Raw genomic sequence first — 144,179 nt, 5'->3', positions numbered from 1 at the left:
GAGAAGAGAAGCAGAGGAGGGAAGCGTCCAGAAGATGTGGGGAAGGCCACAGATGAAGATAAAGAAGAAAAGAACACGAAGGACGGGGTGCAGAGGAGGAGAAGAGCACAGAAGAACACAGATGAAGAAAAAGAAAGAAAAGAACACGCAGGACGGAGTGCAGAGGAGGAGAAGAGCACAGAAGAACACAGATGAAGAAAAAGAAGAAAAGAACAAGCAGGACGGGGTGCAGAGGAGGAGAAGAGCACAGAAGAACATAGATGAAGAAAAAGGAAGAAAAGAACACGCAGGACGGGGTGCAGAGGAGGAGAAGAGCACAGAAGAACACAGATGAAGAAAAAGAAGAAAAGAACACGCAGGGCGGGGTGCAGAGGAGGAGAAGAGCACAGAAGAACACAGATGAAGAAAAAGAAGAAAAGGACACGCAGGACGGAGTGCAGAGGAGGAGAAGAGCACAGAAGAACACAGATGAAGAAAAAGGAAGAAAAGAACACGCAGGACGGGGTGCAGAGGAGGAGAAGAGCACCGAAGAACACAGATGAAGAAAAAGAAGAAAAGAAAACGCAGGACGGGGTGCAGAGGAGGAGAAGAGCACAGAAGAACACAGATGAAGAAAAAGAAGAAAAGAACACGCAGGACGGGGTGCAGAGGAGGAGAAGAGCACATAAGAACACAGATGAAGAAAAAGAAGAAAAGAACACGCAGGACGGGGTGCAGAGGAGGAGAAGAGCACATAAGAACACAGATGAAGAAAAAGGAAGAAAAGAACACGCAGGACGGGGTGCAGAGGAGGAGAAGAGCACATAAGAACACAGATGAAGAGAAAGGAAGAAAAGAACACGCAGGACGGGGTGCAGAGTAGGAGAAGAGCACAGAAGAACACAGATGAAGAAAAAGAAGAAAAGAAAACGCAGGACGGGGTGCAGAGGAGGAGAAGAGGACAGAAGAACACAGATGAAGAAAAAGAAGAAAAGAACACGCAGGACGGGATGCAGAGGAGGAGAAGAGCACATAAGAACATAGATGAAGAAAAAGGAAGAAAAGAACACGCAGGACGGGGTGCAGAGGAGGAGAAGAGCACAGAAGAACACAGATGAAGAAAAAGAATAAAAGAACACGCAGGACGGGATGCAAAGGAGTAGAAGAGCACATAAGAACATAGATGAAGAAAAAGGAAGAAAAGAACACGCAGGACGGGGTGCAGAGGAGGAGAAGAGCACAGAAGAACACAGATGAAGAAAAAGAAGAAAAGAACACGCAGGACGGGCTGCAGAGGAGGAGAAGAGCACAGAAGAACACAGATGAAGAAAAAGAAGAAAAGAACACGCAGGACGGGATGCAGAGGAGGAGAAGAGCACATAAGAACATAGATGAAGAAAAAGGAAGAAAAGAACACGCAGGACGGGGTGCAGAGGAGGAGAAGAGCACAGAAGAACACAGATGAAGAAAAAGAAGAAAAGATCACGCAGGACGGGGTGCAGAGGAGGAGAAGAGCACAGAAGAACACAGATGAAGAAAAAGAAGAAAAGAACACGCAGGACGGGGTGCAGAGGAGGCGAACAGCACAGAAGAACACAGATGAAGAAAAAGGAAGAAAAGAACACGCAGGACGGGGTGCAGAGGAGAAAAGAAGAACACAGAGGAAGTGCAAAGCAGGGAGAAAAACGCAGTGAGGAAGAGGAGCGGGGCACAGAGGAAGAGCAGAAACATGCATCAAGTGGGCTGCAGAAGAGGAGCAGAGAAAGATGGCTACCAGAAGCAGGAAGGAGGCGCAGGAAGCGACGGGAGAAGGACAGCAGAGGTACGGAGAGAGGTTGGAGGAGAGAGCGGAAGGCAGAAGACAGAAATTCAGGGAAAGAGAGGTGAGTGGCGCGGGGCTGGGCGGGGGAAGTACTTACAGTTTTGATGGTCTTGCTTGGAGGTGTCAGGAGCCTGGTCAGGTGGAGCTGCAGCGGCGGGGGAAGCGACCTACCCTAGGGTCAAGAGTCGCTAACTCTGCCGCGCAGCGGCTGCCATAGGAGGGAGGAAGGGGGGGAGGAGGGGTCAGCTGGGGGCAGGAGGGGGGTGACGAATGGGAGCGTGGGGCGGGGCCGAGCGGGAGGTGGCGGCGGGAAAGCGGAGGGCGGGGGGGTCAGGTAGAGGGGAGGGAAAAAGATAGGGAAGGGGGATTACAGAGGAGGAGAGAAGTCAGGAAGAACAGAAGAGAGGGGTAGAAGAGTCAGGAGAGAAGCGTCAAGAGGAGGAGGAGAGAGAAGAGTCAAGAGAGAAGAGTCAAGAGGAAGAGAAGAGAGAAGAGTAAGGAGAGAAGAGTCAAGAAGAAGAGGAGAGAAGAGTCAAGAAAAAGAGGAGAGAGAAGAGTCAAGAAGAAGAGGAGAGAGGAGTCAGGAGAGAAGAGTCAAGAAGAAGAGGAGAGAAGAGTCAAGAAGAAGAGGAGAGAGAAGAGTCAAGAAGAAGAGGAGAGAGAAGAGTCAGGAGAGAAGAGTCAAGAAGAAGAGGAGAGAAGAGTCAAGAAGAAGAGGAGAGAGAAGAGAAGCAGAGGAGGGAAGCGTGCAGAAGATGAGGGGAAGGCCACAGATGAAGATAAAGAAGAAAAGAACACAAAGGACGGAGTGCAGAGGAGGAGAAGAGCACAGAAGAACACAGATGAAGAAAAAGAAAGAAAAGAACACGCAGGAAGGAGTGCAGAGGAGGAGAAGAGCACAGAAGAACACAGATGAAGAAAAAGAAGAAAAGAACACGCAGGACGGGGTGCAGAGAAGGAGAAGAGCACAGAAGAACACAGATGAAAAAAAGGGAAGAAAAGAACACGCAGGGCGGGGTGCAGAGGAGGAGAAGAGCACAGAAGAACACAGATATAGCAAAAGAAGAAAAGATCACGCAGGACGGGGTGCAGAGGAGGAGAAGAGCACAGAAGAACACAGATGAAGAAAAAGGAAGAAAAGAACACGCAGGATGGAGTGCAGAGGAGGAGAAGAGCACAGAAGAACACAGATGAAGAAAAAGGAAGAAAAGAACACCCAGGACGGGGTGCAGAGGAGGAGAAGAGCACATAAGAACATAGATGAAGAAAAAGGAAGAAAAGAACACATAGGACGGGGTGCAGAGGAAAAAAAGACCACAGAAGAACACAGATGAAGAAAAAGAAGAAAAGAACACGCAGGACGGGGTGCAGAGGAGTAGAAGAGCACAGAAGAACACAGATGAAGAAAAAGGAAGAAAAGAACACGCAGGACAGGGTGCAGAGGAGGAGAAGAGCACAGAAGAACACAGATGAAGAAAAAGAAGAAAAGAACACGCAGGACGGGGTGCAGAGGAGGAGAAGAGCACATAAGAACACAGATGAAGAAAAAGGAAGAAAAGAACACGCAGGACGGGGTGCAGAGGAGGAGAAGAGCACATAAGAACACAGATGAAGAAAAAGAAGAAAAGAACACGCAGGATGGGGTGCAGAGGAGGAGAAGAGCACAGAAGAACACAGATGAAGAAAAAGAAGAAAAGAACACGCAGGACGGGGTGCAGAGGAGGAGAAGAGCACATAAGAACACAGATGAAGAAAAAGGAAGAAAAGAACACGCAGGACGGGGTGCAGAGGAGGAGAAGAGCACAGAAGAACACAGATGAAGAAAAAGAAGAAAAGAACACGCAGGACGGGGTGCAGAGGAGGAGAAGAGCACAGAAGAACACAGATGAAGAAAAAGGAAGAAAAGAACACGCAGGACGGGGTGCAGAGGAGGAGAAGAGCACAGAAGAACACAGATGAAGAAAAAGGAAGAAAACAACACGCAGGACGGGGTGCAGAGGAGGAGAAGAGCACAGAAGAACACAGATGAAGAAAAAGGAAGAAAACAACACGCAGGACGGGGTGCAGAGGAGCAGAAGAGCACAGAAGAAAACAGATGAAGAAAAAGAAGAAAAGAATACGCAGGACGGGGTGCAGAGGAGGAGAAGAGCACATAAGAACACAGATGAAGAAAAAGAAGAAAAGAACACGCAGGACGGGGTGCAGAGGAGGAGAAGAGCACATAAGAACACAGATGAAGAAAAAGGAAGAAAAGAACACGCAGGACGGGGTGCAGAGGAGGAGAAGAGCACATAAGAACACAGATGAAGAATAAGGAAGAAAAGAACACGCAGGACGGGGTGCAGAGGAGGAGAAGAGCACATAAGAACACAGATGAAGAATAAGGAAGAAAAGAACACGCAGGACGGGGTGCAGAGGAGGAGAAGAGCACAGAAGAACACAGATGAAGAAAAAGAAGAAAAGAAAACGCAGGATGGGGTGCAGAGGAGGAGAAGAGGACAGAAGAACACAGATGAAGAAAAAGGAACAAAAGAACACGCAGGACAGGGTGCAGAGGAGGAGAAGAGCACAGAAGAACACAGATGAAGAAAAAGAAGAAAAGAACACGCAGGACGGGGTGCAGAGGAGGAGAAGAGCACAGAAGAACACAGATGAAGAAAAAGGAAGAAAAGAACACACAGGACGGGGTGCAGAGGAGGAGAAGAGCACAAAAGAACACAGATGAAGAAAAAGAAGAAAAGAACAAGCAGGACGGGGTGCAGAGGAGCAGAAGAGCACATAAGAACACAGATGAAGAAAAAGGAAGAAAAGAACACGCAGGACGGGGTGCAGAGGAGGAGAAGAGCACAGAAGAACACAGATGAAGAAAAAGAAGAAAAGAACACGCAGGACGGGGTGCAGAGGAGGAGAAGAGCACGGAAGAACACAGATGAAGAAAAAGGAAGAAAAGAACACGCAGGACGGGGTGCAGAGGAGGAGAGGAGCACATAAGAACACAGATGAAGAGAAAGGAAGAAAAGAACACGCAGGACGGGGTGCAGAGGAGGAGAAGAGCACAGAAGAACACAGATGAAGAAAAAGGAAGAAAAGAACACGCAGGACGGGGTGCAGAGGAGGAGAAGAGCACAGAAGAACACAGATGAAGAAAAAGAAGAAAAGAAAACGCAGGACGGGGTGCAGAGGAGGAGAAGAGGACAGAAGAACACAGATGAAGAAAAAGGAAGAAAAGAACACGCAGGACGGGGTGCAGAGGAGGAGAAGAGCACAGAAGAACACAGATGAAGAAAAAGAAGAAAAGAACACGCAGGACGGGAAGCAAAGGAGGAGAAGAGCACATAAGAACATAGATGAAGAAAAAGGAAGAAAAGAACACGCAGGACGGGGTGCAGAGGAGGAGAAGAGCACAGAAGAACACAGATGAAGAAAAAGAAGAAAAGAACACGCAGGACGGGGTGCCGAGGAGGAGAAGAGCACAGAAGAACACAGATGAAGAAAAAGAAGAAAAGAACACGCAGGACGGGATGCAGAGGAGGAGAAGAGCACATAAGAACATAGATGAAGAAAAAGGAAGAAAAGAACACGCAGGACGGGGTGCAGAGGAGGAGAAGAGCACAGAAGAACACAGATGAAGAAAAAGAAGAAAAGATCACGCAGGACGGGGTGCAGAGGAGGAGAAGAGCACAGAAGAACACAGATGAAGAAAAAGAAGAAAAGAACACGCAGGACGGGGTGCAGAGGAGGAGAAGAGCACAGAAGAACACAGATGAAGAAAAAGAAGAAAAGAACACGCAGGACGGGGTGCAGAGGAGGCGAAGAGCACAGAAGAACACAGATGAAGAAAAAGGAAGAAAAGAACACGCAGGACGGGGTGCAGAGGAGAAAAGAAGAACACAGAGGAAGTGCAAAGCAGGAAGAAAAACGCGGTGAGGAAGAGGAGCGGGGCACAGAGGAAGAGCAGAAACATGCATCAAGTGGGCTGCAGAAGAGGAGCAGAGAAAGATGGCTACCAGAAGCAGGAAGGAGGCGCAGGAAGCGACGGGAGAAGGACAGCAGAGGTGCGGAGAGAGGTTGGAGGAGAGAGCGGAAGGCAGAAGACAGAAATTCAGGGAAAGAGAGGTGAGTGGCGCGGGGCTGGGCGTGGGGCTGGGCGGGGGGAGTACTTACGGTTTAGATGGTCTTGCTTGGAGGTGTCAGGAGCCTGGTCAGGTGGAGCTGCAGCGGCGGGGGAAGCGACCTACCCTAGGGTCAAGAGTCGCTAACTCTGCCGCGCAGCGGCTGCCATAGGAGGGAGGAAGGGGGGGAGGAGGGGTCAGCTGGGGGCGGGAAGGGTGGTGACGAATGGGAGCGTGGGGCGGGGCCGAGCGGGAGGTGGCGGCGGGAAAGCGGAGGGCGGCGGGGTCAGGTAGAGGGGAGGGAAAAAGATAGGGAAGGGGGGATTACAGAGGAGGAGAGGAGTCAGGAAGAACAGAAGAGAGGGGTAGAAGAGTCAGGAGAGAAGCGTCAAGAGGAGGAGGAGAGAGAAGAGTCAAGAGAGAAGAGTCAAGAGGAAGAGAAGAGAGAAGAGTCAGGAGAGAAGAGTCAAGAAGAAGAGGAGAGAAGAGTCAAGAAAAAGAGGAGAGAGAAGAGTCAAGAAGAAGAGGAGAGAGGAGTCAGGAGAGAAGAGTCAAGAAGAAGAGGAGAGAAGAGTCAAGAAGAAGAGGAGAGAGAAGAGTCAAGAAGAAGAGGAGAGAGAAGAGTCAGGAGAGAAGAGTCAAGAAGAAGAGGAGAGAAGAGTCAAGAAGAAGAGGAGAGAGAAGAGAAGAGAAGCAGAGGAGGGAAGCGTCCAGAAGATGTGGGGAAGGCCACAGATGAAGATAAAGAAGAAAAGAACACGAAGGACGGGGTGCAGAGGAGGAGAAGAGCACAGAAGAACACAGATGAAGAAAAAGAAAGAAAAGAACACGCAGGACGGAGTGCAGAGGAGGAGAAGAGCACAGAAGAACACAGATGAAGAAAAAGAAGAAAAGAACACGCAGGACGGGGTGCAGAGGAGGAGAAGAGCACAGAAGAACATAGATGAAGAAAAAGGAAGAAAAGAACACGCAGGACGGGGTGCAGAGGAGGAGAAGAGCACAGAAGAACACAGATGAAGAAAAAGAAGAAAAGAACACGCAGGGCGGGGTGCAGAGGAGGAGAAGAGCACAGAAGAACACAGATGAAGAAAAAGAAGAAAAGGACACGCAGGACGGAGTGCAGAGGAGGAGAAGAGCACAGAAGAACACAGATGAAGAAAAAGGAAGAAAAGAACACGCAGGACGGGGTGCAGAGGAGGAGAAGAGCACCGAAGAACACAGATGAAGAAAAAGGAAGAAAAGAACACGCAGGACGGGGTGCAGAGGAGGAGAAGAGCACAGAAGAACACAGATGAAGAAAAAGAAGAAAAGAACACGCAGGGCGGGGTGCAGAGGAGGAGAAGAGCACAGAAGAACACAGATGAAGAAAAAGAAGAAAAGGACACGCAGGACGGAGTGCAGAGGAGGAGAAGAGCACAGAAGAACACAGATGAAGAAAAAGGAAGAAAAGAACACGCAGGACGGGGTGCAGAGGAGGAGAAGAGCACCGAAGAACACAGATGAAGAAAAAGAAGAAAAGAAAACGCAGGACGGGGTGCAGAGGAGGAGAAGAGCACAGAAGAACACAGATGAAGAAAAAGAAGAAAAGAACACGCAGGACGGGGTGCAGAGGAGGAGAAGAGCACATAAGAACACAGATGAAGAAAAAGAAGAAAAGAACACGCAGGACGGGGTGCAGAGGAGGAGAAGAGCACATAAGAACACAGATGAAGAAAAAGGAAGAAAAGAACACGCAGGACGGGGTGCAGAGGAGGAGAAGAGCACATAAGAACACAGATGAAGAGAAAGGAAGAAAAGAACACGCAGGACGGGGTGCAGAGGATGAGAAGAGCACAGAAGAACACAGATGAAGAAAAAGGAAGAAAAGAACACGCAGGACGGGGTGCAGAGTAGGAGAAGAGCACAGAAGAACACAGATGAAGAAAAAGAAGAAAAGAAAACGCAGGACGGGGTGCAGAGGAGGAGAAGAGGACAGAAGAACACAGATGAAGAAAAAGAAGAAAAGAACACGCAGGACGGGATGCAGAGGAGGAGAAGAGCACATAAGAACATAGATGAAGAAAAAGGAAGAAAAGAACACGCAGGACGGGGTGCAGAGGAGGAGAAGAGCACAGAAGAACACAGATGAAGAAAAAGAATAAAAGAACACGCAGGACGGGATGCAAAGGAGTAGAAGAGCACATAAGAACATAGATGAAGAAAAAGGAAGAAAAGAACACGCAGGACGGGGTGCAGAGGAGGAGAAGAGCACAGAAGAACACAGATGAAGAAAAAGAAGAAAAGAACACGCAGGACGGGCTGCAGAGGAGGAGAAGAGCACAGAAGAACACAGATGAAGAAAAAGAAGAAAAGAACACGCAGGACGGGATGCAGAGGAGGAGAAGAGCACATAAGAACATAGATGAAGAAAAAGGAAGAAAAGAACACGCAGGACGGGGTGCAGAGGAGGAGAAGAGCACAGAAGAACACAGATGAAGAAAAAGAAGAAAAGATCACGCAGGACGGGGTGCAGAGGAGGAGAAGAGCACAGAAGAACACAGATGAAGAAAAAGAAGAAAAGAACACGCAGGACGGGGTGCAGAGGAGGCGAAGAGCACAGAAGAACACAGATGAAGAAAAAGGAAGAAAAGAACACGCAGGACGGGGTGCAGAGGAGAAAAGAAGAACACAGAGGAAGTGCAAAGCAGGGAGAAAAACGCAGTGAGGAAGAGGAGCGGGGCACAGAGGAAGAGCAGAAACATGCATCAAGTGGGCTGCAGAAGAGGAGCAGAGAAAGATGGCTACCAGAAGCAGGAAGGAGGCGCAGGAAGCGACGGGAGAAGGACAGCAGAGGTACGGAGAGAGGTTGGAGGAGAGAGCGGAAGGCAGAAGACAGAAATTCAGGGAAAGAGAGGTGAGTGGCGCGGGGCTGGGCGGGGGAAGTACTTACAGTTTTGATGGTCTTGCTTGGAGGTGTCAGGAGCCTGGTCAGGTGGAGCTGCAGCGGCGGGGGAAGCGACCTACCCTAGGGTCAAGAGTCGCTAACTCTGCCGCGCAGCGGCTGCCATAGGAGGGAGGAAGGGGGGGAGGAGGGGTCAGCTGGGGGCAGGAGGGGGGTGACGAATGGGAGCGTGGGGCGGGGCCGAGCGGGAGGTGGCGGCGGGAAAGCGGAGGGCGGGGGGGTCAGGTAGAGGGGAGGGAAAAAGATAGGGAAGGGGGATTACAGAGGAGGAGAGAAGTCAGGAAGAACAGAAGAGAGGGGTAGAAGAGTCAGGAGAGAAGCGTCAAGAGGAGGAGGAGAGAGAAGAGTCAAGAGAGAAGAGTCAAGAGGAAGAGAAGAGAGAAGAGTAAGGAGAGAAGAGTCAAGAAGAAGAGGAGAGAAGAGTCAAGAAAAAGAGGAGAGAGAAGAGTCAAGAAGAAGAGGAGAGAGGAGTCAGGAGAGAAGAGTCAAGAAGAAGAGGAGAGAAGAGTCAAGAAGAAGAGGAGAGAGAAGAGTCAAGAAGAAGAGGAGAGAGAAGAGTCAGGAGAGAAGAGTCAAGAAGAAGAGGAGAGAAGAGTCAAGAAGAAGAGGAGAGAGAAGAGAAGCAGAGGAGGGAAGCGTCCAGAAGATGAGGGGAAGGCCACAGATGAAGATAAAGAAGAAAAGAACACGAAGGACGGGGTGCAGAGGAGGAGAAGAGCACAGAAGAACACAGATGAAGAAAAAGAAAGAAAAGAACACGCAGGAAGGAGTGCAGAGGAGGAGAAGAGCACAGAAGAACACAGATGAAGAAAAAGAAGAAAAGAACACGCAGGACGGGGTGCAGAGAAGGAGAAGAGCACAGAAGAACACAGATGAAAAAAAGGGAAGAAAAGAACACGCAGGGCGGGGTGCAGAGGAGGAGAAGAGCACAGAAGAACACAGATGAAGCAAAAGAAGAAAAGATCACGCAGGACAGGGTGCAGAGGAGGAGAAGAGCACAGAAGAACACAGATGAAGAAAAAGGAAGAAAAGAACACGCAGGATGGAGTGCAGAGGAGGAGAAGAGCACAGAAGAACACAGATGAAGAAAAAGGAAGAAAAGAACACCCAGGACGGGGTGCAGAGGAGGAGAAGAGCACATAAGAACATAGATGAAGAAAAAGGAAGAAAAGAACACGTAGGACGGGGTGCAGAGGAAAAAAAGACCACAGAAGAACACAGATGAAGAAAAAGAAGAAAAGAACACGCAGGACGGGGTGCAGAGGAGTAGAAGAGCACAGAAGAACACAGATGAAGAAAAAGGAAGAAAAGAACACGCAGGACAGGGTGCAGAGGAGGAGAAGAGCACAGAAGAACACAGATGAAGAAAAAGAAGAAAAGAACACGCAGGACGGGGTGCAGAGGAGGAGAAGAGCACATAAGAACACAGATGAAGAAAAAGGAAGAAAAGAACACGCAGGACGGGGTACAGAGGAGGAGAAGAGCACAGAAGAACACAGATGAAGAAAAAGAAGAAAAGAACACGCAGGACGGGGTGCAGAGGAGGAGAAGAGCACAGAAGAACACAGATGAAGAAAAATGAAGAAAAGAACACGCAGGACGGGGTGCAGAGGAGGAGAAGAGCACAGAAGAACACAGATGAAGAAAAAGGAAGAAAAGAACACGCAGGACGGGGTGCAGAGGAGGAGAAGAGCACAGAAGAACACAGATGAAGAAAAAGAAGAAAAGAACACGCAGGACGGGGTGCAGAGGAGCAGAAGAGCACATAAGAACACAGATGAAGAAAAAGGAAGAAAAGAACACGCAGGACGGGGTGCAGAGGAGGAGAAGAGCACATAAGAACACAGATGAAGAAAAAGAAGAAAAGAACACACAGGACGGGGTGCAGAGGAGGAGAAGAGCACATAAGAACAAAGATGAAGAAAAAGGAAGAAAAGAACACGCAGGACGGGGTGCAGAGGAGGAGAAGAGCACATAAGAACACAGATGAAGAGAAAGGAAGAAAAGAACACGCAGGACGAGGTGCAGAGGAGGAGAAGAGCACATAAGAACACAGATGAAGAAAAAGGAAGAAAAGAACACGCAGGACGGGGTGCAGAGGAGGAGAAGAGCACAGAAGAACACAGATGAAGAAAAAGAAGAAAAGAAAACGCAGGACGGGGTGCAGAGGAGGAGAAGAGGACAGAAGAACACAGATGAAGAAAAAGGAACAAAAGAACACGCAGGACAGGGTGCAGAGGAGGAGAAGAGCACAGAAGAACACAGATGAAGAAAAAGAAGAAAAGAACACGCAGGACGGGGTGCAGAGGAGGAGAAGAGCACAGAAGAACACAGATGAAGAAAAAGGAAGAAAAGAACACGCAGGACGGGGTGCAGAGGAGGAGAAGAGCACAGAAGAACACAGATGAAGAAAAAGAAGAAAAGAACACGCAGGACGGGGTGCAGAGGAGCAGAAGAGCACATAAGAACACAGATGAAGAAAAAGGAAGAAAAGAACACGCAGGACGGGGTGCAGAGGAGGAGAAGAGCACAGAAGAACACAGATGAAGAAAAAGAAGAAAAGAACACGCAGGACGGGGTGCAGAGGAGGAGAAGAGCACGGAAGAACACAGATGAAGAAAAAGGAAGAAAAGAACACGCAGGACGGGGTGCAGAGGAGGAGAAGAGCACATAAGAACACAGATGAAGAGAAAGGAAGAAAAGAACACGCAGGACGGGGTGCAGAGGAGGAGAAGAGCACAGAAGAACACAGATGAAGAAAAAGGAAGAAAAGAACACGCAGGACGGGGTGCAGAGGAGGAGAAGAGCACAGAAGAACACAGATGAAGAAAAAGAAGAAAAGAAAACGCAGGACGGGGTGCAGAGGAGGAGAAGAGGACAGAAGAACACAGATGAAGAAAAAGGAAGAAAAGAACACGCAGGACAGGGTGCAGAGGAGGAGAAGAGCACAGAAGAACACAGATGAAGAAAAAGAAGAAAAGAACACGCAGGACGGGGTGCAGAGGAGGAGAAGAGCACAGAAGAACACAGATGAAGAAAAAGAAGAAAAGAACACGCAGGACGGGGTGCAGAGGAGGCGAAGAGCACAGAAGAACACAGATGAAGAAAAAGGAAGAAAAGAACACGCAGGACGGGGTGCAGAGGAGAAAAGAAGAACACAGAGGAAGTGCAAAGCAGGAAGAAAAACGCGGTGAGGAAGAGGAGCGGGGCACAGAGGAAGAGCAGAAACATGCATCAAGTGGGCTGCAGAAGAGGAGCAGAGAAAGATGGCTACCAGAAGCAGGAAGGAGGCGCAGGAAGCGACGGGAGAAGGACAGCAGAGGTGCGGAGAGAGGTTGGAGGAGAGAGCGGAAGGCAGAAGACAGAAATTCAGGGAAAGAGAGGTGAGTGGCGTGGGGCTGGGCGTGGGGCTGGGCGGGGGGAGTACTTACGGTTTAGATGGTCTTGCTTGGAGGTGTCAGGAGCCTGGTCAGGTGGAGCTGCAGCGGCGGGGGAAGCGACCTACCCTAGGGTCAAGAGTCGCTAACTCTGCCGCGCAGCGGCTGCCATAGGAGGGAGGAAGGGGGGGAGGAGGGGTCAGCTGGGGGCGGGAGGGGTGGTGACGAATGGGAGCGTGGGGCGGGGCCGAGCGGGAGGTGGCGGCGGGAAAGCGGAGGGCGGCGGGGTCAGGTAGAGGGGAGGGAAAAAGATAGGGAAGGGGGGATTATAGAGGAGGAGAGGAGTCAGGAAGAACAGAAGAGAGGGGTAGAAGAGTCAGGAGAGAAGCGTCAAGAGGAGGAGGAGAGAGAAGAGTCAAGAGAGAAGAGTCAAGAGGAAGAGAAGAGAGAAGAGTCAGGAGAGAAGAGTCAAGAAGAAGAGGAGAGAAGAGTCAAGAAAAAGAGGAGAGAGAAGAGTCAAGAAGAAGAGGAGAGAGGAGTCAGGAGAGAAGAGTCAAGAAGAAGAGGAGAGAAGAGTCAAGAAGAAGAGGAGAGAGAAGAGTCAAGAAGAAGAGGAGAGAGAAGAGTCAGGAGAGAAGAGTCAAGAAGAAGAGGAGAGAAGAGTCAAGAAGAAGAGGAGAGAGAAGAGAAGCAGAGGAGGGAAGCGTCCAGAAGATGAGGGGAAGGCCACAGATGAAGATAAAGAAGAAAAGAACACGAAGGACGGGGTGCAGAGGAGGAGAAGAGCACAGAAGAACACAGATGAAGAAAAAGAAAGAAAAGAACACGCAGGACGGAGTGCAGAGGAGGAGAAGAGCACAGAAGAACACAGATGAAGAAAAAGAAGAAAAGAACACGCAGGACGGGGTGCAGAGGAGGAGAAGAGCACAGAAGAACATAGATGAAGAAAAAGGAAGAAAAGAACACGCAGGACGGGGTGCAGAGGAGGAGAAGAGCACAGAAGAACACAGATGAAGAAAAAGAAGAAAAGAACACGCAGGACGGGGTGCAGAGGAGGAGAAGAGCACAGAAGAACACAGATGAAGAAAAAGAAGAAAAGAACACGCAGGACGGGATGCAGAGGAGGAGAAGAGCACATAATAACACAGATGAAGAAAAAGGAAGAAAAGAACACGCAGGACGGGGTGCAGAGGAGGAGAAGAGCACAGAAGAACACAGATGAAGAAAAAGAAGAAAAGAACACGCAGGACGGGGTGCAGAGGAGGAGAAGAGCACAGAAGACCACAGATGAAGAAAAAGAAGAAAAGAACACGCAGGACGGGGTGCAGAGGAGGAGAAGAGCACAGAAGAACACAGATGAAGAAAAAGAAGAAAAGAACACGCAGAACGGGGTGCAGAGGAGGAGAAGAACACATAAGAACACAGATGAAGAAAAAGAAGAAAAGAACACGCAGGACGGGGTGCAGAGGAGGAGAAGAGCACATAAGAACACAGATGAAGAAAAAGGAAGAAAAGAACACGCAGGACGGGGTGCAGAGGAGGAGAAGAGCACATAAGAACACAGATGAAGAGAAAGGAAGAAAAGAACACGCAGGACGGAGTGCAGAGGAGGAGAAGAGCACAGAAGAACACAGATGAAGAAAAAGGAAGAAAAGAACACGCAGGACGGGGTGCAGAGGAGGAGAAGAGCACCGAAGAACACAGATGAAGAAAAAGAAGAAAAGAAAACGCAGGACGGGGTGCAGAGGAGGAGAAGAGCACAGAAGAACACAGATGAAGAAAAAGAAGAAAAGAACACGCAGGACGGGGTGCAGAGGAGGAGAAGAGCACATAAGAACACAGATGAAGAAAAAGAAGAAAAGAACACGCAGGACGGGGTGCAGAGGAGGAGAAGAGCACATAAGAACACAGATGAAGAAAAAGGAAGAAAAGAACACGCAGGACGGGGTGCAGAGGAGGAGAAGAGCACATAAGAACACAGATGAAGAGAAAGGAAGAAAAGAACACGCAGGACGGGGTGCAGAGGAGGAGAAGAGCACAGAAGAACACAGATGAAGAAAAAGGAAGAAAAGAACACGCAGGACGGGGTGCAGAGGAGGAGAAGAGCACAGAAGAACACAGATGAAGAAAAAGAAGAAAAGAAAACGCAGGACGGGGTGCAGAGGAGGAGAAGAGGACAGAAGAACACAGATGAAGAAAAAGAAGAAAAGAACACGCAGGACGGGATGCAGAGGAGGAGAAGAGCACATAAGAACATAGATGAAGAAAAAGGAAGAAAAGAACACGCAGGACGGGGTGCAGAGGAGGAGAAGAGCACAGAAGAACACAGATGAAGAAAAAGAAGAAAAGAACACGCAGGACGGGATGCAAAGGAGTAGAAGAGCACATAAGAACATAGATGAAGAAAAAGGAAGAAAAGAACACGCAGGACGGGGTGCAGAGGAGGAGAAGAGCACAGAAGAACACAGATGAAGAAAAAGAAGAAAAGAACACGCAGGACGGGCTGCAGAGGAGGAGAAGAGCACAGAAGAACACAGATGAAGAAAAAGAAGAAAAGAACACGCAGGACGGGATGCAGAGGAGGAGAAGAGCACATAAGAACATAGATGAAGAAAAAGGAAGAAAAGAACACGCAGGACGGGGTGCAGAGGAGGAGAAGAGCACAGAAGAACAGATGAAGAAAAAGAAGAAAAGATCACGCAGGACGGGGTGCAGAGGAGGAGAAGAGCACAGAAGAACACAGATGAAGAAAAAGAAGAAAAGAACACGCAGGACGGGGTGCAGAGGAGGAGAAGAGCACAGAAGAACACAGATGAAGAAAAAGAAGAAAAGAACACGCAGGACGGGGTGCAGAGGAGGCGAAGAGCACAGAAGAACACAGATGAAGAAAAAGGAAGAAAAGAACACGCAGGACGGGGTGCAGAGGAGAAAAGAAGAACACAGAGGAAGTGCAAAGCAGGGAGAAAAACGCAGTGAGGAAGAGAAGCGGGGCACAGAGGAAGAGCAGAAACATGCATCAAGTGGGCTGCAGAAGAGGAGCAGAGAAAGATGGCTACCAGAAGCAGGAAGGAGGCGCAGGAAGCGACGGGAGAAGGACAGCAGAGGTACGGAGAGAGGTTGGAGGAGAGAGCGGAAGGCAGAAGACAGAAATTCAGGGAAAGAGAGGTGAGTGGCGCGGGGCTGGGCGTGGGGCTGGGCGGGGGAAGTACTTACAGTTTAGATGGTCTTGCTTGGAGGTGTCAGGAGCCTGGTCAGGTGGAGCTGCAGCGGCGGGGGAAGCGACCTACCCTAGGGTCAAGAGTCGCTAACTCTGCCGCGCAGCGGCTGCCATAGGACGGAGGAAGGGGGGGAGGAAGGGTCAGCTGGGGGCAGGAGGGGGGGTGACGAATGGGAGCGTGGGGCGGGGCCGAGCGGGAGGTGGCGGCGGGAAAGCGGAGGGCGGGGGGGTCAGGTAGAGGGGAGGGAAAAAGATAGGGAAGGGGGGATTACAGAGGAGGAGAGGAGTCAGGAAGAACAGAAGAGAGGGGTAGAAGAGTCAGGAGAGAAGCGTCAAGAGGAGGAGGAGAGAGAAGAGTCAAGAGAGAAGAGTCAAGAGGAAGAGAAGAGAGAAGAGTAAGGAGAGAAGAGTCAAGAAGAAGAGGAGAGAAGAGTCAAGAAAAAGAGGAGAGAGAAGAGTCAAGAAGAAGAGGAGAGAGGAGTCATCAGAGAAGAGTCAAGAAGAAGAGGAGAGAAGAGTCAAGAAGAAGAGGAGAGAGAAGAGTCAAGAAGAAGAGGAGAGAGAAGAGTCAGGAGAGAAGAGTCAAGAAGAAGAGGAGAGAAGAGTCAAGAAGAAGAGGAGAGAGAAGAGAAGCAGAGGAGGGAAGCGTCCAGAAGATGAGGGGAAGGCCACAGATGAAGATAAAGAAGAAAAGAACACGAAGGACGGGGTGCAGAGGAGGAGAAGAGCACAGAAGAACACAGATGAAGAAAAAGAAAGAAAAGAACACGCAGGAAAGAGTGCAGAGGAGGAGAAGAGCACAGAAGAACACAGATGAAGAAAAAGAAGAAAAGAACACGCAGGACGGGGTGCAGAGGAGGAGAAGAGCACAGAAGAACACAGATGAAAAAAAGGGAAGAAAAGAACCCGCAGGGCGGGGTGCAGAGGAGGAGAAGAGCACAGAAGAACACAGATGAAGCAAAAGAAGAAAAGATCACGCAGGACGGGGTGCAGAGGAGGAGAAGAGCACAGAAGAACACAGATGAAGAAAAAGGAAGAAAAGAACACGCAGGACGGAGTGCAGAGGAGGAGAAGAGCACAGAAGAACACAGATGAAGAAAAAGAAGAAAAGAACACGCAGGACGGGATGCAGAGGAGGAGAAGAGCACATAAGAACATAGATGAAGAAAAAGGAAGAAAAGAACACGCAGGACGGGGTGCAGAGGAGGAGAAGAGCACAGAAGAACACAGATGAAGAAAAAGAAGAAAAGAACACGCAGGACGGGGTGCAGAGGAGGAGAAGAGCACAGAAGAACACAGATGAAGAAAAAGAAGAAAAGAACACGCAGGACGGGATGCAGAGGAGGAGAAGAGCACATAAGAACATAGATGAAGAAAAAGGAAGAAAAGAACACGCAGGACGGGGTGCAGAGGAGGAGAAGAGCACAGAAGAATAAAGATAAAGAAAAAGAAGAAAAGAAAATGCAGGACGGGGTGCAGAGGAGGAGAAGAGGACAGAAGAACACAGATGAAGAAAAAGGAAGAAAAGAACACGCAGGACAGGGTGCAGAGGAGGAGAAGAGCACAGAAGAACACAGATGAAGAAAAAGAAGAAAAGAACACGGAGGACGGGATGCAAAGGAGGAGAAGAGCACATAAGAACATAGATGAAGAAAAAGGAAGAAAAGAACACGCAGGACGGGGTGCAGAGGAGGAGAAGAGCACAGAAGAACACAGATGAAGAAAAAGAAGAAAAGAACACGCAGGACGGGGTGCAGAGGAGGAGAAGAGCACAGATGAAGAAAAAGAAGAAAAGAACACGCAGGACTCGATGCAGAGGAGGAGAAGAGCACATAAGAACACAGATGAAGAAAAAGAAAGAAAAGAACATGCAGGACGGAGTGTAGAGGAGGAGAAGAGCACAGAAGAACACAGATGAAGAAAAAGAAAGAAAAGAACACGCAGGAAGGAGTGCAGAGGAGGAGAAGAGCACAGAAGAACACAGATGAAGAAAAAGAAGAAAAGAACACGCAGGACGGGGTGCAGAGGAGGAGAAGAGCACAGAAGAACACAGATGAAAAAAAGGGAAGAAAAGAACACGCAGGGCGGGGTGCAGAGGAGGAGAAGAGCACAGAAGAACACAGATGAAGCAAAAGAAGAAAAGATCACGCAGGACGGGGAGCAGAGGAGGAGAAGAGCACAGAAGAACACAGATGAAGAAAAAGGAAGAAAAGAACATGCAGGACGGAGTGCAGAGGAGGAGAAGAGCACAGAAGAACACAGATGAAGAAAAAGAAGAAAAGAACACGCAGGACGGGATGCAGAGGAGGAGAAGAGCACATAAGAACATAGATGAAGAAAAAGGAAGAAAAGAACACGCAGGACGGGGTGCAGAGGAGGAGAAGAGCACAGAAGAACACAGATGAAGAAAAAGAAGAAAAGAACACGCAGGACGGGGTGCAGAGGAGGAGAAGAGCACAGAAGAACACAGATGAAGAAAAAGAAGAAAAGAACACGCAGGACGGGATGCAGAGGAGGAGAAGAGCACATAAGACCATAGATGAAGAAAAAGGAAGAAAAGAACACGCAGGACGGGGTGCAGAGGAGGAGAAGAGCACAGAAGAACACAGATAAAGAAAAAGAAGAAAAGAAAATGCAGGACGGGGTGCAGAGGAGGAGAAGAGGACAGAAGAACACAGATGAAGAAAAAGGAAGAAAAGAACACGCAGGACAGGGTGCAGAGGAGGAGAAGAGCACAGAAGAACACAGATGAAGAAAAAGAAGAAAAGAACACGCAGGACGGGATGCAAAGGAGGAGAAGAGCACATAAGAACATAGATGAAGAAAAAGGAAGAAAAGAACACGCAGGACGGGGTGCAGAGGAGGAGAAGAGCACAGAAGAACACAGATGAAGAAAAAGAAGAAAAGAACACGCAGGACGGGGTGCAGAGGAGGAGAAGAGCACAGATGAAGAAAAAGAAGAAAAGAACACGCAGGACGCGATGCAGAGGAGGAGAAGAGCACATAAGAACACAGATGAAGAAAAAGAAAGAAAAGAACATGCAGGACGGAGTGTAGAGGAGGAGAAGAGCACAGAAGAACACAGATGAAGAAAAAGGAAGAAAAGAACATGCAGGACGGGGTGCAGAGGAGGAGAACAGCACAGAAGAACACAGATGAAGAAAAAGGAAGAAAAGAACATGCAGGACGGGGTGCAGAGGAGGAGAAGAGCACAGAAGAACACAGATGAAGAAAAAGAAGAAAAGAACACGCAGGACGGGGTGCAGAGGAGGAGAAGAGCACAGAAGAACACAGATGAAGCAAAAGGAAGAAAAGAACACACAGGACGGGGAAAAGGAGGATGAGAAGAGCTCAGAAGAACACAGATGAAGAAAAAGAAGAAAAGAACACGCAGGACGGGGTGCAGAGGAGGAGAAGAGCACAGAAGAACACAGATGAAGAAAAAGGAAGAAAAGAACACGCAGGACGGGGTGCAGAGGAGAAAAGAAGAACACAGAGGATGAGCAAAGCAGGAAGAAAAACGCGGTGAGGAAGAGGAGCGGGGCACAGAGGAAGAGCAGAAACACGCAGCAAGTGGGCTGCAGAAGAGGAGCAGAGAAAGATGGCTACAAGAAGCAGGAAGGAGGCGCAGGAAGCGACGGGAGAAGGAAAGCAGAGGTGCGGAGAGAGGTTGGAGGAGAGAGTGGAAGGCAGAAGACAGAAGTTCAGGGAAAGAGAGGTGAGTGGCGTGGGGCTGGGCGTGGGGCTGGGCGGGAGGAGTACTTACGGTTTAGCTGGTCTTGCTGGGAGGTGTCAGGAGCTTGGGCAGGTGGAGCTGCAGCGGCGGGGAAAGCGACCTACCCTATGGTCAAGGGTCGCTAACTCCGCCGCACAGCGGCCGCCATAAGAGGGAGGAGGGGGGGAGGGGTCAGCTGGGGGCGAGAGGCGGGAGGGGGGCTACGAATGGGAGCAGGGGGTGGGGCCGAGCGGGAGGTGGCGACGGGAAAGCGGAGGGCGGGGGGGTCAGGTAGAGGAGAAGGGAAAAAAGATAGGGAAGGGGGCATTACAGAGGAGGAGAGGAGTCAGGAATAATAGAAGAGAGGGGTAGAAGAGTCAGGAGAGAAGAGTCAAGAGGAGGAGGAAAGAGAAGAGTTAAGAGAGAAGAGTCAAGAAGAAGAGGAGAGAGAAGAGTCCAGGAGAAGAGGAGAGAGAAGAGTCAGGGGAGAAGAGTTAAGAAGAAGAGGAGGGAAGAGTCAAGAAGAAGAGGAGAGAGAAGAGAAGCAGAGGAGGGAAGCGTCCAGAAGATGAGGGGAAGGCCACAGATGAAGAAAAAGAAGAAAATAACACGCAGGACGGGGTGCAGAGGAGGAGAAGAGCACAGAAGAACACAGATGAAGAAAAAGCAAGAAAAGAACACGCAGAACGGGGTGCAGAGGAGGAGAAGAGCACAGAAGAACACAGATGAAGAAAAAGGAAGAAAAGAACACGCAGGATGGGGTGCAGAGGAGGAGAGGAGCACAGAAGAACACAGATGAAGAAAAAGGAAGAAAAGAACACGCAGGACAGGGTGCAGAGGAGGAGAAGAGCACAGAAGAACACAGATGAAGAAAAAGAAGAAAAGAACACGCAGGACGGGGTGCAGAGGATTAGAAGAGCACAGAAGAACACAGATGAAGAAAAAGGAAGCAAAGAGCACACAGGACGGGGTGCAGAGGAGAAGAAGAGCACAGAAGAACACAGATGAAGTAAAAGAAGAAAAGAACACGCAGGACGGGGTGCAGAGGAGGAGAAGAGCACAGAAGAACACAGATGAAGAAAAGAAGAAAAGAACACGCAGCACGGGGTGCAGAGGAGGAGAAGAGCACAGAAGAACACAGATGAAGAAAAAGACGAAAAGAACACGCAGGACGGGGTGCAGAGGAGGAGAAGAGCACAGAAGAACACAGATGAAGAAAAAGAAAGAAAAGAACCCGCAGGACGGGGTGCAGAGGAATAACGAATAACACAGAGGAAGAGCAAAGCAGGAAGAAAAACGCGGTGAGGAAGAGGAGCGGGGCACAGAGGAAGAGCAGAAACACACAGCAAGTGGATTGCAGAAGAGGAGCAGAGAAAGATGGCTACCAGAAGCAGGAAGGAGGCGCAGGAAGCGACGGGAGAAGGACAGCAGAGGTGCGGAGAGAGGTTGGAGGAGAGAGCGGAAGGCAGAAGACAGAAGTTCAGGGAAAGAGAGGTGAGTGGCGCTGATGGGAGCGCCCACATTCGTCCTTGTTGCGGTGGGACAGCCATTGTGAAAAAGAATAGCAACAGCAAAATGCAGGCTAATAAAGCCAAAGTTATCGGAAATCCCCAAAAAATGCTTCCGAAAATTGAATAAATTGCCGAAGGTATTAAACCGAATATGGAAGAGACGGTGTGAACGAAACCAGCACCAACGGCTTTGAAAAAATGTGCTAATCCAGCTATGCTGGACGCATTAAATATACGTGCCACGAGTTCACCAATGTGGCTCGGAAAGTTGGTATTTAACAGGGATTGTATTTCCGCTGATGACCTTGCCACCTGAAGTGCGTAGGTCTCTTGTGCAGATGTAAGGGCCACATGCTTTTGAAACAATAAAGCCTTTAGTCTACTTAACTTGTCGAAATTCACCTCAGACGTAGCAATGTGAGGCCAGATATTTGCTACCTCCCTTAATTTAGTGGGGAGAAACAACACATTCCCGCAGCAAGTAACGACCTTCGTGACCGAAACAACGTAAACTATTCTGGCCCGCATACCACAACAGTCTTCACTATTGAGGAGGACGTAGCTGCTGTTTGAAAGCACCTGGAACGTGTTTTTGATCAAGGGGACCGGAACTCCCTTCAGATAGCAAGCCAAATTCGCAACCGAGGCATTACATGCCCCATGCAAGGACAACTGCTTACAAATCATTGAATGGCTGACTGAAGTCTCACATTCACTGCCGCTAGGAAAGACCTCTTTCATGCCATTGAGGCATTTGTACAAGAAGGGTAGCTCCCACACCTCATGGATGTAACTATCTCCCAACTTTTCATATCTGCCTACCGGAACATGTTTCAAACAAGAAGTGAATTGTAATGTAGAAATAGGCAGATTAATAATCCCATGTATCAACCACTCTGCTGAGGGAATCTTGGCCACGGTAAAAGGCAATCTTTCTAATTTTTCAATATTGAGCATGACATAAGTCGCCTCCTTCTTAGCCATTAGTTGTTGTTGTCGCGTTAAATTAAAGGAAAAAAATATCTCCCGGGCACTGATGTGCTGCCACGGAACGCCACCCGCCTTCAATGTCTGAAGTGTCCAACCCAACTGAATAATGGACCGGGTATGACTTTGTCCATGATACAAAGAAGACATATCAGATCGTATAATGTCTATAGCAGAAGAAACAATGTTGTTAATCGTATATATTCGGTCAGACAAGGTGTGAATTCCATTATCCACAACAGCTAATGCCTTTTTCAAATTTTCCTGATATATCTGCCTTAACCGGGCTGCAGCCTCCTGCTGGGAAAGTTTCCATATTTCATTGTACACTTCGTACAAGAAACGCTTCCTACGTGGTGTCTTCGGGCCTGACAAAAAATCCTGCAAGTCAGTGTTATTAGACAGGAGAGTGAGATATGTCTTGACTGCATCTAGGGAGGATGATTTTAACCATTGTTGGCACAGTTTTCCCACACTATATGTAGTAATAATTTCAGCATGTTCTGGTGATATGTAGCGAGGGTCTGCCCGACTCGTCCTGAAGCCCCCCGAGGAGGTGACAAAACATTGATGACATCCATTGGTGTCTATAGGCCACAATAACCACCCGCCCGTATGTGTCAATGAAGTGTTAAATGTACCATTCTGGACCCAGTCTGTAAGTTCACTAAAAGTGTCATTTATGTATTTCTGCCAGTTATTACTCTTTGCAGGGACAGGTATACTAGGCATGTTCAATTCTCTAATCGTTGCTAAGCCCAAAGAGCTAGGGGGTCATTCTGACCCCGGCGGGCGGCCAGAAGACTGCACTGCGGTCAAATGACCGCGGCGGTCATTCTGACTTTCCCGCTGGGCGGGCGGGCGACCGCCAAAAGGCCGCCTGCCCACCCAGCAGGAAAGCCCCAGCAACGATGAAGCCGGCTCCGAATGGAGCCGGCGGAGTTGCTGGTGTGCGACGTGTGCAGTGGCACCCGTCACGATTTTCAGTGTCTGCTTTGCAGACACTGAAAATCTGAATGGGGCCCTGTTAGGGGGCCCCACGACACCCGTTCCCGCCAGCCTCTTCCTGGTGGTGTAAACCACCAGGAAGAGGCTGGCAGGAAGGGGGTCGGAATCCCCACAGCGCCGCCGTAGAGGATTCCCTGGGGCAGGGGAAAACCGGCGGGAAACCGCTGGTTCCCTTTTTCTGACCGCGGCTTTACCGCCGGGGTCAGAATTGCCCCAGAAGCACCGCCAGCCTGTTGGCGGTGCTTCCTCCGTCCCCGGCCCTGGCGGTCCATGACCGCCAGGGTCGGAATGACCCCCCTAGTCTGTTGTACTGTTTCATTTAGAAAAATCATTTGGACAGGTATGAGACATGCTCTAAACAATGTTTCTCTACCCTTTGTCTGCCAATGTTTTGTTCCCCAAACACTTTTCAAATCAACATTATTTGACCAATATTCGTAACCTTCAATCGACAGTCGGGAAACAAAAGAATCTGAGGATATGAATTTCGTATTAGTCAATAACATTTGCTTATCTTTAGACAAAGTTAACTTAAAATAATATGACTTAGCATTCATCTGATGATGCCCAGAAAAATACGTAAATTTGTCAGAATACGTTTTGGAACTCCCTTGCGGGGGAGTTGGGCAATGCTCCCATTGCGTATAGTCAAATATCGTTTTTGGACTACTTGCTTTATGTATAAAATGGTGTCCATAATAATTATAGCAAAACATGTCACCATAATTATCTTTAAACTGGTAGACATCTTCATTTTCATAGACAGTATAATATTGTAATTCAGTCATCATGGAATCAACCGTCTTCACATCCCAATCATCAGATACAATGCCTGGTATTACGATATCATTCATAGATAATTTGAGGACATACGGTATTTGAATTATCTCAGTGGGACCGTATATATCAAACATTACTTTATCCCACACAATCCCATCCGGAATTGGCACTGCAGAAATGTTCACAAAGGACAAGTCTCTTCGAACCTTATGTGATGAAAAATGTGGCTTCAACACCTCCTCCACCTGTTCAACCGCTGATCTCTCAGGAAGAAAATGACCATGTATCAACAGAAAAAAGGTAACGACAAACCCTATCCAGAGAAAAAATGCTGACATAGTCAATAAGATCCACAGATAGTTCCAAGGAAAAACAAAATACGTATCTTTAAGCTAACACATCAGCTTACGTGGACCTGGGTCAGTAGTTGAAGAGGCAAACGAGTCCGATAGACCATCGTTGTTGTTGGCAAAGTACCCAGAGGCAGTTTGTGCAAAAGGTGTCGCCGTATTCAAAGGAGGAGTTGGTGTTTCTCGCTGTGGTATACTGTAGATAGCACCATCCGCAACGTCGGTAGTCATCGTGACTCGATCAAATGTTTCTAAATTATTTGTTGTCAGTGGAACTAAAGCGAGATCATCATCCACCCTCCCCAAGCTCGGAGAGGCAATAGTGTTGGTATAGATGACTTGAAGTGGAACAACTTCCCCAGTAGTGAGAGGGATTGGGGAACTACTGGACGTTCGTCTTGGTCTGCTGTGCAGAATCGGCCACATGTTGTAACTTGACATTGTCAATAGAAACAAAGCGATTTTCTTTGGCCCCTGGCAACGGTGGTAAAATAACAGTTCTCGTTCCGTGTATCCCCAACACAGGGACTGGTGCTCAATAGGAATTTTTTCACTGTGACCTTTTCACGCACAAGATCCCTTACTCTGGGAATCCAACCAGTAGGTGTTACTGGCACATCCTTAATTCCTGTGGAGGCAGCACTTTTAGAAGAGTTATCTTCACAGAACTGTTGTAATTCCTGCAAAACAGTGACACAATCATTTATTTCAAAGGGTGTTTCCGCCGCCTCCACACCAGGACCATCAAGATCCGAAACAAACATTTGTGTTCCGAACAGGCACTCATATGAAGTACGACCCCCCAGGGACCTTCTAGGCAGGTTATTCAGAGCTCTCTGAACTCCATAAAGGTGGGTTAGCCAACTACGACCCGTACCTAATACTCTTGCTGTTAAGGATTGTTTTAAATCGCGGTTTAATCGTTCCACGACAGAATTTCCCTTGGGATGAAATGGAGACGAGAACTGGAGCTGGACCCCCAAAGAAGCCATGGTGTCCCTGAATGCCCTTGAGGCAAAAGCAGGGCCCTGGTCCAAATGGAATGCCGCAACTGCATATGTACCGACAAAGACACGCAAATCTTTAATAACAGTTTGAGCGTCAGCCGAGCGCTGTGGCCACACCCACACAAATCTGGAGCAAGAATCAACAGCGACCAGTATATATTTGTATGCACTATCCAGTGTGAGTGGACCGCAATGATCCAAGTACACACATTGTAATTGTCTGTTGGATATTAAGAGTGGTGTCTGCGGTGGGAGCTTAGCTTTTGAAACTTTAATTTGTTGACAGATGTCACAACAAAGGGCATACTGCTTAGTCTCTTTATAGAGACCAGGCCACCAGTAACGACCTGTAATAGCAAAATTGTGGCGGCCACGCCAGCATGTGCAGATACCACTCCCTCATGCGCTGCATTAATCAATTGTGGTCTTACAACTTTATTGGGGATCTCGCGTACGCCTACGCCTGAAATTTTTACCTCAGCGTTTAGCATACTTCCCATAAAGTATTGATATTTATTAGGAAATCCTTTAGGATAAGGTGTGCCATCAACCGTAGTTTTTATGGCAGCCAGAATCTCTGTGTCTGGTTTGGAACTTGCACGAGTCACTGCGGCTACAGTGGCAACTGCCACTGCCGACTTTGCAGCTTCATCAGCCAAAGTATTCCCAGCAACGTGTATTCCAACGCGCTGATGTCCAAGAGTATGTACAACATGGACTTTCGGTAGCGTCTCCTTCAGGTCTGCTACCTTCCCCCACAGAAGTCTGTGTTTTATGGTTACCTTTTGAATCTCTGAACCCATTCAAGCGCCAGTAATGTAGGTATTCATTAAAAGACTGGACACAATAATACGAATCACAAACAATCAGTGTGAACTGTGTCGGATCCGTATGTTCTAATGCCATCAAAAGAGCTTTCAGCTCAGCCAATTATGCCGTACAATCCCCTAAGGTTTATGTATAAGTATGTTGGGGGCAGAATTTCTCCCCCTCCATATGGCCGCTCACTACTGTACATGCAGCACAATACTGGTGTTTTGTCCCCACCGCAGTTTGCGCAGAGCCATCGGTGTACATGACTACTTGATATTCATCAATAGGCAACGTGTCAGCAGGAACTGGATATTCAACTTCATATTGCAGAAATTCCTGAGTTTGTAACTTTGGGTCAAAAATGTAATCTACATCAGTGGCTGTTAAAGACGTAGCCCATTGTATCCATCGCGGGTGTAGTGCTTTTGCGTTAGGAACGCTCGCTTTTGTAACAGCCTCTAGGGCCGGAATAGGGGAAACGACTATAATATGTTTACCCTGGGCAAGAGGTTGTTCCTTAATAACAGCCATCTGTACAGCAGTGAGAATTTTCTCTGTTGGTGCGAATCGTTGTTCAGTAGCCGAATACAAGTGGGACTTGTATCCAATCGGGACTGTCTCACCTTCGTTAAATGTGACATACGTAAACCCAATGGCCCCAGCTATCACCCTGATGACCAAATGCATCTTATTGTCCCGTGTATGTAAATGTTTTGCAGCTAGGAGATCTGCTTGTTACTCCCAAAGAGTATGTGTATGTTCAATTGTCCAGAATTTGCTTGAAAAATCAGGACGTATTAATTCATATAAAGGTTTTATGCGTGTAGCATAATCAGGGATGTATGTTCTGCCAAAATTTAGAAACCCAACAATGATTGTAGTTTCTTAATTGTATTAGGTGGTTGCAATTGTGCACATTTTTCTAGAAATTGTGGTGCTAGGCTCTTACCTTCATTCGACAGGTCATATCCCAGGAATATGACGCTGAGGAAGGCAATTTTAGATTTTTTAAAGTTAAATTTGTAGCCAATTTTGGCGAACCCTACAACAATGCGGGCTACCCGTCTTAAATGTTGTAGTGACTCATCATCCGTGAGATATATATCGTCTACATCTGACAATGCTTCAAGGTCCAACTCATGTAAAATTGCAGTCACACGAGCCGCAAACAGTCTTGGGCTATTCTTATACCCCTGAGGCAAACAACAGAATTTTTTCTGTGAGCCTAACGCACTAAAGCTTGTGAGATCCCTGCTTTCAGGTGCTATATTCTGGCAGAAGAATCCATTTGAGATGTCTAAAGTCGTTTTATATTTTTTTCGCACAATGTTGTTCATCAGTGCGGCACTATGTGAATTTTGTGTAGCATATGTACATGTATGTCCGTTCAAATGTCTGTAGTCTAACACTATTCTATATGAATGGTCCGGTTTAGCTACAGGGAATAAGGGATTATTCATCGGTGAGACACAGGGTTCAATTACTCCCTGGTATTCTAGTTGTGTAAGTATTTCCGTCACCAGTGCCCTTGCTTCATGTTTTATTGGATACTGCAGTTGTGGCTGAGGTTCACATTTAATCGTAATTACATGATATGGAGAATCCCTATCCCACCCTACGTGATTTCTATATAAGGCAGGTGCTTGTGCTAGAGCCCATTTGATGCAATAGGACTCTGCGAGTTCCCCTGAAACAAGTGGTGAGAACGAAGGTTTAATAACTTCCTCCCCAACTGGGCAGGTGCGAACAAAGTCAGGCGGCCAATCCTGTTCAGCAAGCAAAATGTCATATATCTTGACAACACGATCCCAAAAGATTGCATTTATAGTGCGTTCAATGTCTCCTTCCAATTGTAAAGTCACTGTATACACCCTTTCGGGTTCAGAGACACGCATATCTGCTGTTCCAACTTGTATGAAGTCATCAGTTGCTTTCACCTCCAGATGCTCTAGAAGATTCCGGCAAACTATTGTGACCTCTGCCGCGCTGTCTAGCAGTGCTAGTGCCCATGTCTTGTTCTTCAAGAGAACTCTCTTCCTGTGTGGCATGTCTAACTGATACTGCTGCCACCTTTTTCTTTTTAAACTGTTGTTTTTGTTGTATTGGTTTCTCTTCCTTCTTGACAGAAACCTCCGAAGAGCGTTGTGATTCCTGTCTTGGTTTCACGTACTCTGTTCTCCTCTCTGACCGCCCAACTCTCTCATTTCTCTTTTCCGATGAGTCCTGAAAGGAATGAGATTGCCGTGTATCAGTGTATTGATATATATCAGGCGTCTTCAGATTATCCCTATTTCTGAGATTATACCTATTCTGCGGGGTCTCCGTCCGCAGAGATTCTTCCCTTTCTTTTTTAGGTGTCTGTTGTTTTTTCTGCCAGCGCTTCTTATTACCCTCAGGTTGCTGTTTAGCCTTGTCTTTACCAATTTTTCCTTGAAATTGTGGTTTTTGCGGTCTAGCCCCTAGGCTATCTCGACCAATACTGGAATGTGTTTCCGCTATTATTTTAGGCAGTTCCCGTTCCTGATCTAGTTGCGGGACGTCACGAAGACGCATACGCACCGCAAGTGCAACTGCCTCCCCTTTAAGATTACTTAGTATTATTGAGGAGACCGTGGCAAAATTGCCCATCAGTTGCATTCCTAAATCTAAGGCTGGGGCAGCCCCGTATTTATCCTGAATCTGTTTAAGCACTTCCGGTAAGTTGGCCAAGGTTGGTGTACCTTGTGCTGTTGTATAGAGTGCAGCAAACATCGTGCCCCATGTATTACAATGTTCCACTGTGGGAACCACGCCAAATGGTAAACACATAGTTAATATTCTATGTTTGTCCTGTGGTCCCGTATGGGGAAATACCGCCTCCAGCGTTTTAATTTTTGGTGCCAGCCAAAATAGAGTCTCCTCCCGTTTTACTGGAACTTTACCCATGATAGAGTGTACAGACGCCGGGTTTATACCTGGAGCTACTGCATGTTGTTGCGCTGGAGCAGCACGTGCTGGGTTTGTATTTAGTGTCTGCATCACAAATTGAACTAAGCGTCTATATGTAGCCGTTAAGTCTGTATATAAACGACGAACTTCAGCCACCGGCATGTTTGCAACCGCAGGATGTGGTGTATATGTGGCCAATAAAGGCCAGGTCGGACCATCATTACTCAGTGGACCTAACCTTACTGGCAATATTGTATGTGGTAGGGCGCCATCAAGCCAATTATTATGTTCTTGATAAGATAGAGGTATCTCTAGGTATGCGTACGCCCTGTACTGGCAAGGCACGTTCGCAACCGTATATGTGAGAAATGTATTTGTATTCCCATGAACTGCCGGAAATGTGACCCAGGAGTAGAAAAGTTCTGTTCTATAGGCTGCATGGGTGGCCACCACAAATGTGACTGGACCACCCTGGATCGTAAGACCATGTGCAAGCAAATGTGCTGTGAGCGGCTGTCTCTTATTAAGAGCTATTTGTATTACCTGGGGATTCGCCATTAGAAAAACAGTGTTGGTTCAGAGAAGGTACACCATAACGGGGTCTTTCCTTTTAAGGTTCAAGCTTGAACAACCATCCGCTATATCTAGGGTTACCTATATCACGGTGGTGGAAGTCTTCAGTGCCACAGATGTCTCCATTAAAGGAACTGAGGGATCATTATAATAATATACAAGACCGAGAGAGACTGGTGGACTCGAAAATTAGAGCCAGACCAATCGTTGGCGGCGCCATGTCGCGTAAGCTGTCATTATCCTAATGAGACTACTGGATTTTTGGGCGGCAAGACCGTTCACAGTGTGGGGGACTAAGTCTAACCCACGGCGAAGGACCCTTGTAACCCCAAATCCGGGTTGAGCTCCGGCTAACTAGCAGTGCCTCATCTCTCCCAAAGGGAAGAGACAATTGGGCAGCCGAGCGCATGACATCTTAGTGCTTCCCAGGGAAGTTGTGGTCACTCAGATCCCAACCAGTTCTCTCATTCACAATGTGGTCTCATATATAAATGGCAAAGACAATTTGAGTTTTAAAGATTGGTTTAATAAAACAACTGCATTTTAGATAACAAGGCGTGAGCCACAATAACCAGAACCATACAACACAGTAGGATTGAAATAGTAACGAGAAGAGTGAAACATAAGAATAACGCTATCATAGTGCAACTAGATTACGTTCTCTCTTCTAAGCTCTATTTTGAGCACAGCATGTTAAGCTCTAAGCCTGCCTTTCAGGTTCCCCCGGGAGGACATCGACCCTCATACCTGAGCAAAGGCCTGTGATCGGGATAAGCATCTGCAACAGGCAGTCAGCGTCTAGTTGTGGGTTCCTGGTCGGAATCTCCCTCTCACGTGTACCAGGACTAGGAAGTGTTTTTATAACTAACACGCCGGTGTTCTAAGAAACGTCCCTACATAAGAATGTGTACTTTCTACGAACCCTAAAGACTAAACTTCTACCACGTCTATCGGCAATGTACCAGACTGTATCCTTGACTGAAGCACAGAGCGAGCAAGAATGTATTGTTTGAGAACTTCAGTGCTGATGTAAGCTAAACAGTGTGATAGAAGAAAATAAAACAAGACCGTGGAACTGGTTATTGTAAAATAACAGTGCGAGGCTAAATAAAATGCATCTAGGGCAAAGTGCACGGAGGCCTAATACTTTAAGCAAACGCGCAAAAAGCTACATTAAAAATGGCTACACTACAATAGCACTACGTGGAGTGGCTCCATGGCTCCATTGGTGCAGGTTTGCTCTGATATCTTCCTCCTGTGGCTGATAAGTCTGCAGCCCACTCATTGCTAGCCGCCTGTGCCATGGGCCATCAATCCACCTCAATGGGGCCCAGAGAACACCTGCCATGCTCAGCAGATGGTATGCCTTGATCTGGGTCCCTGTGAGTTTAGTCCACACTTGCTGGGGGTGTGTGCGAGCTCACAGGTGAAGGGCCCACTGCACACCGGCTCTGGGTGGCAACTTGATTCCCGGTCGCATCACTCCATGTTGAGGCTCAAAAAGTGCCACCCTTGGCTTCAGTGCCAGCTCGCAGTCACCCTAGAGACTGGGGCCTGCCACGCTGTGCAGGCAGCAGGCATTTCCTCCTCACGGTGGTGATTCAGCTTGGTGTCTGGCCTCCCACAGCCAGACCTGACCCTGGAAAGGAGAGAGGCAAGGTCTTTCAAACAGTGAGAGACCACACTTCGCTCTGCATAATATTTTTTTACAGGGCGCAGTTTGGGAGCTCACTAAATTGTGACGAGTATGGTCATCTCTTAGCTGCGCTCCTCCTTAAACTAAGTTTAGTTTATTTGTAATATGTTGTCTAATCAATATCATCAGTAATTGTATCACAGTTTTTCCTTAAACAATGAAAAATCAAGACTTCTGAGCAATGTAATTGATACTTACACGGGAATGGTTGCATGCCAGAATACCAAAGACAAAAATATTGACCTTCTAAAATATCCTCACCAAAATACTGTGAAAGGAAGGATAGACAGGTAAGTATAGACTCCAAATCTGTGGCCCTTGAAGATTTTGCCTAGTGGCAGTCGCCACTTCGTAGTTATAGTTAGGACCATTTTTGCATATAAAAGCATTTTTGACTTGCCTATATCTTTGGCACCATATGACGAATCTTCACGAAATTTTCCCCCTAAAGTGCCCCGTTTATTCTTGTTCCACACGGAAAGTTTTGGGGTGTTCTGTCAAGCAGGTGCAGAGAAACAGTGGGTGTCAAAAAAGTTGAGTTTCCCATGTTAATTCCCATAGGACCTTTAACATTGACTACAACCCCAACCGCTGGACGGAATTACACCAAATTTGGCAAAAAGTTAGCTTTCAGTACACAGATTGTGTTTCACTTATTTGATGTAAATCCATCAAGTAATTTTGGAGATATTAAAGGAATTTTTTTTTGCATATCTCTGGCTGAGACAACTTTTCGAAGATTAAGAGCTTGTGCATGGCAAATGCACAACTCTGATTGGCTGCCAACAGTTCAAACCAGGATGTGTAGTCAGCCATCTTGAGACTCGGCTTCAGCTGAGTCCCAGAAAAAAATGTAAGAAAAAAAAGAAAAGGGGCTTGGGTATAGTCACCCTGACACCTTAACTCTGGTGCTGGGGTCCCAGAGGTATCCCCCCAGAGTTACAAAGCATTTTCTTTAAACATTTTCACAGCGATTCACAGCGGACCCATGAAAACTGAAAAAAAAACAACAACCTAGTTTTCTATGGAGCCCTTGGATGGGCCAGGTCCGGGGGCATTGATTTATATATGTGGGGGAGTGGGCACCTACCCCCCCACAGCCCTGAGGACTGCCAACTTTCCGGGGCACTAAATAAATCTAATGCAGGGGGACGTCCGCCCCCTCAACAGCCCCAGGACAGCCACATCCCCAGGGCAGTAAAATAATGTAGTGCGGTGGACCGCTCGCCTCCCCCCCAGCGACTGCCTCCTCCCCGGGGCACTATACAAAACAAACGTGGTGTGGGGCCAAATGGCTGCATCCAGCAGCTCCAGGGACCACCACGTCCCCATGGCTTTTACAAATATAATAGGGGGGCTGCCCAGCCCCCACACCAGCCCTGGAGACTGCCATACCCCTGGGGCTTCAATAAAGGGAGTGAAGGGGGTCAATTTTGGACCCCGAGCACCGGGGGCCACCACCTCCCCCAGGGCCAGCTCCTGTTATGTCTCAGGGTGCTCTCCCCTGTGACATAGCTGTTTGCTTCAACCTAGTGGTAGCTGACAGCTCCCACCAAGCAAAAGCAAACAAAGTCCAGTTTCTGACAGCAAGAGCTGTCAAAGAGCTCCAGCTGTCAGAAAGCGAACTTTTTATCTGTCTTCCCTGCATGCAAATATGCGTGCAGGAAAGATAAATGAAAACATTGCTACCAGAAGCAGGGAGCTGCTACTTGAAGCAGCTCCTTGCTTCTGGGAAAAATGCTGGCTCTGCAGGACGTGGGGTGCCAGGTAGGACCGCTCACTCTCTCTCTCATCCATCCCCTAGTGGGATGAGGAAAACAGAGAGAGACATTGTGGCATAATGGTTAAGGCCACAGACCCACACATGGGCAGATGAGGGTTCTAGGCCACATGTGTCTGTTGTGATTTCTCCACCTCAATTTTTTTAACTTTGAAAGTTTCAGGCTCATAACTCTTTAATTGACAAATGTATTTTTCTTTTCAATGTGTACAGAAATATCTCATTCTAAGTGTGTCATTCATCAAACCCTAAAAAACGTTATTGCTCTCCCTCTCACTCTCTTTCTCTCTCTTAATTTCTCTCACACCCAGTCAGACCCTTATGTTCCCACTCACATACCCACTTAGCCACTCAGGCACCCACTCACAGACCCATGCAGTCCCTAGTGCACCCACTCACAGCCCCACTCAGACACTTATACATCCTCTCACAGTCCCACTCAGACACTGATGCACCCACTCACAGACCCATTCAGACTCTCACACACCCACTCACAGACCCACTGAAATCCTCATGCACCCACTCACAGACCCGCACACACACTGACTACCCCACTAAAACACTGTCACACCCAGACAGCCACTCTCACATCCACTCTCACCTCCAGATACAACCTCTCACACTTATTCTCACACCCAGAGAGACAGGCTGCGGCCAACTCCTGCTGTGCATGGCCTAAGGGCCTTGCGCAGTGTGGGGTTGGGTGGTTAGGGTGGTTGGTTGTAGGGTCTGGCTGCAGGCAAATCCTTGTGGGCAACCTCCTCTGTGCACGGGCAAAGGCTGTGCACACCGCAAGGTTGGGTGCTTATACGGGATTGGCATCAGGGGCTGGCCGCAGGTCAGACCCTGTGGCCAGCCACTGCCGGTGGTGGTTATGTTAACCTATGTAAATGAAAATTACAATACGTTTAAAAAAAACATAGAAATTCACTGAAAAAAACTGAGTTTAGAGGGGCGTTATAGTTGGGAAATAGTATTTAAAAAAGCCAAACAAGTTCACTTAAAAAACTAAAGGTTACAGGGTTGTTATAGTTAGACTCACAATTCAAATGTACAAAACCATCAAAATTCACCTATTATAGTTAGAGGAAACTCAAGAAACTATAACTCATACCATAAGGTAACTATAATTAGGGCCCTTGCCATGCATTGCTAATTACCCCATAAATTATTACATACATGGCATCTTTGACAACATCATTGATAATATCAATGTAATATTTGCAGTAAAATGTTTGCTGAAAAAACTAGGCATGGTTACTTTAGGGCACAGGTTATATTTATGTGAGTTAACTCTAACTATACCAGGTGGCTTTCTATGGTTTTGTATGTTTAAAATGTAAGCCTAACTATAACGTCTCTGCAACCTTTGTTTTTTTTAAGTGAATTTCTTAGTTTTTTTTAATTCTATTTCTTAACCAAAGTAAAGAGCATAATACAATAAGAGTGGTGTTTACATAAAACTATTAAAAATAAAACAATGAGGGTGTGTGACTATGGCCATTTGCTGCATTTTCATGGCTCCTTTTAGCTTGCCGGGACTCCTCCATAGCAATGATTTATCTACCCTGATGCTTTTTGGCTGCATAAACGATCCCACAGCACTAGGTGACATCTAACAGAGGATTCTCTCTTGTGATGAAGCTGAAGGGTTATTGTTGCATATACATGATGGATTTTCACTGTATGGGTAAGTGAAATTTCTATGTTCTAAATGACAAATGTTGAATGCTGTGTTAGATAATTATTCAGTGTTATAGAATGTTAGTAATTCATTCCAGTGAAGTTCCTGCTGGAAGGTGTTGTTTAATAATATACTTCTTGTGGGCCTGTATATTGCTTCAAGTAACCTATGAAGTTCTTTTTGACGCCTGTGGTCATAAAAGACTTTGGCCCTCATTATGACATTGGCGGTAAATCCCACTTACCGCCATGCTGACTGCCGCCAACATACTGCGGCGGCGGCAGATATCCGTTCACCATATTATGACACACACACACCAATCCGTCACTGTTCAGCCACAGGAACAAGTCCGCCACACCAAAGGTCATTGTTAACTGGTGGTATCAAAACCCACACCGTTAAGCCAACAGAACTATGCCCACCACATTATGACCCACAAATCACCATGGCGGACATTCAATGGCGGTAAACCATTGGCGGTACATACCGCTTCGCTCAAAATACACACACACATGCAAAACAACAATATATTGGTCAATTTGAACAACACACACCTGACACCCATACACACACCACACCCACACCACTATAAATCACACACCCACACTACCCACAACCTCTTACAAATACAAACAATTGGCACGAGACAGACACCACGACCACAGACAAGACCAGAGCCACACACCACCTACACTTAACACCACCCACTCACCCCACATCACACACCCCAACACATCACCCTACACACTTTCACCCAAACAACTCACACAACACCCATGGTACCACAAAGACACCCCCGATTCTCAGAGGAGGAGGTGAGGGTCATGGTGGAGAAAATCATCAGGGTAGAGCCACAGCTATTTGGAGCACAGGTGCAGCAGATATCCATTGCTAGGAAGATGGAGCTATGGTGAAGGATCGTGGACAGGGTCAAGGCTGTTGGACAGCACCCAAGAGCTAGGGGGAAGGTATATTCCATAGCAGCAAGACACCAGCTCGCTATCCAAAGGACTGGCGGTGGATCCCCACCTCCTCCCCCACAACTAACAACATGGGAGGAGCAAGTCTTGGCAATCATGCTTCTGGAGGGCTTGGCCAGAGTAGCAGGAGGACTGGACTCTGGTAAGTCAACTCTACTACTATCACCCCCCTGCCTGCATGCCATCACATACCCCCACCCTCACCCTCATTCATCCACTTCCGACACACCCCACCATCACATCTCACTCATCCCAATGCCAAGCCCTGCATGCCATAACAATGCATGTACACCACTCACCGACCTGCATGGACACCCATCACCAAAGCATGCACACTAGAGAGAACTAATCATCCCACCACACACCAACGTAAACAAGTTAAAGCTGCCAGGGATAATATAACCAAAGAGGGAAAGCCACTGATGCACACTATGTCACACACAGAAACAATAAAACTGCATTTACATCCCCACAGGTATCCCAGCCAATGTCACCAGAGAGGAGGTGCCAGCAACATCCAGTCCCACCACAGAAGAGGCCCACAGTGATGACAGCAACTCTGTTCGCCTGATCTGGATGACCAACCTGGCCCATCAGGGACCTCTGGAACGTCGGTTACCCAGGCACAGTCACACACCACCACAGAGCCTCCCCCATCTGGAAACACCACCACAGCACCCACCCAGCGTACCCATACCTCTGTCCCAGGACACGTCAATCAGCAGTGTGTCCACCACTACAGGGACCCCAGGGTACACCTCATACCCAAGACAATCAGGGACCTGGGGTCAGTGGCAGAGGGCAAACAGTTCAGAGAGAACAGAGGAACAGGCTAACAGGGAAACTGGGAGGACTGCTGTGCGCCACGGGGAGGACAGGCCCAGGGAACCAACTCTCAACGAGATCATGGGAGCCTACCAACATTCCCAGGATACGCTGTGCCAGATCCTGGCCAACGTGCAGGAGAACAGGCGGCTGCAGAAGGGACAGTCCCTGGAGATCAGGGAGGACTTGCTGGCCATTAGCACCACCCTGGTCTCCATTGCAGGGGTGCTGGCAGACATGTCCAACATTATGAGGGAGGCAGTCCTACAACAGCGGGCCCCTGCCACTAGCCAGACATCTGAACTGCCTTCCACCTTTGCTGCTGCTAGTGGACAGGAGGCCCGCCACAGAAGGAGAACACCCCGCAAACATTCCCAGCGATCCAGGCAGAGGCCAGAGACTACTGCCAAGACCCCAGCCAGGAAATGAGACTATCCTGATTGTCACCCTTGTGTCCCACACAGTCACACTGTCCACTTTGAACTGTAATTGCTCCCATTCCTATGTCCCCTTGGATAAAGGACCTGTGCTACAAATAGACTGGAACAATACCCTGGACTTTCCTCCATCATCTCCCCATTCCGATGCACTTGCCCCTCTTCTTCTTAGCACTTCAATAAACACCTCTTTAAAAATTACAAGTATGGAGTATGTCAAATGTTTTAAGTATGTATTTGTTTAACCAGGTTGAAACATTGCAATTCAACTGTACAGTAATGTGCACATAGGAAAGACCTGGAGTGTCCTGCAGTGATCACACCAGGAGCGATAGTGGGGCACCAACATCTTCAAAAAGAGTTGCCAAAGGGTACAGTGAGTGGGCATAGAAGTGGGAAATAAGAGCATACCAGTAACAAAGATAAACCAAAAAATGACAATGAAATGTGAAGTAACACTGTCTTACCTGTGTGTCATTGAAAGTATTGTTGAATCACTGCAGTTCTGTTGTCCTCATCCTCTGCCTCCTCATCCTCACTGTCCACAGGGTCCACTGCTGCCACACGGCCACCTCCAGCCTCCTCCTCCTGCAGAAAATGCACATGGCTTCTCAAGGCAAGGTTGTGCAACATGCAGCATGCCACAATTATCTGGCAGACCTTCTTGGGTGAGTAGCACAGGGATCCACCTGTTAGATGGAGGCACTGAAACCTGGACTTCAGGAGGCCAAAGGTACGTTCGATAATCCTTCTTCTACGCCCATGTGCCTCATTGTAACGTTCCTCTGCTCTTGTCCTGGGATTACTCACAGGGGTCAGTAGCCATGGGAGGTTGGGGTAACCTGAGCCACCTGCAAATATTGAGGGACAACATTTAGGCGCACAGTACCCCACATGGCCCACACCATACCCATACACCAACATATTCTGGGTGGGAACCAGGGCACACCTATTAGCCACACCCTGTGCCTCTGTATGTGGCCCATCACATTTGGGATGCTGCTATTCCTCGGGATAAAGGCATTATGCATTGACCCAGAATACTTAGCATTGACATGGGAGATGTACTGGTCCACCAAACACACCATCTGTACATTCATGGAGTGAAAACTCTTTTGATTTCTAAACACCTATTCATTTTGCCGGGGGGGGGACAAATGCAATATGTGTTCCATCAATTTCCCCAATTATGTTGGGGATATGTCCCATTACATAGAAGTCAGCTTTCACTGTGGCCAATTCCTCCACCTGGGGGAAAACAATGTAGCTGCACATGTGTTTAATCAGGGCAGACAACACCCTGGTCAGCACTATTGAGAACATTGGCTGTGACATTCCTGCTACCAAGCCCACTGTCACTTGGAAAGAACCAATTGCCAAGAAATGGAGCACTGATAGGACTTGCACAAGAGGGGGGATCCCAGTGGGGTGACGGATGGCGGATATTAGGTCAGGCTCCAATTGGGCACACAGCTCCATGATTGTGGCCCTGTCAAGTCTATAGATGAGGATAATGTGCCTGTCCTCCATTGTTGTCATGTCCACCAGGTGTCTGCACACAGGGGTATGTCTCCATCTCTTATTTATCCGCAGCGGTAGTAATCTATGGTGCAAAATAGTGAGGAGATGGTCATAAACTGAACATCGTAGCCACAACAGTACACTGCATGATGTTAATATTAATGCATAAGTGGTATTTGTCCTGTATGTCCAATTTTGACCTGAGACGCAGTTGTTATCCAGGGCCTGCCCCCGTTCCTGAAATGGTGCATGCCCGTCCTGTGTGGAGGGACAGGTGGAAGTGAGGTAATTCCACTGATGTTGTGTGCCTTTGCGGGAGGCGGTCTCGAACCGCCGTGCAACTCCTCATTGGTTATTATTGGGCCCTATGTGGTACAGTGGGCAATGGTGATGTACGCCGGCGGTGATGGTGTGCACCGTCGCGGACGTGACCGCCATATTCTATCTGATCACTCACTTGCTACCTGACCTTCAACAGGAGAGGACCTACACTGCATATGGTGCTGTGACCTGTGTCTGGAACCTACCATGGCCAGTGTGACTGGAGAAAAGGCCCCTGCCTTCACCTCGGCAGAGTTGGAGCGACTGGTGGATGGGGTCCTACCCCAGTACAGACTGCTGTATGGGCCTCCAGACCAACAGGCGAGTACACTGTGAGCACGATGCATGGGGCATGAATGCATGGAGTGGTGTGTGTGAAGGCCTCGTGTAGGGGGGTTGGTGGATGTCCCCTGAGCGACGTGCAACTTGTGTGCTGGGCCCTGTGTGTGCAAATGGCGATGTGAAGTGGTATGATGGGCCACAAGTGTAACAGGCAGGATGGTCTGACTGATACCTTTTCCTGTGTGGATTTCTCTGCAGGTCAGTGCCCATCAAAAGAGGGGTATATGGCGTGCCATCACCAAGGAGGTGGGGACCCTGGGGGTCTATGGCAGGAGGAGCACCCACTGTTGCAAATGGTGGGAGGAACTGAGGGCAGTGAAGACGGCGGAGGCCCAACTGGGGATGGCCTCCCAATGAGGAAGGGGTGCCCTTCGAACCCTGACCCCTCTGAATGCCCGCATACTGGCGGTAGCCTACCCGGAGCTGGATGGGCGCTTGAGGGCATCACAGCAGCCACAAGGGGGTGAGTACAGTTCCCATCATTACTACTAATGTCTGGTGGGGTGGTACCCGAGTGGGTGTTGTGTATCAGTGGTTGCCCCAAGGCCAGGCCTGAAATTGCAGAGCAGGTCCCATGTTGGCAAGGGTTCTGAAGTGAAAATCCTGCTACCTAGCTCGTAGGCATCCACTACTGGTCCGGGCAGTGTGGGTCCCAGGTGTGATGCAGTTGGCGGTATGTGCCTCTCGCCGTGCCCTAGTAGCTAGCATTATTACTGGTAGTGCATTGCATAGTGCGTAGGGTTGTTCCCTGTGTGTGAGTGTGCTGTGTACGCCAACGGTGATGTTGGTGCAGACATTGACCTAGTGTATCCTTTGTCCCCCCTTTTTGTTTTGCCACCCTGTCCTTATGTGCATTAGCATCATCTGTCGGAGGAGCAGAGGCACTGGTGACGGAGGGAGCTGCATCCCACATGACCCAGGAGGCAGAGTCCACTGACACTGAGGGCACCAGTGGGACGGATGGCAAAGGGAGCACCATGGCAGAGACTGGAGGGGACAGTTCGGACACGTATACCTCCTCCGATGGGAGTTCCCTGGTGGTGGCAGACACATCTGTGCCCACCACAGCTACAGGTATAACCGCCACACCCGTACCAGCACTGCCCTCCCAGCAGCCCCTCATCAAGTTGCCCGTGCCCGCTCACCCAGGTGGGTGGGCATCTCCTTCACCCCAGGCACCTCAGGCCCTGCCCCAGTGAGCCCAGATGCCCTGAGTGAGGAGGCTCCTGAGGTCCTGCCATCCATCTCTGTAGGGCAGTCAACTATTGTGAATGCCATCCAGGGGCTGGCAGCATAATTGCAACAGATAAATGCATTCCTGGTGGGCATTCACACTGGCTTGGCGGTCCAACAGAGATCAATCCAGGCTCTGGCCTCTTCTCTGATGGCAGCCATTGTCCCTGTTTCCACCCTTCCCCAGCAACTTCCTCTTTCCAATCCCATTCCCCTCAACCCCAACCTATCCCAAACACACATACAGACAAGCATGCACACAGGACAACACACAAGACTTGCACAGGCAAACACAAGCACCACACATCATCCCACAGGCACTCACACAAACACCATCCAGATGCAGACATACCAACATCCACTACCTCCACTGTGTCCCCCTCCTCCTCCTCCTTCACCTCCCTCCCAGTTCCATGTACACTCACACCTGCATGCACTACATCCTCATCCAGTACCAGCATTACCACCACACAAAGCAGAACACACACTTCACTGGCAGACACCTCCCTAACAGCCATGCACATGTCCTCTGTGTCCTTTCCCACTGTGTATGTCCACCTGTCTCCCAAGGTACACAAACGCAAGCACTCAGACACCCAACAGCCATCTACCTTGCAACAGCATCCAGCTCATGCACCTGCACCCAAAATCAGCAGACAGACAATCCTTACAACCACTCCCTCTTGCTCCACTCCCCAACCTTCTCCCTCTTGCTGCCCCAATGTCCCTAAGAAGCTTCTCCTCTCCACCATTGACCTCTGCCCTACCCCTCTACCCCGTTCTTCACATCTGGCCAAGGTGGCCAAAACCAAGGCAAGCACCTCAGCCACTCAGGCAACGGGCCCAGTAGTCTCCACACCGACTTGTGGTGGGCAAGGATCCAGGGCACCAGGCATCCTGAAGGAAAGGGTGCCTGCTCCAAGTGCTGCCAGGAAGGGCAAGAAGCCATCCCCAGCTGCTGCCAGGAAGGGCAAGGAGCCATCCCCAGCTGCTGCCAGGAAGGGCAAGGAGCCATCCCCAGCTGCTGCCAGGAAGGGCAAGGAGCCATCCCCAGCTGCTACCACGAAGGGCAAGGAACCATCCCCAGCTGCTGCCAAGAAGGGCAAGGAGCCATCCCCAGCTGCTGCCAGGAAGGGCAAGGAACCATCCCCAAGTGCTGCCAGGAAGGGCAAGGAGCCTGCACCAAGTGCTCCCAGGAAGGGCAAGGGGCATGCATCAGCAGGCAGGAAGGACAAGGGGCCTGGTGCAGGGACTCAGTCAGAGCCCCTACCACCAACCATGGTTGTGCAGTCGTACAGGGCTGCAGGGGATGGGCCCCCACCACCAGCAGCAGCACCACCACTACCACCAGTGGGCAGCCCTCCGAGGCTCCTGGGTATGGGCTGGAGCCTCCCCCCACAACCAGCAGCACCACTAACACCACTGAGCAGCCGTCACCGCCGGCAGACGGTATGTAGCCCTGCCTCCATGGGCTGCTGTGCGGTCTGTCCCCTGCAAATCCTGTGGGAATGACACCCAGGTGAGAGACTATGACCTTGTACTCCCCAGGATCAGAAGCACAGGGCACAATGCCCCTCCAGAACCAGTGAGTATGACACCCACTCACACCATCCTCCCCAGGATCAGAAGCATAGGGCACAATGCCCCCTCAAAACCAATGGGTATGACACCCACTCACCCCAGCCTCCCCAGGATCAGAAGCACAGGGCATGATGCCCCCTCCAGAATCAGTAGGTATGACACCCACTCACCCCAGCCTCCCCAGGATCAGAAGCACAGTGCACGATGACCCCTGCAGAACCAGTCGGTATGAGACCGACCCACCCCAGCCTCCCCGGGACCAAGCACAAGGTATGTTGCCCCCTCCAGAGCATGTGGGCAAGTCACCCAAGTGAGAGACTGTGGCCTTGAACTCCCCAAGACAAAGAGCATAGGGTATGTTTCCCCCTCCAGAACATGTGGGCAAGTCACCCACTTGAGAGACTGTGGTCTTGCACTCCCCAGAACAAAGAGCACAGGGCATGTTGCCCCCTCCAGGATCAATGGTGTTGTTCCATCTGCCGGCTGAGTTGCCCCCCGTTCCCTGTCCCCCTGAGGTGCCTGCCTGTTTTCCAACCAATGCTCCTGCAGTGTTGCCTCCATGTGGCTGCAGGTGACAAGTGGGGCCTTGGACTTTGGCCTGTAGCCCTGTGGCCCACGCACATTGAGGACTGGGCAGTGTCCCTTGAACTGTACATATGTATATACCATTATATTGCATTTTCGTATTTCTACTGTATTTATTTATTGCACTCACTTCATAACATTCCTGTTGTCTTTGCATTATTCCTGAGGGGTACAGGGTAGATATGTTCTATTTCTACATCTGATTGTGTGTATGGTGTTGGGGGTGGGGGGGGTTGTGCATGTATGTGTCACTCTCTTTTTATTCCCTCCCTCCCCTGTGTGCTAGGCGGCTGTACTCATCGTGGTCGTCTTTGACGTCGTTGGTTTTTGTGGTGGAGCAGGATCACTGGGAAGATCTGAAGTTCTGGTTCCATTGCGGCGTGGTTGTTCCCTGTGTCTCTAAAGGTGAGTTCTTTCCCTTCTGTGCAGTGTTTCTGCCAAGCTTTTGATGTCATTGGTTCTGCCCCGGAAAAGGTGGTGGTTTCCTGTGTCTTAATACAGTGGGCAGAACATTGGCTTCCACCTGGCTGTAGGCAGCTACCGCCATGGTGCCTGTTGTTTCCGCCCTGGCGGTCGGTGTGGTAAAGTGGCTGTCTATGGGAGTTATCACTGCCATGGTCATAATTTGGTGGTAGTTACCGCCAGCCTGTTGGTGGTATTACCGCCACTTTATCACCGACCGCCAGGGTTGCAATGAGGGCCTTTGTTACAACTATATAGACGATGAGCTGAAGATATTTACAGCGGGCCCACCAGTATTACAATTTTATTGGCTTTGAATTCCATCTTCTATGTCACTAGTATTAGATTGTGAGGATCGTGATGGAGGACAATTCAACCCTTTTAGCAGCTTTATTGTGCGTATGTACAAATTTGCCACACATTTGAGCGCCTGTTAGTTATTTACTTGGAGCTTCCTCATTAACTGCCAGCGGATTATTTAAATTTTCTTACCATTCTACTGTGGTACATCTGAACAGTCTTTCTGCTCATGTGACATCCATTCTCACTGCTTTAGGCAGCATGTTCAGAAGTACTTTGTGTGAGGGTTTGAATACTTTTTCAATTTGTAATATATATGATAAGAACAGCGATGGATAAAAGGACAACAATCTTCAAACCCTCATTTTTCAGTACAGATCTGTATCTAACAAATTTATATCTAAATAAACACTGCATGCTATAGGTGTGGTCCAAAATGGCATGTGGGTAATTATTCAGGATACCCTGCATTGGGGAAGAAGTCTTTAAAGTGTCATAAACTTGGTGACTTTGGAGCAGTGTGTAAAAGTAGTAAAACATTCAGTAATGCAAATGTAAATTCAGTCCAAGAATTTGATGATGAATGTCTTCTAATATTTCACTTACAGGTGATACTAAACCAGGAAGGTTCAGAGGGCCCTTGAGATTGGTTGATATTGGAAATATCAAGTTGAGTTTATATGGCAGATTCAGGGTCACCTATAACTATTTTCTTTGATCACACCTTCTATTGGTTATGGAAGGATGTTAAATTGTTAGAGTCAGATGTTAATCTCAAAGCTTTTGGAGAACGTGACATCATTATTTAAGGATTTGTTGTAATTCCAAGGGGGTGCAATGAGAACAAAAATGTATGTGGCTAAGAGAGGAAGAGCTATTGTAGGTTGGCAGGATCTGACAAAGCGTGGGATCATATTTAGATCAGGCTCTTCTGAACCAATTTTATGGAGTGACATGCCTGTTGTAAATATTGATTATGGGTATTTCAGCATGATTGTTCTTAAAATTTTAGAAAACAATAAAGAGGTGTTTGCTAAACATATTGGATGTGTAAAACCATATTAAATTGAAGGGGAATGCCATACCTGTGACTCATAAAGTTCAGCATGTACCATTATCAATTGGAAAATAATTGAAATAATTTCTTACTTTTCTATTTAAGGAAGGTATCATGGAACTGACTGATTCCTCAGAGTAGGTTCCAGCAGTTATCACTGAGAAAAAAATCTAATGAAATTAGAATTTGTGCAGATTTAAGGTCACTGAACAAGAACATTGTGGTAAATGGTCACCCTCATCCTAAAATACAAGAAAATGTTGGCTGCTGTGAGTGGTTCCACATATTTTCCATCATTGACCTGAAATCTGAGTATGACCAGATTAAATTGTCTGATGAGTCTAAAGATTTCACTACTTTTGTAATGATATTTGGGGCTTACAGATATTTACATTTACCATTAGGGCTGGCATTAGCAGCCAGTGTGTTTCAAAAATTTACAGATTGTCTTTTTGATGGAATTCACGGTATTCAAATATTCCAAGATGATATCTTGATTCAGGCTAAAGATGTGAGAGAGCACAACAGAATTTTGAATACAGTTTTAGAGATATTAGAACGCAAAGGTATGACGGCAATTCAAAATACGAGTTCCTACTGAGGACATATTAGCCCTCATTAAGACATTGGCGGTAACTGCCACCTACCGCCACAGCAACGGCCGCCAACATACCGTTGGCATGGCTACCAGCCACCCACCCGCATTATGACCCTTGACGGAATTCCACCAGAAGGCTGGCGGAATACCGCCAACGGTCATGGTGGCAGACGGCAGATAGGTGACGCTGCTGTCAGCAGCAGCGTCACGCCAGCAAAACACCGCCTACCGTATCATGAGCAATGATGCGGTCTGGGGGTGTTTTGCTGGCAGACGCTGCTGCTGACAGCAGCGCCGCGTCCCGTCTCTAGCTGGAGGACCCCCTGCAAGCAGGGAAGTCGGGTTCTCAGACAGGAAAGGGGGGGTGTTGTATACGTGTGTGGGGGTGTTGTGTGTGGGGGGGTGTCTGTTTATGAATCCGTGCATGCGGGTGTGAGTCACGTTGAATAAGTGCGTAAATGCCTGAATGTGAGTGTACGTGTATGTTGTGTGCTGTGATGAGGTGTGTGAGACAATGTATGTTAGTGTGTGTTGCGGTATGTGGGTATGAATGCGTGCATGCATGGGTGGTTGTGGGTATGCGTGTGTGTGTGGGTGTGAATATGTGCGGGGGCAGGAGAGGGAGAGGGTGGGTGGAGGAGGACTCTCGGGAGGGTGGTGGGGGAGACCAATATCAGTGCCAGGAAGGAATTCCCTGGCACTGATAGTGCCTACCGCCATGGTTTTTGTGGCAGTATGCTAGCCACAAAAACCATGGCGGTAGGCAGGGTCATAATCCCAAGGGTGGGATTGTGATGGCCACTGGGCTGGGGACTGAAGTCTCCAGCCCAGCAGCTGTTACCACCCTGGCGGATGTGGTGGTACATTAGCGGTTTGGCTCAAGCCAAACCGCCAATGTCATAATTTGGGAAAAGGTACTGCCAGTCTGCTGGCAGTACCTTTCCCCAAATTACCCCCGACTGCCAGGGTCATAATGAGGGCCATTGTATTATCGATTGGTATCACACCTAAGGGTGATCTGGTAAGAGCTATCAAAGAAATAACTTTTCCCATGAATAAGGATGGCTTGGGTGATTTTCAGGTATGAGCAAGTACTCAAGGTTATGCCATTATTGTTGAATCTTTGAGTAGCTTACTAAAGAAGCCTATAAAATTGGAATGGCACATAGATCAAGGTAATGTTTTTAAGGAAGTCAAAAATGCAATCTTGAAAACACCAGCACTCACACATATGATCCAAATGGTAGAAAAATTACCAGAGTTGATGCTAATGCTGTAGGATTGGGAGCAGTGTTTAGTCAACTAGTGGACGGGAACAAGTATGTGACTGGTTTTATTTCATGTGGATTGAAAGATGCAGAAAAACATTACAACACTATTGAAAGAGAGGTTTCCGCTTCTGTATGGGCAGTAGAGAAATAAAAAAGTTATTTGAGGGGAAAAATGTTTGAAATAGTAACAGATCACAATATTTTGTTGTTTATGATTGAAAATTCTGGTAGAGGGTCCGTAAAGGCATCTTCTCGGCTCATTAGACAGATTTAATGATTTGCAAGAGTATAATTTGGCTGTGAGACATATTGCGGGGAGATTGAATCAGTGAGTGGATTTTTCATCTAGGTTACCAATGATATTGAAGAAGTGATAGAAATTGATAATGAAGAATGTGTTGTAGCTATTTTTGATTCTGTTGGATGCTTTGAGGGATCGGTATCTGAAAATGAGTGGTGGGAAGCATCCAAAAACGATCAAGTTTTGAACAAGGTAGAATATAATGTCAATATTGGGTGGCCTTCAGTTAGGAATTTAGAAAAATTCCTGAGAAATTATTTTCAGCTAACTGGCAAGGTTACATTGGAAAATGATTTGCTTATGAGACATGGGGGGTCATTCTGACCCCGGCGGTCTAAGACCGCCGGGGCCAGGGTCGGCGGGAGCACCGCCGACAGGCCGGCGGTGCCCCGCAGGGCATTCTGACCGCGGCGGTTCGGCCGCGGTCAGAAGAGGCAAACCGGCGGTCTCCCGCCGGTTTACCGCTGCCCTTAGAATCCCCCATGGCGGCGCAGCTTGCGGCGCCGCCATGGGGGATTCTGACACCCCCTACCGCCATCCTGTTCCTGGCGGTTCGCGGAGGATGGCGGTAGGGGGTGCCGCGAGGCCCCTGGGCCCCGCAAAGTATTTCAGTGTCTGCTAAGCAGACACTGAAATACGCGACGGGTGCAACTGCACCCGTCGCACCCCTGCAACTCCGCCGGCTCAATTCTGAGCCGGCGTCCTCGTTGCAGGGGCATTTCCTCTGGGCCGGCGGGCGCTCTTTTGGAGAGCGCCCGCCGGCCCAGAGGAAATGTTTAAATGGCCGCCGCGGTCTTTTGACCGCGGTGCGGTCATTCAACGGCGGTACCTTGGCGGACGGCCTCCGCCGTCCGCCAGGGTCATAATCAGGCCCATGATGTGTTTATACCACTGGTCATATTGAGAAGTAAATTATTGAAATTAGCTCATGAAGGTCATCCTGGAGCGACTACAAAATTGCTAAGGAACCATTACTGGTGGCCATGTATTGACTCGGATTTTGATGTATTAATTGATAAATGTGTAGAATGTGAAAGATTAGATAAATATTGAAAAACTCCTAAATTAGATATGCATTTATATCAAATTCTAGATGAACCTTGGCATAAATTGCCTGCTCATTCTGCTGGTCCATTTTATTGTTTGGAAGAGAATATGCATCACATATTGGTTCTTACTGATTATTATTCAAAATGGATACATTATGAATTTATTGCAAACCTCACTACTGATATTGTGATTAACTGCTTTGAGAATCATTTTTTGATTGTAATTTACCACCACTTATTTTAGTTTTAGATAATGGTACTCAATTAGCTTCAAGGAAATGTCTTTGTTTTGGAAAAATGTGGTAATAAACAGGAAAAAGCACCTTTACATAGTCCTTCTTCAAATGGTTTGGTGGAGCACATCAACAGATTTCTAAAAGAAGGTATTCAAATGGCTGTAGCATCCAAACTGTCAGTGAATGAAGGTTCAAGGTAGAAGATTTGTACAATAGTACCCCACATGCAATTACAGGGCTTTCTCCTTTTTATTTGATGATAGGAAGAGTTGGTCACACATTACTTATACCTGAAAATGTTTTTTTGTAAAAGGAAAACCAAAGTACTTGGCATTGGTGATGGCAAATTACATGTTAAGGATAAAATTGTTCAGAAACAAGTTAAGGATAGAGTCAGACGTTCCCTGCCCACCTATTTACAGCCATTGTTCTTCTGCTGGGGTGGGACTTTGTCCCCCAGCCCGCATTGGGATGGACAGCAGCTGCGCTCATAAGCGTGTTAGGCTCCTGCAGTGTGGGCGAGTGTATCAGAAGTTCCCTGTACACCTACTTACCGCCATTGTTCTTCGGGTGGGGTGGGACTTTGTTCCCCAGTGTGCATTGGGATGGACAGCAGCTGCGCTCATAAGAGAGTTGGGCTCCCGCAGTGCAGGCAAGTGTATCAGCGGTTACCTGCCTGCCTACTTACCACCATTGTTCTTCAGCTGGGGAGGAGCTTCACCCACCAACTTGCATTGGAACAGATAGCAGCTGCGCTTATAAGTGTGTTGTGCTCTCCCATCACGGGTGAGTGTATCAGTGGTTTCCTGCCCACCTACTTTTTTTAAAATATCTGTTTTATTGTTTTCAACACATATAATCGATTATAAATACAAACATCAAAATATCAGGATATCAAAATAACAAAAATCTGGATCTGAACTTTAAACTTCTCTTTCTCCAAAAAGCCAATATCACAGTTAGTTTCTGGTATATTATGCAAACCTTTCAAAGAGGGAGACTGCGGGCATTTCCCACTCATAGCCAAATATTTGCGATATACAGTATAACAACATGTGACATGTGACATGTGACCCCTTCAAGTACTTGCATATCTCTTTTGTGAGTCCATTCTGTTACCCATCTCACCCCACAGTTTGATGTCACATCTCAATATTAGCGTATAATCCAATACGACTGTGTCTTTATAATGTCGTTCAATCATAGGAGTTAGTCACCTGGTCATAGACCATCTTTTGTTGACATTCCGGAGAGTTTTACATTATCACATTTCCCCATACAGTGTACAAGGCCCCTTCTGACTGCTCAGTGGTCCGGTATTTTGCTTAAAAACACCAATCCCGCTCCCCATAATCATTACTGCCATGTTGTCTGAATTCACGGTGGATGCCCATCATTCTTAATTTCCAATCTAGTGACAAGCGTTTCCCAAATGTCATGCCCTGTGTGTGCCTGACCCTTATCACGTAATGACCGCAGCACCCGAGACTCCGTCCACGCTCAGCGCAATGTTGTGGCACGCCACAGCTGGAGGTCTGGTGCCCTAGGTGCTTTCCAATTCATGGCAATCAACCTTTTATACATAATAAATGCCAAATCTGCAAACCTATGCATATAAATATGTTGTTTATTTCTAGTCCTTATACCCAAAAGTCAGGATCTTGGCTCGGATGGAAACAAATGTTCCATAATGTCAGTAATGTCTGCCACCACATCGTGCCATACTTTCCGAAGGGGCCCACAATCCCACACCATGTGTTAGAAATGAGCCTCCAGGGAGCCACACCGGGGACACGTTGGGTCAGATGCAGGGAACATGCATCTGAGACGGGATGGGGAAAGATATGTCTGGTGTATGTAATTAAATTGGGTGTATAGGAACCTGGGGTCTTGCGATACACGTTGAGCCTGGCCAAGGGCAAGCAACCATTCCTCGGGAGACATAGGCACCGGGAGAACTGCATTCCATCGTAATCTCGCAGTCTCTAACTTGTTGCCGGCCACTCCATTAAGAGCTTTATACAGGTTTGTAATCACTTTTATATGGCCATTATCTGCTAGCAAGTAGTGTAGTGTGGGAGAAGTGCTAGGCTCCTGGTCACCTTTCAGCCATGCTCTTCTAATTAAATGACATAAGGAGTAATATGACATAAATTGACCTTATCCCACTGAGGTAAGATCTCTAATGGCCTCAAATGACATCAGGGCGCCATCTTCAAAACAATCGCCCGCTGTTACTATCCTAGCCTCCACCCACGTGGTAATATAGTGAGTCCCAATCAAACTTGTGCCTCCCGGTATCTGCCCTAAGGGGATGAGGGGCGAGCATGGGGAACCCGCACCTCCCTTCTGTACATATCGTCTCCAACAGGCATGAGCTGCTATCAATAAGGGATTGCCAGTGTTGTAATTCACCGTGCGTCCGTCAACCACATGTACACAGGTACACCCTGCAATTGTGTACTAACCCATGATGGCTCTGCCGAATCAGGCCTATGTATCCAGTACAATACCCACTGCAATTGTGCTGCAGCATAACAACATTCAAAGTTTGGGGCGCCTAAACCCCCTTCACGTAGTGGTCATTGTAGAGTGCTTCCAATGCTGCTATATCCATTGCTGACAACAGCGGCAGAAGTGCTCCACTAAGGAAGGCCTCTAGTTGCTGAGTATCGCATGTCGTTTGCCCCCGATACAGCCCCATGTAATGTTCCTTGAAAGCATTATTAATTGCTTCCTGTGTGGTGGCCAAGGTTCCATCGCCTAGGCATATAGCTCCAATAGGGGTCTGTTGGCGGTCCTCTTTCAGAAGCCATACTAGCAATCTCCCTGAGCGGTCACTCTCCGTCTGTAGACGCATAAGGTGATAATTATAATTGTGACGGTGAAGGCGCTGGTCCGCCTCCTCATAAGTCCCCTGCTAAACACAGAGAGCTTCAAACGGTACCTTGTTTTGTGCTACTGCCACCTCTAGGGCCCTCAGTTCTCTTTCCAAGGTAACGACTTGAATGTGTAGTGAGAGACGTACTCCCCAAGAGGATGAGAGACCACAACCTTGTGTGCATCCCATGCCACCGCCCTCGATTCCGTGGAACCCTTGTTTAGTCCCAATATTGCTTGATGCAGGTGTTCAATTCTTCTCTAAAGGATTGATCCAGCAGTGCCTCCTCCTGTAGATGCCAAATTGGGACTGTGGGACGCCTTCATCCCCATTGCAGATCCAAAAGAGGTGGGGAGTTATCGGACAACGTCCTGGCCTGATACCCCGAGTCTCTAATTAAGGAACACATGGCTGGGGACCCCCACAACAAATGTATTCTAGTATATAGTTTGTGAGGTGCAGAATAAAACAAGTACCCCCTATGTGTCTGATGACCAACCTGCCACATGTCATGTAACCCCATGTCACTCACCCAGGTTGCCAACAGGTTAGAGTTGCGCCTACTTGCTGCTCCCTGCGTGGGCAGCGATCCAACAATACATCTGGGACACAATTAAAGTCTCCACCCCAGATGGCAGGCGCAGCAGGGTCAGTCTGCAGTGCGGGAGTCAGTTTCTGGAGGAAGTGAGTGGTCTACCATCACGCTGTCCTTCTGACACTACGTATCTGCCCCCTCATCTATCTTATATCTATCTTATATGCATGCTGTACATACGGCACACCCGGTGCTATCCAAGCCAATACTCCCCTCGCATAGGCTGAGAAAGATGTGCCACAAATCTGTCCACCCCAATGTTTCTTCAGTGCCTGCAAATCACCCTCCAGCAAGTGTGTTTCCTGCAATATAGCAAAGTGTACTCCCTGGCGCTTGAGATAAGCGTGTATATGATGTCTCTTACCCAGTGCAGTCATCCCGCACATATTCCATGTAATCATGTTATACTCCTGCATGATGTACGGTACATAATAACCCACAATATTGTTTGCAATATACTTACGTTTGCTGTTTCCCAAAGTTCAGCCCCCATTAAGGACATATAACTACAATTTTGGAGAAAGCACCTGTCTAGCAGTTGTACATTCATACATTGTGATCCAGTTAAGCATATTAAACATAACCCATCACCCCTCCCCAACACCACTCTCACCCCCCAAAAACAGTGATGCAAATTCAATTCTCTGAGCACCACCCATATTAAAAAAAAATACAACATACAACACACAACTAATATCAGAGAACTGTATCCATGTAGATACCATCTGGGGGAACATGGTAACTATTAATGGAAGCCCTTGTAAGGGGCCCCATCGTTGAACAAAAAAATAACCGTATCAGTGCTTCCAGCAGAGTCAACCACATTATCACGTGATCCCCCTGCCCACCCGGATCAAAAAGGATATCAATCCCATTACCGGCAGTCAGCGGCAACACAGTTCCAAAGAAATTCTAACCAAGGCCATCCAGGTGTCAGTCTCAGTCACATAGCTCGATGCCTCTAAGCTCTCCACCCAGATCATCGCCTCTCCAAGGAAATCAGGGTCTCGTGTGAAGGTACCATTAATTTGAAAGAGGGTCATTTGGATATCACAGCTCATCCGCATTCCTGGGTGTAATCGTCGGCCCCTTCAGCACTTCCGTGATAGTCGAATCGGATCCACCGGAATCCAAATCCGTTTGCTCACTCAAGGTGTTTCGCAGTGCTCCGAAATAGTTATGAGTGTGCAACAATGTGTCTCTTAATACTTTTGCCCCCTCAGCAGCCGCCTGTGTTTTCCTGGGCTGCGCTTTCAATCGTCTCCTAGGTCTCCTACGAACCGGCGAAGTCAGCCACTCACCACCATCTCCTTCTTCTCCCTGTGTTTGAGCAATGCCCTTGGCGTGCATCCAGGTCCAGGCATCGGCTGGTGTGGTGAAGACGTGGGTGCGTTCCTCCACGATTACCCTGAGCTTGGCAGGAACCATGAGAGCATATTTAATATTGTGTTCACAGAGACGCTGCTTAATTTTCATGTGGGAGTAACGCTGACGTTGCACCTCTACCGTAAAGTCTGGGTAAGCAGTTATAGAGGTCACCTCGTGTTGTCTTGGGCCTTTGTTCCAAAAGTACTGTAGTATTGCATCACGATCTCTATAATTGAGAAAGTGGGCGATCAGCGGACGGGGCGGCAGTCCCGGAGCCGGCTGCCGTCCCGGAACTCTATGTGCTCTTTCCACTGAAAAGAACTTTGATGGTGCACCATTCAGCACCTCCTTGATCAACCACCGCTCTAGAAACAATTCCGAGTTTTGCCCCTCCGCTCTCTCCGGGAACCCCAAGAAACTGACATTATTACGATGAGATCTACCTGCGGTGTCCTCTGCGCGTCTCCGGAGGGCCTGAACTTCGGTGTCCAAATGCTGGATTTGCCTTTCATTTTCAGAGACCTGAGGATCCATGATGCCCAGTGTAGCCTCCGCCACTCCGACTCTCTCCACCAGACTGCGATGATCCACTCTGAGCAAATTAAGGTCCTGAGACACTGTGTCTATTATGTTCTCAAGTGATAGTTTAGTGTCTGTGATCGCCTGTAGAATTCTTTCAGATTGGCCCGAGTGAGATTGTAATGTAGATTCTAAAGAGTGCAAACTCAGCACCACCGGAGGCACCTCAGAGAGAGCCTCGTGGTAAGGGCGTTCCTGGGCCCTGGCTGCCTTAGACTTCACCATCATGCTGTCTGCCCAAATCTGTGCCCCAGTGTCATGACCTGTTATTCCTCGTATGTATTCCACTCTGTCACCACGATAGGGAGACAGTGCAATCCACTGTTGACAGATAAAACAGGACCCCACCCTGTGTTAAGAAAAGTGTCAGTAATTAGTCATGGGCACCCCTGAGGGCCAGCGCCAACACCAGGATCCGCCACCATTCAGACAAACAGCAACCAATCACAGGCCCGGGTAGGTCGTTAGCAGGAGACTAAGGGGGTCATTCTGACCCCGGCGGGCGGCGGTTGCCGCCCGCCTGGAGGGAACCGCCATTTGGCCGCCCCGCGGTCAAAAGACCGCTGGGGCCATTCCAACTTTCCCGATGGGCTGACGGGTGCTACCTAAGGTAGCGCCCGCCGGCCCAGCGGGAAAGGGGCCTGCAACACTGAAGCCGGCTCCGAATGGAGCCGGCGGTGTTGCAGGTGTGCGACGGGTGCAGTTGCACCCGTCGCGCTTTTCACTGTCTGCTAGGCAGACAGTGAAAAGCAGGCTGGGGCCCTGTTAGGGGCCCCTGCACTGCCCATGCCATTGGCATGGGCAGTGCAGGGGCCCCCAGGGGCCCCAGGACACCCGTTCCCGCCAGCCTGTTCCTGGCGGTAAAAACCACCAGAAACAGGCTGGCGGGAAGGGGGTCAGAATCCCCTGGGCTGCTTGCAGCGCTGCCCTGGCGGATTTGCCCAGCCGGGGGAAATCCGGCGGGAAACCGCCGGACCCGGTTTTCCGACCGCAGCTTTACCGCCGCGGTCAGAATGGGCTTTGAAGCACCGCCAGCCTGTTGGCGGTGCTTCAGTCATCCGCGACCCTGGCGGTCATAGACCGCCAGGGTCAGAATGACCCCCTAAGTGTCAGTGGCACGCGTTGTATCACTCAGTGCACCCCTGTGCGTGGCGTGCCTGGGCACTCCAATGATCCTGCCACTTCCATTATTATTGCTGCCGCCATTTATCTGCTCCAAGCTCATGCATTGCACCCACTCCGCTTCCTAATTCTCTGTAGGGCATCCCCTCTCACCTCCAAGAAGCGGGGTGCCATAAGGATATGTTACATTGATCAGGCAGCACACCTTTTCACCAGGACAGGGGGCCCATTTGCAGCTCCATCTTAGGCCATTCAGCAATCGATATGCTCACCGGACACTCTCGTTTGCGTGCGCAGTCCGATTTTCTCATTACGGGATCACCGCAGTGCTCGGATAGCGAAGGACTCCCAGGTGATTACAAGCCCACCTCGCCTCCTCGCAACAGTCACTTTCGGCATTGTATCTTCGCCGCATCTGGTTTCAATGCGGCTCAACACGCCGCCTCGTCACTCCCCATGTTTGCGTGAGCCCCGGGTCTTGGTTCCGGTGAAGGCCCTTCATGCACCAGTAGCTCCCCGGTCAACTCCACCCATTCTTCCCAGCTCCAGCCGCTCCGGGTACCTCCAGGGCACCTCCGCCGTCGTTTGCGTTGTGTGGCCGACTCCCTGAAGGCACCAAACAGGATATTTGAACAGGCCCGAAGCGGAGCCTAAATTCAAGCGACCGCTGCGGCCACCATATTAACCACGCCCCCTTCCTGCCCACCTACTTACCACCATTGTTCTTCAACTGGGGTGGGACTTGGTCACTCAGCCTACACTGGGATGGATAGCAGCTGCGCCCAGAAGCTCATTTGGCTCTCGCAGCACTGCACGTGTGCGGGACACGCCCAGCCTTGTGTCCAGGTGAAGACCGAGCCAAGAGCAGGTCCGTCTTTGCCCCTCATCACCCGGAGAGGCTGGGCTGGGCCACCCTCCTTGGCTCCCCTTGACGGCCTTTTCTTTGCCTTTGGTAAGTTTGGTTTATTTCCCTTGTTCTTTGCGAGACTAGCGCTCAGTATTGGGTAAATGTAAACTGGCTGCTGGGAAGGATGGAGTCATTACTATTCCTCAAATGGGTCTACTATAGGCTTATCTGTGGTTCAAGCCATAAGTGTAGCCTCAAAAGAGATTGAACTGGCTGAGGGATGTTTATCTTTAAAGATAGGGTAGAGGTCCAGACTTGTTTCTCTTAGCTCAGACATTATGCTGGTTGCTTCCGGAGAGGTTGTATCTGGTAGCTGTCACAGTCCAACACCTCCAGCACAATTGACCTCGATCTCTCAGGTGGGGGTGGATAGGGAGCTGGATTGAGATACTTCTGATCCGCTTTTCACTGTTAGCCCCTGTGGCCGCTTGGTAAGGAAAAAGAGAAAGACTAAAACAGGCTTTGTGCCTGGTATTATCAAAAAGCAGGGCCCCATTGCATGATCCTCCATTGACCCATGGCTATCTATTGACGTTTGTCTTCTTGGAGCAGATGTGGGACAACCAAGCCATTTGGTAGTGGACGGAGGTCTTAGCATACCTTCGGACAGTATCATGAATCAAGGCAAAAGTATAGTCTCTGCTGTGATTGCTCCTCCCGTGGATCACTGCCTGCCCCCACTATGCGACCTCATGTTCAAGCCAAGCCTAGTAATGGCCCTAGTTCCAGCTCCAATTGTCGTAAACTATCCTAGGTGCCTACCGCTGTTATTGAACCAGTTGTCCCCACTGTGAATAAGCTTTTGTCAGTACCAGGGGTAGTTGATCAATGTGCAACTTGATTGGCTACAACAGTTGCTGGGCCGTCAAGGCAAGAAATAGCTATTATTGCAAATGAAACCTTGTCTCAGCCATTATCTACACAATCTAAGCCCCCTATGGATTTGCACCAGAATGCTATCAATATGTGGAAGTTGTGGTGGAAGTACCACCCATTCCAATCAACAAGAAGGAAATGCATTTGGAATTAAAAAATAAAGTTTGCCATCAACTCGTAAGGAATACTGCCTACAATTCCTCAGAATACAACAACATTCTCTTTGTAAGGAGTGGGTGGATTTGTTGATCAGTGAAGTCATTAAAAGGGGTTTGTGTCAGTGTTAACTGCAGGTCCCCGGACCTGGCACAATGTCTGGTTAAAACTGGCAACAAGGTCGTCAATCTTGATCTTGCTGCTAGGATTGTTTTATTGGGATATTTTTATAAACCTGGTTTAACCCACCCTTCTGGTCAAATGACAAAAAGGAGGTCTCCTGACCAGGAAGCAAGAACTGTGGGTGCTAATGACTTACTCATGCAACCTTTGGTCCATCAGAGGGCCCCTTTGCTGCTCAGCCGAGACGCAGTTGGAGATACATTGGGAGCTTTTATCAAGTCCCATGTTCTTGATGATTTTTTTCTGCCCTCGATGTTCCTAGAGAATTTCTTGATAATACGTTGCACCTATGTGCATCTCCCAACTTCCATTCCTCTGTAATAGTGTCCCCTGGTATACCTACTACTAGAGAGGTAAAGCTAGGAGCTTGGTGTTTAACTAAGTTAGTTTCCTGAAATCTTGCCAGAGAGAGTTAGTAATAAACTTGCATGTCTGGAGTGGGGCGATTTTGTGAATCAATATGATATATGTATGTGCCAGGAAACCTGGGCCGTTTCACCTTCTTTCTGGCATGGGTTTGGTAACTTTGACCGGCCTGCCTCTGTACTTTCTGAGAGACAGGCCATCCGGGTCCCTGCAATCTGGTTGGAGAATCACTCTGGAATGCACTTCTAATGTCATTGATCTTGGTTTGCCAGATATTTTGTGCGTAATTCTACAGTTTTCGGATGGGGTTACAATATGTTTAATCAAGCTTAGCCGCTATTGATGCAATTAATGCCTATCTGTCATCTCTTCCTGTTGATGTCTACAGGATTGTGGCTGGTGACTTTAAGTGTAATTTTGAACCCCTTTGTATGGACACTGTTCCCCTTTCTGAGGATTAGGATGAAGTGTTGGGTGTCCTGTGTTATGTGTTGATCTTGTGAAAAAATGTTCAGTGACTGCTGTGCAAATTAATGCTTTTACTCCTAATAATGGGTTGGGAGCTTGCAATGGGAGAACCTCAGATATGGATGGGAAGTTCACCTTTAACTCACAAGGAGGAACCAGTTGTATAGATTATATCCTGTGAATATAAGATTGTGGAGGCAAGCTATTGATATGTAGGTGGTTTCGCGTCAGAAGAACAACCATAATGCCTTGACTCTCATTTAATTTGGTGGTTTCTTTCATTCCACCTCAAGAGCAGGAACCCTTCGATAGGAGGCTCCTGATAACCAGCAGTAGTCATAGATTGGAGTAGGGTTATATTGCTTCCTCCCCCACTATCAAGCAGCATTTGTATGAGTCTCTTGTTGTTGCCCTGGAAGCAGTCATGGCCATGGGTGTAAGTTCTCTTTCAGTAGGCTTATGGGAGGCTTTTACAATAATTCATAACACCTTGTTTTGCTCCCTAAAGGAGTGGAGGCTATGTCCCTCCCGAAAAGAACCTATGAGCCATGCTGGTATATCAAGGGCTGCAGGTCATCGATGCATTTTTTGACAGCCATTATTAAATGTGGTATGACAGCCTCCATTCAGGAATCTAGAGCTACTTATAAGGTCACAATAGCAAATATCAAATGAGATTATGAAGTGGCATATTGGGAGTCCCTACTTCTTCCAACGAAAGAGAATAATCACTATTCTTTTTGGCAAACCCTGGCTAAAAGAAGCCCATCATGCACTGCCTCACCAACATATTGGCTTCTACCTGTGTTGAACATTTTTCGTGCCATTATGCGAGTGATCCGGGGTGTAATGGGTCTAGTGCAATTTTAGACCCTAGGGCAGCTTTATTTAGTCAGCCTGATTGCACTACCTGACCCATTACTGTTGTCGTAGTTTGACTCCTGCTCTAGGCAAGACTGCTGGTTTACGGGTAATAGTACTTCTGTTTGTAGGTGACTATGCCAGTACTACAACAAGTCGTAACTGTCGTTCCAACCCTCCCAGCTCACAAGCAGCACTTCACCAAAAACCCAAACAGTAAAAGGTGAATTGTGGCATCTTTACGCATGGACTCAATAGTGTGACATCTCAGAGGTTACCCCATTCTCACATGAACAACATGTCTCAATCAAACACAAGCAATGAAGAAGATGCAGTAAAGTTTTCAATAGGTTTTCTTAACAAACCTGCAATCTATGATGTTTCATAAGCTACAGTGATAAGGATAATGAACAGTGCAAGAAGCAAAATTATGAACATGAGAGTCATTATTACAATAATTGCAATAACATAAAATGACATGAGATTTAATATGTGTCCTTATACCCTAGCATTATTAAACTAATCTCTAACCTCAAGAGAGCTAGGTGTGTTAAACCTAATCTGCCAGTACCATGAGAAAAGCTCCCCCAACCTTCGTTACCTTGGAATGAGGTCTCTAGCACAGACTCTGTAGGGACATGAAGACTGGGTCAGCGTGAAGGCGACGTGCAGCATGGATAGCGTTGTTGGCATCTGGTAGGAATCCCTCTGACTATCTGTTTGTATGAAGTGCATCTATACAGATCGGACCCCTGACGTAGGTCTGTTCCCAAACAATAGATAACAAGACATGCTTGGGGCAGCAATTACAAAAACAATTTTTCAAAAGCACAAAGTGGGAAAGTACCTAATGTGAATCTCTGATGCTGATAGTGACTGGGTGAGGGGGGCACAGGTCTGCAAGTCAGAAGGCTAGGCTAACTCTTGCTTCCCATTAAAACAAGATAGGATATACTACACCCTCCCATTGCCGGAAGAAGTATGATGCCATAGGATGATGCCATTGAAGGCGAATGAATCTGAGCTAAAAATGCTCTGGACTGAAACTAGCTAAAATCATTAAAAAGTAGCTAAGTAAAAAACACGTTGAAAAATAGCGAAAAACATATGAAGAGACATAGGCCCTCATTATGTCCTTGGTGGTAAATTCCACTTATCGCCACTCTGACAGCTGCCAACTTACCACTGCGGCCACGGATATCCATTCACCTTATTATGACACACACCAATCTGACAGAATACAGCCACATACACAAATCTGCCAGACAAAAGGTCAGTGCAAAAGTGGTGGTATCAAAACCTACACCGCTACGGCAACAGAACAACACCCACCATATTATGACCCACGAATCATCACGGCGGACATTTAATGGCAGTAAACTATTGGCGGTACACACTGCTGCGCTCACAATGGACACCCACATACAAAACCTCACCATATTGGCCAATTCTGAAGACAGACACCTGACACCCATACACACTCCACACCCACACACCCACACCACTATAAAACACACACTCACAGTAACCACAACCCCTTACAAATACAATGAATTGCCACAAGACTGACACCAAGACCACTGAAACAACTACATACACACAGCACATACACCCATACATCCCTCACACACCCCACCCTACAAACCCCAACACATTACCCTACACATCCTCACCAACAAACATCACATAACACCCATGGCACCACAAAGGCACCTCCATTTCACTGAGGAGGAGTTAAGGGTCATGGTGCAGGAAATTGTCAGGATGGAGCCACAGCAATTTGGAGTACAGGTGCAGCAGATATCAATAGCCAGGAAGATGGAGCTACGGCGGAGAGTCATGGACAGGGTCAACGCCGTGTGACAGCACCCCAGAACAAGGGATGACATCAGGAAGAGGTGGAACTACCTACGGGGGAAGGTACGTTCCATAGCAGCAAGATACCAACTCTCTATCCAGAGGACTGGCAGTGGACTCCTACTTCCTCCCCCACAACTCACAGCATAGGAGGAGCAAGTCTTGGCAATACTACATCGTGAGGGCCTGGCCAGAGTTGGAGGAGGACTGAACACTGGTAAGTTAACTTTTAATAATTATCACCCCACTACTTCCATGCCATCACATACCCTCACCCTCACTCCAATCACTCCACTACATCCCACACACCCCACCATCACATCTCACTAATCCCAATGCCAAACCCTGCATGCCATACCAATGCATGGACACCCCTTACAGCCCTGCATGGACAGTCATCACTTAAGCATGCACAGCATAGAGAACTAACAATCCCACCATACACCAACATACACAAGTAAAAGCTGGCAGGGCAACAACAACCATAGAGGGGAAGCTAGGGATGTACAATAAGTCATACACATCAACCATAGCACATCATTTACATCGCCACAAGTACCCCAGCTAATGTCACCGGAGAGGAGGTGCCAGCACTATCCAGTCCCCCAACAGAAAAGGCCCACAGTGATGACAGTAACTCTGGATTTCAGGATCTGGATGATCTACCTGGCCCATCAGGGACAACTGGACAGCTGGACAGCCGGTTACCCAGGCCCAGTCACAGACCACCACAGAGCCTCCCCCATCAAGAAACAACAACACAGCACCCACCCAGTGTACCCACACCTCTGTCCCCACGACATGTCAATCAGCAGTGTGCCCACCTGTACAGGGACCCCAGGCTACACCTCACACCCATGACAATCAGGGCCCTGGGGTCAGTGGCAGTGGGCACACGGTTCAGGGGACAGAGGCACAGGATACCAGGAACACTGGGAGGACTGCTGTGCACCAGGGGGAGGACAGGACCAGGGAACCGACTCTCTTGGAGGCACTCTCCAAGAGCCTGGGAGCCTATCAACATTCTCAGGACACGATGGGTCAGATCCTAGACAACGTGCAGGAGAACAGGGTGCTGCAGGAGGGACAGTACCAGGGGATCAGGGAGGACTTGCAGCCCATCAACAACACCCTGATCTCCATAGCAGGGATGCTGGCAGACATGGCCAACATTATGAGTGAGGCAGTCTCACACCAGCGGGCCCATGCAACTAGCCAGTCATCTGAACAGCCATCCACTTCCGCTGCCGCTAGTAGCCAGGAGGCCCCACCACAGAACTCACAGGCCACTAGCATCTCTCCCCTTGCAGAAGGTGAACCACCCCTCAAACGTTCCCTACGATCCAGACAGAAGCCAGAGACACTTGCCAAAACCACTGCAAGGAAATGAGACTCTCCTGATTGCCCCCCTTGTTTCCCACTCAGTCGCCCTGTCCATCTTGAACTGCCATTGCTCCCCTTCCTATGTCCCCTTGGACAATGCACCTGTGCTGCAAACAGACTGGATTAATCCCCTGAACTTTCCTCCATCATCACCCCATCCCATTGAACTATCCCCTCTAGATATTAGAACTTCAATAAACACCATTTGATAAAACTAGATTTCGAGAATGTCATGTATTTCAAATATGTATTGATTTAAACAGGTACAACCATTGCAAATGAACTGTACATAGAATGAGCATTGAATTAATTGCCTGTAGCTGGCTGTTGTGATCACACCAGGAGTATTTTTCAAATCACCAACATCTGCAAAATAAATAGCCAGAGGGAACAGTAAGTGGGCATAGATGTGGGAAATACCAGTGTGCCAATGCCACACACAATACAACCAAAGTCATTGAAATGTAAAGTTACCCTGTCTCACCTGTGTTTCATTGGAAGTACTGACCGATTACAGACAATCTGTTGCCCTCATCCTCATCCTCTGCGTCCTCATCCTCACTGTCAACAGGGTGCACTGCTGCCACAGGGGAATCTCCACTCTCCTCCTCCTGCAGAAAAGGAACATGGCGCCTGAGGGCAAGGTTATGCAACATGCAGAATGCCACTACTATCTGGCAGACCTTCTTGGGTGAGTAGCACAGGGATCCACCTGTTAGATGGAGGCACCAGAACCTGGCCTTCAGAAGGTCAAAGGTTCTCTCAATTATCCTTCTGGTTCGCCCATGTGGCTCATTATAACGTTCTTCTGCCCTTGTCCTGGCATTCCTCACAGGGGTGAGCAGCCATGATAGGTTTGGGTAACCAGAGTCACCTGCAAATATTGAGGGCCAACATTTAGCCACACACTATCCTACATAGCCCACACCATAGGCAAACACCAACATATACTGGGTGGGAACCAGGGCTCACCTATTAGCCATACCCTGTGCCTCTGTAGTTGATCCATCACATTTGGGATGCTGCTATTCTTCAGGACAAAGGCATCATGCACCGACCCAGGATACTTAGGGGGTCATTACAACATTGGTGGTAAATGCCTCTTACTGCTGTGCAGAAGCCCGCCAACACACCGCCGTGGCCGCAGAATTCCACCACAGCTATTATGACCCATAGCTCGGAATCCGCCAAAATTTAGACACCCACACAAGTACGCCACACCAAAGGTCAGTGATAAACTGGCGATAACAAAACCTCCACCATCACGCCAACAGGAATACACCGACACTATCACGACCCACAATACCACGCAGCAGTCTTTCAACCGCGGTATTCCATTGGCAGTACATACCGCTGCGCTCAAAATACACACACATTTACAAAACACTGCCACATTAGACAATTCGAAATACACACACCTGAGACACATACACACACCACTCCCACTCATCCAATACAATATAAAACACACACCGACATCACCCACAAACCCTTACGACCACAATTGCGACTGAAGGACAGAGATTGACACCACCATCTACAAACTAGCATCCACAGGCACTCAACACCATCACTCACACAACATCCACGCACAAAACACCACACACCCCTAAACATCACCCCACACAACACAACTCACTCCACACACCCCCTCACACATCACCCACACCAACCCATGGCACCGCAAAGACTCCCCAGGTTCTCTGAGGAGGAGCTCAAGGTCATGGTGGAGGAAATCATCCGGGTAGAGCCACAGCTATTCGGATCACAGGTGCAGCACACCACCATAGCTAGGAAGATGGAGCTATGGCGCAGAATCGTGGACAGGGTCAATGCAGTGGGACAGCACCCATGAACACGGGACGACATCAGGAAGAGGTGGAACGACCTACGGGTAAAGGTGCGTTCCGTGGTCTCAAGAAACCACATTGCAGCTCAGAGGACTGGCGGCGGGCCCCCACCTCCTCCCCCACAACTAACAACATCGGAGGAGCAGGTCTTGGCTATACTGCATCCTGAGGGCCTCGCAGGAGTAGCAGGAGGAATGGACTCTGGTAAGTCAAATCTTAACTATTACATCCCCCACCCTACCTGCATGCTATCACATACCCCCACCCTCACCCTCACCCCCATCACTCCAGCTCCTCACATATGTCCCACTATCACAACCCACCCATCCCAACACTAAGCCCTGCATGCAACACCAAAGCATGGACACCCATCACCAATGCATGGCCATTTCACATACCCACACACACCCCTAAACAATTATCACACAAGGTCCCACACAAGAATGCAAGCACTGGGGTAAAGGGTCACCCACCCATTGCACACCATGGCACACACAGATGCAATAATCATGCCTTTACACCCCTGCAGGACCCCTACCCAACGACACTGGACAGGAGGGTCCAGACATGTCCACTCCACCCACAGAAGAGGCCCACAGTGATGACTGCAGCCCTGTCCAACTGGATCTAGATGACCAGCCCGGCCCATCTGGGACTTTGGGACAGTCAGTTCCCCTCACACTGGCACAGCCACCACAGAACCTCCCCCCTCTGGAAACACCAGCACAGCACCCACTCAGCGGGCCCATACCTCTGTCCCCAGGACACGTCAAGCAGCAGTGTGTCCATCACTACAGGGAACCCAGGTTAACCCACCACCCCAACAACACCAGGGACCTGGGGGCAGTGGCAGTGGGCAAACGGTTCAGGGACAGAGGCACAGGAACACAGGGGAACTGGGAGGGATGCTGTGCGACAGGGGGAGGACAGGCCCAGGGAACCAACTCTCCACGAGGCCCTCTCCAACATCATTCCCAGGAGACAATGGCAACGGTACTGGCCAAGTTTCAGGAGACCCAGCGGCTGCAGAAGGAACAGTGTTTGGGGTTCAGGGAGGAACTCAAATCCACCAATACCACCCTGGGCACCATTGTAGGGGTGCTGAAGGAACTCATCAACACCAGGAGGGACACTGTGGCACATCAAGGGGCCCCTGACACTAGCCTCGATGATGAACTGCAAACCACCTCCACCGGCGCTAGTGGACAGGAGGCTCCACCACAGGACCACGACACCAGCACCCCACCCCCTGCAGATGGAGAACCACCCCGCAAGCAGTCCCTGAGATCCAGGACAAAGACAGGAACAATGCCAAGACCCCGCCCAGAAATGAGACCACCCTGATTGTCATCCTTCTGTCCCACTTTGTCACCCTGTCCATCCTTAAACTGCCCCAGCTCCACTTCCCATGCCCCTTTGGACAATGCACGTGTGAGACTAATAGACTGGACTCTGCCATGGACATTCCTCTACCATCACCCCTGACCATTTTACAACACCCTCCAATATTTAGCACTTAAATAAACATCCTTAAAGCACAAAACATTCTGGAGTCAGTCTGGTTTTTCGAAAACGTGTATTTGCAATAACTATATAAAAATGCTATATCCATTGTATTGTCAACATACCTATGTCACACGTCTCTAGTCCATGCGGAAACACAGCAGCTGTCACACAGTGGGACCCACATCTGTGAAATTGAAAGGGAAAGTGACAACTCAGGGTCCATACTCTGGGTGAAAGTGACAGACAGATGAGAAGTAGAACATTTATATCAGATGTAGCAGGCAGTGATGTCTTCTTACCTGTGTCCCACTGGAAGTATTGTTGGATCACTGTGTTTCTGTTGTCGTTGTCCTCTTCTTCTGCTTCCTCTTCTTCACTGTCCACAGGCTCCAAGGCTGCCACAACACCTCCATCTGGACCATCCTCCTGCAGAAAAGGCACCTGTCGTAGCAAAGCCAAGTTGTGAAGCATACAACAGGCCACGATGATCTGACACACCTTCTTTGGTGAGTAGAATAGGGAACCACCTGTCAGATGGATGCACCTGAACCTGGCCTTCAGGAGGCCGAAGATCCTCTCTATAACCCTCCTAGTTCGCCCATGGGCCTCATTGTAGCGTTCCTCTGCCCTTGTCCTGGGATTCCTCACTGGGGTCAGTAGCCATGACAGGTTGGGGTAGCCAGAGTCACCCGCAAATGTTGAGGGAAATCTGTTAGACACACACTAACTCTTAGGGACATCCCCAGACCCAGACACCTAGTCACACTGTATAGGCTCCATGTCCTCACCTAATAGCCACACACGGTGCCTCTTGAGTTGCCCCATCACATAAGGGATGCTGCTATTCCTCAAAATGTAAGTGTCATGCACTGAGCCAGGAAACTTGGCGTTCACATGGGAGATGTACTGGTCGGCCAAACACACCATCTGCACATTCATTGAATGGTAACTCTTCCGGTTCCTGTACACCTGTTCACTGCTGCGGGGGCGACCAAGGCCACATGTGTCCCATCAATGGCACCTATGATGTTGGGGATATGTCCCAGGGCATAGAAGTTACCTTTCACTGTTGGCAAATCCTCCACCTGAGGGAAAACGATGTAGCTCCTGTGTTTCAGCAGGGCAGACAACACTCTGGACAACACGTTGGAGAACATAGGCTGGGACATCCCTGATGCTATAGCCACTGTCATTTGAAAATACCCACTTGCCAGGAAATGGAGTACTAACAGCACCTGCACTAGAGGGGCGGATTCCTGTGGGAGGGCGGATAGCTGACATCAGGTCTGGCTCCAACTGGGCACACAGTTCCAGGATTGTGGCACGATCAAGTGTGTAGGTGACAATTACATGTTGCTCCTCCATTGTCGACAGCTCCACCAGCGGTCTGTACACCTGAGGATGCCGCCACCTCCTCATCTGCACAGCAGACGTGCTCTATGGAGGAGAACAGCGAGCAGAGAGTCAACCAACACTGAGGTACGTTAACACAACTTTATTCCTCAATTTTTTAAAACCGCTATGTGCCTGTATTACTGTGTATGCAAGGCCTAGATATGTGTGACACATTGAAAATGAATGCCATGTGGCCTCCTGAAATGGCGTTTGCCTGACCTGTAATGTGGGAGAAGGGGATATGAGGTAACTGTGCTGGCGTTGTACACCGTCGAGGTAGGCGGTCGAAGACCACGGCACAATCCTGCATTGGTTAACATTGGACCCTATGGGTCCCAGGAGCCAATGATGATGCACGCCGGCGGTGACGGTACGCACCGCCGCGGACGTGACCACCATTTTCTCTCTGTTCAATCACTTGATACCTGATCTTCGACAAGAGAGGACCTACACTGCAAGTGCTGCTGTGACCTCAGTCTGGAAGAGACAATGGCTCATGTGTCTGGGGAAAGGGCCCCTACCTTCAGTACGGAGGAGTTGGAGAAACTAGTGGATGGGGTCCTGCCCCAGTACACGCTACTCTACGGTCCTCCAGACAAACAGGTAAGTACACTGTGAGCATGCCGAATGGGCAATGCCTGTGTGGAGTGGTGTGGATGGAAGATAGGAGGGGGGAGAATGAGGTGTGCATGAAACAACGGTGAGTGCATGTGCATCATGGCAAGGATGGGGATGCGGGCCAATGACTGTGACGGTGCGGACGGTTATATTTTCTCCTTTTCCACTGTACTATTCCTGTAGGTCAGCGCCTACCAGAAGAAGGATATTTGGTGTGCCATCGCCAAGGAAGTCCGGGCCCTGGGCTCCACCACAGACGGAGCACCCACTGCCGTAAAAGATGGGAGGACATTCGCCGCTGGAGCAAGAAGATGGCGGAGGCCCAGCTGGGGATGGCCTCCCAACGTGGGAGGGGTGCCCGTCGCACCATAACCCCCCTGATGTTCCGGATCCTGGCGGTGGTGTATCCGGAGTTGGATGGGCACTTGAGGGCATCTCAAAAGCCACTTAAGCGTGAGTACACTCTCATTCAGTTGATTCTGTGTGCAGTGGAGGTGTCTGGGTGGGGGAGGTGGGCTGTGAGTTCCCCGAGGCCAGGGCGAGTTTAGTAGGCAAGGTCCCGTCGTAAGGCAGGCCATGTGGCACCCCACCCCACCTGTGTTCAGAGCCAACTACACCTAGTCAAGCTCCTGTGACTTCCATGTGTGCAGCAATCGGGCATAGGCCTTGTACCCCTTGTCCCTGTAATTAATTAGGGAACTCAAAGTGCACGGCGTAGTGCAGGGGCCTTCTGTGTCTGTAGTGTCCACCAACAGTAGCGGTATTGCATGCACTCAACATGTCTTTCTTCTGTCTCCCCCCCCCTTTTTGTGGTCTCCCTGTTCTTGTGTGCATTAGCATTATCAGGCGGAGGAGCAGTGGCACCGGAGTAGGGTGGAGCTGCATCCCACGTGGCCCTGGAGGGCGAGACAACGGAGTCTGAAGCCACCAGTGAGACAGAAGGCGAGGGGAGCTCCACAGCGGGGACAGGAGCTGAGACCAGCGACACCGACTCCTCCTCTAATGGGAGCTCCCTTGTGGTGGCGGGCCCCTCTGTGCTCACCGCATCTACAGGTACAGCCGCCACACCCCCCACCAGCACCGCCCCCCCAGCAGCCCCTCAGCGTGTGCCCCATGGCCGCTCACCCAGGAGGGTGGGCATCTCCTTCACCCCAGGCACCTCAGGCCCTGCCCCAGTGAGCCATGCTGCCCTGAGTGAGGAGGCTATTGACCTCCTGAGATCCATCTCTGTAGGGCAATCAACCATTGTGAATGCTATCCAGGGGCTGGCAGCCCAGATGCAACAATCTAATGCATTTCTGGAGGGCATTCACCCTGGATTGGCGGCCCAACAGAGATCAATCCAGGCTCCTCTCTGGTGGCAGCCTTTGTCCCTGTTTCAACCGTCCCCCCTCCAACTTCCACTTCCCAATCCTATTCTCCTCAACCCAAACCCCAACCCATCCCAAGCACACAGGCAGATGAGCATGCACACAAGACAACATCCAAGAGTGTCACAGGCACACACAAGCACCACACTTCATCCCACAGGCACTCACACAAACACCATCCAGTTGCAGACACAACAACATCAACTACATCCACTGTCTCCCCTCCTCCTCCACCTCCCACCCAGTTACGTCCACACTCATCCCTGCATATACTACATTATCATCCACTACCAGCATCATCACCACACCAAGCAGGACACACAACTCAGTGGCAAACACCTCCACAACATCCATGCACATGTCCCCTGTGTCCTCTCCCACTGTGTCTGTCCCCCCTCCTAAAGTACACAAACGCAAGCACTCAGACACCCAACAACCATCCACCTCACAACAGCATACAACCCATGCACCTGCACCAAAATCCAGCACACAAACACCTCAACCACTCCGTCATCCTCCACTCCCATTTCTACTCCCTCTGCCTGCCCCAATGTCCCTAAAAAGCTTTTCCTTTCTACCATTGACCTCTTCCCTACTCCCCCGTCCTGCACGTATGGCCAGGGTACCAAGAACCCAGCCAAGCACCTCAGCCAAACAGTCCACGGACCCTGTTCCATCTGCACCAACTCGTGGTGGAAAGGATTCCAGGCCACAAATACTGAAGGAGAAGGAGCCTGCACCAGCCATGAAAAAGGGGAAGGAGCATGCACCATCCATCAAAAAGGGGAAGGAGCCTGCACCAGCCAGCAGAAAGGAGAAGGAGCCTTCACCAGCCACCAGAAATGGGAAGGAGCCTGCACCAGCCAGAAGAAAGGGGAAGGAGCCTGCACCAACCATCAAAAAGGGGAAGGAGCCTGCACCAGCAGCTGTCACAGAGCCCCCACTGCCAGCTGTGTCGTTGTGCAGCCATCAGTGAATGCAGGGGCTGAGCAGGAGCCTACCACCACCACCACCACCACAGTGCAGCTATCAGTGCATGCAGGGGCTCAACAGGAGCCTCCCACCACCACCACCACAGTGCAGCCATCAGAGGGTGCAGGGGCTGAGCAGGAGACTCCTACCTCCACTACCACAGTGCAGCCATTGGAGGGTGCAGGGGGCTGAGCAGGAGCCTCCCACAACCACCACCACTGTGCAGCAATTGGAGGGTGCAGAGGCTGGGCAGGATCCTTCCACAACCACCACAGTGCAGCCATCAGATGGTGCAGGGGCTGAGCAGGAGCCTCCAACAACCACCACCAGAGTGCAGCCATCGGAGGGAACAGTGGCTGAGCAGGAGCCTCCAACAACCACCACCAGCGTGCAGCCATCAGAAAGGTGCAGGGGCTGAGCAGGAGCCTCCCACATTCACCACCACCACAGTGCAGCCATCACCACCGGCGGTTGCCATGTAGTCCACCCTCCAGGGGCTACTGTGCGGGCTGCCCCCTCCAGCACCAGTCGGGAAGACACCCACTCGAGAGACTGTGGCCTAGCACTCCCCAGGACCAAGAACAGGGCATGTTGCCCCCTCCAGAACCAGTGGGGAAGATGCCCACTCGAGAAACTGTGGCCTAGCACTCCTCAGGACCAAGCAGAGGGCATGTTGCCCTCTCCTGAACAAGTGGGAAAGACATCCACTCAAGAGACTGTGGCCTAGCACTCCCCAGGACCAAGCACAAGGCACGTTGACCCCTCCAAAACCAGTAGGGAAGACTCCTACTCGAGAGACTGTGGCCTAGCACTCCCCAGGACCAAGCACAGGGCATGTTGCCCCCTCCAGATCCAGTGGTCTTGTTTCTGCATCCGGCCGAGATGCCCCCTCTCCCCCTCAGGTGCCTGCCTATTTCCCAACTGATGCCCCTGCAGTGTTCTCTCCGTATTGGTGCAGGGAACGAGTGAGGCCTTGGACTTTGCCCTGTGGCCATGTGGTCCCTGTGAACTGGTGACTGGGCAGTGTCCCTTTTTTGTACATTTGTACATATCTGTTGCATTGCCAAATCAATTTTTTACGTTTGATGTTGATCTTATTACAATCACTTTAGTCAATTCCTGTTGTCCTTGCATTATTCATGCGATTTATGGGGATAAATTGTTTTGTAATGCTTCTGATTGTGTGTATGGCGTGTGTGTGTGGGGTGTGTGTTGTGCGTGTGTGTCACTCTCGTTCTCCTCCCCCCATCCTTGTGTGCTAGGCGGCTATACTCACCGTTGTCGTCTTCGCCGGAGTTGGTGTTTGTGGTTGAGCATGACGTAGAAGATCATCGGGAAGACTTATAATTCTGGTTCCATGGCACCGTGGTTCTTCTGTGCAGTGTTTCCACCAGCGTTTTGATGGCGTTGGTACCGCCCTGGAAAAGGTGGCGGTTTGTGTTGTCATAATATGGTGGGCAGAACTTTGTCTCCCGTCTGGCTGTAGGTGGCTACCGCCGTGGTGTCTGTTGTTTCCGCCCTGTCGGTTGGAGTGGTACATTGGCTGTCTATGGGAGTTATCACCGCCAGCCTATTGGCGGTATTACCGTCACTTTATCACCGACGGCCAGGGTCGTAATGAGGGCCATAATGTCGACCATGACAAGCACAGCAGCCCAAAGTAAGGGCAATAAATGCAAACTTTGAATTTGATAAGATACGATAAGCCAAGCATCAAATCTTCTTAATAGTAGTCATGATCTTGAAGATCATCTTCAAAGCCATTGAAAGGAAAGGACCTCAGGAAAGAGGCCACATCGTCACATGTTTGATAAATGACAGGATAGGCAGATGGATCCACGGAGCAGTCACTTGTTCAGGTCCATCTGCAAGAGTGAGGAGTGACACTCTCCACTGCGCAGAAAAGAGTCAGATTGTTCACCAAGGGTGGCTCATTAGTGGCCTCGCGAATCAGCCTTAGTCTCAAGGGGCACGACTGTGAATGAACCCCCATCTGTGGCATCAGCAGTTCTTGGACACACTGTAAGCAACTATTCAAAGAGGCACCACACACAGCGAAAGACTGGCTGCACACACCATGGGACTGGTCGGAATGACTATGACCAATCACGTTCCAACTCTTCCAGCAATGGAGCAGTAAAGAACTAAACCATTTGTTCACGGCACAGCTGAGCTGATGGCAGTGGCTCCATCACTCCGCTTAGCTGGAAAGATATAACCACTACAAATCAGAACCAATAGCAGACGTATTCTGCCTGTTAATGCCAAAGTTATAGGAAAGCTGCCTAACACACTTGAAAAGAGTGAAAGGATGGCCGAAGGAATGACTCCGAAGATGGTCTGGAAGATGGACACAAATCCAGAACCAACTATTAGAGAGGCGATTAATGCCCCTAAAGAATTGTTCAAAACAGTACGAGCTCTGACGTCCACACCGACGAGCACAGGATACCCTTTATCAGAGAATTCACCTCAGTACTGTCAAAATGTGGCCGATTTTTTTAATAACAAAATTGTAAATTTTTTGACAGACTTTGGATCTCCCTCCCCTGACTTAGAGGGTGATTACGAAGAGACCCTGTCACATGCGGAGCTAGGCAATCTACTACAATTCTTCCAACCCCTCTATGTCAAAAGAATTGTAGATCTACTATTGGCGGTGAAATCCGGCTCACCTACCGACCTTTGTCCGCCACGTATTTTAAAATTAGCTCCTACTCTGATTGCCTCTGCTTTTGAGCCAGTGTTTGCCGAAATCCTTCTGGAAGGTAGCTTCCCTGCTAATTGGAAATAATCTACGGTCATCCCGCTTACCAAAACAACAGGCAAAGATGCAACAGATCTTTCCAATCTCCTTACTGCCCTTCCTTGCTAAAATGTTAGAAAAACATCTCAATCAGGAGCTTGCTGAGTTTCTTCAAGGAAACGGAAGGCTGGACCCCTCCCAACATGGTTTCCGCAGTGCGCACAGCACTGTATCGGCTCTAATTTCTACATCGGACATAATCCGCAGAAGAGGGGACATGGGAGAAGGTACAATTCTAGTTCCAGGCTGGAGTGAGGGGCAAGGCTTGGAAGTTACTTAGGGCCAGATGTACGAACCGGTTTGCATGGCGCAAACTGCGAAAATCGCAGTTTGCGCCATGCAAAACGGCCATTGCGATGCACATTCCCATTTTGCGAGTCGGTACCAACTCGCAAAATGGGAATGCGAGTCGCAAATAGGAAGGGGTGTTCCCTTCCTATTTGCGACTCGCACCGCGATGCAGAATTGCTTTGTGACCGCAAAAGCGGTCGCAAAGCAATTTGCAGTTAGCACCTACTTGAAGTGGGTGCTAACTCATTCGCAAAAGGGAAGGGGTCCCTGTGCGAACCCTTCCCCTTTGTGAATGTCACACAAAGGGGGTGATTCTCACCCTGGCGGGCGGCGGAGGCCGCCCGCCAGAGTTCCCCCCTCCAAAATACCGCTCCGCGGTCGTGAGACCGCGGAGGGTATTCTGGCTTTTGCACTGGGCTGGCGGGCGGCCGCCAAAAGGCCGCCCGCCAGCCCAGTGCAAAAGAGCTTTCCCACGAGGACGCCGGCTCAGAATTGAGCCGGCGGAGTGGGAAGGTGCGACGGGTGCAGTGGCACCCGTCGCGTATTTCAGTGTCTGCAAAGCAGACACTGAAATACAAAGTGAGGCCCTCTTACGGGGGCCCCTGCAGTGCCCATGCCTTTGGCATGGGCACTGCAGGGGCCCCCAGGGGCCCCACGACAACCCATACCGCCATCCTGTTCCTGGCGGGAGAACCACCAGGAACAGGATGGCGGTATGGGCTGTCAGAATCCCCATGGCGGCGCAGCGAGCTGCGCCGCCATGGAGGATTCTAAAGGGCAGCGGAAAACCGGCGGGAGACCGCCGGTTTTCCGCATCTGACCGCGGCAAAACCGCCGCGGTCAGAATGCCCTGCGGGGCACCGCCAGCCTGTCAGAATGACTCCCAAAATGTTTTTTCAGAGCAGGCAGTGGTCCAATGGACCAATGCCTGCTCTGAAAAAACGAAACCAAATGGTTTCATTTTTTATTTTGTATTGCAACTCATTTTCATTTAAGGGTTCAGAGCAGGGATAAGTACGACCATTCAAGTTTTCCAGCTTCTATTATACTGGAAACATGTTGTGTTGGGCAGTGGATGTTTATACATCATTTTTGTTGGCCTTCGGTTGGCATTTGATCTTGTCCCTATGGAGGCTTGGTGGAAAGTCCTGGCTAATATATGTGTGCCAAAAAATTGTGATGACATCTTTAGAAGGATCCATATGAACAATTATGCCCAGGTTAGGTTTGGCTTTTCTGGTGAAATAACTGACCCTATCCCAGTGTTACGGGGTGTGAGTCAGGGGTGTGTGTTAGCCCCAAACCTATTTTTGTTATTCATTAATGACCTGGTGTCTTTTTTGGATCAATGCAAACATGATGCCCTGAGTCTTGTTGGTAGGAGGGACCCAGCTCTCCTCTATGCGGACGGCATCTTACTGATATCGAAGTCTCCCATAGACATTCAAAATCTGCACGATCGGTTCTCTGTCTTCTGCGGAAGGTGGGGGTGGGAGATTAACCTAAGTAAAGCTAAGTATATTGTATTAAATACCTTTCACACCACTAGGTCTCACCCTATGTTAAATGGTGTCTGTTTAGAGAGGGTTTGTACCTTTGAATATCTGGGGTTCACCCTCAAAGAGTCCTTTTGTTGGCCCTTGCAGACTTTGATGTGTGAACTTAGATTAGAGCACTATAATGGTGGTATTTTGAGGGCAGCTCAGGTTTCTAGCTTTCGTCCAGTGACCCTTGAGTTACAAATGTATAATTTGCAAGCTTTGGGTAGGACTTTGTATGGTAGGGAGCTATGGGGGCATGGCAAAGTAAATCTCCTGGTGCTGGTGGAGAATCACTTTTTGCGCCTCCTCCCCACTTTGTCGGTTAGTAACCCTCTTGTCCCCCCCCCCCCAGTTAGACCAGGGTATTCGATCTCTTGCCCATAAGGCTAGACTTAGACTTCTGTAGTATTGGAGAAAGATTTTGTCCTCCGTAGAACTGGTGCCCTTTCAGTTGGGCTTAAATTACATCTCAAAGCTCCCTGGGGCCACCAGGATTCCATTGTTGGGTTACATAAAACGATGCCTGACCAAGACTGGATGTGAGCACTTATGGGTGAATCAGCATGTAGGGCATCAAAAGTCTATGTTAAGTAGGATGCAGTGGATATATGTAGGCAAAGGGCCACATAGGCATGAGAGAGTGGGCTCCTTGACTTCAGCATTTTTAGAACTGAAGGATTCAGTATATGGATGTCATTGAGCCCTTGGCTGCTAGAGCACTGTATATTAAGTGCCGGATTGGGAATTTGACGGTTTGGTCGTTTATGGCTAAGTGACAGTGTTCTATGTCCGCATCAGAGATGGGCTGCCCATTTTGCCCCGAGATCATTGAATCTATAGAGCACATTATGGTGGTCATTATGAGTATGGCGGTCCTGCTCCGCCACAGTGGTGGTGGCGGTAACACCGCTGACAGCATGGCGGGACAGGACCGCCAAATTATGATCACGGCGGTGAATGAGCTGCAAAGCAGCCAGTTCACCGTCTGTACCACCAGGGCGGTGGGACCCCCTGGGCGGTCCACCTTATACTGCTGACGGTATTATGAGTCTCCTTTCTGCCAGGGATTTCCTGGAGGCAACCCCGCCAAGAAATCCATGGTGGAAAGGATACTGGCAACAGGAATTAACATTCAACTCCCCCCCCCGAAACAGCTACGGCCCCCTTCCCACCTCCGACCCCCATATACACCACCCCCGCCCCCCGAACCCTGTACATACCCACCGCCCCCATCCACGCATGCACACACCACACACACACACTCACACATCCACGTACACACATTCACACACATACACGTGTCAACGACACCCCCCACACCTCTGCATACACTCACATATGCATCCCCCACCCTCGATCCATACACGCACACACCACATTACCGACACGCCCACAACCACTGACACGCAGTCACACATTCACACAGATACATGCACACACACTCGCACAAACACCCTCCCCTCCATTCACACACACTCAAACCCCATTCATGCACAAGTGTTTTGACCGCCGAAGTCATAATGAGGGTCTATGTTTTTTTGCCCCCAGTATCATACCCATAGGAGGGCCTGGATCCTTCCGATATGTTGTAATCTGGGTACCAAGGTTTTCAGAAATGCACTTAAGATACTTATCTCGAATACATTATATCTAATTGCACTTGCTGCCTCCCGGTTTTTATTATATATGTGGAGACATAGATTGAAAGGGGTTGCTTTTTTGTTATTAGATCACGTCTAGGGTCCTACTGTGCATCTTGCTATTGGCTGCCATTGTATGAAAGATGTTTTGCCAGTCAGGGATTTGATTTTAGTACTGAGTATGTTTTTAAAGATTTTATCCTACCAGTGATGGATTCATTTTAAATTTGGGATTATTGCTTTTATCTGCATACTTTATTTATATATTCTATACTTTTTATGAATGAATTAATTATTGTTGTATTATGTTTATTTTGTGTTGCCCTGCAGGACTTTTTAGCTATTTTTTTGAGGTTTTAACATTTTCTTATGTTTTTGCTGTCAGATGAGTTTGTAATTGTATGGCCAATGGCCGAAATAAGGTTTTGTTTGATTGATTAATAAAGTCCACCATGACAAGCTTCATAGAACAAATGTAAATAGTGCTTTCTAGGAGATTAGGTTATTGATAAAAAACATGTAAGAGTTCAGAAAGGTGTGTCTGTGTATTCTTCACCAACACAGGTTATGAGAGTTTCTGATAGTGGTAAACTGTTGAACGATAAAGGACGGTGGAACAAGAGGGTAGTGGTTTTATTGAAACCAGGACAAGAGGTGTTACTGAACAAAAATAAACATTCATGTTTGAATGAGGCAATTATTTTATAATGTAAAAGGTATTTTCAACAGGTTGCACAATGTACAAGTGAACAGTAGGACTGGAAGTAACCATTCTGAAAACATTTCCATCAGTAACAGTGCTCCTGTTAATGTGCAGCATGAATGTGATTTTGGTGCAAATCAACTAGCAGGCCGTATTGTTTACAGTTCCTATAATGTATGCAATGGCAATCGTTTTAGCAGAAAAAGCAAAATGGGTATTCCTGCAAACTTTAATGACTATTTTTTGTATTCGATTTATTTATTGTTGTTTTTGTGATTTTATTGGAACAAAGGAGGTGTTGCATATAGGTGATGGATTTTCACTGTATGGGTAATCGGAATTTCTGTATTATAAACGTAGAATGTTGTTAAGTATTTGTTCGGAGTAATGGAATGTTGGTGATTCATTACGTAGAATTACCTGCTGGGGAGTGTTGCTGAATAATATACTTCTTGTTGGCTTGTGTATTACTTCAAGTACACCTGTGAAGTTCATTTTCCCTACTGTTGTCATTGAAGACTTCGTTACGGCAGGTCTTTATAGGATGGCAAAGGATCATGAATCAGATGAATGAGATTCATAAAAAGCATCCTGTCTGACTCATTTCTTACTGTTGCCCCAGTCATACTGGAGTCCATTGTTCGTGATGCTATGTAGTGGGAACGTAAGTGGTGTCTTCCATATGAGGGAGGTGATATTTCCTTGTTGAGTTGAATAAGTATTTTGAGCAAAGTTCCTTCTCATTTTATTGACCATCGAAGTTACACAAATGAGTCTGGTGTATGATCAACTGGCACTGCATTGACCCTCACTAAAATGTGAAGGAGATCTGATCTTTTTTGGATTTTCCAATTTTCACCTTGCTTTTTTTCCTACTTCTCAGATGAAGTATTTTCTGTCATAAGGTTCCTGAAGAAAGAGGTCAGTGCCAGGAAATTAATTTGGCATCTTGAATAAAACAGTCCCACTGGTGTGTAATTGTTAAAAACTAGGGCCCATATTTATACTTTTTGACGCTAAACTGCGCTAACGCAGTTTAGCGTCAAAAAATCTAGCGCCGTCTAACGCCATTCTGAAGCGCCATGCGGGCGCCGACTTTATGGAATGGCGTTAGCCGGCGCTAGCAGACCGGCGCTGCCTGGTGTGCGTGGAAAAAAACCACGTAGACCAGGCAGCACCAGCGTAGGGGGAAAATGGCGTTAGGGCGTCTTAAAATGGGGCAAGTCAGGTTGAGGCAAAAAAATCGCCTCAACCCGATTTGCGCCATTATTTTCGACGCCCAGACGCCATTTAAATGACTCCTGTCTTAGTGAAGACAGGAGTCATGCCCCCTTGCCCAATGGCCATGCCCAGGGGACTTCTGTCCCCTGGGCATGGTCATTGGGCATAGTGGCATGTAGGGGGGCACAAATAAGGCCCCCCTATGCCACCCAATTTTTTTTTTTTTAAATAACAAATTATACTTACCTGAACTTACCTGAATGTCCCTGGGGTGGGTCCCTCCATCCTTGGGTGTCCTCCTGGGGTGGGCAGGGGTGGCAGGGGGGGTCCCTGGGGGCAGGGGAGGGCACCTGTGGGCTCATTTTGAGCCCACAGGCCCCTTAACGCCTACCCTGACCCAGGCGTTAAATAGTGGCGCAAATGCGGGGTTTTTTGACCCGCCAACTCCCGGGCGTGATTTTTGCCCGGGAGTATAAATACGACGCATTTGCGTCGCCGTCATTTTTTTAGATGGGAACGCCTTCCTTGCATCTCATTAACGCAAGGAAGGCGTTCACGCAAAAAAATGACGCTATTTGCCCATACTTTGGCGCTAGACGCGTCTAACGCCAAAGTATAAATATGGCGTTCGTTTTGCGCCGAATTTGCGTCGAAAAAAACTACGCTAATTCGGCGCAAACGGAGTATAAATACGGGCCTAGGGCTCGTATTTCTACTTTTTTAGCGCCGCATTTGTGTCATTGTTTGACCCAAAAGCGGCGCAAACTTACAAAATACAACGATATTTTCTAAGTTTGCGCCACTTTTGCGTCAAACAATGACGCAAATGCGGCATTAAAAAAGTATTAAAACGGGCCTTGATCTCCAGCGATTTTATGGCAGTTCTGCGGAAGGTCGAAAGCTTGGCTATCAATTTAGAAGTAATATATTTCATATTTAAATGATCCATTTTGTTCCTTTTCAGTGCTTATCCACGTCTGCTCGTTTAATGCTCATTCTATTAAGGCTGCCTTACTGATTGTTCTGATGCTCTTTTTTCTCCCTGGTTTGTATTCAGCGCTTTGACGCCCTGGCATAGTGCGCTTTATAAACTTCATTTGATTTCATTTCATATCCTCTTGTGGACTTGCCCTCCTTTTACATTGCCCCTTATCTTTCACCATATTAATAGTGAATGTAAACTGTCATTCAATATTAGTATAGTAGAAAAAAATGCTGACCAAGTCAGCAGCAGTCTTAGGCAGGAGGTGACATCTTATTGACGGCTGGCACGGGACCATGAAGAGGCCAGCACCAGCCATAAGAAAGATTGTCCAAGACTGATTGTCCCTGGCCTTTGTGCCCTGACACGCCACAGTGTCCTATGATTCGTGCCTGATGCAGTGTCACGGGTAAAGTTAGCCCTGAGCAATTTAGGCTTAAGCCATGATTGGTGGGAGTGGGCTCTTTCAGCACTCACCAAAGTACTGGAGGCCTGTGCCTTCTCTAGCCCAGCTGTCTTAAGACAGGTGGGTTAGAGATGTTTAAAGTGCGCATGTGTGGCTGGCCGTCGCAAGACGGCTGGTCAAAGGTACATACGCACTTTAAACAAGTGCTCAGCTTCCTGCTGCCACTCGGTAGCAATTGCCACGCCCGTTCCTGACACTCGATTCAGGACGAGGTGCTGAAAAATAAAATGGTAATAAACAAAGTTTATTATTACTTTATTTTTCTTTATGAGGGGCATTTATTTGGTGGGGCGAAGGTCCTCCGCCCACTTGGAGGGGCCGTCCATAACTGTAGGTAATGTTTGAAATAGGTTACCCAGTATATATGGACGATGTCAATGGAAAAATTATGGCACTGGTAATTTGTAGGTAAATCTTAACACAAGGGGGTATACCATGGCATATGGGGGCACACATGTCAGTGTGCAAATGTCGGTGACAAAGCAATTATGGGTGAATGAGACAAAGAACTAGAGTAAGGCAATGAACAAGACAGTGTGAGACTGTAAGTGAGAAAGTGAGAGATGCAGTGAGATATTGTGAGCATGTGAGCGAGAAAGAGACAATGAGTGAGACAGTGAGTGAAACAGTGTGAGCATGTGAGTGAGACAGTGAGTGACGTTTAGTGATAAGGTGTGAGTAAATGGCATAAGGGAGGGCTGCCCATGACAAACTGCAGACCCTACAATACTGACGGCATTATTGTTATGTGGGGCGCCCACAGCAAAATGGTGGTGCTGGCATAATGGAGGTAGTAATGGCTTAAGGGAAGACAACCATGGCTCTTGTGTGATAGCAACATGAAAAAATGATGACCCTGGCATACTCGATGTACTTTTTAACATAGGTTGCCCAGTATATATGGTCGGTGTCAATGGAACAATTGTGGCACTGGTAATTTGTAGATAAATCTTGATATGGGGGGCATACTATGGCATTTAGGGGAACACATGACATCATGATTTTCAATATCCTTGTTACATTGAAGGACAGTTTTGACTTATGGTGTGAACTCCTGCCACAGTTTGAAAAGAACGTGTAAGTATTCATTGGCACCACATTAAAGTGCTTGAATGTTTATGAGAGCACTTTCTTAGCCTTTAGCTTTATAGAAACTGTGCATTAAAATAAGCTATTTTTACCCCATTTTTCCAAAGTTTGCCTTGGAAAAACATCTCTGAACGCTCATAGAAAATGTGGGTTTGCTTGTTTACTTGTGCACTCACTGCAATACAGGGCAATTATCATATTCCACCACTTTCAAAGACCACCAACTGTCACTGCGCTCTTCCTCGGAAATTTACATTAACAACATTCACATATGGATTTGTGCTTGTATCAACTTCACAAAATCTATTGCAAACACATTTTTAAAGTAAGTAGATGTAGAGTCCACAATAGTAGCACTCCCTAAATATGCGTACTTTGATCATATGTTGGTGGATTATCTTTGTTGCACCACTAAATGTGCAGGTCAATATTCTTGACCTCAGTGTTGCGACATTGTGCTCAGTTGAAGGGGCTTCACATACAAAAACAGCACTCTTCCATGTTTCAGGTAATTCCTATGGACAGGGAAGCCCAATTCACCTCGCTGTATTGGCAGGCATGTTGTTAAAGGTAGCTAACAAGAGTCATTTCATCACTGTTTCCATCTCCCTCCATGCTGCCTAACAGAGATCCTTGATGCAGATGGTATATGTACGGAGGCAATCAATACAGACACATAGCACGCAGGGCAGACCATTCTAACGTTGGATTCAGGAAGGAAGATTTATGAATGAGGATTTATGAGGATTTATGAATGAACTGGCCCAGATTTTTTAGGATTGGTGACTACCGTAATGTTTGTCCTGATGAAGACCCCAGATAATTCATCAATTTAGGGGTCAAAACATCGACTATTATGGGGTGAACCCAGATCATTCAATGTTGGATACTAAAACCACCAATGATTTCTTTATTGTACCTGTAATGTTTCATCCATCAGTATGACCTTGTCCTTGTACATATTGTATATATCAGTTTTTCTATATTTGTTTTCATTTTTCATTAACTCTCACTGTGTTTCACTTTTCACTGCACCATCACTTGTAGTACCTTCTTGTTTGATTTATTAGTCTTTTGATGTGCTCTACTGAAAATATACATCTGAAACATTAGAAGTTGTGTTCATTGCTGTGAATGTAGTGATGATGATGTTACTGACATATACTGTTTGTTTTCATTGAATTTTCTGAATCTTCGCAGAACACTTATTTAACTGTGATTTGATTACCCTTGTTCTGTGAATTACAGGGTGCCCCATTTTTTGGCTAACAGAGAGACTAAGCAAAACCATGGATAATATCTGATGTGTTATGTTTCCTAGACCAAGGCTTACTCTTGGCTGGGGAAAGTCGTAGACAAATATGTATGCTGGGTCTGGTGGCTAAGTCGATTAGTGCATTTCCTGCAGGAATCTATGTTAGACTTCATGGTCATTGGTTTAAATCCTCCTTGGTTCACTCAGCCTTTCAACATTCTGAGGTCAATAAAGTGAGTACCATTGAGTTGGGTTATAATACACATCTGTTATTCCAGCACCAAAGTACCCTTCAGGGCAAATGTGTGCATTGCAAGTACGTGTTATGTTACATTTGTTGAACAAGACAGTCTATTAGGCCCATACCAGTTCATCTTGTGCAACATGTGTAGCACTGACACCACAAGAATTGAGATCCTAAATTAAATTTGCTATATTCCGGAGAATCGAAATGTCTGCCCCCACGTTACTCTTCATTTATTGGTATTTGAAACGATTGACCGCCGATGCTCATCACTTTCCTTGAATCTCACAGGGGCTTCAGCCATGCAAGTCAATGCCCCAAACTGCCAGGGTTAGCCGAAGTGACATCAGACGCCCTTTGACCTTCACTTTCACTCACGAACACATGCTTACACATGCACAAACATTCACATTTACATACACTCTCACATAAACACACCTTCACCCGCAAGCATGCACACAACAAACATTTAAAGGCATTTTTTACTTACCTCAGCTGCTGCGGAAGGTCATATTCCAGCTAATTTAACACAATTTCTTATTACACCAATAGTGAAAAATATTATACATATGTACTATCCATTATTAGTGTAATAAAAAAAAGTGGCGCTCCAACTGACATCTCTAAGGACGAGCACGTCTGAGTCCAGTGGTCACAAAGTCAATGCCAATGGTCACATGGTGCAAGCCAAGATTCGCAGTTGGGACCCATGACGGCCCCTAAATGACATCAATGGCTTCAACCATTGGCCCCTGGATGGGTTTCTCCATTCCTAACTAAAAAAAGATAAGTGGTCCAGATGGGCAACAACACCTCTCACCCAATCCTTTTCACATGCTAGCTCCATTATGAATCTATTACTTTGTCCATTTTGCTCAACATGTGGGTGGAGCCACTAAGAATACTGATAGAAAATTCACATGGTGAAGACAATAACTTAATATACTGAAAAACATCTTGACCATATGATGCTGTACTATCAAAAATTGTAAAACAAAATTCCACGGCAGGATGTCAGCAAGATTCCATAAGTTAAATCCTAACTAAAACCAAGACATCCTCACAAGTCCAAATTTAAAATAGACCGGCTATCCAAGCTCAACATCAGTGTTTTTACACTCCCTTCATTAAATGAGGCTAAATCATTATGATTGGGAGTTGATGCTCTTTTGTCTCTGAACTCACACAGCTGCTGCTTAAAGAACCTCTCTCAACGCCCTAAAAAACGAAAACACTGGAGGCGCCATCATGCGACCGTTGCTGAGGGAGAGAGCACACACATCAAAGGGCGCATGCGTAGATGGATCATCCACACCTATGATACTCAGCCTCCAGAAAGAGTCTTGGTTGGGCGCTGTCTTTGTGTGTATGGCGCCCAATATTAAAAAAGGAAAAAAGTCATCAATTGTGAATTATTAATGAGGAAAAGCACATATATGAGTCATATTCTCACAAACAGGGTATGGTGCCTGACCTCAATATTCAAAGAGCAGCAGTCACGTCATTATGGAAAAAAATATGTAAATATGGAGAGTAATACAGGTGTCCTGTTGACCTAAGGACACATAAAAAGCTGTAAAGAATGGGGAGGCGTTGGGCCCTTCACAAGCTGGCAGCTAATAACAGAAGTGATCATAAATCACTGTGATATATATTAAAATTACTATTAGTGTAGAGCAGACAGCACAAACCCAGAAGAGTGTGGCTGCAAATTAGAAGCCGCCAAGGATTGGCTAATAAACCAAAACCTAGATTTAAAATGTCCCCTTGACATGACTAGAAACAGATGGTAACTGTGCTGGAAAACAAGGACTGGCTATTAACCTGAAACCTAGATTTAAATTGCCGCAAGTATAGAGATCAGATTGCTGCTAGGTATAGGTAATGGAGAACAGCAGAAGTCTAGACTGCACTAAACTGCTGCCAATTGACAATGGTGACTAGAATCTAGAGCACCCTACTAAGGCCCTCATTACAACCCTGGTGGTGAATCCCGCTTACCACCGTACAAAAGACCGCCAACATACCGCTGCGGCCATGGAATTCTGCTATACGTATTAAGACCCAGAGCCCGGAATCCGCCACAATACAGACACCCACACAAGTCCCCCACACCAAAGGTAAATGATAAACTGGCGTAACAAAACCGACAGCGTCACGCCAACAAGAATACGCCCACACTATCACGACCCACGAATCAATGCAGCGGTCTTTCAACCACGGTAATTCATTGGCAGTACACACCGCCACGCTCAAAATACACACGCATACACACAACACAACCACATTGGACAATTGGAAATACACACACCTGATACACATACACACACCACACCCACACACCCACAACACTATAAAACACACACCCACATTACCCACAAACCCTTTCTACTAAAGCAGGCCACAGAGAGACACTACCTAAAACAACACCAGCATCCACAGACACAGAACACCATCACTTACACAACATCCACGCACCCCAAACAACACACACCAACACACCCCTTCACACATCACAACAGACAGCACCTCACACATCACCCACACCACATCATGGCACCTCAACAACACCCCAGGTGAGGAGGATCTCAGGGTCATGGTGGAGGAAATCACCGGGTAGAGCCACAGCTATTCGGATCACAGGTGCAGCAGATGTCCATTGCAAGGAAGATGGAGCTATGATGAAGACTTGTCGACAGGGTCAACGCAGTGGGACAGCATCCAAGAACAAGGGATGACATCAGAAAGAGATGGAACGACCTACGGGGAAGGTCCGTTCCGTGGTCTCTAGAAACCAGATTGCTATACAGAGGACTGGCGGTGGACCCCCAGCTCCTCCCCCACAACTAACAACATGGGAGGAGCAAGTCTTGGCAATACTGCATCCTGAGGGCCTCGCAGGAGTAGCAGGAGGACTGGACTCTGGTAAGTCAAATCTTTACTACTATATCCCCCCACCCCACTTTCATGCCATCACATGCTTACACCCTTACCCTCACACCCATCACCCCAACAATCCACAGATACCCCACCAACACAACCCACACATCCCAAAACCAAGCCCTGCATGTAACACCAATGCATGGACACCCATCACCCAAGCACGTCCAGTACAGAGACTGACTCATGCCCCAAAATCACAAATCACACAAGGACCAAGCCAATAATGCAAGCACTGGAGAAGATGGTCAACCACCCATTGCACACAATGGCACATACAGATACAACAATTATGCATTTACACCCCAACAGGACCCCTACCCAACATCACCGGACAGAAGATGCCAGACATATCCAGTCCCCCCACAGAAGAGGCCCACAGTGATGACAACAGCTCTGAACAACTGAATCCAGATGACCAGCCTGGCCCATCTGGGACCTTGGGTCAGTCAGCTCCCCTGACACTGTCACAAGCCACCACAGAACCTCCTCCTTCAGGAAACACCAGCACAGCACCCACCCAGCGGGCTCATCCCTCTGACCCCAGGACACGTCAATCAGCAGTTTGTTCCCCACTACAGGGAACCCAGGCAAACCCACCAACCCAAGAAAATCAGGGACCTGGGGGTAGTGGCAGTGGGCACACGGTTCAGGGGACAGAGGCACAGGATAACAGGGAAACTGGGAGGACTGCTGTGCGACAGGGGGAGGACAGGCCCAGGGAACTGACACTCCACGAGGCACTCTGCAATATCATGGGAGCTTACCATCATTCCCAGGAGATGATGGCAACGGTACTGGCCAAGTTTCAGGAGACCCAGCGGCTGCAGGAGGAACACTACCTGGTGATCAGGGAGGACTTGAAGTCCATTAACACCACCCTGGTCACCATTGCACGGGTGCTGGCAGACCTTGTCAACACCATGAGGGACACAGTGGCACAACAAGGGGCCCCTGACACTAGCCTGGATGATGAACAGCCCTCCACCTCCGCCGGCGCTAGTGGACAGGAGGCACCGCCACAGGAACAACAGGACACCAGCACCCCACCCCCTGCTGATGGAGGACCACGCCGCAAACGGTCCCTGAGATCCAGGAACAAGACAGAGAACATTGCCAAGACCCCCGCCAAGAAATGAGACCCCCCTGAATGTCACCCTTCTGTCCCACTATGTCACCCTGTCCATCCCTAAACTGCCATTGCTCCACTTCCTATGCCCCTTTGGACAATGCACCTGTGAAACAAATAGACTTGACTTTGCCATGGACATTCCTCCACCATCCACCAAGCCCATTTTACAACCCCCTCCACTTATTAGCACAGGAATAAACACACTTCAATCACAAAACAATCTGGAGTCAGTCTGTGCTTTCACAAATGTGTAATTGCAATAACTATGGAATATAGCAATGTCAATTTACTTGTTCACATACCAATGTGACACAGCTGTAGGCTAGCAGTAAACATAGCATAGGGCACAAAGTGGGACCCAGATCTGTGAAATGGAAAGTCAAAGTGACAAGTCAGGATCCATACACTAAATGATAATGACAGACCTATGCTAGCTAAAACAATAGTATGAGATGTGGGAAGCAGTGACATCTTCTTACCTGTGTCTCACTGGAAGTATGGCATTATGATGTTGTTTCGGTTGTCGATATCCATTTCTTCTGCCTCCTCTTCTTCACTGTCCACAGGCTCCACAGCTGCCACAAGAACACCATCTGGCCCATCCTCCTGCAGAAAAGGCACCTGGTGTTGCAAAGCCAGGTTGTGCAGCATACAGCAGGCCACGATTATCTGGCACTCCTTCTTCGGTGAGTAGTATGGGGAGCCATCTGTCAGATGGAGGCACTGGAATCTGGCCTTCAGGAGGCCGAAGGTGTGTTCGATCACCCTCCTAGTTTGCCCATGTGCCTCATTGTAGTGTTCCTCTGCCCTTGTCCTGGGATTCCTCACTGGGGTCAGTAGCCATGACAGATTGGGGTAACCAGAGTCACCTGCAAAAGTCAAGGGACAACTGTTAGACACACACTAAACCTTAGGGACAGCCCCATACCCTGACAGCAAATTAAACTGTGTGAGGACTTTAGGCTCACCTATTAGCCACACACGGTGCCTCTGGAGTTGCCCCATCACATAAGGGATTCTGCAATTCCTCAAAATGTAAGCGTCATGGACTGAGCCAGGATACTTGGCATTCACATGGGAGATATACTGGTCTGCCAAACACACCATCTGCATATTCATAGAATGTAGCTTTTCCGGCTTCTGTACACCTGTTCATTCCTGAGGGGGGTACAAATGCCACATGTGTACCATCAATGGCACCAATGGTGTTGGGGATATGTCCCAGGGCATAAAAGTCACCTTTCACTCAGGGCAAATCCTCCACCTGAGGGAATACAACGTAGCTGCGCATGTGTTTCAGCAGGGCAGACAACACTTTGGACAACACGTTAGAAAATATTGGTTGGGACATCCCTGATGCCATGGTCACTGTTGTTTAAAAAAAGGACCAACTGGCCAGGAAATGGGGTACAGATAGGACCTGCACTAGAGGGGGGATTCCTGTGGGATGGCGGATAGCTGACACCAGGTCTGGCTCCAAGTGGGCACACAGTCCCTGGATTGTTGCACGATCAAGTCTGGATGTGACTAGGATGTGCCTCTCTTCCATTGTCGACAGGTCCACCAGGGGTCTGTACACCGGAGTATGCCACCATCTCATCACCTGCCCCAGTGGACGTGGCCTATGGAGGAGAACAGCGAGCAGAGAGTCATCCAACACTGAGGTATCACAATGTGTTATTTGCAGAAACGTTATTAATCCACAATGTGCCGGTATCTGTCTATATTCCCAGCCTAGATAGGTGTGACGCAGTTAACATCCATCCCATGCGGCTGCCTGACCTGTAAGGTGGGACAAGGGGATATGAGGTAACTGTGCTGGCATTGTCCACCGTTGCGGTGGGCGGTCGAAGACCGCGGCACAATTTTGCATTGGTTAAAATTGGACCCTATGGGTCCCAGCAGCCAATGACGATGTACGCCAGCGGTGCCCGGCGCACCATGCCCCCCCGGATGTTCCGGATCCTGGCGGTGGCCTGTCCGTAGTTGGATGGGTGCTTGAGGGCATCACAGCAGCCACAAGGGGGTGAGTACACTCTCATTCAGCTGACTCTGCGCGCACTACGGGATTTCTCAGTGGGGGAGGTGGGCAGTGGGTTCCCTTAGGCCAGGGCAAACTTGGTAGGCAAGGTCCCTTGTGAGGCAGGCCTGTGGCACCCGAAACCCACCAGTGGTAAGAGCCATCTACACCTAGTCAGGCTTCTGTGACTTCCTTGTGTGCAGCAATTTGTCTTAGGCCTCGTACCCTTTGGTCAGCTGAAATTTCTAGGAACTGTCAGTGCATGGCGTAGTGCAGAGGGCTGCTCCCCATGTGTTGTGTCCGCCAACGGTAGTGGTGTTGCATGCACTGAACATGTCTTTCTTCTGTCTTTCCACCCCCATTTTTGTGGTCTCCCTGTTCTTGTGTCCAATAGCATCATCAGGCAGAGGAGCATTGGCACCGGAACAGGAGGGAGCTGCAACCCACTTGGCCCTGGAGGGTGAAACAACGGAGTCTGAAACCACCAATGGGACGGAGGGCGAGGGGAGCACCACGGCGGGGCCATGAGCAGACAGCAGTGACAGCGACTTCTTCTCTGATGGGGGCTCCCTTGCGGTGGTAGGCACCTCTGTGCCCACCGCATCAACAGGTACAGTCGCCACCCCGCTACCAGCACCGCCCTACCAGCAGCCCCTCAGCGTGTGTCCCGGGCCTGATCAGGAGGGTGGGCATCTCTTTGCCCCAAGCACCTCAGGCCCTTCCCCAGTCAGCCCTGCTGCCCTCAGTGAGGAGGCTATTGACCTCCTGAGATCCCTCACTGTTGGGCAATCTACCATTGTGAACGCCATCCAGGGTGTAGAGAGGCATTTGCAACAAACAAATGCATACCTGGAGGGCATTCATTCTGGGCAGGCAGCCCAACAGAGAGCATTTCAGGCTCTGGCCTCAGCACTGATGGCAGCCATTGTCCCTGTGTCCAGCCTCCCCCCTCCAACTTCCTCCACCCAGACCCAATCCCCTGTACCTCAGCCTATCCCAAGCACACCATCAGACCAGCATGCACACTCATCAACACACAAGAGTGGCTCAGGCAAACATAAGCACCACACATCCCACAGGCACTCACACAAGCACCATCCCCATGCAGACACAGCAACATGCACTGCCTCCACTGTGTCCCCCTCCTCCACGTCCTCCTCCTCCCTCCCTGTCTCATCTCCACTCACACCTGCATGCACTACAACCTCAGCCACTGCCTCCATCACCACACACCGCTCACGTGTACTCACCACCCCTACTACCATTCACACATCCACAGTGTTCTCTCCCAGTGTGTCAGTGAGCCCTTATCCCAAGGTACACAAACGCAGGCACCCACCCACCCAATAGCCATCCACCTCACAACAGCCTCCGGCCCATGCACATTCACCCAAATTCAGCAGACGTACACCTCCTACAACCACTACCTCTTCCTCCACTCCCAAAACCCCTCCATCTTCCCGTCCCAGTGTGTCTAAAAAACTCTTCCTGGCTAACATTGACCTCTTCCCTACACCTCCCCCCGTTCTTCCCCTAGGGCCAGGCTTTCCAGGTCCCAGCCCACCACCTCATCCACCACATCCCCAGGCACAGTGGTGCCAGTAACTCCGGGGTCATGGAGTGCGCCACCCATCAGGGGTGCCAGTGTGCCACGTAGCGAGGGCAAGGACATTCCGCCACCTGCCAAGGTGAAAAAGGTGCCCACATCCCAGAGGGAGAAGCCAAAAGTACCAGCCACCAAGGGCTCAACAAAAACTAAAGGGGATAGTGGCAAGACAACTACGGCACCATCAAAGCTGCGGAAGGGCCAAAAGCTAAAGAGCAGGTCAGGAGAGGGCATGGTGGCACCGACTGAGTGACCAGTATCACACTTTCTGTCCACGACCACGCCAACCTGTACGGCGGCGAACACCGCTAGCTGCCCCGCCACCACAACCGCCACCTGCACCGCCACCTGCACTGTCCCTGGCACGTCTCCAGCCTAAACGACAGTCCCCAGCCTCTTCCCTAGTGGGCAGGCGTCCGAGGCTGCAGGAGACGTTGTGCTGTGTCCCTCAGCAGGTGCTGACCCTTGCACCGCCGCCAGCACGCCCACAACAGACATCGCTGCAAGCACCGCCGCGACAGACACCGCCACAAGCACCGCCACCTGCATCAGCCCCGGCATGTCTACAGCCTCAGCGATAGTCCCCAGCCTCTTCCCCAGTGGGCAGGCATCCGAGGCTGCAGGAGATGTCCTGCTGTGTCCCTCAGCAGTTGCTGACCCATGAACCGCCGCCAGCACTGCCTCCAGCACCGCCGCAACAGACACCGCCGCAAGCACCGCCATTGGCCCCGCGGCATCCTCGGACACAGGCACCACCGCTGACATGGCTACCATCCCCAGTGGTCAGTCGTCTGCGGCTGGAGGAGAGTTCCTGGACCCTGGGCAGCTTCCATGAGGGATTTCTTCCATTACTGTTTGCACCTGCAGGTGGAAGGCGCAGCCGCAGCAGTGTGGGGTGTGTCGCTGCCTCCATGGCGTATCATGCTACCTGAGCCTCGCAAATCTCGTGGCACACACACCCAGGTGGGGAAATTGTACCGGCCACAAAGCACGTGGAGCACTCTGGGCACCATGCCCCCTCCAGAACCAGTGGAGTATCACAACCACTACCTCAGTCCTTGTCAGGATGAAGCACTCTGGGCACAAAGCCCCCTCCAGAACCAGTGGAGTATCACATCCACTACCTCAGTCCTTGGCAGGATGAAGCACTCTGGGCACAAAGACCCTCCAGAACCTGTGAAGTATCACATCCACTACCTCAGTCCTTGGCAGGATGAAGCACTCTGTGCACCATTCCCCCTCCAAAACCAGTGGAGACTGTTACCCACTTGAGAGACTGTGGCTTTGCTCTCCCCAGGATAAAGCAGTGGGCAAACCACCCACTGGAGAGACTTGAGAGACTGTGGCTTTGCACTCCCCAGGATAAAGCAGTGGGCAAACCACCCACTGAAGAGACTTGAGATACTGTGGCTTTGCACTCCCCAGGATAAAGCCATGGGCAAACCACCCACTGGAGAGACTTGAGAGACTGTGGCTTTGCACTCCCCAGGATACAGCAATAGGCATGGAGCCCACTCGTACAGCAGTGGCGTTGTGCCTTCATCAGGCTGAGGTGCCCTCCCCCTGAGGTGCCTGTATATTTTTGATCTGATGCCCCAGCAGTGTTCTCTCTGTTTCCAGTCAGGTATCATGTGTGGGCCTCACCCATGCATTCTGGGACCAGTGGTCCACGGACAATGATTAGTACACTATCCAGACTTGTGTAGTTGGTGTACATATTTGTATATGCTGAATTTTAAGTTTTGACTAATGGATTTTTAATGATTACAATTGTTACGATCATTTCCTTTTGTCCTTGCGTTCTTCCAGGGGGTGGGGGGAGTGTATATGTAATGTTGCTGCATGTATTTGTGTGTATGTTGTTGTGGGTGAGGGTGGGGGTGTTGCGTGTTGTGTGTGTGTGTGTCACTCTCTCCCACCCCCTGTGTTGTAGGTGTAGTACTCACTGTGGTCACCGCCACCGCCGTTCGTACTCCTGGTAGAAGAGGAGGTACACCAACATGGCAGTACGTGTAGTTCGGGCTCCATGGCGTCCTGGTTCCTCGTTGGGTGTCGAGAGGTGAGTGTTTACCCTTCTGTGTACTGTTTCCCCCGTGCTTTTGATAGCGCTGGTTCCGCCCTGGAAAAGGTGGCGGATAGGCCTCTTGTAATACAGTGGGTAGTACTTTGGCCCTCATTCTAACCCTGGCGGTGTAACACCGCCAGGGCAGAGGGCAGAGGAAGCACCGCCAACAGGCTGGCGGTGCTTCCAGGGCCATTCTGACCGCGGCGGTAACGCCGCGGTCAGAAAAGGGGAACCGGCGGTTTCCCGCCGGTTTTCCCCTGGCCCAGGGAATCCCCATGGCGGCGCTGCAAGCAGCGCCGCCATGGGGATTCCGACCCCCTTACCGCCAGCCTGTTCCTGGCGGTTTTCACCGCCAGGAATAGGCTGGCGGTAACGGGTGTCGTGGGGCCCCTGGGGGCCCCTGCACTGCCCATGCCACAGACATGGGCAGTGCAGGGGCCCCCTAACAGGGCCCCACCATGATTTTCACTGTCTGCTGAGCAGACAGTGAAAATCGCGACGGGTGCCACTGCACCCGTCGCACCCCTGCAACTCCGCCGGCTCCATTCAGAGCCGGCATCCTCGTTGCAGGGGCATTTCCGCTGGGCCTGCGGGCGCTCTTTTGGAGAGCGCCCGCCGGCCCAGCGGAAATGTATGAATGGCCGCCGCAGTCTTTTGACCGCGGTGCGGTCATTTGTCGGCGGGACCTTGGCGGGCGGCCTCGGCCGCCCGCCAAGGTCTGAATCAGGCCCTTTGTCTCCTGCCTGTCTGTTGGCAGTGTCTGCCGCGCTGTTTGTTTCAACCGCCGTGGCGGTCGGAGTGTTAAAGTGGCTGTCTATGTTGGCGGTTTCTGCCACGGTCGTAATCCCATTTTTCTGTCCGCCGGCCTGTTTGCGGTATTACCGCCGCTTTAACACCGACCGCCAGGGTTGTAATGAGGGCCTAAATGTCACAATTGTAGAGAACAGATTGCCATGGGGGTATAATTGATGGGGAACAGTAGAAGTCTAGACTATACTCAACTGTTGTCAATGGACATGGATGACAAGTATTGTAATTGTAGCTGTATCTACCCCAGATGCAGCTTTTGGGCAAGTAGCACTCTACTCCGGAACCCAAACGTTTAGTGGTGAATTAGTATAGGGATAAATGAGTTCAGTATTAGTATTAGTATTGGGAGGTTTGAGTTAATTTAAGAGGAGGACATGTGAGTCTGTTAGTTGAATTGAATTGAATAATGGAGGGACAGAGGAGGGAGGAATCTAGAAGTGTTAATTGGGAGATCATAGTAGTAAGGTGAGGTTTGGTATGAGTAAAGGAGAGATGGAGGATGGAAAAGTCTATAGAAAAGAATTAGGGAAATCATAGTAGTAAATGGGGTGTGGGAAATTTTACTAGGGTTGTTTGGGAGATCATAGCAGTAAACTGAGGTTTGAGGTGAGCCAGCAGGGGTAGAGGAGAGAAGAGTCTAGGGAGGGTTATTCTGGAAATCATATTAGTAGAATGCATTTGGGATGAGTCAGACAGTGGAGACAGAGGATAGATTGATAAAGGTATGGGGTGATGGTGAGAGTGAAGCTTCTTGAGAGAGTAATTTTCTTATTTTTTTTCCTCTTGTACAGTAGGACTAAAGTAGTAAATAAACTGATTCATGATTGTATAGTAAGGGAATATACGTGTAAGGAATATAGTATATTTAGATTTAAAGTTGTATCATATAAACACTGACTTCCAAGAGTTGCAGTATTTGAAGTTAAGTTATGTGTGTTCTTTTGTAACATTATTTTATCTTTCCTCAATATTTCAATAGCGAAATGCTTGTAGAGAAATAGTTAAGGTAATATTTACCTATTGTGATAGATAAAATAAAAACAGAGACTCATAGGCTTCTAAACAAACAGCATATATAGAAACTATGCAATGATCTATGAACATGTCAAGCGTAGAATAAAATATATATGGTCAAGACCTTGGTGGTTGAAACACGTTGGTGGTGTTTGGGTTTCTCGTATCAGTTGCAAGAATAAACATCAAACAAAAGGATTCGTGTGTGTGCTGTGTATGACTTTGTGTGGAGGATATATATTATATATATATATATATATATATATATATATATATATATATATATATATATATGCATAACACACCTACAAATATACACATTTATACATTTAACAGTAAGTACAATATACATTGGTTAAACAGGCCCAAAGAGTATGTATATATTTTAAGATAAAATAGTTATTCTGCACATCTGTATAAAAGAATACACATATTTAAAAATATACATATAGTCAAGTAATAAATGTCTACATACACAGGCTTATGAAGTCTATTGCTGTTTGAGTATGGTGGTTATATAGGAAAGAGACAGCTCTTGAGTCTTCTGAAGATAAGAAAGTTATCCATGGATCTTATATTTAGGAGTAATGAATTCCATAGTTTGGCTGCTTGAACAAAGAAAGATGTACCATGTTGTGCCTTTTTCTTGTATGGCGGTGTTTTGTGGTGGGGTGCTAATCTTAAGCAGAGGTTGCTTTGTTTAATGTATTTGGTGATTTTATGCCTGATGAAAAGTGGTCCTGATCCATGTATTCCAAAGCAGCTTGAAGATGGATCTTCTGGGAACAGATCACCAATGTAGAACCCTAAAGCCAGGGGCGATGTGGGCTTGTTGCTTTACATGTAGGAGTAGTCTGGCAGCTGAGTTCTGATTGCGTTGTAGTCTTTTCATAGCAGATAGAGATGATCCATGGTAGAGGACATTGGCATAATCCAATTAGATAGTACAACAGAGATTGTAGCCTGCACCTTGTGTGCAGGTCGGTGGTGGGGGAAGATGCGTTGCAGAGTTTCCATGGCAATGAACCTTGATCTTGCTAATTTGTCCAGTTGAGCATTCATTGTTAACTTGGAGTCCATGGTTATTTCAAGATTTATAACTTCCTTAGATACTTTAGGACGTGGTCACAGATCGCCAGCCCAGGCGCAGAGTGGGTCATAATTTTTCCATTCACCACATGTGAGTATTTCTGTTTTGGAAGCATTCAGTTTGAGATGGCTCCATGTCATCCACTGATAAATGGCTCTGAGGCAATTCAAGATTTGTGAGTTTCTAATGTCTTTGGGGCATTCGAGCATAACGAGTATTTGTGTGTCATCTGCATAGTTGTAGCATGTGAGTTGACATTCATTGTCATTGCCGGTAATGACATCATGTAGATGTTGAAAAGCATGGGCGAGATGATTGCGCCTTGAGGGACCTATACTTCTGTGAATTCGTTTTTGGACCAGAAAGGGGGATTATGGAGGACATTTGTTCTGTTTTGAAAAGAAGATGTGATCCGGTCAAGAGCAGTCTCCTCTGTGCCAACGTCATAGAGTCTTTGGGGCATATTTACAAAGAACTGACGCAATGCAGTGCCAAAATTGGCAGCGCTGCACTCTATCAGTTTTTAAACACAGGGATGTGCGTTATTTAGAAAAAACAGCACATCACTGTGTTTTCCCCTGCGGCAGCACTAAATTAGCTGCCGAGAGCCAATGCAGCCACCCTTTCGCCATGGTGCAAGGAGGCTGCGTTGCAGGGGAGATTGTTTTTGTTCAGGAAGGGGAACCTTCCTGCACAAAAACAATCTTCAATGATGATTTGCTCTTTTTATGTGTGCTTCAGAATTCAGCACACATAGAAAGAGCAAAAAACAAGGAGAAATGAAAGCATTTCTTCTTGTTGTGCCATGCTAACCCCAGGATTTTGGCCCTGCCACAGATTTACAATTTCTTGTACATCTGGGGCAGCTTCAAAATGCAATGGGTGGAACACCTACAGCAACACCCATTGCGCACCCTTTCCACGCAAAGTGCTAGGTGTGAAGGGGCCATATTTACAAGTGGCTTAATGCCGCCTTGTAAATGCAATACACTTCACAGAGCAACCGGAGCATCATAAAAAGTGACTCTCCGGTGCCGCTAGGGGCTTGTAAATATGCCACTTCCTATTAGGGTGTCATGGCCAACTGAGTCAAAGGCAGCTGAGAGGTCCAGGAGAAGTAGTGCAGCAACTCCATTGCAGTCTACTGTGTTTTTAAGATCATCCCAGATGACAATGAGGGCAGATTCAGTGCCTCTTCCTGGATGGAATCCAGTTTGGTAGTGTGAAAGTATGGTGTTATATTCTATGAAGTGTGACATCTGGGTGAAAGCTGCTCTTTTTATAAGTTTGGCCAGGAAAGCTTTGTAATTGGTCTGTAGTTGTTGGAGTCAGACAGGTCCAGGTTTGTTTTCTTTAATAATGGGCATATGCATGCCTTTTTAGTGTCCTCAGGAACGATTCCTGTAGTTTAAGAATTATTGATCATTCTTCTGACTGGTGTGGCAGCAGAGATAAATAAAAGAATGTCCTTGAAGATGTATGGTGGACAAGGGACAGAAGGTCAGCCGGAAGGCCAGCTTGTTTTGACCAGATCCATAATTTGACTTTGTGATATTTGTTTGAAGGAGTGCAGAGGCTGAGTTGGATTACTCTTGGAGGGGATTTTTCGAAACGGGTTGGTGCTGGTGGGTTTTCTTTGTTTTAAATAAAAGTCCTATGTGTATGCCTTGGTTTTGTAATGATTTGCCAGTTTGTCTGTGAATTCTTGAGTGATGTGATGAGTTCCTTTCATGTACTTAGGTTTTCAAAATTAGTTGAGAGTGTTATAAAAATCTTTATTTGAAGATATAGCATTTTGAATTCTATCTGAGTAGTACCTTTTTTTTAGGTTTTTAGATTAATGATTTGCCCATTTTGTTAAGTTTGTGTAGGTGAAGTTTGTCTTGAATGCTGTTTGTTTTGAGCCAGGTTTTTTGTAGGTTTCTGATCTGTTGTTTTATCTTTTGTAGTTCTGTATTTCTCCAAGGTGCTTGTTTTCTTTTATCCTGTTTTGTTTTTCTGAGTGGTATTAGGTTATCCAAAGCTTCCTGCAGCCACTCATAAAGTTTTTAAAGAGAATTTAGGCCCAATTTAAGAAAAGTGTGGCTGCATCCAATACAGTGCCAATTTTCTTGCACCCCTTAGCACCCCCCAACCTCCAGTATGTGTGCACCGTATTTAATATACGGCGCACCATGGCGCCGAGTAGGGGCAGTAGCATCAGAATTTTTGATGCTATTGATGAACCTTGCAGGATTAGTGGCAACATTTTGGCGCTAATCCTGCAGAGTACAAAGGGACACATTGAAAACAATGGTATGCCCCCTTTTAACGACTACCCTGTGAAGCGGTGCTGGTGACGGCGGTGTCCTTGGCAGCGGTGCTGGTGGCGGCAGTGTCCTGTGAAGCGGTGCTGGTGGTGGTGGTGTCCTTGGCAGCGGTGCTGGTGGCGGCGGTGTCCTTGGCAGAGGTGCTGGTGGCGGCGGTATCCTGTGAAGCGGTGCTGGTGGCGGCGGTGTCCTTTGCAGCGGTACTGGTGGCGGCGGTGTCCTTGGCAGCGATGCTGGTGGCGGCGGTGTCCTTGGCAGTGGCGGCGGTGTCCTTGGCAGCGGTGCTGGTGGCGGGCTTGTCCGCCGTGCAGGTTTGCAGCGACTTGCCTTTCTTTCTGTGCCCCTTCCCCACCTTGGATGGTGGTGCAGCTGTCTTCACACTCCCAGCTGTACTCCTGAGAGAGCCTTTGGTGCCAGATGTGTTGCCTTTCTCCCGCCGGGCAGTGGCCAACGTTTTATGCTTCTGAGGTGGGGGACTGTCCGTGGTATGGCTCCTTGGCACACTGGCTCTCCTGCTGCTTGGCGCACTCCAGAAGCCGGTTACTGCTGGCACCACTGTTCCCGGTGATGTGGTGGCTTAGGTGCTGGTTGGCGACCTGGAAAGGCAGGCCCTAGGGGACTGAAGGGGTGGGGGTGGTGAGGGGAAGAGGTCAATGTTGGACAGGAAAAGTTTTTTGGACACACTGGGATGGGTAGATGGAGGGGGTTTGGGAGTGGAGGAAGTGGTTGTAGGAGGTGTACGTTTGCTGAATTTGGGTGAAGGTGCACGGGCTGGAGGCTGTTGTGAGGTGGATGGCTTTTGGGTGGGTGTGTGGCTGCATTTGTGTACCTTGGGGGGTGGGCTCACAGACACACTGGAAGAGGACAAAGGGGATGTGTGAATGGTAGTGGGGGTGGTAAGTGCACGTGAGTGGGGTGTGGTGATGGGTGTGCTGGTGATGGACGTAGTGGCTGAAGATGTAGTGCATGTAGGTGTGAGTGGAGACGAGACAGGGAGGGAGGAGGGAGACGTGGGGGAGGAGGACACAGTGGAGGCAGTGTATGTTGGTGTGTGCATGGGTATGATGCTTGTGTGAGTGCCTGTGGGATGTGTGGTGCTTATGTTTGCCAGAGCTTCCCTTGTGTGTTGAGGTGTGTGCATGCTGGTCTTATGGTGTGCTTGGGATAGGCTGAGGTACAGGAGATTGGGGCTGGGTGGAGGAAGTTGGAGAGGGGATGCTGGACACAGGGACAATGGCTGCCATCTGTGCTGAGGCCAGAGTCTGAAAAGCCTGCTGTTGGGCTGCCTGACCAGAATGAATGCCCTCTAGGTATGCCTTGGTCTTTTGCAACTGCCTCTCTACACCCTGGATGGCATTCAAAATGGTAGACTGCCCAACAGTGAGGGATCTGAGGAGGTCAATGGCCTCCTCACTGAGGGCGGCAGGGCTGACTGGGGCAGGGGCTGAGGTGCCTGGGGCGAAGGAGATGCCCACCCTCCTGGGTGAGCGGCCACGGCGGCACACGCTGAAGGGCTGCTGGGAGGGCGGAGCTGGTAGTGGTGGCGGCTGTATCTGTAGATGCGGGGGCACAGAAGGGACCGCCACCGCAAGGGAGCTCCCATCAGAGGAGGAGTCAGTGTAGCTGGTCTCAACTCCCGTCCCCGGCGTGGAGCTCCCCTTGCTCTCCGTCCCACTGGTGGCTTCAGACTCCGTTGTGTCGTCCTCCTGGGACTTGTGGGATACTCAGGCTCCTCCGCCTGATGATGCTAATGCACACAAGGACAGGGAGACCACAAAAAGTGGGGGGGAGACAGAAGAAAGACATGTTCAGTGCATGCAATACTGCTACCGTCAGCGGACACTACAGACACAGAAACCCCCTGCACTACACCGTGCACTTTGAGTACCCTAATTAATCACAGGGACATGGGTTACAAGGCCTATGTCCGATTGCTGCACACATGGAAGTCACACGAGCCTGACTAGGTGTAGTTGCCTCAGAACAAAGGAGGGGGGGGCCACATGGCCTGCCTTACGAAGGGACCTTGCCTAATGAACACGCCCTTGCCTAGGGGAACCCACAGCCCATCTCCCCCACCCAGACACCTCCAGTGCGCGCTGAATAAGCTGAATGAGAGTGTACTCACCCCCTTGTGGCTGCTGTGATGCCCTCAAGTGCCCATCCAGCTCCGGATATGCCACCACCAGCATCCGGAATATCAGGGGGGTCATGGTGCGACGGGCACCCCTCCCACGTTGGGAGGCCATCCCCAGCTGGGCCTCCGCCGTCTTCTTTCTCCAGCGGCGAATGTCCTCCCATCTTTTCCAGCAGTGGGTGCTCTGTCTGTGGTGGAACCCCAGGGTCTGGACTTCCTTGGGGATGGCACGCCAAATATCCTTCTTCTGGTGGGCGCTGACCTACAGGAATAGTACAGGGGAAAAGGAGAAAATAAAACCATCTGCACCGTCATAGTCATGGGCCCGCATCCCTACCCTTGCAATGACGCACATCCATTCACCGTCGTTTCATGCACGCCTCATTCTCCCCCCCAATCTTCCATCCACACCACCCCAAACAGGCATTGCCCATACAGCATGCTCACAGTGTACTTATCTGTTTGTCTGGAGGACCGTAGAGTAGCGTGTCCTGGGATAGGACCCCATCTACTAGTTTCTCCAACTCCTTCGTGCTGAAGGCAGGGGCCCTTTCCCCAGACACATGAACCATTGTCTCTTCCAGACTGAGGTCACAGCAGCACCTGCAGTGTAGGTCCTCTCCTGTCGAAGATCAGGTATCAAGTGAGTGAACAGAGAGAAAATGGCGGTCATGTCCGTGGCGGTGCATACCGTCACCACCGGCGTACATCGTCATTGGCTCCTGGGACCCACAGGGTCCAATGTTAACCAATGCAGGATTGCGCTGCGGTCTTCGACCGCCTACCGCGACGGTGTACAACGCCTGCGCAGTTACCTATATATCCCCTTGTCCCACATTACAAGTCAGGCAGCCGCCATTTCAGGGGGCCACATGGCATTAATTTTAAATGCGTCACACATATCTAGGCTTTGCATACACACTAAGACAGGCACATAGCGGATTAAAAAATGTGTGGAATAAAGTTGTGTTTTCGTATCTCAGTGTTGGCTGAATCTCTGCTTGCTGTTCTCCTCCTTAGAGCACGTCCGCTGGGGCAGGTGAGGAGATGGCGGCATCCTCCGGTGTACAGACTGCTGGTGGACCTGTCGACAATGGAAGAGCGACATGTAATTGTCACCTACAGACTGGACCGTGCCACAATCCAGGAACTTTGTGTCCAGTTGGCGCCAGACCTGATGTCAGCTATCCGCCATCCGACAGTAATCCCCCCGCTAGTGCAGGTCCTGTCAGTACTCCATTTCCTGGAAAGTGGGTCTTTTCAGACGACAGTGGCCATAGCATCAGGGATGTCCCAGCCTATGTTCTCCAACGGGTTGTCCAGAGTGTTGTCTGCCCTGCTGAAACACATGCGCAGCTACATCGTTTTCCGTCAGGTGGAGGATTTGCCTACAGTGAAAGGTGACTTCTATGCCCTGGGACATATCCCCAACACCATTGATGCCATTGATGGGACACATGTGGCCTTGGTCCCCCTCACAGGAGTTAACAGGTGTACAGAAACCTGAAGAGTTACCATTCGATGAATCCGCAGATGGTGTGTTTGGCCGACCAGTACATCTCCCATGTGAATGCCAAGTTTCCTGGCTCAGTGCATGACGCTTACATTCTGAGGAATAGCAGCATCCCTTTTGTGATGGGGCAGCTCCAGAGGCACCGTTTGTGGCTATTAGGTGAGGACATGGACCCTATACAGTGTGAGTCTGGAAATATCCCTAAGAGTTAGTGTGTGTCTAACAGAATTCCTTCGACATTTGCAGGTGACTCTCGTTACCCCAACCTGTCATGGCTACTGACCCCAGTGAGGAATTCCAAGACAAGGGCAGAGGAACGCTACAATGAGTCCCATGGGCGAACTAGGAGAGTTATAGAGAGGATCTTCGGCCTCCTGAAGGGCAGGTTCAGGTGCCTCCATCTGACAGGTGGTTCCCTATTTTACTCACCAAAGAAGGTGTGCCAGATCATCGTGGCCTGCTGTATGCTTCACAACTGGGCTTTGCGACGATAGGTGCCTTTTCTGCATGAGGATGGTCCAGATGGAGGTCTTGTGGCAGCTGTGGAGCCTGTGGACAGTGAAGACGAGGAAGCAGAAGAAGAGGATATCAACAACAGAAACACGGTGATTCATCAATACTTCCAGTGAGACACAGGTAAGAAGACATCACTGCCTGCTACATCTCATACCCTTGTTCTACCTCTCATCTGTCTGTCACTTTCACACAGTGTATGGACCCTGAGTTGTCACTTTCCCTTTCAATTTCACAGATGTGGGTCCCACTGTGTGACATCTGCTTTGTTTCCTGTGTGACATAGGTATGTTGACAATACAATGGAAATAGCAGTTTTCCACAGTTATTGCAAACACACATTTTCGAAAGCACAGACTGACTCCAGATAGGTTTGTGATTTAGGGGTGTTTATTTAAGTGCTAAATAGTGGAGGGGGTTGTAAAATGGTCAGGGGTGATGGTGGAGGAATGTCCATGGCAGAGTCCAGTCTATTAGTATCACAGGTGCATTGTCCAAAGGGGCATAGGAAGTGGAGCTTGGGCAGTTTAAGGATGGACAGGGTGACAAAGTGGGACAGAAGGATGACAATCAGGGTGGTCTCATTTTTTGGCAGGGGTCTTGGCATTGTTCTCTGTCTTTGTCCTGGATCTCAGGGACAGCTTGCGGGGTGGTTCTCCATCTGCAGGGGGTGGGGTGCTGGTGTCGTGGTCCTGTGGCGGGGCGTCCTGTCCACTAGCGCCGGCAGAGGTGGTGGGTAGTTCATCGTCCATGCTAGTGTCAGGGGCCCCTTGTAGTGCCACAGTGGCCCTCCTGGTGTTCACGAGTTCCTTCAGCACCCCTACGATGGTGGGCAGGGTAGAGCTGATGGTTCTGAGTTCCTCCCTGAAGCCCATATACTGTTCCTCCTGCAGGCGCTGGGTCTCCTGAAACTTGTCCATTACCGTTGCCATCGTCTCCTGGGAGTGGTGGTAGGCTCCCATAATGGAGGAGAGGGCCACGTGGAGAGTGAGTTCCCTTGGCCTGTCCGCCCCCTGTCACACAGCGGCCCTCCCAGTTCCCCTGTGTTCCTGGGCCTCCGTCCCCTGGACCGTGTGGCCACTGCTACTGCCCCCAGGTCCCTGGTGTTGTTGGGGTGGTGGGTTAGCCTGGGTTCCCTGTAGTGGTGGACACACTGCTGATTGACGTGTCCTGGGGATGGAGGTATGGGCCCGCTGGGTGGGAGCTGTGCTGGTGTTTCCAGAGGGGGGAAGGTCTGTAGTGGCTATGACTGTGTCAGGGGAACCGACTGTCCAGAGGTCCCCGATGGTCCGGGCTGGTCATCTAGATCCAGTTGGACAGAGGTGCTATCATCACTGTGGACCTCTTCTTTTGGTGGGGTGGACATGTGTGGACCCTCCTGTCCAGTGACGTTGGGTAGGGGTCCTGCAGGGGTATAACAGGATGGTTATTATATCTGTGTGTGCCATGGTGTGCAATGGGTGGGTGACCGTGTACCCCAGTGCTTTCATTCCTGTGTGGGAACTTGTGTGATGATGGTTTAGGGGGTTGTTTAGGTATGTGCAGTGGGCATGCTTTGGTGATGGGTGTCCATGCGTTGTTGTTGCATGCAGGGCTTGGTGTTATGATATGTGGTTTGTGATGTTGGGACATTTGTGAGGAGTTAGAGTGATGGGGGTGAGGGTGAGGATGGGGGTATGTGCTGGCATGCAGGTAGGGTGGGGATGTAATAGTTAAGATTTGACTTACCAGAGTCCATTCCTCCACCTACTCCTGCGAGGCCCTCAGGATGCAGAATCGCCAAGACCTGCTCCTCCCATGTTGTTAGTTGTGGGGGAGGAGGTGGGGGTCGGCCGCCAGTCCGCTGAACCGCCAGGTGGTGTCTTGAGACCACGGAACACACCTTCCCCGTAGGTCGTTCCACCTCTTCCTGATGTCCTCCCGATTTCTTGGGTGCTGTCCCACTGCGTTGACCCTGTCCACGATTCTTCGCCATAGCTCCATCTTCCTTGCAATTGAGATGTGCTGCACCTGTGATCCAAATAGCTGTGGCTGTACCCGGACGATTTTCTCCACCATGACCCTGAGCTCCTCCTCCGAGAACCTGATATGTCTTTGCCGTGCCATGGGGTGGTGTAGGTGATGTGTGGGGTGGAGTGTGTGGTGATAAGTGTGCTGATATGTAGTGGTGTGTTGTATGAGGTGCGTGGAAGTTCTGTGGGTGATGGTGTTGTGTGCCTGTGGATGCAATTGTTCTTGCCGGTGCTGTCTCTCTCTGGCCTTCTTTCAGAATTTTTGGTAGTAGGGGTTTGTGGGTGATGTGGGTGTGTGTTTTATATTGTATTGGGTGTGTGGGAGTGGTGTGTGTATGTGTATCAGGTGTGTGTGTGTATTTGGAATTGTTCAATGTGGCAGTGTTTTGTAAATGTGTGTGTATTTTGAGCGCGGGGTGTGTACCGCCAATGGAATACCGCGATTGAAAGACCACTGCGTGGATTCGTGGGTCGTGATAGTGTGGGCGTATTTCTGTTGGCGTGACGGTGTCGGTTTTGTTATCGCCAGTTTATCACTGACCTTTGGTGTGGCGGACTTGTGTGGGTGTCTGAATTTTGGCGGATTCTGAACTGTGGGTCATAATAGCTGTGGCGGAATTCCGCGGCGGTGTGTTGGCGGTGTTCAGCATGACGGTAAGCGGCTTTTACCGCCAATGTTGTAATGAGGGCCCAAGTGTGCAGAAAAACATAGAGACAAATGTAAACTGACATGGGTAGGGAAAAACACTTTTTTTTTAATTACAGGAACGCACAGAAACTCTGTGATCTTACCACCTTCTTCGACTCTTGCTCACTTGGCTTTTCAGGGCCCAGAGAAGCTAGGCTCACAAAATAGAGGTGGCTGTCTTGGGGTTCCCACCACAAACTTAAAGGGCCAGTGCTGGTGTGAGAGGAGGGCTCAGATTTCCTGAGAGCTAAAGAGCCAACCACCAGGCACAGGCTGCTGTTGCAGGGGGTCATGGAGGTGATCCTCTATTCAGAATCTCCTTGGATAGAGACAGGCACAACCCACACTTCCTAGCTACCAGATGCTACTTTTCAGGCAAGGGACAACTTTGAAACCACTGAAGTACTGCTTTTCGAGCACTTAAACCAATCACTTTTCAAGCCAAAAATGAGTGCTGCATACACTTTCTAAACACAATCTAAACCACTGAGCAGATTAAGCAGTTTCCTAAACACACTCTGGTTAGCCACTGAAGTGTATTTAGCCTTTTTGAAACCAGGAGGTGGGGGGGGCTAAAGCGATCTTTGTGAAAAACTAGGATGGAATTCATTCAATCACAGATAGAACAAAAACAGAAGTTTAAAGTTACCACATTTGGAGATAGACAAGAGGTAAATTCAGACAGTCACAGGCAGAACCAAACTGCAGTTCAAAAGGGCCAAGTATGCAGAAAACCAAGATGCAAACTCTTACAAACATGGGTAGAAACAAACAGCAGTCCAAAGCCACCACATTTGCAAAAAAAAGAGCAACAAATGAAAACAGACACAGGCAGGGAAAAAGCACCTCCAAAAAAAAACATAAGAATACTTCGACTCCCACCCACTGGGCTGTCCAAGGAAAAGAGAAGCTGGGCTCACAAAATGGAGGTAGCTGTCCTGGGGTTCTCTCCACAAACCCAAAGGGCCAGTGCAGGTGTGAGAGGAGGACCCAGGATGCCCGGGAGCCAGAGATCCAAGTACCAAGCCTAGGCCACTTCTGCAGGAAATATGGAAGTGCCCCTCTACCCAGAACCTCCTTGGGCACAGACAAGTACAGCACACATCCCCAGCCACCAGACTCTATCCCCTGGCAAGGGACAACCCAAAACCACTGAAACACTGCCCCTCACACACCCAAACCAATCACCACCTCGAGCCAAAAACAAGCGCTCCATACACATTCCAAGCACAGCCCAAACCACAGAGCAGATCAAGTAGTCTCCCAAACACACCCTGGCCAGCTACTGAGGTGCATTCTGCCCCCTCCAATCATGGGGAGGGGCGGGGGGGAGAGGCCCAATGTAGGCACTGTGAAAAACGAGGAGTGAAACCCATGCAGCCACTGGCAGAACAAAAACAGTGGTCCAAAGACACCAAGCCTGCAGAAAGACAAGAGGCAAACCCAGACAGCCACATGCAGATCCAAAGGACCAATCCTACAGAATACCAAGATGCAAAACCATACAAACAAGGGTAGAACAAAATAGCAGTCCAAAGTATGCAGAAAAACAGAGAGCCAAATGCAAAAAGACATGGGTAGGGAAAAAAGCACTCCCCAAAAAACCCCACAAGAATACACAGAAAGTCTGAGATCCCGCCACCCTCCTCACCTCCCGCCCACCAGGCTGTCCAGGGCGCATAGAAGCTGGGCTCACAAAATCTGGTGCACCCTACTAATAGTGGCCATAGGTGAAGTATGGCAGGTGTCTAATTCCCCCAATGGTATGTCATCATTCAGGCCAGTGATATGTGTGCCAAGGCGAAAGACCGAGTGTTGTTCCCTCTGAAACTGGGTGTGCTTGTCCCAGGAATTGCATGCTTCCAGAATGGGCTACTGTAGATCATCAGGAGTGTGATTACTGTTCAGAAAGTGGAAACTCATTTTGGTGGTACTCTTCTTGCACTATATATTGGTGTGGTGTTCCATGATTCTGATCTTAGCTGGTCTGGTCATCATTCCAACTGAGGGGCATATTTATACTTTTTGCTGCAAAACTGCACTAACGCAGTTTTGCATCAAAACGTTTTCCACCGGTTTGCGCCATTCCTGCGCGCCAACCGAGTGCCATATTTTTGGAATGGCGCAAGCCTGTTCAAAGGGTGGGCTAGCATAAAAAAAATGACATTAGCCGGGTGGGGGTGGCGGTATGGGAGAAGGGGGTTTTGCACCAAAAAATGCCTCTAACCATCCTAGCGTCATTTTCTGATGCAAAACCATCCATACCACATGACTCCTGTCTTAGAAAAGACAGGAGTCATGCCCACCACCCCAACGGCCAGCACAGGGAACCAGTGTCCCCTGGGCATGGCCATTTCACCCTGTGCCATGCAGGGGGCCACACGTTGGGCACCAGATGGCACTTAAAACAAAATACTTACCTATACTTACCCTACTTACCTGGGATGGGGTCCCCCATCTTCTGGTGTCCCTCTGTGCTCCTGGGGCTTGTGGAGGGCACCTGTGGGCCCATTCAATGATGTTTAACCATGGAAGTGGGGCCATAGGTCCCCTAAAGCCTGGTCTGACCCAGGCGTTAAATAATGATGCAAAGCAAGCTTTGCACCATTATTTATCCCCTTCTCCTACCCGTGAGTCATTTTAGCACAGGGAGATAAATATGGGGCTAGGGGGTTAGCAACATTTTTTAGATGGGAACGCCTACATTGCACCTCATTGACGCAAGGTAGGTTCACACATCTAAAAAATTGTGCAAATGCCAATATTTTGACGTTATACGTGTCTAACAACAAATATAACTATGGAGTTCGTTTTGCCCCCAAATTTGTCAACGCAATTGCATCATTAGTGTAAGAAGCAGGGTCAGGTGATTGAATATGTGCAATTTTTGATTTTGCAGCTGATATGTCCCCTCTGTGTCAATGTGGGGGTGGCATCTAACCAGACGTCCTTTGTCATGGGACATTCCACATGAGCCGCACATGTATTGTAATGTATCTGGAGGAAGATCCAGAAAAAGTGTTGTCTTGTTCCTGGGTCGCCCAGGGTCTCATAAACACCAGCATGTCTCTGAGGTTCTGAGTGCATCTAAATGCAAATTGTGGGGGTGGAATCTCAAAGGAGCCTGATTGTAGAATAGGTCAATGTGTCCGTCTGGTTCTGAGTTCTCAGAGAGCTTCCATATGAATGTTTTAGCTTTCTTACATGCTTGTTTCACAATCTTAGGGGGATAATTCTGAGCCAAAAGGTTGGTAGAAAGTTCAGTGGACTTATAAATCGTAATCTTTGATGTTACTGCAATTCCGTTGGAGTCACAGATATTGTCATTAGGGGAGAGTGTCCCGTATGGCTTTTGGACGGTGGCTATTACATAACAAGAGCAGTTGCAGTGCTTTGTCTTCCTGAAAGAGGTAGTTGTTAGTTTGCTACTGTTGAGAGAGTTTTTCAGGTGTAGGAAGGGGAAGTGTTAGACCTGGAGTCCTTGGCGTGGTCTACTCTGTCTTTTTTTTTGCCTCTGCTTCCTATGTTTTGACTGTGTGCTGGACTCTGTTTTTGCTGGTTTTGTTACTTTGGGCACTTTACCATTGCTGATGAGTGCTAAGGTGCAAGTACTCCCTGTGTACATTGTATGTGTAATTGTCTTTTCCATGATTGCCACATTTTATTTACTGGTAAGTCCCTAGTAAAGTGCACTAGAGGTGCCCAGGGCCTGTAGATCAAATGCTACACCCACATGAGTAGCCCTGTAAATATGGCTCAAACCTGCAACTGCAGTGTCTGTGTGTGCAGTGTTAAACTGCCAATTCAACCTGGCAAGTGTACCCACTTGGCAGAAGCAATCTTTCCCTTTTTATACATTTAGGACCATCCTACGGAAGGCCCTAGGTAGCCCCATGGGTAGGGTGCAGTGTATGTTAAAGGTGGGTCATGTACTGTTGTGTTTTACATGTCCTAACAGTAAAATACTGTTTTTCAATGTTGCAAGGCCAATCTCTCTCATAGGTTAACATGGGGGCTGCCTTTAAATATCCTTAAGGTGTATTTCCCTTTGGGAGAAGATAGAAGTGTGGGGTTTGGGGTCTCTGAACTCACAATTTAAAAATACATCTTTTAGTAAAGTTGGTTTTCAACTTTTCTGTTTGAAAATGCCACTTTTAGAAAGTGGGCATTTTCTTCCTTGAACCGTTCTGTGACTCTGCCTGCTTATGTATTCCCTGTCTGGGTCAGACTGGCAGTTGGGCTGTTTGTGAATCCCCTCTAGACAGTGACACAAAGGGAGCTGGGGAGTAGCCTGGATATCCTGATGGGACATCTGTGCTAGATTGCAGGGAGGAGTGGTCACTTCCACCTGCATGGGCTGTGCCTCCCCTCACACTATGCAGTCTCCAACCCCTGGCTCACGTCTGGAGCCAGGCCTGGGCAAGGCAGGATCCTGTGACCAACAGAGACTTTCCTTTGAAGTTTGCCTACTTTAAAGGCAGAAAGGGGTATAAGTAGGGGACCCAAATCCCCAGATTTTCAGATTACTTCTGGAACCAAGAGGAACCTCTGCCAAGGGGTAGAACTGAACAGCTGGAGGAGGAGTACTTCCCCTTTGCCTGTGACTGTACTTTGCTGAGTTGGTCTTCAGTTGCTGCTTCTGCCTGAAAGAGGACAAAGACTGGACATTGTGGTATATTCCTGCTTGTGAAGAATCCCCAAGGGCTTGGATTGAGCTTGCCTCCTGTTTTGAAGTCTCAGGGCCATCACAGACTTCCTTTGCCAGCCCATGGACTCTCTGCTGAGACTCCTGCCCTGACAAGTGGTGCCCTATCCAGTCCCTGGGCTCTTGAAAAGTGAAGCTGGTAGGATAAGGACTAAAATCCACGCACAGGAAGCCGTGAGGGGACAATTTTGACACACCACCTACAAAGCAGCTGTGAAAACAACTCACCACCCACCTAGTGGCTGAAATTGATGCACCACCTACATCGTGGCTGGGAAATCAAAGCATTGCGGCTGGAGAAACAAAGCAACACCCGCTTGCTGCTGCTGAAAATACGCAACTCCACGCAGCACGGTTTTCTAACACCGTGCGCCCTGATTTCTCATGCATCGTCACTGGACATCAAAATCCTTGTGAACCTGCGCGGATCCCTACGCTCGTCCTTGCAGCTTTATTTTTGACCCAAACCATGTATTTTGTGTAAAAACAGAGTTTCCATTGTTTCCTATGGAGTAAGACTTTTTATTTTCAAATTACATAGCTTGACTTGTGTATGTTGGATTTTTGTTGTTTTGGTCTTCTTTGATTTAGATAAATATTGACTATTGTCTAAATTGATGTGGTGTTCATTTTGTAGTGTTTTCACCTTATTGTTGTGTACGTTCGTACAAATACTTTCCACTTTGCCTTTGAGATAAGCCTGACTGCTTGTGCCAAGCTACCAAGGGGGTGAGCAGGGATTATCCAAATGGGTATCTACATTACCCTGACTAGAGTGAGGGACCCTGCTTGAACAGAGTGCAAACTGACTGCCAGCCAGAGACCCCCTTTCTAACATTGGTGATCAGCGGTGAAGATAGAACTTGATTTTATACTTTACATTCAATGATTAAGTGTACTCTACTGTTTTCAGTGCAGACCATTACGTGACCACAAACTATTTTTTTATAATTTTTCCATTTTTGGAGTTTCTCTGCTTCCATTTTTTGTGATTCTGAACTTCTCTTGGGAATTCTCTGTTCTTTTTAGAACTTTGCATTTTTGGGTGAACCTTACCAACATGTCTCAACTTGGGGATGCACCAGCTGTGGCTCCAAAGGCTGTTTTTGAGTTGGAGAAACTGGAGGAGTATACAGTGGCTCAATTGAAGCAGTTTTGTAAGGATCTTGCCTGCCCAATCAAGGAAGGAGGAGCAGCAAAAGGCTTTGAGGGCCTGGGTTGCAGCCAAGGAGGCTGGGATTCACACAGCGGAGGAGGAGGGTGAGGAGGTGCAGAGTAATACAGGTGGTGTAGTGAATGTACCTGTTCTTCCTGGGGGGAGGGTCTCCAGGGCAGGTGGCCATGTGTCATCCAAGAGTCTGACTCCTGAGGAGTTTCAGGACAGACAGGCAGAGTGGGTGCACCAGTTTGAGTTAGGGAAGCTTAAGATGGAGATGGAAGAGAGGAGGCTGGTCATTGAAGAGAAAAATATACTCTTGGCTCATGAGCTCGGTTTAAGGGAGCTGGATCAGAGGAGCCAGTCTAGTAGAAATGGTGGCAGCAGTACCTCAGAGCAGCCTAAGATGAGGGTACACATTCCTAAAGATCGGGTGAAGGATTATAAGAGGGAGGGTGATATCTATCTGTGGTTCAAGGGGTATGAGTCTGCTCTCCACATGAACATGGTCCCTGAAGCACATTGCCGCGGTGGGTCTGTGGAAGCACTCTAAGGTAGAGGGGAAGGATCCTCTGACATTCTTAGGGGATCCTCAGGGACGCACTTACTCTATAATGAAGGAGCCCTTACTCACAAGATATGGTCTCAACCCCTGTGCAGTAGAAGGTCAAGTTTAGGTCCTACAAAAAGAAAGAATCCCAAACCTGATTGGAGTGTGTGGACTCATTTTGCAGGTCACCGGATAGTTGGGTGAAGGGCAGCAAGGTAACAACTTATGAGGGGCTCTACAACTTAATTGCTTGGGAGCACCTGTACAGCCTTTGTTTTCCAGATCTGCGCCAGCACCTAATTGACAGCAAGCCGACGGACATAGAAAGCTTGCTCAGGAAGTGGACCAGTGGGAAAGCATCTGGGTCCAGAAGAAGTGTGGAGGAGCCAACGCAAAGGGTGCACACAGTCCCCATCAGAAGAAGTGGGGGTAAGGATAAACTGGGGGAGTTCTCTAAAGGACCCCAGCCTAGTTCCCATGGTACAGATTATCAGCCCCCAGTTGAAAAGAAACCATGGGTCTCTCCAGGGAAACCTGCAGAGAGAGGTCCCCAGTAGTGCTATGCATGTGATCAGGTGGGTCACAGGATGGGGGATCCCAAATGTCCCAAGGGGACACAGGCACCCACTGGTGCTCAGTCACAGGGGGTTTGCCAGTGTAGCTATTGGTGAAGAGTTGTTCCAGATGGCTGGGAGCCAGCTGAGATTACCCTTGTCTCACTAGGGGACAGTGAGATAGTCCAGAAGACCCTCATGCTTGAGAACACTAAGAAATACAGACAGTGGGTGACCATCAGTGGACAGAGGGTGGAGGCTCTGAGACACACAGGAGCCAGTGTGACTACTGTGAGAAGTTCCCCCACCCTTACAGCTCCACTCCAAAGGGGATTTATTTATTTGGAGTGTGTTAGCAGGGCCTTATGATGAAGCATGCCACAATTTGTGGGTGCGGGCCGTTTTTTCATAATTAGTGTTTATTTGTGAATCAGTCGGGTATTGTCCTTGACTATATTCCTTGTCCCTTTTGTGGGATTACTATGAGAAGTCACCTGGTGTCTGAAGAGCAGATTGCTCCCCATGCACTTCACCAAGTAGTTGCGGTAGACAACTCAGTGTGCCTGTGCAGAGTGATGCAGGTTCCCTTTGAATGGGGGGTTTCAGGTTCCTTGAGGGTAGCTGTGAGTCCAACCATGCCTGTAGACTATCTGCTTGGCAATGACCTGGAGGATTCCCCTTGGAAGGAGGTGGAACACAGGTCTCACTTGGAGGTGTTGGGTTTGCCTGGGTGGGTGTGTATGTCCATCTGGTCAATGGCAGCCCATCAGGGAGATTCGAAGTCCCTGGAGCCTGAAAGAGTGGCTCTGGTGTCTGCCAGAAGGAGGAAGGGCAAAGAGCACGGGAAACCTGATCCAGAAGTTCCCACGGTCCAGGAGGAGGCTAAACCCGAGGGGGATGCCCCAGAGCCTATAGGGGAACAGGTGGCTAAACTTGGGGAGGTCCCTCAGCTGACTCAGGAGGAAGCAGGAAGGGGGACCCACCAGGGAAGCATTCCATGAGGCACAGAAGACATGCCCTACTCTGGAGGGATTGCGGCAGCATGCTGCAGACCAGGTATCTGGCAAGGAGTCTGGTTCAGACTTGAATTATTGGGAGGATGGCCTCCTATATAGCGAGCCTAAGGTTGCTGAGCCTGGGGCAGTACATGTGCTGGTGGTACCCCGGTGCTTCAGAGTCTTCCTACTGGGTTTGGTTCATGATGGTCATTTAGCTGGACATTTGGGGCAGAACAAGACCTTGGAGAGACTTGTCACCCACTTTTACTGGCCCCAAATGTGCAGGCACTCAGATGCACATTGTAGGTCTTGCCAAACTTGTCAGTTAAGTGGCAAGAGTGGGGAGAAATGTAAGGCTCCACTCCAACCTTTTCCTGTTGTCATCCCCCCTTAGAAAGGGTTGGTATTGACATTGTGGGGCCTCTGGATCCCAAGACAGCCATGGGCAACAGGTTCATCCTGGTCTTGGTGGACCATGCCACCAGGTTCCCATAAGCCATTCCTTTGAGATCAATCACTGCTCCTGTGGTGGGATGTGCATTGATGGGGGGTATTACCCTCATGGGGTTCCCTAACGGGGTGGTATCTGATAGGGGTACCAACTTCATATCCACATATATGAAGTCTCTATGGAAGGAGTATGGGGTAACCTACACGTTTACCACTCCTTAGGATCCCCAAGGAAACGGTCTGGTTGAAAACTTTAACTACACCCTGAAGGGGGCATGATTATGGGCCTGTCAGAGCCCTTGAGGCATAAGTGGGACATCCTCTTGCCATGCCTTCTGTTCTCCTACAGGGAGTGCTACAAAAGGGGCTTGGAAGTATCCCTTTTGAGTTGCTGTATGGCCAACCTGTCAGGGGACCTTTGTGTCTGGTTAGGGAATGCTTGGAGAAGGTCTCCAATACGGCCCTCCAGGATGTATTCAGTTACATGCTCGCTTTCAGGAACCAGTCTGCCTGCTTCAGGAAGCTCGCTCATGAGAACCTGAAAGCAAGCCAGGAAAATTGTAGACAGTGGTATGACTAGAATGCCACTCTGGTTGAGTTTCATCCAGGACAAAACGTGTGGGTGATGCCCCCAGTGGCGTCTCTCACTATCCAAGATAAGTAGACTGGGCCTTTTAAGGTGATGAAGCACAAGAGTGATGTCGCCTATCTGGTGAACTTGCAGACTCCTAGGAACCCTTTGACGGTCCTGCATGCGAACCACCTCAAGCCTCACTTTGAGGGAACAGAGGTGACTATGCTTTTGAAAACAGATGATGGGGTGAAGGAAGAGAGTGAGCCTCTTCCTGACCTCCTGTCTGCCAAAGAGAAAGGTGGTTCAGTGGAGGACATGCACCTCTCCCCCTCACTGACTCTATAACACAGAGGGACTGTCACCAAATGTTGCCTCTCTCTTTTCCTTGACCCCAGGGGTCACATACTTGTGCGCACATGATGCAGACACTGGCGACAGTCCACCTTTGAAACATAAAGTTTACAGGGTGACTGACAAGGTTAGAGCCAGCATTAAGGATGAGGTATCCAAAATGGTAGCTCTTGAGGTCATTGAGTTTTCCAGTAGCCGTTGGGCCAGTCCTGTGGTCTTGGTCCCAAAGGCTGCTGCTCCTGATGCCACTCCAGAACTCAGGTGTGGGACTCAATGCTGTCATGAAGACTGACGCACACCCCATCACCCGAGCTGATGAGCTCATTCATCAGTTAGGGGTTGCCAAATATCTCAGCACATTTGATTTAACATTGGGATATTGGCAGTTTGCTTTGACTGAGGGGGCCAAGGAGAGGTCTACATTGTCTACCCCAGATGGGCACTACCAGTTTAGGATGATGCCCTTTTGGATGAAAAATACTCCTGCCACTTTTCAGAGGCTAGTTAACCAGGTGTTCGCTGGACTGGAGGGTTTCAGTGCAGCCTACTGGATGACCAACACACACAGTAATACAGTGAAAACACAAAAAAATGGACACCACACCATTTTAGAAAAATAGGCAATATTTACCTTAATCAAAGAAGGCCAAAATAAAAAAAATCCAACATATGCAAGTCAAGATATGAACTTCAAAAATAAAAAGAGTCTTACTCCATAGAAAACAATGGAAACTTTGTTTTTACTCAAAGTACCTGATTTGTGTAAAAAATAAAGCCACACGGGTGAGCATGCATTGGAAAAGTTAGTGATGCGTCAATTCCTTACTCACAAGTGAGGCTGTTTCTTCTCCGGTCGGGTAGGCGATGCATTGTTTTTCCCTCCAGCAAGAGAGCGAAGTGTTTATTTCTGAACAGGGCCCCTCAGATCCATGCAGGGTCATGATGATTTTGATGCCCAGCAACGATGTGTTGGAAAACCGAGCTGCATGGGGTTTGTGTCGTTTTCAGCAGCCGCAAGCGGGTGTTGCGTTGTTTCCCCAGCAACGATGCAGGTGATGCAACAATTTCCCAGCCGCAATGCAAGTGGTGCGTCGATTTCAGCCACTAGGCGGATGGCGAGTTGTTTTCACAGCTGCGTTGCAGGTGGTGTGTCAAAATCTTACCCGCATGGCTTCCTGTGCGTGGATTTTAGTCTGTGTTCTACGAGCTTCACCTTTCAAGCGCCCAGGGACTGGATGGGGCACCACTTGGCAGGGCAGGAGTCTCAGCAGAGAGACCAGTGGCTGGCAGAGGAAGCCTTTGATGGCCCTGAGACTTCAAAACAGGAGGCAAGCTCAATCCAAGCCCTTGGAGATTCTTCACAAGCAGGAATATACCACAAAGTCCAGTCTTCGTCCCCTTTTAGGCAGAAGCAGCAACTGCAGGCCAACCCAGCAAAGCACAGTCACAGGCAAAGGGGCAGTACTACTCCTCCATCTCTTCAGGTCTTCTTATTGGCAGAGGTTCCTCTTGGTTCCAGAAGTAATCTGAAAATCTGGGGTTTTGTGTCCATTACTTATACCCCTTTCTGCCTTTAAAATAGGCAGACTTCAAAGGAAAGTCTCTGATGTTCACAAGATCATACCTTGCCCAAGCCTGGCTCCAGACTGACACCAGGGGGTTGGGGACTGCATTGTGTGAGGGCAGGCACAGCCCATTCAGGTGTTAGTGGCCACTCCTCCCTCTACTCTATCCCACATGGCCGATTGGGATATGCAGGTTACACCTGTGACACTGTCTAGTGGGGATTCACAAACATCCCAACTTCCAGTCTGACCCAGACAGGGAATACACAAGCAGGCAGAGTCACAGAATGGTTTAAGGAAAAAAATGCCTACTTTCTACAAGTGGCATTTTCAAACAATTTTAAAATCAACTTTACCAAAAGAAATATTTTTAAATTGTATGTTCCGAGACCCCAAACTCTTTATCTCATCTTCTCCCACAGGTGAAACTGCACTTTAAGGTATTTTAAAGGCAGCCCCGTGTTAACCTATTAGAGAGATTGGCCTTGCAACAGTGAAAACTGAATTTGGCAGTATTTTACTGTTAGGACATGTAAAACACAACAGTACATGTCCCACCTTTAACATACACTGCACTCTGCCCATGGGGCTACCTAGGTCTTACCTCCAGGGTGCCTTACATGTATAAAAAGGGATGGTTTTATAGATATATATTACAGAGCTACATATGTGGGTGGCAAAACCGGTGCTGCAGGCCCACTAGTAGCATTGATCTACAGGCCCTGGGCACCTCTAGTGCACTTTATAGGGACTTACTAGTAAATCAAATGTTCCAACCATGGAAAAGCCAATTACACATACAATTTACACAGGGAGCACTTGCACTTTAGCACTGCCCAGAGTAACAAAACCAGCAAAAACAGAGTTCAGCACACAGTCAAAACATAGGAGCAGAGGAAAAAACAAAAAACAGTGGAGACCACGCCATTGAAGCCAGGTCTAACAAGTGTTCCCCCCAGCTGAAAGTCGGGAGAACTACCCAACCTCATGGGAGTTTTCTTCACTAAGGTGAAAGAATCGAGACAGACCATCAGCACTGGTGTGTCCTGTTCCAGGGTGGTGTTCCACCGTAAAGTCCATTCCCTGTAGGTAGATAGACCACCTCAACAGTTTAGGGTTCTCACCCCTCATCTGCATTAACCATCTGAGGAACCTGTGGTCTGTCTAAATCGGAACGTGAGTCCCAAACAAGTAGGGTCTTACTCCACTTACTTTCCCGGGGAAGTAAACTCATATTAATGAAGGCTGCAGGCTGGTCTAGGCCCTCTACATTTAGCTGTGACAACACTGTTCCAGCACCATGCTCTGAAGCATCAGTCTGCACGACAAATTGTTTAGAGAAGTCAGGTGCCCTCAGCACTGGTGCTGTGCACATGGCTGCCCTCAGAGCATCAAAAGCTGTCTGGCAAGCTTCGGTCCAGATCACTTTCTTTGGTTGTTTCTTGGAAGTTAACTCTGTTAAGGGAGCAACAATGGTGCCATACCCCTCACCAAACCTATTATAGTAACCTGTGATACCTAAAAAGGCTTTCGCCCAGTTTGGGTATAGGGAGGCTCCCAAGCCAGATTGGTGTCAATCTTTGGCTGTAGGGGTGCCTCCTGGCCACTCCCCACCTGGTGTCCCAAGTACACCACAGACCCTGCCCTATTTGGCACTAACTTGTCTTAATAGCGAGGCCTGCCTTCTGCAGGGCCTCTAACATTTTGCAGAGGTGTTGCAAGTGTTCCTCCCAAGTGGAGCTGAACACAGAAATGTCATACAGGTAGGACTGGACTAGAGTGGGGCTCCTGCTTGTCCTGCTTGAACAGAGTGCAAACTGACTGCCAATCAATGACTCAATTTCTAACAGGAGGTCCCTAACGGTGATTGTCTTGGTGAAACAAAGGAAAGGGTTAATCGCATTGACCAAGTTCTAGAACTGATGGCAAGGATCCATATCCCCCACGACAGGACGATAACGTTGTCTATGTGATAACCCCACATTAAGATTTTCGTGGTGTAGGGGTCACGAGTCTTGCTGAAAGTGTGTGCCTTCTCAAAACCAGCCATGTACATACAGGCTAATCTCGGAGCGAAGGTACTTCCCATGGAAGTACCTTGTATTTGGTGGCTGCGTTGATAACTAAACATAAAGAAATTCTCTTTGAGTGTATAGGTCGCACATTCTGTGATAAAACTCACAGGTGTGGGTGAGGACCAATCTTCAGATAGCAGGCTGTTCTCCACAACTTCAATGGTGGTATTTTGAGGGATGTTAGTATATAGAGACTCAACATCAAGTGTTACGAGGAGGACAATGTTGTAGATTTGGTTGGCTTCTTCAGTGAGGTTCAAGATATTCCTTGTGTTCTTTGTCACCAGAGGTTGAAGGAAGAGATCTCAGAACCTAGATAACAGTTTTCCGAGGGACCTTATTCCAGACACTGTGGATCTGACAGGAGGGGGGCTTATCCCTTTATGAAGTTTGGGCTGGATGTAGAAATTTGGTGTCTTTGGCGATCGGTTAATCAATAACCCAGCTTCATTCTTCGTAATCTATTCTTGGACATCCGCTGATGTGACCAATGCCTAGATCCTCCTCGAAAGTCTTTCAGTGGGTTTTGTGTTGATAGGGCAGGAGCACCTGTTGTCCACAAGTTGTCATAGGCTCTCCTTATGGTAGTCAGAGGAAGACATAATGACAATAGCCCCACTCTTGTTGGCTGGCTTGATGGTGATTGTCAGGTCATTGACCAATGTTTGACAATGTTCAGTTCTTTGTTAGACATGTTGTAGAAGGGAGTCGGAGGGATGATCTCAACCTCCTTAAGAACCGTTTGTTCAAAGATCAATATTTCATGTGGGGTCATCCCAGCTTATGGGGTAAATCTGGAGGGGTTACTTAACTCTGAATCATCACCTACTAAAGACAGTTTGTCCTGGAAAATGTCTGATTTTTTTTTAGAAAACATGGAATTCATTAGCAAGGCAAAATTTGTCCTCTCTGGGAGGGGGGACGAAGCCTGAAACCTTCTGTAGAACATTGTTTTCTTCTGGTGTGATTGCCTTAGGGGACAACCCACTAGTTGTTCTTAGTTTGGCTCCTGGTTAGCATTTGTGGCTCTAGCTGCTGCCACTGGAACCGCTTGTGTCCCCCTCTTCTTTTTCCTCTGCCTCTGCCCCAAACTATGTCTAAAAAAGGAGGGTGGTTGAAATGTTTAGGGAAATGTTTACGAGAGTTTGGGTGAGGAACTTGTTGGAGCATGTAAAAATTAGAAAGGGATATTAGTTGGTGTTCCGGGTAGAGAGTCATGGGATAGCCATACATTAATGGTGGCTGGGCAATGCAGTGACTCTCGCTGCTGCCCCAACTATCTGCACTAGATGAGCTACTGAAGCAGTTGTGTTTCTTTCCTTGTGTAGTAGCCCCTCATCAGATGAAGAGTCACAACTTTCTCCCTGGAAGTCCTCTCTAATGTAAGGGTAGACGTTTTCTTTGTCAAATTTCCTAATGTCTTTCTGTCATTTGAAATTTTTCTGTTGCATCAATAAATCCTTGCGCTCACTCATTTGAGAATTAATCTCTGCTAGTGAGGATTAAAATGCTGTGATCGGAATCTCTGCTTTTAGGGCATTCTCAGTGATGACGATTTTTACAATCAATGCTTCAGATAGGTGTTTGGAAGTGTTTATTATCAGAATCAACCAATCACAAGTGGACTTCCAAGCCACCTAGGACCACTCATATCTGAAGATGATATCCTCTAGGAAAATACGGGGTGCGTTAGTCACCAGTAGGCCATTAGGTGGAATGTTGGCTCAAAGGTTCTCTGTCATGATAGCCTCATAAAGGGGAATCTTGACCTGCTGTCTGCTCCCAATAAGAAGGGGGTTTGGAGGATCTCAGCTACGAGATTATCACCATAGCTGAGGCCCTGATTATCGCCCATGTTGGGAAAGACATGAAGGGGGGTGGTCTAGTGCCAGAAAAGTGTGAGCTGGTCTAGGGAAGATACGAGTGAGTACAGTGATTCTGTTTGAGGAAACCTTCAGACACAGGCAGGAGCACTAACGATGTAGGCTCTTGAAAAATATGAATGTCCCACTGCTGAGCCACTGTACATAAAATCAAAGAAAAAGAGAGGGACAAGGAGCAAATTATATGGTCCTGCATACATGCTCCATATGTGTAACTGACTATCACAAAAGTATGCTGCTCCTCCAAAAGAAGGGTGGGGGAGTGAGAAGCTGTCAGTCGGAACAGGAGGAGCTGATCAGCCAGATCGGGGGATACAGTTGATCAAAAGCAAGGGCCCTCACATGCCCAAATGGGTGTTATGCTATATCATCAGGCTGCTCCTTGTTGAGCTGGTGCTGCAATGCCCAAAAGCCCCCTTAGTGGGGCTCTTTGCCAACATAGAGCAAGTTAAGATGGCCCCAAAAGAAGTGGCTTCCAAGAAAGTGGCCAGTGAGAAGAAGCAGCTTTCCACCTGTGACATGCCAACCACAAGCTTTTTCGGGAAACATATGCCTGCTGCCACACCGGCCTCCTGGGAGGAACCCGGGAACACTCCTGCATTAACAACAGCACCAACCCAAGCTCAAGACAATGTCTGTCAGAGAGACACCCACTGCAATCGTGGCGACCCCAATGAGCAGTGATGTTGAATTGTCCCTGTTGGACCTGACCTCCCTCCACTTTTTGACATGTTTTTTGCTGGCTTTAGGACTCTGCGCACTTTACTACTGCTAACCAGTGGTAAAGTGCATATGCACTCTCTCTTAAAACATGGTAACATTGGCTCATACCCAGTTGGCAAATTCGATCTACTTGTAAGTTCCTAGTAAAGTGCACTACATGTGCCCAGGGCCTGTAGACTGAATGCTACCAGTGGGCCTGTGGCACAGGTTTTGCCACCCACATAAGTAGCCCTTTAACCATGTTGCAGGCCTGCAATTGCAAGGCCTGTGTGTACAGTTTCACTGCCACTCCGACTTGGCATTTAAAAGTACTTGCCAAACCTTAAACTCCCCTTTTTCTACATATAAGTCACCCCTAAGGTAGGGCCTAGGTAACCCAGGGGGCAGGGTGCTGTGTATGTAAAAGACAGGACATATATCCGTGTGTTTTATATGTCCTGGTAGTGGAAAGCTCCTAAATATGTTTTCCACTGCTGTGAGGTATGCTCCTTTCACAGGCTAACATTAAGGCTACCGTTATAAACTGTTTGAGTGGTAGATTATGATTAGAAAGGGATAGCTAGGTCATATTTAGTATGGCCAGAATGGCAATACAAAATCCTGCTGACTGATTAGGTTGAATTTTATATTACTATTTTAGAAATTATACTTTTAGAAAGTGAGCATTTCTCTGCACTTAAATCCTTCTGTGCCAATCCACGTCTAGGCTAGGCTGGTTGACATCTCCCTTGTGCATTTCACCCAGACAACCACAAACACAGGATGCTCAGTCACACCTGCACACATCTACATAATGAATGGGTCTCCCTGGGCTGAAAGGTCGAAAGGGTCTGACACTTACGTTTCAAAGGACAATGGCCTGCTCTCACACAAAGGACTGCTAAACACCCTACTGGGACCCTGGCAGACAGGAGTGTACTGAAAGGGGAAACTGTGCACTTCAAAACCACTCTTTAAAGACTCCACAACTTCAAAGGCACCTTTGGGTTTATAAACTGGGTCCTTGACCCTACCAACTCAGACACTTCTTGAGATAGACACTGTGCATCAGAACATGCAACCTGCCAAGAGAAGCTGTCTGGATGCCCAAAGGACTCACTTGGACTGCTTTGCTGTAAAGGACTGCTGCCTTGCTGTTGCCCTGCTGCCTTGCTGGCCTCTGGCTCTGCTGAGAAGTGCTCTCCAAGGGTCTTAGATTGAGCTTGCCTCCTGGTCCTGAAGTCTCAGGGCCAAAAATACTTCATCTCTCCAAGGAAACTCGCGAAATTTGATGTACAGTCTGCCAGAATCGACTCAGCACATCCAGAGGTGAGAAAACTACAGTATTGCTCAACCAGAATGACATAGCCCGGCTCCCCAAGTGGAGTTCGACGCAGCGCCAACGTTGTGACTGGAACTTCAACGCACAGCCCACTGGATTGACGCATCGCCGAGATGAAACGATGCAGCCTGACTTCCTGTGAGAGGAATCAATGCAGTGCCAGCTGTGTGGCAGAAATTCCGTTGTATCACCAACCTGATTGATGTTACAGCTGTGACATTATCCCGCACCACAGGATTTCCACGCATCGTCCCTGGGCGTCATACGACCATGTATCACAAAGAGGATTCAAGCCTGTGCACCAGAATTCGATGCAAAGCCCTTGCAGCATGGAAAAGAATCGACACATTGTCTGTGTGCGCCCAGAAAACTGAAGCACACCTACCTTTTTCCACACATATTCTCCTCTGCGGTCTTCGTGTATATAATTGTGATGCAAACCAGGTACTTTGTGCTTGCAAGAGGCAATTGTTGCTTTCAAGAACTAAAGACTCTTCTTATCATTACAAATGTGATATTTCTACTTGTGATTATCAAATCTTGATAATTTTGACCTTAATTTAATCAGATACATATCTTATATTTTTCTAAACCTGTGTGGTGTCTTTTTGTTCTCACTGTGTTATTGCATGATTTATTGTACAAATACTTTACACATTGCCTTCTAAGTAAGCCTGACTGCTCAGTGCCAAGCTACCAGAGGGTGGGCACAGGATAATTTGGATTGTGTGTGACTTACCCTGACTAGGATTGTGGTCCCTACTCAGACAAGGCTGTATACCTCTGCCAACTAGAGACCCCATTTCTAACATTGGTGTCAGCGGTGGGATAGGACTTGTATTTGTGCAGTAACATACAATAGCTAAGTGTAGACTACCTACCCATAGTTGAAGGTCAACTTGATTTTTTCAGTTTTTTTGCAATTTTGTTTTTCTGCTTACCAGTTTAATCAACACTTCATACAACATGTCTCTGGCTGAGTCTTGAGGAGGAGCTGGAGAGTTTGACCTAGCCAAGGTGGAGACATACACTGTTAGCCAGCTGAAGGGGTTCTGCAGGGGGATGGGAGTACCTACCCAGGGTGCCTCCAGGAAGGAGGAGTACCAAAAGGCACTGAGGGCCTGGGCAGAAGCCCGTTCACAAGAGAACGTTGAAGTGGAGGAGCCATAGGATGGCCTCTAAGAAGATTTGCCACCAGCAGTGGGGGATATTACCCCTGGAATTGTGTCCCCTGGTAAACCAGGGAGCAGTGTCTCTAGCCATGTCTTGACCACAGAGGAAAGGAGAGAAGAGAGGTAATTCCAACTGCAATTGGCAAGATTAAGGCTGGAGGAAAAGAAAGCAGAGAGAGAAGCAGAAGCCAAACAAGCTAAGGCTGAAAGGGCTTTAGCTGAGAAGAAATGTCTGTTGGCTCATTAACTGAGTCTCAAAGAGCTGGATATCAAGGCTAGACAGTCTGAGTCCAGCAGTGATGGTGGCAGCATACATGCAGGACCTGCTGGGGACAAGAAGGTTCGTATACCCAAGAATGTGGTGCCAAGTTATGTGGTGGGAGGTGACATTGATAAGTGGTTGTTTGCTTATGAAGTTGCACTAAGGGCTCATGGGGTTCCTGAAGAGCAATGGGGAGCAGGCTTGTGGGGATATGTGCTAGTTGCTGAAAAGGACACGCTCCTCACATGAGATCCAAAAGATCAGAACACATACTCACCCATGAAAACCACTTTACTTGCCAAGTTTGGGTTGACCCCTGAGAAGTATCGTCAGAGGTTCAGGAACAGCACCAAGTTCTCCACACAGACTTGGGTAGAATATTTAGATTTTTCCAGTGAGGAACTGAATGGTTGGGTGTGTGGCAGTAAAGTAGATGACCATGTGGGGTTGTACAATTTAATCCTGAGAGAGCATATGCTCAGTTTTTCCTTTACAGAGTTGTGCCAGCACCTAGTTGACAGTAAGCTGACTGACCCTAAGAAGCTTGCTGAGGAGGCAGCCCTCTGGGTTAGCACCAAAGTGTCCAAATAGGTATCCAGGGGGACACCCACAAAAGTTGTCAAGGTTCTCATCAAAAGAAAGAGGGGGTGAGAAAAACATAAAAATAAGGAGCTCTCAAAAGGCCCCCAAAACAATTCCCAGGGGGGTGGTGGTAAACAGTTCCAGCCTGAGAAGAGACCAGGGTACATTAATAAGAAAAAAGGGAAGTTTGTACCTAAATGCTTAGAGTGCACCAAGCATGGTCACGTTAAGGGTGACTCCAAATGTCCCATGTGGGTACAGCCCCCCACTGGAGGGCAGACACCTGAGGTGGCTAGGTAGTCACAGATAATTTTGGGGATCAGATAGAGGTAACCCTAGTGTCCCTGGGAGATGATGAAATGGTCCCAAAAGCCCACATGCCTGCAAATACTTCCAAGTATAGGCAGTGGGTCACCATTAATGGGCAAAGGATGGAGGCTCTGTGTGACACAGGAGCCAGCATGACAACTGTCAGGGGTCAGTTGGTGTCAGCAGAGCAGGTCATCCCCAATACATTCCACCAGGTCATAGTCACTGACAGTCGTGAGAGTCACCTGCAGGTGGCTCTTGTTCCCTTGAGTGGCTGGGCCTCTGGTACTCTAAAAGTAGCTGTGAGTCCTGCCATGCCTGTAGATTGTCTATTAGGCAACGACCTTGAGCATACTACCTGGAAGGAGGTGGAGCTGAGGTCTCACCTGGAGATGTCAGGGTTGCCTGAATGGGTCTGCATGACCACATGGTGTCAACGGCATCTGAAGCCTGGAACAATGGCCCAGACAGCTGCAAAGAGGAAGGGAAAGGGGTGTAGGAAACCGGTCCCAGATGTTTCTGCAGTGACTGACAGGGTCCCAAGGGAGGAGGCCCCTGTGCCAAATGGGGAGGACATCGCCACCTTGGGTAACTTGCCTGAGCTTGCTGGCTGGCAAGTTGAGGGTGGGCCAACCAGGGAGGAGTTCTGCAAATCACAGAAAGAGTGCCCTACTCTTGAGTGTTTGAGGTGACAGGCTGCAGCCCATGCAGCAGGAGAAGACTCTGGCGATCACCATATCTATGGGGAGAATGATCTCCTTTACAGTGATCCCAAGGTACCGGAGCTGGGGCAGCACATGTGCTGTTGGCCCCCAGTGCTGTTGGATCACGAGATCCTCCTGGCAGACATTTGGAGCAAGACAAGACCTTTGCCAGGCTTGTCACCCACTTTTATTTTCCCCGAATGCGGGTAGCCTCAGATGCTTTTTGTAGGTCCTGCCCAACCTGCCAGGCTAGTGGGAAGACAGGGAAAGGACTAAAGGCCCCCCTGATCCCACTCCCCGTCGTTGGCACCCCATTTAAAAGGGTGGGCATTAATGCCATTGGTCGTTTGGATGCCAAAACTGCCTTAGGCAGCAGGGTTATCCTGGTTTTGGTGGACCATGCCACCCACTCTCCAGAGGTGATCCCTCTAAGGACAGTGACTGCACCTGTGCTGATCAGAGCTCTGATGGGGATATTTACCCATGTGGGATTCCCAAAATAGGTTGTGTCTGACAGAGGCACATACTTCATGTCTGCGTACATGAAGTCCATGTGGGATGCGTGTGGGGTGACCTACCGGTTCACCACCCCTTACCATCCTCAATCCAATGGGCTTGTAGAAAGGTTCAACAAGTCTCTAAATCTCACGACTCACGTGCTGCTTGCGCCTGGAATCCGCAGATCGAGTGGCGTGGGTCTTGAGTGTTCGGCTTTGGCCCAGGAAGGGGCGACTCTTTCTGGTAGCCACGGTGCTGTAGGCAATGGAAACGCCAAGAACAGACCGTGCCCTTCAGAAATAGCACCAGAGGGAAAAAAAACCTAAAAAAAGGGGAAAAAACATCCAAACAGAATGATTCCTGAAAACAAGAACAAAAGAACAGGAATCAAAAGAAACAAAATTCAGGTAACACAGAATTGACGAAATCCAGAACCGAAAGGCAAGGAATCAGGAGCGAAGACACCATCCGAACAGAAAGTGTTGCAGCGCAAAGAAAGGAAGAAAACACATCCCTTAAATACCAAAAAACAGGAAGTGACCAACAGGAAGTAAAAGGACACCATCTTAGATAGGGAAAAGTACATAGAACAGAATAGAGTAGGAACCATAGAGATAGGGAACAAGGAATGCTGGGAAGAAAAAGGTAACATGGGAAGGGGGAAAAGACATAAAGGAAGGTACAACAAAAAGACCCAAGAAAAGAAGAAAAGAAAAAAGAAGGAACAAGAACAGGTAAGAAGGGTCAGGAGGCACAAGAAATGCGGAGTGGAAAAGCAGAGCGAGGCCCCATGCCAATTCTGGGGCCTCGTAATGTGCAGGAAAGGCTAGAGGCGCGCCGCGTCCTGAAAACGCGATGTGCGGCCCGAGCCGAATGTTCGGCTCGCGCCGCAGCACGGGGCGCGACACTAAAAGTCATGATCACAGGCCTACCTGAGCCCATGAGGCATAAGTGAGACGTCCTCATGACATGTCTTCTCTTTGCTTATAGAGAGGTGCCCCATAAAGGGGTGGGTCCAGCCCCTTTGAACTTCTCTGTGGGTACCCTGTCAGGGGCCCCTAAGCATAGTAAAAGAGGGGTGGGAATAAGCTCACAGTAAATCTCCCAGGATGTAGTCAGTTACATGTTGGCCCTCTGCAACCAGATGCAACGCTTCTGGAAGCAGGCCAAGAGCAACCTCGAGGCCAGTAAAAAGGTGATGAAGCAATGGTATGACCAGAAGGCCACCCTGGTAGAATTCTCACCTGGAGACAATGTATGGGTAATGGAGGCAGTACAGCCTAGAGCTCTCCAGGACCGCTGGACTGGCCCATTCCAAATTAAGGAGCTGATGGGGGAGACACTTACTGGTGACAGATGAGGTTATAGAAGAGGAGAGTGAGCCTCTCCCTGAACTCCGCTCTGCCAAAGAAGATGATGGGTCAGTGGAGGGTGTCAATCTCTCTGACTCCCTGACCCTAGATCAGATAGGAGACTGCTATGAGTTATTGGAGCAGTTCTCTACCCTGTTTTCCCTCACTCCTGGACTCACACACTTGTGTGTCAATGACATTGACACAGGAGACAGTCCTCCTGTAAAGAATAACATTTACAGAGTGTAGATAAGATGAGGTGTTGGTTCCCAAGGCTGCTGCTCCCGGTGCCAAGCCAGAGCTTAGGTTCTGCATGGACTACCAGGGTCTCTGAAGGGGCAAAAGAGAGATCAGCTTTCTCTGCTCCTGAGGGTCAGAACTGAAAACTGAAAAATGCTCCCACTACCTTCCAACAGTTGGTTAACGGGGTCCTGGCTAGCAAGGATGCCTTCTGTGCAGCCTATCTAGACAGCATCGCTGTCTATAGTTCCAGCTGGGAGGAACACCTGTTTAACCCAAAGGTGGTGCTTCAGGCCCTGCAACAGGCAAACCTGACCATCAAGGCCAGTTAGTACCAGATTGAGCAGGGTTCCGTGGTGTACTTGGGACACCTCGTAGGTGGTGGCAAGGTGCAGCCCCTCTAGGCCAAGATTGAAACAACCAAGGCCTGGCAACCACCTAGAACCCAGACAGAGGTGAGAGTCTTCTTAGGTCTCAACGGGTACTGCTGAATATTTGTTAAGGGTTATGGCTCCATAGTGGCCCCCTTAACAGAACTCACATCCAAGATGCAACCTAAGTTGATGAATTGGACTTAGGCTTGTCGGAAAGCCTTTGACCCAATTGGTTTAGGAAACAGAGCAAAGTGGACAGCAGCCGCAACCAGATCTTCCTGAAGTTGGTGCAGAACAGGAGGTCGAACTTTCTGTCGACCAAGAACCTCCTATTTTACAATCAAGGGCTCCTAGATCTCTAGTAAAAAAAAGGAAAGGTACTACTCCACCATCTTCTCTAAGCACCACTTCTGATGATGATGATAGGGACATGGAGTGGACCCTGGCAGAGTCCAGGAGACACCAGGAGAGGCATGGGAAAAGAAAAGTTCCAGAAAACATTAGAATCATGGAAGGGGGTGATGATGAGGATGATGACAACAACACAGTCATTGTATAAGCTGGCACAGAGGAGTCTGACATTACTATCCAACCTGTTCCGATGGATGTGGACCAGACAGCACCACCAGCTCCCAAATTTGTAAGGCCCCTGTAGAGACCTGCATCAACCCCTGCCTCATTACAAGTATTCACTTCAGTGAGGCAATCAACACACTCACGGCCACCTACATCCAGTTCTTCTTCAGGCATTGTCCCAATAAGAAAGCACTCCTCCCCATTTTGGGACTTTTTTATGATTAGCAAACAGGAGGAGAACATTGCCATATATCCATTTGCCACGCAAGTGATCAATGAGGTAAGCCTGGTTCACATTATGGTAATGGAGGCCAGATGACCCATATGAAAAAAACATCATGCAAACCGATGAACAGCACCTTAAGCAAAGGGCTCAATGTGGTTGCAGTGGAGAAGGTGAGGAGAGCCAGAAAACATCAGCTAAACATGGTCAAATCACAGTGGAAGGTGAGTAAGAAGAGAGTGACATCATCCTTACACAAAGCAGCCCTGTCCCCAGCAGTGCACCAGAATCACCCACCTCAGAGACCTTACAATGGCACAGAAAGGCTCAGAGTCAGATGGAGACACCGTAGCATACAGTGACTGCAGAACCACAATGCACATTGGGTCTACCACCACCTACATCTAAAAATAAATTGACTGCGTCATTAGCTCCACAGAAGAAGCTGGCAAAAATGTTAGCACTGACCTCCTCCCTTTTTATTTTGTAGAAGTGGGATTCTTTGGGGCATATTTATACTCCGTTTGTGCAGGAATTGCGTCGTTTTTTTTGACGCAATTTCGACGCAAAACTAACTCCATATTTATACTTTGGCGTTAGACGCGTCTAGCGCCAAAGTCCATGGAGTTAGCGTCATTTTTTAGCGTGGACACCTACTTTGCGTTAATTATATGCAAGGTAGGCGTTCCCGTCTAAAAAATCGACTCCGAGGCATGTGCGTCGGATTTATACTCCCGGGCAAAATTCACGCCCGGGAGTGGGCGGGTCAAAAAATATGACGTACGGCCGCTTTTGCGCCGTTTTTTAGCGCCTGCAAAAGGCAGGTGTTAAGGGACCTGTGGGCTCGGAAGGAGCCCAGAAGTGCCCTCCCATGCCCCCAGGGACACCCCCTGTCACCCTTGCCCACCCCAGGAGGACACCCAAGGCTGGAGGGACCCATCCCAGGGACATTAAGGTAAGTTCAAGTAAGTGTTTTTTTTTTGTTTTTTTTTGTGGCATAGGGGGGCCTGATTTGTGCCCCCCTACATGCCACTATGCCCAATGACCATGCCCAGGGGACATAAGTCCCCTGGGCATGGCCATTGGGCAAGGGGGCATGACTCCTGTCTTTGCTAAGACAGGAGTCATTTCTATGGGTGTTGGGAGTGAAAAGAAATGGCGCAAATCGGGTTGAGGCGAAAAAATTGCCTCAACCTGACTTGCCCCATTTCTTGACGCCCAAGCCCCATATCCCCCTACGCCGGCGCTGCCTGGTGTATGTCGTTTTTTTCCACGCACACCAGGCAGCGCCGGCGGCTAACGCCAGCTAACGTCATTGATTAAATACGGCGCCCGCATGGCGCTTCAGAATGGCGTTAGCCGGCGCTAATTTTTTTGACGCAAAACTGCGTTGGCGCAGTTTTGCGTCAAAAAGTATAAATATGGCCCTTAGAGTTTGTGGCAGCCATCTGGCTGGAATATTCCAAGCCAGACCTATTTTGCCAGAGTTGCCATTTCAGCACTGTATTATGATGCCCTGCAATTGGTTGGACAAGCTTTGCAGCAAAGTGTTGTCCACACTATCCACACTATCCACCTGACAACAGACATGTGGATCACTTGTCAGGCGACTGATTACATGGGCATTACAGCACATGGGATCTTTTTTCAGGGGATAAAGCAAAAGATATGTACAGGTCTTGGCCCTGAATAAATTTTTAAGAGTGTTTGGCGGCATGCAGCAACAGCCATGTTCGCCTTGGAGACGTCACACACAACGACATACATCTTGGAGGAATTTAATAGCAAGGTGTCTGAATGGCTGCAACCCAGAAGTCTTTAAGTTGGATTTGTTGCCATGGACAATGGCAGTAACATAGTCAAGGCCATGGTAGATGGTGGCTATTTCAGGGTCCTGTGTTTGGCACACTGCATCAACCTGGTTGTGCAAGACTTTCTTAAAAAAGAAGATATAATGAGCAACATACTGAACACCTGCAGACACATCTGCATTCATTTCAGCCATTCTTTTAAAGCCCGGAAACAGTTGTGGATTATTCAGCATAAAAACAGAGTACCAGTTAAAGCCATGATACAGAAGGTGCCAACGCATTTGAACTCAACCTATTACATGTTGCAACGTCTGTTGGAGCAGTACAAACAAATCAATGACTATGTGATTGAAAGAAGAGCTGATGCATTTGGGAGAGCTCTGACCATGGATGCAGACAAATGGGGCCTCATCAAATACCTCACACAGCTCCTGCTTCCTTTTGAGGTTTTCATGCTGGAAGTTAGCAAGGAGGACAGTGCAATGGGCCAACCTGTCCTGTTATTGCATCTGCTACAGGAGCAGCTAAAGAAGGTGTCAGAAAGGTTTGCATCCAGGGGTGCGAACGAAAACCCAGAAGCGCACGCTTTGGTTACTAGCCTAAGCTATCGCTTGACTTGTAATGCAAGGCTGCAAAATCACATAGGGGGTCATTACAACCCTGGCGGTCTTTGACCACCAGGGCTGTTTCGACGGAAGCACCGCCAACAAGCTGGCAGTGCTTCCTGGGGAATTACGACCGCGGCGGAAGCGCCGTGGTCGCACCGCCGGGACCGGCGGCTTCCCGCCACTTTAGTCACGGCGGTTTAAATCCCCCACCCATGGGATTACGAGTCCCCCTCCCGCCAGCCTTTTCATGGCAGTTTGAACCACCATGAAAAGGCTGGCGGAAAAGGGAGTCGTGGGGCCCCTGGGGGCCCCTGCACTGCCCATGCCACTGGCATGGGCAGTGCAGAGGCCCCCTGCCACTTGCATGGGCAGTGCAGAGGCCCCCTGCCACGGCCCCATGCAGCTTTTCACTGTCTGCATAGCAAACAGTGAAAAGCGCGATGGTGCAATTGCACCCGTCGCACAGCCGCAACACCGCCGGCTCCATTTGGAGCTGGCTCCCTTGTTGCGGCCGAGATCCCCGCTGGGCCGGCAGGCAGAAACAGGGTTTCTGCCCGCCAGCCGAGCAGGGATCTCCAAATAGGCCCTGCGGGAGTGCGGCTGCATTGGCGGCCGCCTGGCGATTTCAACTTCGCCAAGGTTGAAATGAGGGCCTAAATCTCCTCCAAAGAGTACATCTGTGCCAACCTACTTGGTCCATGCTACAAAATAATTCTTCTCACAATCATTCCTTTTTCTGAAGGGGATGCTTCACAATACAAGAGGTGGATTGTTGAGCAAACAGGAGAAATGGAAGAAGAACTGCTGGAACTTAAAGTCCCACTCCGCCTTCAACTTCCAGAGAGGGATATCTTGTCTCACATTTGCCAACCCCACCAACAAGAAACCCGGTGACAACACCAACAGAAGAATTGGACCCAACCTCTGCATTGGCTTGGTTCCAAGTGGCAGGTCTTAATTTCAGTGCAGCTGTGAAGGAAAAAGCAGTTGAGCAGGTAGCAGTACCAATTTCTATTCATAGGATTTTCCAGGAGTATCTGGATGACCTGAAAGAGGTGTATATCGATCAAAACCCATTGGTGTATTGGTACGGGAAGATGTGCCAATGGCCAGAGCTCCGCAGACTGGCAATACATTTTATGGCTTGTCCTGTAGCTAGTGTGTCTGCTGAACGTGTGTTCAGTGCAGCTGGTGCAGTTGTTATAGCGAGAAGGACTAGTTTCTCTCCTCAAAACGTGGAGAGATTGACCATGATAAAAATGAACCAGCATTTCATATCACTCTGATTACACCATTCCTGAAACATTACAGGAGGAGGGAGAGGATGATTGGGCCAAAACAAGTGTGGTAGCTGACCAACTTCTGGGTAAACCACCAGAGTTTGGGAATGAACTCTAATTTCCCGGCTTGAGTATGCCAGTGCCACCACAGAATGTTTTCATTATTTCTCGTTCAGATTATTTTTCTCTTTCTCTGTTTTAAAGAAAAATGCTAGTGTAACATTATGTTTGTTTTGGATTTATGCTGCCCCACCATTGATTTTATAGTCACATACAAGCCCAGTTTGGAGTTGGACCCATGTGCAGTGAAGAAGCCCCGACATACCCTTCAGGATGATGGAGATGCTGCCTGTTCCCCCACATGCCATTGCCTTTCTCATATATCATCTAGCAGGGCTGTCTAGAAGATCATTTATTAAAGGACTGTCAGTGTCAAAGTCTAGTTCCAATTATGTGGATATGCATCAAAGAGGAGGTGTTTTGTTCAACCACTGTGCTTGGATTGGAAGAGGTAACTAAGTAGCTAGTACACCAGTGAGTGCTGATATATTGATTGATTGTGACTGTGAATTTGGGTGTGATAACTGATATATGTGATGTCTGACAGTGAGGGAGCGAGTTCAACAAAACTATAAAACTTGTTTCTGATGATCTGCAATGTTTGGAGGCTGATGGGTGATCATTTTTTTCCTGAAAGTGAATGGTTTTTCAAAAGTAGTGAAATTACTTGCAGGGTCTACTCCTTTTTCCTGGTTCCTCATAACAAACCAGCCATTTAACTTAAAAACAGAAATCTACACAAAAATACTCCAGTTCTGTTTCTCTATTTGCTTTTTCAACAGTAGTGCATTTCACAAGTCTACCTTGCTCGGTTTGGGACTGGGACAGAGTTACTCTGTATCTGGAGGAGGGAGATGGAAGGACTCAGGGTGGGACTACATCAACAGCTAAAAAGGAGAACGTTTTCGACTTCAAAAAGAACCCATGATTATGGCAAAGACCCTGAGGCCTAGTACTCACTCTGCTCTGTGAACTGGAGAGAGGTGTGTTGATTTGGAAATGCTGCTGAGTATGTGGTTGCTGCATTGCTGGCTCAAATGTGAAACTCATCTTGTGTTCTTGCTCTGCCTCTGTGTCTTCTTAGTGCACTCCTGAGTCCTCCTGACTCCTAAAGATTACCTTGCTTTCTTTTGTCCTTTTCCTTTACTCTATAATAAAGCTACTGTTTTTGTTAAATACGCAGTCCTCACCTGCACAAGCAAAACTTGCAAAGCTCAAGACTCCAGCTTACCCACCAGACAGGTTCAGACTGGCACCAAAGTGATGGACATGCCAAGAAGAATGAAGATGTATCACCCAATTTAGCAGTACAGTATCATTTTCCTTTCATCAGTCATAATTTTTAGAACTGGGTGGGTTACATTCAATCTTCCATATTTCAAAACTAGAAGACATAACAATTAGGATATGCTATCTGGGGTGTCTCTGGAGCAGAAAGATTGTTTCCAATGAAGTTACTGAACTGTGTCATACTTTATTACTTATCCCTTTGTTTCCTTCCACAGCAGATTGATGATGGTGTGCTACACAGCGGCCAAATATTGTTGTGGTTTGTTTTGTGCAGTGTTTGTCTTTGTCACCCCTTTCCCCAAATCCCCTTTCCCATTCATTCATTGAGCCCCTAGCCCTCTTCCCCTGGGCTGTGTGATTTATTGAGGTGTGACCTAATTTTACATCATAAATGAATCACACACTTCCTGGGGGGAATGTGCTGAAAGCAAGTAAACAACATCAACTCACTGCATGACTTTCTATTACCTGAGCAATATTCCACATTGTCCCCGTCAATATCTTCATTCATGCCTTGTGTGTGTTCTGTAAATGCTTAACCTGTTCCAAACACTCTTGTGTCTGAGCCTGCTTCTAACTCCATGATCTCTTTTCTTACATTTGGTTTTATGATACTATAGATCCCCACCATTGCTCAGAAGAAATTGATATTCTTATATTTTATTATCATATCAAGTCTTCTTCTTTACTGTGTGTCAATACTGCCATTGTGGTAGTCTGATCTCAGTCTTCCTATAATTATGATATATGATGATGACCCACTAACCCTCTATTTTCTTTCAACCGAGTTGACAGTGATTGATAACCCTTTGATTAATCCTATAGTTGTAGTTTGCATGGGGGGAGTGGCAGTTTCTGTCAAGTTCTGTCTTTCCTGTTAGCATGCTAGCCTGCTACTACTACTACTACCTACCTACCACCCCCTTAAAATGCCATCTTGGAAAAACGCTGCAGTACGAAGAAGACTCCCTCACTTCATCTATTCAGGTAGGAGAAGTACTACGGATTGAAATGAACTTGTTTAGTTAATATTTAACTCCTACTGAAGAGGATGTTGTCTGTGTGTACTGGGTTTTTGTAGGCGAAATAGGCAAGGGTAATCATCCCCTAGTTGTCAATAATAGTTTCAGAGGGCAATGGAGCAAGGGTCTAAGTAAATTACATACAGTTTTTGAGCAGATTAAAAATAACAGGCTACACTAAAAGACAGCAGCACAAACTAAAAGTCTAAGACAACAAAAAAAGATTTGAGACACAAATGTAGTAAAAAAATTATATCCCCTTTGTTCTTTACAAATATAAAACCCTTCCTCTCCATCCCACCCTTTTTTAACCGAACAAATATAAGCCGGTTCCCAAAAAGTCCAAACATCAAGTCCATCCCAACTCCCTCTCCACCCACAAGTCCCTCCCACCCAAAAAAAAAAAAAAAAGAGCATTGTCTATATGGGTCCGGAGCTGGTCGATGCTCTGCTCTATCCTGGTGAGCTGGCTCTCCAAACTGTCCATCTGCTGCAAGATGCGTCTTCCAAATGCCCTGGGGGAGCGGGGGGTGCAGAAGCAGGTGCAGTCACGGACCCTTACTGTTGGCAGCAGCGCCGGCAATATAGTAGCCGAGACGCTGGGGGCTGGCATGCTCTTTCGCTGGGTCTTGGGTCCGAGGCAGCTGTTTCGGCCTCTTCCTCCTCCAGGATCACCAGGCTCTGGTACTTGGCCCGATTGTTCCTCAGCTTCGGCTGCCACAGACAGCCCGCTATTTCCTGCCTAGTTGGTGGTGGTCGGAGAGCAGGAGTAGCTATATTGAGGAAAAGAAAAACAACAAAAGACAAATAGTAAACAATGGTCTGAACAAACACTAGTGGGTGGTACAGTAGCACTACATTGCTGGTCCCCTAGGGACGATGGAATTTGATGTGATTATTATTTATGATTAGAGAGTCACAAGGCCAATATTTCATTTGTTTACCTTCACATGCTTCACATAAGAGGCACTAACTGTCTGGCAAAACAAAATTAAAGCAGAATAAGACCAAATTAAAAAAGCTGGTGATTTCATTTTTTTTTCATCTAAAGGCCTTTCTAGTAACTAATTAGACACATTGAATTCAAAAATAAAAAAAGAATTACCTCTCATTATGATGAGTAAGGCACTATGGAGTATAAGTTGCTGTGCCAAAATATTGAAGGCATGCTAGCCAGCGCTTCAAGTACATTGCTGCTGTCTGCAGCTCAGGCAGCTGTCACTGACACTTATCTGTCTTTAAATTCCAAAGGCCCTGCTCTTCCCCATATGCCTTTCACTTTGTTTTGTTTCTACCCTTACTCCAAAGAGGCAGGTGAATAAATAAGATACATTACACATGTTCTATATAAAATGCAGATATAGGCGGTCATTCCAACCCTGGCGGTCGGTGATAAAGCGGCGGCCAACCCGCCAACAGGCAGGCGGTCAAAAAAATGGAATTCTGACCCTGGCGGGAACCGCCAACACAGCCCGCCACTTTAACACTCCGACCGCCACGGCGGGACAGACAAACAGCGCGGCGGTCACCGCCAACAGGCAGGCGGCAGACAATGTACCGCCCACAGTATCACAACTCACCAATCCGCCACCTTTTCCGGGGTGGGAGCCCCGCCGATAAAAACACGGCGGAAACAGACTACGAACGGGAAAACGCTCACCTCTATACACTCCACGAGGACGGAGGACAGCATGGAACCCGAATTAAACATCCTACCAGCTCTTGTCTACCTGCTGATCTACCACGAGTACAAACTCCGGCGCAGAAGACAACAGTGAGTACTGCACCTACGACACAGGGGAGGGGGAGGACGAAAGGTTACGGGCACACACATACGCCCCCCCCCAACTATCAACATACCAATGCAGAGCAACAACTGAGTGACACCCCCCAAGCCCCCCTGAAAAATGCAAAGACAGAATAAAAATGTCAATTTAAATTTATGTATAAATTAGGTTCATTGAAGTCATGGAAAATTATCGTTATGAAATATCAAAGCAAAAATCATGAACAGTGCGAAAGCTATGTACATAGTCAATAAGTCCTGCTCAGTGTGTCAAATATCCACAGTCCGTGGGCCAATGTCTACCAAACACATGGGCAAAGCCCACACAGGAGACCTGAGTCCGTTGGAGAGAACACTGCTGGGGCATCAGATGACAAAACTACAGGCACCTCAGGGGGAAGGGAAGGGGGGGCACCTCAGCCACAGGAGTCCACGACGCCAGAACCACGAAGGGGCCACCATGCCCACTGTGCCATCCTGGGGAGTGCAAAGCCACAGTCCATCAGGTGGATTACAGATTCCACTGGTCATGGAGGAGGCAGGGGGCCCAGAGTGCAGCGTGAACACTAGCTCGACACAGAACCGGCACTGTCAATGGGCCAGCGGAGCTTGACAGGAAGGGCCCAGCGGAGCGGTGCTTGACAGGAAGGGCCCAGCGGAGGGGTGCTTGACAGGAAGGGCCCAGCGGAGCGGTGCTTGAGACGGCGGGGCCCAGCGGAGCGGTGCTTGACAGGAAGGGCCCAGCGGAGCGGTGCTTGACAGGAAGGGCCCAGCGGAGCGGTGCTTCACAGGAAGGGCCCAGCGGAGCGGTGCTTGAGACGGCGGGGCCCAGCGGAGCGGTGCTTGACAGGAAGGGCCCAGCGGAGCGGTGCTTGAGACGGCGGGGCCCAGCGGAGCGGTGCTTGACAGGAGGGGCCCTGATCAGTGGTGCCTGTCTTCACGGCGGGGCCCTGTTCAGCGGTGCCTGTCTTCACGGCGGGGCCCTGTTCAGCGGTGCCTGTCTTCACGGCGGGGCCCTGTTCAGCGGTGCCTGTCTTCACGGCGGGGCCCTGTTCAGCGGTACCTGTCTTCACGGCGGGGCCCTGTTCAGTGGTGCCGTTCTTCTCGGTGGGGCCCTGTTCAGCGGTGCCTGTCTTCACGGCGGGGCCCTGTTCAGCGGTGCCTGTCTTCACGGCGGGGCCCTGTTCAGCGGTGCCTGTCTTCACGGCGGGGCCCTGTTCAGCGGTGCCTGTCTTCACGGCGGGGCCCTCTTCAGCGGTGCCGTTCTTCTCGGCGGGGCCCTGTTCAGCGGTGCCTGTCTTCACGGCGGGCCCTGTTCAGCAGTGCCTGTCTTCACGGCGGGGCCCTGTTCAGCGGTGCCTGTCTTCACGGCGGGGCCCTGTTCAGCGGTGCCGTTCTTCTCGGCGGGGCCCTGTTCAGCGGTGCCTGTCTTCACGGCGGGGCCCTGTTCAGCGGTGCCTGTCTTCACGGCGGGGCCCTGTTCAGCAGTGCCTTTCTTGTCTATCAAGGGAGCCAGACCTTTCCAGGACTCCCCGCTTAGTCGCCCTCCGACCGTGCAGTTGCTGGACCCTCCTGTGACGGAGTCCTGGGCCCGTGGGTGTCCTCCGTCACACCCGGGATGGGGCTTGTGGGGCCCTCCTGGTCCGCGCCCCTGCTGGCTGACTTCTCTGCCCTGATGCCCTTGCCCTCCTTCGATGAGGCTCTCTGGCCCTTGCCTGCCCTTGATGTTGTGGCAGGTGACGGGCCACGACTTTGCTCCTTGGTGGCAGCCGTGTCAGCCTTCTCACGGCGGGCCTTGGTTTTACGGGTTCTCTTTCCAGGGGGAGGGCTGGCTGTCCCCTTGCTGCTGGCCGATGTATCTGTGCTGGGAAAGGGTGGACTCCAAAACCCGTGCACAATGGTCAGACTTGATGCAGGGCTGGTGGTGGCTGAGGTGCTCTTCGGACTCTTACCAGATGGAGGGGGTGGGTCAGGTGGTGCAAAGAGGTCAAGTTTGGAGAGGAAAAGTTTTTTAGGAGCAATGGGAAGGGTAGGTGCAGTGGGTATGGGAGTGGAGGGAGAGGATGTGGTTGTAGGAGAGTCAGGTGTGCTGTCTATGGGTGCAGGTGCTTGTGACGTAGGCTGTTGTGTGGTGGTTGGCTGTTGTGTGGGTGGCTGCCTGCGTTTGTGTGTTTTGGAAGAGGGGGTGACAGACACAGTGGGAGAGGACACAGGGGACGTGTAAATGGCAGTGGGGGTGGTGACTGCACGTGTGCGGACTGTACTCGAGGGTGTGGTGGTGATGGAAGTACTGGCTGATAGTGGTGTGCATGCAGGTGTGAGTGGAGACGTCACAGGGAGGGAGGAGGGAGACGAGGAGGAGGGGGACACAGAGGTGGTAGTGACTGTTGCCATGGCTGCATCTGGATGTTGCTTGGGTGAATGCTTGTGGGATCTGTGGTGCTTATGTCTGGATGAGCTGCCCTTGGGTGTTGAGGTGTGTGCAGGCTGGTCTGATGGTGTGTATGGGATAGGCTGAGGAACAGGAGACTGGGAGACGGTGGAGGCAGTTAGAAGAGGGAGGCTGGAAACAGGGACAATGGCTGCCGTCAGTGCTGAGGCCAGAGCATTGAACGATCGTTGATGGGCAGCCTGACCCGAATGAATGCCCTCCAGGTATGCATTGCTCCGATGCACCTCCCTCTCTACCCCCTGGATGGCATTCAAAAGGGTAGACTGCCCAACAATGATGGTCTGTAGGAGGTCAATGACCTCCTCACTGAGGGCAGCAGGGGTAACTGGGGCAGGGCCTGAGGTGCCTGGGGCGAAGGAGATGCCCGCCTTCTTGGGCGAGCGGGCACGGAGCGAAGGCTGAGGGGCTGCTGGGAGGGCGGAGCTGGTGCGCTGGGTGGCGGCTGTACCTGTTGAGGCGGGGGGCACGGATGTTGCCGCCACCGCTAGGGAGCTCCCTTCCGAGGACGTGTCAGTGTCGCTGGTGTCATCACGGGTCCCCGTTGTGGAGCTCCCCTCGCCCTCCGTATCACTGGGGACCTCGGTGTCTGTAGCATGGCCCACCGGGGCCTTGTGAGTTGCAGCTCCCTCGTGCTCCGATGCCAATTCTCCTCCGCCTGATGATGCTAATGCACACATGCACAAGAAGATAAAGAAAAAGGGTGAGGGGAGAAATAAAGACAGGTTGAGTGCATGCATTGTCAACACCGTTGTCGGAGAGGAGAGACACAGGAGCCTCCAGCACTACGCCGCGCAATCGGGGTACACTACTCAGTACTTGTGACTAGGCCTACAGGTCTATGGACAACAAATGCACACATGGGTGATGCTGGACCATGGATTGCTGTACTTGGCACCCTACAGAGGTGGGGGGCGAGGGCACAGGGCCATGCCTAAAGGAGGGGACTACACTACAGAAAGCGCCCTGGCCTAATGTCACCCACAGCCCTCCTCCCCCACCCAGACACCTCCACTGCGCGTAAAGATAGCAGAATGTGCTGGTACTCACCCCCTTGTGTCTGCTGTGATGTCCTCACACGCCCATCCAAATCGGGGTAGGCCACCGCCAGGATCCGGGACATCAGGGGGGTCAAGGTACGACAGGCACCCTTCCTACGTTGGGAGGCCATCCCCAGCAGTGACTCAGCGGTCTTCCTGGTCCCGCGGCGGATGTCCTCCCACCTCTTTCGGCAGTGGGTGCCCCGTCTGTTGTGGACCCCCAGGGCCCGGACTTCCTTGGCGATGGCACGCCAAATGTCGACTTTCTGATGGGCGCTGACCTATTTGACATGTACAGGGTGGGAAAGGAAATTTCAAATTTTTTCTGCATGTCAGATGTGATTGCCCCCCCCTCCCCAACCCTGCCATGTGGCACATGCTCTCATCTGTCGTGCCTTGCACTCCTCATTCGCTCCCCACCCCACCATCTTACATCCACCATACACAACCCAGGCATTGCCCATTCAATGTGCACCCAGTGTACTTACCTGTTGGTCTGGAGGACCGTAGAGTAGCGCATACTGGGGCAGGACCCCATCCACAAGTTTCTCCAACTCTTCTGAAGTGAAGGCAGGGGCCCTTTCCCCAGTCGCAGCATCCATTGTCTCTTCCAGACCGAGGTCACAGCAGCACTTGCAGTATAGGTCCTCTCCTGTGGATGATCAGGTCTCGAGTGATTAAGCAGATAGAAAATGGCGGTCACGCCCGCGGCGGTGCGTACCGCCGCGGTGCGTACCGCGACCACCGGCGCCCATCGTCATTGGCTCCTGAGACCCATAGGGTGCAATGTTAACCAATGCGCCTTCGCACTGCGGTCTTCAACCGCCTACCGCCGCGGTGTGCCACGCCAGCGCGTTGACCTCACATCCCACTGTCACACTTCTCAGGTCAGGCAGCCGCCATTACAAGGGCCCACATGGCTTAATTACTACAGCGTCACACAGGCCTAGGCCTTGCATTGCCACTCATACAAGCCTTTCCATGCATAGCGATTCGTGTACTGTGCAAGCTGGGTGAACGTACCTGTGGATTGCTTGACTCTGTACTCCATGTTGTCCTTCCTAGGCACCGTCCGCTGGGACTTGCGAGGAGAAGGACGAATCCTCCCGTGTACCGACCGCTGGTGGACCTGTCGACAATGGAAGAACGACATATTATACTTCGATACCGACTTGACCGAGCCACTGTACATGAACTGTGTGCCCAGCTGGAGCCAGACCTGATGTCCCCCATCCGCCAACCCACAGGAATTCCCCCTCTGGTGCAGCTTCTGTCAGCACTCCATTTTTTGGCAAGTGGGTCTTTTCAGACAACAGTGGCCATGTCATCAGGGATGTCTCAGCCTATGTTTTCTAAGGTTTTGTCCAGAGTGTTGTCTGCCCTGATGAAATACATGCGGAGGTACATTGTTTTCCCTGAGGAGGGTGATTTGGCCACTGTGAAGGGTGATTTCTATGCCCTTGGACATATCCCCAACATCATTGGTGCCATTGATGGGACCCATGTGGCTTTAGTACCCCCAAAAGACAATGAGCAGGTGTACAGAAATAGAAAAAATTACCATTCGATGAATGTCCAGGTGGTCTGTTTGGCTGACCAGTACATCTCCCATGTAAATGCCAAGTTCCCTGGGTCAGTGCATGACGCGTATGTCATGCGAAATAGCAGCATCCCTTATGTGATGGAACAGCTACAGAGACACCGTGTGTGGCTAATAGGTGACTCTGGTTACCCCAACCTGCCTTGGCTATTGACCCCAGTGAGGAATCCCCGGACCAGGGCAGAGGAACGGTACAATGAGGCCCATGGGTGAACTAGGAGGATTATAGAACGGACCTTCGGGGTCCTGAAGGCCAGGTTTAGGTGCCTGCATATGACAGGTGGATCCCTAATGTACTCACCAAAGAAGGTGTGTCATATCATCGTGGCCTGCTGTATGCTTCACAATCTTGCATTGCGACGCCAGGTGCCTTTCCTGCAGGAGGATGGTCCAGATGGTGGTGTTGTAGCAGCTGCGGAGAGTGAAGAGGAGGAAGACGACGGGGACGACACGGACAACAGGGACACAGTTATACAACAGTATTTTCAGCAGCACACAGGTAAGAATCACCCACGCCATTTTACATTTACTTCTGGCCTCCTGTATCTCTACTTTCTGTGTTTCCCCCCAGTTCCTTTTAACTGATTTTTGACTTTCCCTTCCCTTTTCAGAGCTGTATGACCCACAGCGTGACTTCTGCTTTGTTTGCCCATGGACTAATGCTTATTGACATTGGTATGTTGTCATCACAATGTAACTGAACATTATTGCACCGTTATGTGTAATACATTTCTTAAGAATACAAGCAGACTCCTGATTTTTGAAGTGCAATTGGTGATTTATTTTAAGTGCTACATATAGGTCCATGATAGTAAAACGGTGATGGGTGGGGGTGGAGTAATGTCCATGGCAGAGTCCAGTTCTCAGTCTCACAGGTGCATTGTCCATATGCCTGTGGAAGGATGGAGCAGGGGCTGTTTAAGGTTTGACAGGGTGACAAGGTGGGACAGTGGGATGACATCAGGGGGTATCTTATGCTGGCGGGGGTCTTGGCATCCTACTCTGTCTTCTTGTGTGATCTCAGGTTCCGCTTGCGGGGTGGTTGATCTTCAGCAGGAGGTGGGGTTCTGGTGGCCTGTCGTTGTGTGGGGGCCTCCTGTCCACTAGTGCCAGCGGAGGTGGTAGGCTGTTCGTGGTCCGGGCTAGTGACAGGGGCCCTTTGGGGTGCCACATGGTCCCGCAATGTGGTGACTATCTGGTTGAGGGCCAGGACGATGGTCCCCATTGCGGAACCGATGTTCCTGAGTTCGTCTCTGAACCCCATGTACCGTTCCTCCTGCTGTGCCTGGATCTCCTGGAACCTGGCCAGTACTGTCGCCATCGTCTCCTGGGAGTGGTGGTATGCTCCCATTATGGTGGTGAGGGCCTCTTGGAGAGTGGGTTCCCTGGGCCGGTCCACCCCCTCTCGCACAGCAGCCCTCCCAGTTGCCCTGTTTCCCCGGGCCTCTGTCCCCTGGACGGTGTGCCCACTACCACTGCCCCCAGGTCCCTGTTGTTGTGGGGTGGTGGGTCAGCCTGGGTGCCCTGTAGTGGCGGACACACCGCTGATTGACGCGTCCTGGAGACAGAGGCATGGGCCCGCTGGGTGGGAGCTGTGCTGGTATTCCCAGAGGGGGTTGGGTCTGCTGTGGCCTGTGTCTGTGTGTGGGGAACCGACTGTCCAGAGGTCCCCGATGGTCCGGGCTGGTCATCAGGTTCTAGGTCGACAGAGCTGCTGTCATCACTGGGGGCCTGTTCTGGGGGCGGGATGGACAAATCTGGACCCTCCTGGCCGGTGTGTTGGCGTTCGGGCCCTGCAGGGGTAAAAGAGTATGGTTATTGCTTCTGTGTGTGCCATGGCGTGCGATTTGTGGGTGCCCTTGTCCCCCAGTGCTGGCATTCCCTTGTGGGAGGAGTTGGGAGGGTGGTTTGTGGGGGGGGGATGGGTATGTGCAGTGGTCATGCTTAGGTGATGGGTGTCCATGGTTTGTGTTGGCATTCAGGGATTGGTGTTGTGTTGGGTGGGTTGTGCTGGTGAGACATTGGCAGGGAGGATGTGTGCTGGGGGGTTGGGGGTGAGGGTGGGGGTGTGGGTTGGCATGCTGGTGGTTGGGGCGGTGAAGTAGTTGAGATTAGACTTACCAGAGTCCATTCCTCCGCCTACTCCAGCGAGGCCCTCAGGATGCAGGATGTTCAAGACCTCTTGCTCCCATGCTGTGAATTCGGGTGGAGTGGGTGGGGGTCCGCCACCAGTCTTCTGCACAGCGATGTTGTGTCTTGACACCATCGACCGCACCTTCCCCCGTAGGTCGTTCCAGCGCTTTCGGATGTCTTCCCGGTTTCTGGGATGCTGTCCCACAGCGTTGACCCTGTCGACGATCCTTTGCCATAGCTCCGCCTTCCTGGCTATTGTGGTGTGCTGCACCTGTGTGCCGAAGAGCTGGGGCTCTACCCTAATTATTTCCTCCACCATGACCCTGAGTTCTTGGTCCGAGAACCTGGGGTGTCTTTGGGGTGCCATGGGGTGGTGTGGATGAGGTGTGGGGTGGTGTTTGTGGTGATGTGAGTGGTGGTGTGTGGTGATGTGTGCGTGGATGTGGTGTGGGTGATGATGTTGGGTTCCTGTGTGTGTTGTGGTTTGCGTTCCCTGTGCTCGCTCTCTGTGTATTGCGCCTTGTCTCTGAATTTCGATTTGGGGGGGTTTGTGGGTGATGAGGGTGTGTGTTTTATATGGTGATGGGTGTGTGGGAGTGGTGTGTGTATGTGTCTCAGGTGTGTGTATTTTGAATTGTCCAATGTGGCTGTGTTTTGTATGGGTGTGTGTATTTTGAGCGCGGTGGTGTGTACCGCCAATGGAATACCGTGGTTGAAAGACCGCCGCGTGGATTGCTGGGTCGTAATGGCATGGGCGTGTTTGTGTTGGCGTGATGGTGGAGGTTTGGTCATCTCCAGTTTATCGCTGACCGCTGATGAGGCAGCCTTCCGTGGATGTCGGGTTTTTGGCGGTTTGGCAGTTGTGGGTCAGAATGACCGTGGCGGTTTACCGCGGCCGCGGCGGTAGAATGGCGGTCTTCTGACCGGCGGTAAGAGCCTTTTACCGCCGAGGTCAGAATGACCCCCATATTTTCCTATCTACTGTAGGTGGATGGGGGGGGGAAGACTACAGGGAAAGGAATGGGCTATATTGATTTTATTTGGCACGTACATCACAGAATATCTCTTACACCAAACTTGAAATCAAATTGGGCACTTACTAGTCCCACTTTACTCACGGGTCTCACCTACCATCATAAATCTTTCCAACAAATTGATTCGCTGGGCAGTAAGGAAAGTAAAGAAACTTGACTTACTCTACTGGAGAGTAAGGCAGATGGATTAGGCAGATAGGTAGAGCTTTTGCTATAGAAGAATAGAGGGGCGTCACAGAGCTATCTACAAAAGAAGAGCTCCCTTCTTTATTCATCCAAGCAGTTATTCAATCGTCATTTCATTCTTCCCCTATATACAGTATACACCCATAGCCACCATGATTAAAGCTTTACATTCTCTCATCCAGTCTTCGACCCAAATTCACAATCCTTTATCCATTCATTCAGTACCCATAATATCCACCCTTTCTTTCAAGCATCCTTTCACCCATCCATCTATTTACCAAATACCAATACTCAGCCATGCATCCTTTTTTATCTACCCATGCATCCTTTCCTTTCAATCTTTTCACCAATTTCTTTTAACCTTTTGTTCTTTCCCACTGCCATCAATCCATCATTTGTAACATACATGATGGCCTCATTACAACCCTGGTGGTAAATGCCGCCTACCGCCGTTCTGACAGTCCCCAACAGACTGTGACTGCAGTGGTATTCCGCTACGGGTATTATGACCCACACTGATAAATCCTCCACTATACAGACACCCACACAAGTCCGCCAGACCAAAGGTCAGTGATAAATTGGCGGTAGCAAAACCCACACCGTTATGCCAACAGGAACACACCTACAGTATCAGGACCCACAAATCACTGCAGTGGTCTTTCAACCACGGTAAACCATTGGCGGTACACACCGCCACACTCAAAATACACACACACTTACCAAACTACACCACATTGGACAATTCAAACTACACACACCTGACACACATACACACACCACACCTGCACACTCAGACCACTATAAAACACACACCCATATTACCCACAACCCTTTCAACGAAAAAAAGATTGCCAACAGAGAGAGACACAAGCCGGGAGCACCCACTCAATCTGAGCCACAGAACACCATCACCCATATACCATCCACGCACCTCACAGCACACACCACAGCATATCACCCCACACATCACCCCACACATCCTCACACATATCACTCACACCACATCCATGGCTCCCCAAAGACACCCCAGGTTTTCAGAGGAGGGGCTAAAGGTCATGGTGGAGGAAATTATCCGGGAAGAGCCAGAGCTATTCGGATCACAGGTGCAGCATACGTCCATTGCTAGGAAGATGGAGCTATGGCGGAGAATCGTGAGCACGGTCAACGCCGTGGGACAGCACCCCAGAACAAGGGATGACATCAGGAAGAGGTGGAATGACCTACGGGGGAAGGTGCGTTCCGTGGTTACAAGACACAGGTAGCTGTAAAGAGAACTGGCAGTGGACCCCCACCTCCTCCCCCACAACTAACAACATGAGAGGAGCAAGTCTTGGCAATAATGCATCCTGAGGGCCTCGCAGGAGTAGCAGGAGGACTGGACTCTGGTAAGACATATCTTTACATGCATGCCATCACAAACTCCTACCCCTACCCTCACCCCCATCACTCCACCACCTCACATATACCCCACTATCACAACCCACCCATCCCAAAACCAAGCCCTGCATGTAACATCAATCCATGGACCCCTATCACACACCTGCATGGGCACCCATCACCACAGCATGCTCATTAGAGAGAATCACCTAGCCCACAAAATCACCACTGTAGGAAAGTACCATCTTGCCTGGCATGTTACTCCCATTTTTACTTGTGTGTCACTTTGTTTTTGCCTGTCTCACTCGGATCATGCTAGCGAGGACCCAGTGCTCATAGCTGTGGCCTGAATGTGTGTCCCCTGTGTGGTGCCTAACTGTGTCACTGAGGCTCTGCTAATCAGAACCTCAGTGCTTATGCTCTCTCTGCCTTTAAAATTGTCACTGCAGGCTAGTGACCATTTTTACCAATTATAATTGGCACACATGAACACCCTTATAATTCCCTAGTATATGGTACCTAGGTAC

This window comes from Pleurodeles waltl, chromosome 9 (genome assembly GCF_031143425.1).
Source record: "Pleurodeles waltl isolate 20211129_DDA chromosome 9, aPleWal1.hap1.20221129, whole genome shotgun sequence".
NCBI classification, from domain to species: domain Eukaryota; kingdom Metazoa; phylum Chordata; class Amphibia; order Caudata; family Salamandridae; genus Pleurodeles; species Pleurodeles waltl.
The sequence above is the reverse complement of the archived record's forward strand: the minus strand, read 5'-3'. Positions refer to the sequence as shown.